Source organism: Gracilinanus agilis, chromosome X (assembly GCF_016433145.1).
Source record: "Gracilinanus agilis isolate LMUSP501 chromosome X, AgileGrace, whole genome shotgun sequence".
NCBI classification, from domain to species: domain Eukaryota; kingdom Metazoa; phylum Chordata; class Mammalia; order Didelphimorphia; family Didelphidae; genus Gracilinanus; species Gracilinanus agilis.
The window spans coordinates 35,262,892-35,366,871 of NC_058136.1; the positions used below are offsets into that span (position 1 = coordinate 35,262,892).

The following is a 103,980-nucleotide window of genomic DNA, read 5'->3' on the forward strand; positions in this document are numbered from 1 at the left end:
GCTAGGTAGCACAGTGGGTAGAGTGCCAGGCTTGCAGTTGGGAGGACCCAAGTTGTAGTAGGAGGCCCATTTCACAGATGACAGACAGAGAGATAAATATGAGAGCCTGCATTCTTTAAAAAACAAAGGTTGTGGCTTGTTCACACAGCTAGGGGTGGAATTTGAACCCAGGTCTTCCAGATTCCAAGTCCAGCAGCCAAACCTTGTTACTATTAGAAAGAAATGCTCTCCTTGTTTGATGAACTCCCCAGGGATTTATGGTGGAGAACTGCGAAGTTACTCCTAAAAACCCATTTTTCATCACCTCACGTGGAGGCTAAAGTGTCATAACAAACAGGCTTCCATACTTGGACGCTCCAGGTCACCCACCTGCCTTTCTGAGGTACAGATTCCCAGGCAGCCGGTCTACCCATGAAGCCTCCAGAAGGGTCCTTCCAGTGAGATGGAGACGTTCTGGAGCACAGTGGCAGCCCAGGACAGCCAGGCCCTCCGAGGAAGCCTCCAGAGGGGTCCCAGGATGGTGAACGAGGTTTCAAGGTGGCACCTGTCTGTCCAGCCTTTTCTTACTTCTCACTCTTCCTCCCTAAAACAAATGAGAGAGGAAGTGACGTTTGGAGGATGCTGCCACTCATCCCTTTGCCCCCCACCAGAGGGGCCTTCTCAGAGAAGTATCTGCTTCAACAATCCTTTTTTTCTCTTTTTCCCTTTTCTTCTGTAACAGGATACAAGTATGAAGGAGTGAAATTTGAGAAGGGAAATTGTGGGGTCAGCATAATGAGAAGTGGTGAGTGTGTCTGTGGGTCAGCTTTCCCCTCCCCCTGTGCCCCCTTCCCCTCTCTACCTCCCCCCCTTCCCCTCACCCCAGGGCTCCTGTTTGCCTGCCCTAATTGTGGCCTACCTGAGCTCTAGCTTCTTCCCCTCCGCTGCCTGCCCTAGCTCTCCTCCTCTCCTGGTGCCTCTGCAGTCCTGGCCGGCATGTTGCCGAGCTTGGCTAATTTTAGAGGCAGTCTCTTCCCTAGGGGCCTGTCTGCATGCGCAAGGTTGCCTTAAAAGAGGAGCAAGGGAGGATGGGAGGATCCTGGGGTGGGGATGGGGGTGGCGGACTGTGATGGCATGGAGACAGCGATGGAGGGAGATGATGCAGCCTACAGAACTCAGTACCACACTGGAGAAAATGGGGCTCCTTTGTTTGATGGTAGGGAACAATCCCACCCAGGCAAGGGCTGGACCGGATGGCTTCAACACTGAAACGGCTCCATGCCCATGTAGGCAAAAGCACTTTCTTGGCCATAACCATATTTTCCCCTTGCTGGGCTTGTCAATATTGTGTTTATATCTGCAAATAAGTGCTCCCTCCCTAGGACCAGCCTTTGGTCATGCTGCCCAGTGAAGTCCTGTGCCTGTCATTAGTCCACAGAATCGTGATCATGAGCCCCCTCCCCCCCCCCCCAACAGTGGTAGAACTTCTTGCAGCAGGCCCCAGGGAAGGGAGAGAGCTGAGAGTTGCTGGAGTTTTGTACTTTCCCCAAGGAGGGGCTAGAGGACACCGAGTGGTGCTGAAATCGCACTAGGCTCAGATGAGATCACAGACAAAGCGTTTTTATCATCGTGTTGCTGTCATCGTCGTCATTGTCGTCGTCGTCCACCTCCAGTTCCTGGGCCTCCAGTGTGGTGAGGGCTCTGCTGCCCGAGCCTCCTACTGCCCTCCTGCCGGGTTCAAGCCAGGTTTCTAGAGTGATACAGGGTGTGCTTACAAATGTTCAACAACTGTGCAAGCAGAGGCCCCGTTTGTAGTGATTGCAGATTTCTGAGGTGTCAGTGCTCACCCTGAAAGTTTACCAAGCAGACCTCACCTAGGTTCTAAGGAGCTGCCTCCTAGATAAACTGTAGCCTTGGGAACTAAAGGGGCCGTTTATGTATTGACTAGTCTCTGCACAATCTTGTGGCGGCCCCTTTTGGGTTGGTGAAGCCGTGAGAGGTAGGCTTGTCAGGCATTATTCATTCAACAAGCGTTCTATGGCTGTCATGAAGAGCCTTGTCCCAGGCAGGGAATAGGTTTCAGTAGGTGAGCAGTCTTCGGGTTGTTTCATGCCTCTCTGATTTGTGATTACAGCCTTTTCCCTTAAAAAGATTCGAATTCCAAAATGACATCTGACTCCCAGGCCGAGGTGATGGTTGTTGGTGGGAACCGATTTTCTCTTCCCACTCCCACTGCACACCCCGCCCCCCGAGCCCCCCAGCCCTAACGCCAAAACGCCCAGCCAAACAGCCAGATGCTTCTTATTCACTGTGTGCTGGAAAATCCTCTTCGGCACTAAATTAATTCATTGCTGCATCGAGTGACAGTCTTTATGACATTGTGTTCGAAGAGCCAATCATCTTTGGTCTCTAATGCCCGCTCCCTTCCCAGGAATCTTTCATTCTTAACCTTAATGAAAAGGACACTGTCACATAGATGGAGTGCCAGGTTTTGGTGATTTAAGCATCTTATTTAAAATAATGGGAAGAAAAAATTGTTAGCAGTATCACAAAAGATCACGAGCCAGCAGAAGGCAGCCCAGAAGCACAGTGGCACTAGACACGAGAACTAAGAAATCAGTCCTAAAACCTCACGACCCCCCCCCGCCCCCCGTGAGGACCAGGGTTATTGCCTTCATCTTAGAGCTGCAGCAACTGAGGCATCACGAGCTAAGTGTCCCGGCCACAATTCCACAGCCAAGGCGTCAGAGCTGAGAAGTGAACTGGACTCAGGCTCTTTGGACCCCAAGGCCTCGCTTCTTTCTTTTTCTTTACAAACACTTTCTTTTCTAGCAGGCTACAACACAGCTAGCTTCAATAGGCTGTACCTGTAGCCAAAGGGTTCCAAGAACGTATCTTTGCTCTTCTCTTTCCCCAGACAGCCTGACCTGTGGCTTTCCTGATGCCACGATACTGATCTTAACTTATTGGAGCTGGACCGGGCATGGGACAAGCTCCTGCTTTGGGAAACACACCGAGAGACTCTTCAGACAATGGCAGAGGAGGCATTGCCATCTTCTGCATGCCAAACGATAGCCTAGGGTGGCCCCTTATCCGCCTCATCTTGTTTTTTCCCATCTCTGCCCCTAGGGGAGGCCATGGAGCAGGGTTTGCGGGACTGCTGCCGCTCCATCCGAATTGGAAAGATTCTGATCCAGAGTGATGAAGAGACCCAGAGGGCCAAAGTCTATTATGCCAAGTTCCCTCCGGACATCTACCGGAGGAAGGTTTTACTGATGTATCCGATTCTAAGTGAGTGCTTGCTCATTGTGCTCTGGAACCTTTGGTGAGGGAGGGCTAATTTTGGTACCTGACTCCGGGCCAAGTGCCCCGCCCGGGCAAACACAGTTCTAGCACCTGCTATTCTCATGAGGCTTCTGGGCAATTCACATGGGAACTGATCGATAGCAGAACACGCAGTAGTCAAACTTCATTAGCTCTAAAAGGATTTTTTGTTTTTAAATGGCCACATAAGGCAAGGGATACGATGAGGCAAAGCATAAGGAATGCAGAGTATGGCAGTGGGTCTGTTCTCCAGGCCAGCTAGGGTGGCTGGGGTTTCTCTCAGACGTTTCTCCTCGTTGGTCATCTCTGAGATCCCTCCCTGGTTTTTCTGGTCTCTGCACTGATTCTGGGGCTCACGTCGCTCTCAACATGGGCTAGTGGGCTTCTGAAGAATGACTTAGGCTGTGAGATTCGGAAGTCATACAGTGAGTTGCTAAAGAACAGGGTCCTTCCAGTGGAGTTTCGCCTACGGCCCACATCAGAGAGCTGAAGAGGCCCCTCTCCTTAGGAGTTATTAGGTGCCCGTGAACCGATTCTAATAGCCCTGGGTTTCATTTGATTCCAGGCACTGGAAATACTGTCATCGAGGCTATAAAAGTCCTTGTAGAACATGGAGTTCAACCCAGTGTCATCATCGTCCTCAGTCTCTTTTCTACTCCTCATGGTAAGTCCTGACTCGGGTAACATGGCTGAGACTCCCGATGAGGTACAGAAGGGGGAAATGGACAAATGGAAAGCCCTGGCTTTATTTGCTTCCTTGATATGTCTGTCCCCAGTGAGTATCTAGCTATAAGATAGATATAAGATGGCCACCAGAGGAAATAGCACTTCGAAATGCAGAGCCAGATTCTTCTAGGGCAACCTGTGATTCAGCTGGGTATTGTGGGAAGGACTCTGGACTTGTAGCCAGAAGTCCAAGAGTTTCCATCTTGGCCCTGCTACTTGGAAGCCTCTCTAAGGGCCCACTGGTGAGCACCCTGCTTTCTCGTACCTGTCTCTGGGGACTGAGAGAAAAACTCTATGCAGACGGCTCTCACACCAGGACATCTGTGCTTCTGTTAGCGTGGCCATCACCTTTGTTGCCCCTTGGCCTCTGTGGGTGTCCTTTAGGAGGCTCCAAGCAAAAGAACTGCACCAGTCTTGGACGAGCCCAGAGATTAACCCCCGGCCATGCACCTAGGCTGCTAATCCATTGTCGGGCCAGACCTGGAAGCCTCTCTAGCTTGGGAGGAGCTGCCAGAACTTGCCTACGCTTGTTCTCTGCTATCCCACTACTCCACCTTCCCCTTCAAACGAACCAACTCACCCCGTCTTGGTATAATACTGGTTTTCCTTTTTCCTCCTTCCTTTTCTCCAGGTGCCACATCAATCATCCGCGAGTTCCCAGAAATCACAATTTTAACCACAGAGGTCCATCCTGTTGCACCAACGCATTTCGGACAGAAGTATTTTGGAACAGATTAAGTTTGAGGAAAACTGGGTTTCCCTTGACTATATCAAAAGAGTGTATTGAGTTTCCTCTTTTGTCCTGTTTTCAGTTGGGAAATGGGAAGTGATGGGGCTGTTTAAATGAATTTCTTTTTCTGGTCCAAACAGAATATATTGGCAGGCTTCATTTCATTTGGTTATTTTTTGACTGTTGGAACCAAGTGCAATAATGAGGCACACTCGGCTCTTAGAATTGATGGGAACTTTAATAATGTGCTTATGCAAATTATTGGATTCTTCAATGAATTAATTTATTCTCTAGTTTCTGAACTGCCCTGCTCTGAGGTTTCTTGTAGTTACAAATAAAACCAAAAAGAGTCCGTTCTCTAAGGCCCGCTGGGAAGTGCATTGTGTTCTGTTTGCTTTCAGAGAGAGAGAGAGAGAGAGAGAGAGAGAGAGAGAGAGAGAGAGAGAGAGAGAGGGGAGTCCGAGTCTGCTAGTCTATAGTCTACTTTCCACCATCCTCTACTTTCTCCACTTTCCTAGTTTTGGCCTTTTCTGGTAACTCATAAATAAAACTGAATGCCTCTTGAATTTCTCATTTTCTTTCCCATCCTGCTCGGCTGGCAGATTCAAGATGTCAGCCCCAGAATGTGTGTTTGACTTTTCAGCTGGCCCATTATTTTCTTTGTGGCTTACTTCCCAAACAATACATGGAAGGAAAAGGGGGCCATTTTGGCAACTGGACTGTAGCAGTGACCCCCACTGACCACGCCAGGGAAGTCAGAATGGCAACACAGGAGGGCTAAGTACAGTTAAATACCAGCAATCCGGAGAAAAGAAATGATGGTTGGGTGTGAGAGGGGCGGGATAGGAGCTGGGGCGGTCAGAATGGTTTCTCGTTTGGTCTTCTGGCCAATAAGTAAATTAAAATGATGTGATTTCATATTGATGGTTTTTAGTGGAAGACTATGATTTGGAAAAGTCATTTGGCAAGTTTTATCAATTGTAGATGTGCCCAAATGGGACAAAAGAAGGTCATGCTTTGTATAATCCTGATAATTTGAGGGTGTTGCTATTTTGCCTTCCAAAATGGGGAGGAATCATTTTTGAAACAAAAGCTTCTTGGTCAACAGCTTTTAAAAACCTGTACCCAATTTTACACCAATATTGAAAGACCAATTCTAACAGTGGTGGTTGGCTGGTTGCTTGCCTCATTAAGGATTTGTGGGAACACAGGCTGAGGTGAGACCTGCTGCTTTTCTGAAGTGGAAGACTTAATCTCAAACAGAACTGAGCTGCCGAGAGAAACGTCAGCAATGGCTGACTGGGAGGGAGGAACTGATGGGCAGAGTAGAAGCAGAGAGGGGCTTTGGAGCTGGCCAGACCAGACAAGACCGGGAGGGAGTGCTGCTCATCTTCTGGTTTGTCACTTTTACTTTCAAGGTGGCCCAGAGAGGGAAAGGAGCTTGCTCACAGTCACTTTGCTAGAAAGCAGCCAGAGCTAGCCTCTATTTGAACCCAGGTCCTTTTAGCTCTAAACTCTCCCTGGGCCATACTTAGCAGAAAGGTAGCTGTACCGTGACAATGATATGGAGTGTCTCTGATGGCAGAGCCTACTCTGCAGTTTTTCTGTGGCCAGGCTGCCTTTCATGGTCCTAGGAAGGCAGAAGGGAGGTGGGGCAAGAAGCCAGCATCTGGAGTTGGAAGACCTGGTGCAAAGCCCTGCTTTCCTACATTGTATTATCTGTTCATCTTTGTGTGTCTTCAGTTCGCACATCCACAAAATGGGGCTACCACTTGTTCATGCTGCACAGGGAGTACCTTGGGCAGCGATAAGGATATGTCTGAGTACTAGATTTACATCAGTTAGTAGAACTGTCGCTTCTTCCTGTCAGATAGGGACTTTAACCCATTCAGGACCTCGGTTTATTCCGGCCTTCCATAAGTCATTATGCTGTTTCAGGGAAGATGGGAACCACCAGAGTTAAATAGCAAGCAAGGCCAGTGCTGCTCGACTTTGGCTTAGTTCTTCTTGTTGGACCTTTGTTGTATTGGGAAAAAGTGAATGCCCAGAGTGTCAGCTTTCTCTCTATTTGAATAGAACACGTATAGGAAAGTGTGTTTCAAGTAAATGACGACCTCCCGTTTGGGGATGAGATGCGCCCCCCCTTCCTCTCTGACCCTAATTAGGCCTCTGTATCCACAGTGCAGTGGTCGCCAAACTTTTTTGATCATCCATACCTGTCAGTAAAAGATGTTTGAGCATCCACCCCCATATGTGGATATTTACTCATTTATAAATTATATGTCTGTGCTACTGTGCTAGTAATTATGAACATTGTACATCGGACACAGAAAGCAGCAATTTAAAAAGGATGAGATAAAGATGAAGTGATATTTGAAAATCTCTGTGAATGGTGCAGAAAACCTTTTTTCCTCACTAAAAAAATTAATGATGATCTTTCCCGTGAGAGGGGTGGGATTGAATGGGCTTCATTATTTTGGACAGTCTTGGCTTATTACTGCGACACAGGGATTCGAAGGTCTGGCCCTAAGTCCACTTTATTTCAGGAGTTGATTTGAGTGGCTGATGTAGCTGATAAAGCTAACGCATAGGCCCCATCAGAAGAAGTGCATCATGGACCCGGCTTACTAAATTATGATTTTTCAGTTCCATCTACCAATTATGCAAATGTTTCTCCCAAAGCTCAGCTAGAACATTTTTATCTTTCCTGATATTAATCAATGATAAACTAATTGAAGGGGGTTGTAGTTTTGTATTTCTGATTATATGTCTTACTTACATAATAACTTAATTTAGAAATACTTAGTACTAATAAGAAATGGGTTCAAAACTCATTGAAATTCTTCATTTGGAAGGTTTTTATACAGTTGAGAGTGTTTCAAGTGTGCAGATGAGTTTTTCTAGGCGACACATTTCCATTGTCTTCTTCAATCCAGAAAAGAGAGAGAAAGTAACCAAAAATAGGAGGTGATCAACAACAGAATATTAGAGAGGTCAGGAAAGATGAAGAGTAAAAAGAGGCCACCATTGGATTTAGAACCATCGATGACAACAGTTGCAGTTGAGTGAGGAGTTGAGGATTAGGAGGTATTGGGATCCTGGGAGACTGGGATGATGGTGGTCTCGGAACAAGAGAGAGCCAAGAGGAGTGGGTCTGGGGAGAATGATCACGTAACAAGATTTATGGTGCAAACTGGAACCTATCCAAGGCCTTCAGGGGGAGGGCTGTGGATGTTACTTACATCATCTGCAGCTTGCCTCCTAGGGTACCTGCAGTAGCTATGAGGTGAGACCTGGAAGCTAAGGGATGTGTGCGTGGGGAGGAGCAGGGAATGGAGGAGGCTTGTGCTATGATCGATTAAGGAGCAGGTATGGTTGCGTTGCAGACAAACCAGTTGTTATTGGGAGAGGGGGACTGGGCCATGTTACCAGTTGGAGTCTGCTGCCCTAATTCCCCGGCACACAGTAGGCACTTAATGTCCGAACTAAACTGAAGCTCGGCTTTCCAGACCGGTTTCCTCCTGTGAAATGAGGCAGTGGGACTTAGATGGTCTCCATGGTTCCTTCTGTGACTGGAGTTATCTCCGCTTGGTAATCCCATGGAAGGCCTAAGGGAAGCAGTGGGTCCTCCGTTCCCCCTCCACCCTTACTGCTTTACTAGAGCAGTCGAGCATCTCTCTTTTTTTTTCACCAAATGACACTATCTGGAGAACTCTTCTGGCTTGTGAGAATTGGTCAGGTTTGCATAATCCTGGCAGAGGAAGAGGGACCTGGGTCTCATTCTGGCCGCTGGGACCCTCTGCCCGGGCAACTCTGGGCAAGCCCTTGAATCAATCCGCTTGGTTCAAGGGCTTGCCCAAAGTCCTTTGGCCATCCCAGGGCCATCGAGTCCACCCCGGCTACGCGGCCCCTGAGGTCCCTTCTAGCTTGCCATCCGTGACCCTCCAAGCTCAAAAAAACTTTAAGGCAACTTAGTCAAAACCAGCTTATTTTTAATGCAGTGAACTGCCCAAGAGTGTATAAACTCTGTACATTTCCTATGGAGGAAAGAAACCGAAACACAATAGAAAATGACACTGAAATATTGTACGTACAGTACTGAACCTCATGAACTTATTAATGATACTGTTGAAACCGTATGCACGTAGCATCCAATAACCAATCAATGGTGAGGGCTTGACGATAAAACAGTGAACAGAATGCTTTATGCAGAGAAATTTTCACAAGAATCCATTTTTTTGATATTTAAAAACCAGTGTCAACATCACTAAAAATATCACTAACATGAACTAAATACTCCAACAGCTGTCCTCTTGGCTGTTTTCCCTTCAGGAGAAGCATTCGGTCCCCCAGTTCTGAAGATTGTGGGGTACCTGCGGAGTGCACGACACTCAGAATTCCACTTGTCCTCAGTGGTGTCCACGCCGATACTTGGCCAAAGGGGAACCAAGACGTTCTGAAAATAGTAACTTCGCTAACATGCCTTGGAAACTCCGAGCACAGGTCTGATGTACACAGGTGTGGATAAGCATTTGATCGGATGATGCCGGGACACAGTGAAGACAAATTTAAGAGAGGTATTGCCCTCCTCCTTTCTCTTCAGCTTTTGCCATGCTGCCACTGACTACAGGGATGGCATAGCTGATGGCAGTGATTATTAGTAACATGGAAAGTTTAGTATAGTGAGAGCCATGTTAGCAGGCACCGGAAGGAATTCCCAGGATCCTGCTTCGGTCTAGCTAATGGGAATGCAGCGGTATCGGCTGCAGAGAGGAGGCACCACAGTGCACGGAGCGCTGGATCTGGGGACGGGAAGACCTGAGTTCACACGTAGACCCGGATGGTTACAAGCTGTGTGATCTGGGCAACTTGCCCTCTGCCTGCCTCAGTTTCCTCATCTGTAACATGGGGGATAATAATAGCACCTACCTCTCCCAGGGTTATCGTGAGGATCAGATGAGATAATATTTGTAAAGCTTTCTGCAAATCTTCAAGCGTTATTACCTCGGCGGTGCTATAGCTAGCTATTAGCCTCTCTTGAGAGCCCTCGAAAAATGCAAGGTCCAATTATTTTAGTGAAAGTTAATTTCCCCACAATACTTGAGGCAGGTAAAAAGTAGAAAGTTTCGAGAGTCCATGAGTAAGGACGGTACTTGGAAGAAGTGGGTTGATTAGCAATGGCACACACTCTAGGTGATTCTCCTTTGAAAATCACCAGGCCCGGAAGCAGAGATGTGAAGTCACCTCTCTGGGCCACTTAGCTAACAGGACAATCCTAGAGGCTGATTGGATCTGCACAGGGTTTGCTGGGTTTTTTATTTTCATTAAAACTTCAATGTCTATAGCTTGAGAGCACCGTGGGAGGAAAGTTTGGAGTTTAGGGGAAATCACGAGCTAATGGGTTAAATGGGAGTTTGAGCCTCCAGCTCTCCTTAATGACCCTTGGTTCTTTAATCCATTCCCAGCCTGCCCCCTCCAGAGAGTGCCTTCGTTTTTGACCAATGCACCGATATCTCTCAATTGCCATTATTTCCAACAGCTTTTGCTGTTCTTGGGCAAATCCTTAGATTGTTCTTGACTTTCATTCCAATTCTCATTTGCCACAGTGGGACTTCTTTTAGACTTTGCCAAAAATTTCTGCAGCTGCGTGTGAGTTTATGCCAATGGACCAAATTGGTTAAGTTGTTAAAGTTTCTTGAGGGCTAAATGACCTCCCCCCCTCCTCTGCGGCAAATCCATGTTCTGAAAAAATGGCTTGTTTAAGGCCTTCAGATCCCTCAGGGCTGCCTGCTCGCGGAGGACAGACAGGACATCCCTTCCTTCGCGAGTCCAGGAGAACACTGATCACTCTTTCTTATTGGCACCAAAGGGTAAAATTGCATTGGAAACCTGGCACTTGGCAAATCGCTAAATGCTCGCTGAATTGGGAGGGCAGGGAACCAATCCACGCAGATCTTTAAGAATCATGTTGGTGTTTATAAGATGGAAGCACAGGACCACAGAATGTTTTCTCACCCACTCGGGTGCAGAGGGAGAGGGGCTGGGCCTGGGATTGCACTCAGATAAGGAAGCTCTCCCTACAATGCAAGCCAGCTCCTTTTCTGCCACCTGCGGGGAACTGAGTCCAAGTGTCACCCAGTTGGGACAGGTTAAGGGTCTGGGATTTGAACCCAGGCTTTGTGGGCAACTAGATGTGGCTGCCTCTCTGACCGTCACTTGTGTGGGCCTGCAGATCCCGAATGCCCAAGGGCATATACCCAATAATTCTCTGGCCAGATGGGTAGAAATAAACAATGCTCACTTTAACCTTCCTGGCCTAGACTGCTCGAGATGAGGGCCCAAATGGAAACCAATTCTAAGCTTTGCTCATCCTGAAAGTGGGAAGAGAAACTAGTAGGACTTCCTGGTTTTAGAGGCGGGTACGCAGACTCACCAGTTTTTAAATGATGGTGGACAATAATAATACTCAATAACTGGCATTTCTGTGGTGTTTTAAGGTTTGCAAAACAATGCACAGATGGCCGTTTGCTTCTCACAACCACCTCTTCAGGTAGACGCTCTTACTAGCCTTCTTTTACAGATGAGTCGACTGAGGCTGATTTTCAAACTCACGTCCTCCTGACCTCTAAGTCCACCATTCTATCCACTGTGCCACCTCGCAGCCTATGTCCTCTTTCTGAGACTCAGTAAAACAAGATGGTTGGTCTTGGTCACCCTGGAAGTCCTTTCTAGCTCTGCATACAGACTGGGATTCTATCAGTGGAATCAGAGACTGCATGAACCCCAAACTGTATTGTGTTTCATCTAATGGGATGTGTGGGAACCACCAGAAGGTGGGCTGAATCTTTTTAATGAGACCCTATATTGTACCAGTTCTAAGATATGACCACTCCATGCATACACTTATGATCGGTTAACTTGGGAAAGTACAGCTCGCCAGCCTTTTATAATCGACCCCCCCCCATAGCAAGAGTCAGAGCCCCACGGACAGTCACGTTGGCACAGACAAAACCAAGACACTGGGGGACGGGAGTGTCAGTAGCAAATTGGCAACCTGACCTTAATTGCTGAGTGAATGGTGACTTGGTTTTCTTGCTCAGAGGGCAGTTCTCTCTGGTCCATTGAACACATTACAGAGAAGAAGCAGGAGCCTCCTGCTCTGGCCCCAGGGCCTCTGAGCTTGCTTAACCAGCAGGAGGTTGGTGAGAGGGGTCACTTTCGGAAGGTATTTGAACCTTACCATCGCTTCCAGCCCCCGGGTGCTACAGAAAGCAGCTAGGGCCATTTCTGGGCCGTGCCCTTCATCATCTCTTTTTAATGGCCGCGAGGATGGTCCCATGACTCAGAGGAGGTGCTTTTTGGCCACTCCCTGTAGAGCACACTGTCCTGGAAGCAGCCTCTCTGGGAAGGGACCAGTTATTGGCTGTGTGCTTTTGGGAAGTGCCCCTTCCTTGGGATGTCACATGCATATGTATGCGAAAGGCTATCACTCAGCTCTGTCCATTTTGGCTGTGTTGAAAGCAATGCAAATGGACGGCACCTTGAAAGTCAACTGGGACATAGTGGAAAGAGCCCTGGATTTGGGGGCGGAAGACCTAGGCTCAAATCTTAGCGCTGCCACTTCCTGGCTCAAAGACACCCGGCACGTCCCATCTCACATGCTCTGGGCCTCTTTCCTCATTTGTTAATGGATGTGATTGGGCCGAATGATCTCTATTAACTCAAAACAATACATTCTCTTTCCCACTAAATCTATGGAGTTAGTGAATTTCCAAAAAAAAAAAAACCCCCCCAAAAAAACAAGCAGTCTCATGGAGGATTGCAGTCATCTTGTTTGGGATACTCTGGCAGGCAGAGGATGAATGACCAAAAGACACCGATGTGGCGCCACCTGAGATCCCGAAAGTGACCTCTGAGCTCATCTAGCCCAACTTCATTTGACAAATGAGGGAAGCCACATTCCTCATCTGGCCCCTAAGCCGGGGAATGGCAGAGCTGAGCCATGGGCCAAGGGCCTTGGATTCCAAAGCCTCTGACGCTTCCCACTTTTAGCTGCCCTCAGAAGTCGGGGTTCAGGAATGCACAGGAGGAGGGGGGTGACTGTCACCAGCAGAGAATGCTGGGGGCCCTTCTGTTGAAAGAAGACATGGAATCCCTTACACGTCTGTTCCCACAATGCTCCTGTATGAGCTGGTCTTGTCTAAATGGCCAACTTCTAACTTCTGTGATTCTTCATTTCCTTAGCTAAAAAATAGAGAAAGCCATCCCTGTCTTGTTACCCATCATTAAGGGCTTATGGGTTCACAGGATATTTAGTCATACTGGGGTGGTCCGACTTCTCATTCTAGCCCTGTATTGGACTGACTGAGGTGAGGACAGAAGATAGGACTAGCACCTTGCAGCCTTAGGCTAGGTTTCACGGATGGGAAAGAGGAGGGCTATGGGGAGCACCAAGTGGCATGAAGTCCATAAGAAAGACAGGCTTGTTCCAGGGGGGTTGGACTAGGCCAAGGTGAGGGTTTTCACCTTCGTTGGGACAATCTGGTGAAGCCTATGGAGAAGCCCTTCTCTAATCATCATCTCAGATGCCTAAAACCAAATCTGTACAATTACAAAGGAAACCGATTGGACTCGAAATGCAGTTATCAAAATATTAAAAAAAGAAACCAAGTTCCTGGACCCCAGGTGGAGAACTACTCTAGCTCTAAACTAAAGTCTGTGCAGTTTAGGGTTCTAAGCAAACATACTATCTTTTTCTCAGCAGGGCCCCTGGCTAAGCCAAGGCTATGACCACGTTGGATGTCAATGGAACCAAGGTGCCAAGAAGAAAACTCTGGCATATTTGGCCTCTCAGAGCCACCCTCCCACCCCACCCCGGAAAGGTCTGTAAGCGGCCGACTGTGCTGTTGCTCTCCTAGGATTCCTTGGCACTATTTTTGTGACTTGACTTCTGGGAGGGGATATTAATTATATGCCAGGCTTGGGAGACATTTTCGACTTGGGATAATAGATGTTTTATCAGACCCACTGGCAGAAAAGGCAGGATAGCACAGTGGAGAGGGTGCTGGGATTTGCAGTCAGAAGAGCTGGGTTCAAATCCCGGCTCCGCTGTCTCCCTGCATGACCTGCTCACACTTGGCCTTTGTTTCCAGGCCTTTAAGATGAGGGAGGTTGGATGAGTGGATCTTCACCTACCTCCTCTCCTGTGCTTCCAGACTGTAGGAGAGGGAAGGGGAGAATCTGCCCAGGTAAGACGGAGCAGACTTTTGTCTCCATTCCTGGAGGGTGTGAGTACACAGCCTTCTAGGCTGTCATTTGGCTTCAGGCTTTCAGAAGGACCAAGAATCTCACTTCTGACAGGAGTCAGGTAGAACCATTGCCATAACTGTTCACCTTAGCCAGAGGCTTCTAGGGAAAGAAGGCTTGTCTAAAACCAATGGGGCTACTACCCAGGGCCTCAGTTTCCCTAGAGTCTGGCCCAACGGCTGGAAGCTCTGACGAAGGCCCAGCTCCAGGAGCTCCATCCCACAGCCACACGTGCCTTGAGGGCTGAGCTGGAAGGCCTTGGCCTTCTCTTTGCCCACCTCTCAGCAGATGTTCTGAGGAATCAGGACAGGATAAACAGCATTAGAGGCCACACACTGCACCAAGGACTGGGGAGAGGCTCGTCAGAAGGAAAGGAGGAAATGGATGGAAACTCTCGAGCCATCCTAATGGCCACGCTCCCAGTGAAGCTCTGAAAAGGTCAAAGGAAGGACTGGCCTGTTACCGTTCAGTCTGTCAATGTTTATGCTAACCCCCGGTGAGTAAACACAAGTCTTTATGTGGTGGGAGTCCTCGGAAACTTGGTCCTCAGGAAAAGAGAGGGATTAAGATGAAAAAATGACCTTCGAAGCCCGTGGCCCACAGTTCAGACCAATCATTTCTCAATCTTCCTAAAACTAGTTTGTGAAGTCTTATGTGTGTGTGTGTGTGTGTGTGTGTGTGTGTGTATGCACGCACACGTGTGTGTTGGGGTGAAGTGTATTGGAGAGGGAGCATTGAGAATCTGACTCCTGTGGTGCTGAGTCTGATCTGAGTTCATCTGTTAGCTCCTGTAGCCACAGAATATAGTGCAGAGAACACTAGACTGGCAGGTAGGTCCTGGGCTCAAATCCTACTTCTACTTTTCCTGGCCATGTGACTTTGGGAGGCAAATCTGTTCTCTTTCCAGGGCCTTGGTTTCCTCTGCTATGATGGGAGGTGTGTGTATGTGTGTGTGTGTGTGTGTGTGTGTACAAGATAATGCCTTTGTAGCTGGGACATATTGTTAGCCTATCTCGGGCCTGTGGTGGGACAGGGCTGGAAAATCCCCTGCTGCGCAGCTGTGGCTCTGCAAGAGGGATGCCTCATTGGGAGGAAGGACGTGAGCTGAGCTTGGGCTTGTGGGCCAGACTCAGACTGAGGCCCTGGGGCTGAGGAGGGAAGAGGGGTGGGAGCAGCTTCCCATAGTGCTTCTGTTCCCTGGGCCTTTTCAGCTTCCGGAGACCTCTCAGAAATGGGAGGGTCCTGCTCTGAGGGTTGTAGTCAATTTGGGGAATGAACAGGAAGCTTAGGTCTAGCCAGAAGCTCCAGGCAATGCTTCAGCCTTGGTTCTTAATCTTGGTTCTTCCTGTGATCAGCCATTCACCTGAATGCCAGTTTCTGTACACAGCCTACACCCATCCATGTACTTTTGCATATGTAGAAACGCACACACGCACACACACACACACATATACACACGCGCACGCACGCACACAGAGGCACATGCAGCCCACATATTCGGAATGCCCCTCACACACCACGATGCAGGGTCAGTGGGGGCTCTGAGGAGGAAGTCATCTGCAGCCCAGTGGGCATGCCGGAGCAAATGGAAAGAAGCCCAGTGGTGCATCAAGGCCCTCACTGATGGGGGGCAGGGAAGTGGGAATAACGGAGAACGAGGCAAGGGCGGATTGGCCTGGATCGGTAGCCATTAACCTGCCTAGTAGAGTCACTCCATGAGCGAAGGACTTGGAGAGCCTTGAAAGATCAGCACATCAGGTACGGGGTGGGCTAGTTCCGGATCATGAGGGTCTCAATCCAATCATACTCCACCGTGGTGTCTTCTTTTGAACACTAGGCATCTCCAGACCTTGAACTTGGCCAGCCTCAGAGAAAGGAGAGGTGATGGGGGCCTGTGAACAGAAACAAAACATGCTACACTAAGCAGGGCAGCAGCAAACATAGGCTGAATGAGTAAGTGAATATTCTGACGAGCCTCAACCTCCTGATCTTTAAATGGGCTTGTGAGGAAAGTGATTTGTAAATAGAGGGCCTTACCAGATGGGATACTCAGTGTTTGAAAACCCCCTCTGGCTCTGGCATCCCCCATTCGAAGGTCCCTCCTACCTCTGACAGGCCATGGTGGAAGAGCCCTCCAAGATTTGTGATATTCTCTGGGCTAAGGCGCCTCTTAGTTCTGACAGTCTGTATGGAAGATCCCTACTTAGCTCCGCTTTTCTTCTATCCTCTCCTGGCTCCTGTATTCTCTGGCACTGTTGTCGTTCAGTTGCACCCAACTTTTTGGACCAATTGCCATTTCTTTCTCCAGCTCGTTTCACAAAAGAGGAATTGAGGCAAACAGAATTAAGTGACCCGTCCAGGGTCACACAGCTAGTAAGTGTCTTGATTTGTACTTAGGTCCTCCTGACTCCACATCTGGTACTCTATTCACTGAGCCACCTTGCTGCCTCATTCTCTGGTAAAGGGCACCCATAAAACCTACACTGAGCCTTCTAGCTGTGATATTTTACATTACGTGGCTTCTACTAGATCCAATTCTGCCTCTTCTGAAGTCCCTCTGAGAGCCGACATTGCACTTACTAAGGTATTAGCCAGGTCTGCCATACTCTGTTCTAAGGTTGTTCCCAGTTTTAACCTTCACTGTTCTCTCTCCCCCCTCCCCATTTCTGATATTCCCTCTTCTAAGGTTCCTCCTACGCATAACATGCTTTGTTCTAAGGTTGCTATCAGCTCTGACAGTCCAAGTTCCAAGGTGCCTCCCAGGTCTAACTTTCTCTCCACTGGGTCTCTTCAAGCTCTGACCATTTCTTATACTAAAGTTCTAAGACTTGGCACTAAGGTTCTAGGGTTCATCTCAAGTCTTCCCTTCTTTGTTCTAAGGTCCCTCTTAGCTCTTCTAAGGTTCATCCCTACACCAACAGAGTCATCACTCAGCCTCTACATTCATTGTTTTAAGATCCCTTCCAGCTCTGACAATCCATGTTCTAAAGCCTCTCTTGATTGCAATGTTTTCTGTTTTGAGGTTCCACTCATTATTTTGGCGATCCATGTTTCAAGGTCCCTCCCAGCTGTGATATTTTCCGCTCTAAGGTCCCTCCCAGCTCTGACATTCTCCGATCCAAGTTCCCCCCCCGCCCCGGCTCTGATTTTCTCTTTCTTCCTACATTATCTGTTATAGGAACATCTACCCTGATATCCTCCATTCAAAATTTCCATCCAGCTCTAACCATTTCTGATCTCAGGTCCATCTTTGCTCTGATTTTCTCTTTCTTAAGGCCCAGCCCAGCTCCAACATTCTCTGTTCTAAAGTCACTTATAGACATGACATTCTCTGATCCAAGGTTCCTTCAAGCTCTGACATTCCCTGTTCTAAGCTTTCATTTTCTCTAAGGTTCCACTCAGCTTTGATGTGCTTTTTTTGGTAGCCTCCTTTCCAGCTCTTAAAAGTCCATGGCCAGTGGTCCTTTCTAGTTCTCCCACAGCTCTGCCACTGCGTTCTAAGGTCCCTCCAAACTCTGCCATTCTTCTAAAGTGTGTGACATTTTCTGTTCTGAGGTCTCACTGAAGTGTGGCAGTACATGTATTAAGTAAGATCCCTCCCCAGATGTGACATTCTATGTTCTAAGACCTCTTCCAACTTCGATATATTTGGTACTAAGGTTCTTTCAAGGTCTGTTATTCCTTGGTCTACATTCCCTTCAAGATGGGATATTCTTTGTTCTCAAGTGCCTCTCAGTCCTGCTAGTCCATGTTCTAAGGTTCCCTTCTCAAGATGTGACATTATCTGTTCTGAGATCCCTTCCATGTCTCCCATCCTCTGATCTAAGGTTCCTTTAAACTCTGACATTCCCTGTTCTAAGGTCTCCTCTGATGTTTTTTTTTTAATTTTTTAAACCCTTGTACTTCAGTGTATTGTCTCATAGGTGGAAGAGTGGTAAGTGTGGGCAACGGGGGTCAAGTGACTTGCCCAGGGTCACACAGCTGGGAAGTGGCTGAGGCTGGGTTTGAACCTAGGACCTCCCGTCTCTAGGCCTGACTCTCTCTCCACTGAGCTACCCAGCTGCCCCCTCTGATGTTGTTTTTATAGAACACTAAGCTATGACAGTACATGTCCTAAAGTTCCTCTCAGAGATGATGCTCTCTATTTTAAATTCCTTCCTGCTTCTGATTTTCTCTTTTCTAGAGCTGATCTGAGCTTCAACATTCCTTCTTATTAGGCAGCCTGGCCTGGACGTTGCCTGTTCTAAGGCTCCTCTCAGCTCTGATAAGCCCTCTCTTAGGGTTCATCCTACCTTGACTGTCTCCATTTCAAAGTGTCCCCCAGTTCGGACATTCTCTGTAGTAAGATCCCCTCAAGCTCAGACCAATTCAAGGGTCCCCCCTGGATGTGAAATTCTCTGACCTAAGCTTACTCTTAGTTCTAAGAGTCCATATTCTAAAGTTTCTGTTCAAAGAGCCCTCCCAGGCCTCATTCCTTTTCTATAGTCCCTCTCATCTCTGCCAGTCCGTTCTTGAATGTTTTTCTAGCTCTGCCATTCTCTGTTCTACTGCGGCCCTCCGAACACTACCCTTTCCCCTTATGAGGCCATTTCCAGCTCTTTGGTCCCTTCTTGTAAGGGCCTTCTCAGTTATGACAATCTAAGGTTCCTTACCCCTCTCCAGCTTAGCAGCGCCTGGCACATAGGAGGTATTTAATAAAATCCTTGTTGACTAACCGGGACATTCTGGTTCAAAGTCCCACTGAACTCTAAGAGATCCTTTTCCAAGGCTTTCCCAGATGGGATGTTCTCCAAGGTCTCTCCAAGATAGGGCGTCTCCTGAACTGAGGCCAATTTAAGTAACTGACTTTCCCTTTTTTAAGGGTCAACCTACCTCTGAGTTCCCTTGACGAAGGCCTCTTCTAGCTTAGACTTTCTCATTTCTTTTTTTTAAACCCTTAACTTCTGTGTATTGGCTCCTAGGTGGAAGAGTGGTAAGGCTGGGCAATGGGGGTCAAGTGACCTGCCCAGGGTCACACAGCTGGGAAGTGGCTGAGGCCAGATTTGAACCTAGGACCTCCCGTCTCTGGGCCTGACTCTCAATCCACTGAGCTACCCGGCTGCCCCCTAGACTTTCTCATTTCTAAGGCTTATCCCTGTTCTGACATTTTCTGTTCTAAGCCCCACCACCCATTACAATATTCTTTGTCCAAACGTACCTTCCAGCTTTGACATTCTCTGTTCGAGTTCCTCTCAGCATTAACTGTCTCCATTCTAAGGCCCTCTTAGCTGTGACCACCCTTTCAAAATTCTTCCCGGTAATAACATTCTCTGGTCTAAGGTCCTTTCTAGCTTTGACTTTCTCTTTTATAAGTTCCTTCCTGGCTCTGGCATACACTGTTCCAAGGTTCCTCCAAAGAGGTGACACTTTCTTGTTCTAGGCACCCTCCTTTCCCCTTTCTTTCAACCCCAGCTCTGACATTCTCTTTTTAAGTTCCTTCTCCCATAGGTTATTCTTCTTGAAAGCCCCTTTTAGTTCTCAAATTCTTTGTTCTAAGCTCCTCACCTTTGGCAGTCTCTGTTCTAAGATTCTTCCTGCCATCAACTTTCTCATTTTTAAGGTCTGTTTCTGTTCCCACCATATTCTCTGCTATAAGGCGACCCTGGGCACACTGTTCTTGTTCCTGAGGTTCCCCCTATCTCTGAACTTTTTCTTTTCTAAGCTCTGTTATTCTCTAAGGTACCTCAGCCCTAACATTGCCTGTTCTAAGGTTCTTTTTAACTCTGACATTCTGTCTTCTCAGGTCCTTCCTAGTTCTGGCATTCTCTGTTCTAAGCTCCCTCCCAGTGTTGAGAGTCCATATTCTAAGGTCCCACTGACGTATAACCATATGTGTTTTAAGGTCCTTTTTATTTTTATTTTCATCATTTATTTATTTTTAAGCCCTCACCTTCTGTCTTGGAGTCAATACTGTGTATTGGCTCCAAGGCAGAAGAGTGGTAAGGGTGGGCAATGGGGGTCAAGTGACTTGCCCAGGGTCACCCAGCTGGGAAGTGGCTGAGGCCGGGTTTGAACCTAGGACCTCCCGTCTCTAGGCCTGACTCTCAATCCATTGAGCCACCCAGCTGTCCCCTTACGGTCCTTTTTAGCTATGACATTCTCTGTTTTAAGTCCCTTCCAGCTTTGACATATTCTGCATTAAGGTTGTCTTTGAGAAATTTTATTCCCTGTTCTGTATCTCCTCTAGGATGTCACATTCTCCATTCTAAATTCCTTCTTGGCTTTTCTGGCCCACGTCCTAAGGTTCTCTCCCTAAGACATGGCATTCTCTCTTCTAAGGTCCCAAGTGGCTTTGGCTTTCTCTGTACTAAGCTCTGCCATTTCTTGTTGAAGGCCTCTCCTATCTCTGACAGTTTATTTTCTAAGGTGTCCCTTCATTCTGAATTTCTGTCTTCTAAGGGCTCTCCTTATTTGAACATTCTCTGTTCTAAGGGGCCCTTTTGGCCCCGGTGTTTTCTGTTCTAAGGTCCCTTCTAGCTTTCACATTTTCTGATCTCAGTTTTCTCTTAACTATGCCAATCTCTGCTCTTACATCCTCCCCAGATGGAATTTTATTTTTTATGTTCTAAGGTCTTTGCTAGATGTTCACATTCTTTGTTCTGAGGCCTCTTTCAGCTCTGACATCCTCTATCTTAAAGCCCTTCTCAGCTCTGGTGGCCGATGAGTGAGGTTCCTTCCAGCTGTGACAATTTCTCTCCTAAGATCCCTCTCACTTTTGACATTCCAAACTCTAGAGGGTCTACTAAATCTAACGTTCCCTGTTCTAAAGTCCCTCCAGCTCTGACATCCCATATTCTTCATCCTAAGGCCCCTCCTAGGTCCGAAATTCTACGTTTCTCCTAGTTCTGATATTTGCTCTTAGTTCTAAGGCCTCTCTCAGCTCTATGGTTCTTCTTAGCTGTGACAGTCTTCCTGGAAGAACCATTCTTTGTTCTAAGGTCCTTCCTGGAATGAACACTTTCTGTTCTAAAAAGAACTATTCCAGTCCTGACATTCTCTGGACTAAGGCCCCTTCCAGCCCTGAAATGTTGTTCTAAGTGCCTTCTTTCATCCTTGACATTCCCTGTTCTAATGTCCCTTCCAGCTCCGACACCGACTCGTCTAATACCCCTCTTGGCCCCAAGATTTGCTCTTTTAAAGTGCTTCCCAGATATGACAGTCTCTGCGACAAGGTTCCCCTAAGACGTGAATTCTGTTCCAAGTTCCCCCTTTGAGGTGACCTTTTGTGTTCTCAGGTCCCTCCCTATTCTGACATTCTGTGTTCTCAGCTCCCTTCTGGCTTTGTTGTTCTCTGTTCTCAGTCCCTTCCAGCTCCAACATTTGTCAGAAAGCTGCTCCTTGGAGCTCCCTGGCAGCCCCGTTACTAGAGTGCCATCTCTCCCTGCTGGATTACCCAAGGATGACTTCTTTGGGAGTGCCGTGAGAACACAGCTGTTTACTTCTTCACTAGGAAAAGACTTTCCAGTGAGGCTCCCACGAATGGCGTGGCGTGGTTTGCCATGAGTTAACCCATTAGCTGGGTTTTCTCAGGGGGACTAGGGAGGGAGGGTGTCCTTTGCCGGTGAGTGGGTGGGCGTACAGTATTCACTGACATCACGGAGCCAGGAGCCAACAGCCTCTATTTAACCTTGGTCTTTTTGAGCAGAGGCCCTTGCTGTCCTAGGACATGGCTTGCAATAGACAGTGGGAAAAGCAAAGTCTTAAGCTACATTCCAAAGTCCATCTGGTCCTGGCCTGTCATATATCAGAGGTGGGAACTGAGGCCTGAGAAGGGAAAGGAAGAAATGGCATTTGAACTCAGGGCCTCTGGCTCCCAAGGCAGTACTTTTCCCCACATCTTGCTGCCTCTCTTATTGGGGAGCTGCCATTTCTTCATTCTCATAGTCTTTCAGTTGAGGGGGCTGGTAAGAGCGGACTCCCCCTAAGGCTGCCTCCCTCATTGGGATTAAGGCCATGAATACAGCTCCAACACCTGCCAGCTGTGTGACAGTTCGGCCAGTTACCTTTCTAAAGTCTCAATTTCCCCACCTGCAAAATGGGCACGATGACAGTACTGATAAAACACAAAGAACTGCAGAACAGTGAGTTATTTTTATGAGCCCTGCTGGGTTGCCTTTTGACCAAAGGCCGATTTTGATGATCCAGCGTTGCTATGGGATTCACCGCTTCTCCCTTTTAAGCCCTGGGGATTGAGTCAAGGTGAGGCGCGTGGTATGACTGGAGGGGCTGTGGGCATCCTTTGAAGCATTCCGTTCAGGGAAGTGACTTATGAGATGATTATGCAAATGACACTAGAGAAATGACTGGAATCCCAGGTTCACTCCTCCTCTTCCCCAGTACTGACCTAGTGGACAGAGCAGGGGACAGGAAAGTGCTAGGTCTCCATTTCAATGGTAAGCGATGAGGAGCTTTCCGGAAAATCTAAAATGTGGAAAAAGGAAACAGGTGAGATGCACAGGCCATGGAGAGGGCTGGTCCAGGAGGCCACGCTGTTCGCTGTTTGAATGAGATGGTTATGAAAGGAAGGAACAAATCACATGCAGATGGAATTGCTCAGGGGGGTGAGGTGGCCAGGGCTCTCCTTTCGGGGGGATGGTGTGTGAGGCTAGCTCCTTTCTCTAGAGCGTGGGCCCGGCTCTCCTCCTGGATACAACAAGAGCACCCAGACAGCAGGGTTCATGGTGCAGTGCCTGGCACGTAGCGGGCACTTCTTCCCTTCCTATCCATTGTGAACTCCTTAAGGGCAGAGACTGTCTTTTGTCTTAGCACCATGCCCGGCACAGGACCGAGGTTTACTGAATGCCTGATGACCATACAGAGTGACCATGCAAGCCTGGCTTTCCTCTCAGAGTGGCCCTGTGAGTCTAGTTCTCCCCCTCCGGGTATGGCATTCCCTGTTGAGAGGATGGGGGGAACTTCTGGTTGGGGTTCGGGACCGAAGCTGTCTCTGAGACGACCTGGTCAGCTGAGACTCTGGAGAGGATACAAGAAACCTACTTAGTGAACCCTTTTGTTTTTTCACTTTTTCCCTGTCCAAAGGACAAACCAGGCTGCAGCAGGATGGCCCTGCGAACGCCCTGTTGTCAGGTGGCTTGTGGGGAGAGGCAGGCGTCCTCTGTATGTACAGGGCTTTCTTCCCCCATAGAAGCACTCAAGGCTGCCTTGGGCCAGATGCACTGTGGGTGGGGTGGGGGGAGGAGGTACGTGGATTCACCTGCAGCTTACCCAGTGCAGGTCTGAGACCAAAGGCCTGAGGGTGGCCTTTCCCAGCCTGAGATCAGCAGTGGGAAAAGGCCATTGTGGAAGCAGGCCTGCCTGTTCATCAGGGGCATGGGAGGAAGCCCAGTGATCACCCCTCTTTATATTCCCTCTTGCCCCAGCCGGCTCACCCCCATGCCTCCCTCCCCCCCCCCCCCCATATTCCCGTAGACACCCACTGACGATTGATCAGAGGCCACAGTGCGATTTAGGGAAACAGGAAGGCAACATAACCCAAAAGCATTGCCCATTCTCGGTTCATTTCTCTTCCCTCGTCCCACCCTGGGAGGCAGCAGGTTTAAGAGTCCTTTCCATAGGGCCTGGGTGGCCATAGGCAAGGCAGGGACAGAAAGGCTCCCAGACTCATTCTCCACCAGAATCTCTCCCCACGTGGGCCTGTGGACTTGCCAATTGAACACCCATTGGCCTTAGGGGATTGGAGGATCAAAAACTGAGAGCTCAGAGGAAAAGATGGGGGCCTGGAGAAGGGGCCCATGGTCAGTCAGGGGAGGACAGCAGTGCCCAGGTTCTAGATCAAGCAGGGTGATGCCTGGCTCCTGAGTTCTCATTCCAGTTGTGACTTTGAGCAAGTCACCTAGTTACATTGGGCCTTAGTTTCTTCTTCCATAAACATGCAGGAGGCTTGCCTAGATGACCTCTGAATTGCTTCCTTGGGGATTTAAAGTCTCCCCATCTCTTTTGTGGTACTGACCTGGATAGCTTGAGGAATGAACCCTTTTGGGACTGCCCTTCTGAGCCCATTTCTAAAGGCTGGCCGAGCTCAGCGGGGCCTTACGTGGCAGAGGCAGGTTCTCCCAGGCCACGGTCTGATTTACTGCCATTATCTGATCTTTTCTACCTGCTCCTGGCGGCTCTTCGGCATCAGGCGCCATGTCATGTCGCTAATGGGATTTATCTGGAGCCTGGCAACTGAGAAAATATCTGGCCCTTATTATTCTCTGCGTGACACAGTCACGGCATTCAGTTATTACAGCACTTTAGGCATTAGTGCATTTCTGCAGTGGAATGAGGCAACTGCAGCTTAGGAAGCTCAAGCTTCATCATCGAGGGTATATATGCTTTGATTTCTCTCTCCTGATGCTTGGTGGGGCAGCAGATTATACACTAAATGGGGATGCTTAGCTTTGAGACAGTTTCTAAAAGTTCGTGCCTAGCATGGGGTTGCCTCCTGACGTTCCTGATGCTCCCGAGTTGGGAGCTGAAAGGGACCTTCGAGTTTATCTAGCACAAACATTTTATAGAGGAGAAAACTGAGGGGACAGAGGAAATTTCCTGTCCAAATAAGAGCAACGGAAAAGGGCCATTCCTGGCCAGAGATGTGCTAGAAGGGGAAGCAAGCGTTGTCTAAGAAAAGGGCCTTGAGATCCTCGGAGGTGAAGGCTAGAGAGGCTTGGGATGACCGACTTGGACAGACTAGTAAGCCCTAATGTTGCCAGCCTAGGTGGCAGAATTTCCTGGGGCTCAGGCTATTATAGGAGTCTCACTTAGAGCCCAGGCTTTCCTGAGTGGGTCAGTATTTGGTCACTACTAAAAGATAGCTTTGCAGAGCAGAAAGAACATGGGATTTGGGGTCACAGGCTCTAGGGTCAATTCCAGACTCTGCCATTTACTAGATGTGTGACCTTGGGCCAGTCCCTGTCTTCCTTAGGGACTCAGTTTTCTTCTCTGTAAGCCATATGATTTCTCAGGCTCTCTCTACCTCTAGATTCTGGCTTCTGGTCCCAGGGACAGCTTATCCCAGGGGCCTAAGAGGAAAGCAGCTACATTTTCCCTGCTGTCAAATGATGTGAGGGTCATGATGCTAAATTCATCCATGTGTTCAAAGAATTTCAGGAAAGAGAAAAAGAAGCTCAAATGGAGATCTCTTGGGTTTTTTGGCTATTAAAAGAGGCAGAGTGTGAGTACTGACACTCTCTCTGTCTCTCCCTCTACCTGTCCCAGACTACATTTCTTCCAGGGGAGAAATCTAACAGAAAGAGACAGAAATGCAATCCTAAAGAATTATGGCAGACCTGAAACAGGGCTATGCTGTCTGTCGTGGCTAGGTCAGGATCAGGCAGCCGTGATGTTGCTACGGCCCTTACCAGGTGTTTGGGACAATAGAGTGTCATTCTTATTTCTTATTTACATATACACTCAAAGACCTCTAGAGACTGGGATGCCCACCAAGAACTGGCTGTGTCCCCTGGAGAGAATCAATCACTTCCCTTCTCATTCCCTTATCTGCAAAACGTGTAATGCACTAGAAGACCCCTAAGGTTCCTCTGGATCTGAAATTTGCATTCCAAAGTCCCTCTAGGAGTCCCATTCTCTGGTCTACTTTCTAAGGTCAAGATCCCATTTCTGTGGTGCTTTTGGGTCTACCATTCTGGCAACTCATCCTCTGTCTCCTGTGAGGTCTTCTGGCATCTCTGACCTTCTCTTTCATTCCCTCATCGACTTCCCTGCTTTTACCTACTGCAACACAGTCACTGTCTCCAGTCCAGGCCTGACTTGCCGCTTTCTGTAGAGTTCTTTATTTCTAACTACTATGGACATGGACAACATAGACATGCCACCACCCCCTCAGATGCCACCCACATTCACGACTGAATTCACTGTTTTCTCTCCAGCTTCTCCCTGTCTAATGGTTCTTTCCCTGTTGCCTCGAAAAATGTCTATGCCTCCCCCATCCTTCAATAGGTGTCTCTGCTTGGCATCTTTATCTTCTCTCTTCTCACTCCTTAACCCTTGGCAATTTGGCCTCTGTCCTCATCAGTCAACTCAAATGCCTTTCTCCAAAGTTATGGTCTTGAGTTCAAATCCTGCCCCAAATACACACATTAGGTGTGTGACTTTGGGCAAGTCATTTACTGTCTCTCAGCTTCAGTTTCCTCGTGGATAAAATGGAGATAATGATAGCCTCTACCTCATAGAGTTGTTGTGAAGAGTAAGTGAAAAAACCTTAAAGTGCTTTTTGAATGCTAGCTATTATTATTATTAGGATGACATAGGAAATAGAAAGAACTGACCTCGAAGTGAGGAAGACCTGGGTTCAGGTCCCATCTCTGACACATACTGGCTGAATGACCCTGGGTAAGTCACTTAACCTCTTAGTGCTTAAGCAATTCTTTAAGACTATAAGTTATAGAGAAGGTACAAGACACTCATGCCCCTCTGGGACAGCTTGACTCCTTGGCAAGTTTTTTCCTGTCATTGAGATTCAAATGGTCTCTTTGCAATGTCCAGCCATTCACTGCCACTGCTTCTGCTCTCTGGGGACACGCAGCCAAACCAAATCCATTCTCCACAAGATGGCCTTTCAAATACTTGAAGACAGTTCTCATGGCTCCCCTGAGGCTTCTCCAGCTTAAATAGCCTCAGTTTCTTCAGCTCATCCTCATTTGACCCAGAATGCAGCCTTTTACCATTCTGACTGTTCTTCTCTGAACACTCTCTAGTTTATCAATGGCCTTCTGAACCTGTGGGACCCAATACCCCAAGACCTCTAACCAGAGCAGATCCAGATGGATTAGCTTCCTTCTTTTGGGAAGCTCCACCCTTCAATTCAGCCCCAAGATACATTAGCTGCCTTTTTTGTAAACACCTACCTACTGTCTTAGAATCGATACCACTAAGTATTGGTTCCAAGGCTGAAGAGCAGTAAGGCGTAGGCATTTGGGGTTAAGTGACTTGCTCAGGGAGCTAGGAAGTGTCTGAGGCCCCATTTGAACCCAGGACTTCCCGTCTCCAGGCCTGGCTCTCAATCCACAGAGCCACCCAGCTGCCCCACATTATAGCTTCTTTTGATTGCCATGGCACTGTGTGGTGATGACTCTTATTGAGCTTGCAGCCTGTTAAAAGCCCTAGCTCATTTTCACACAAACTGTTGTCTAGCCGTGACTATCTATCCTATATTTGTGATTTTGAGTTTTTGAACCCCAGTGTAAGAATTTACATTTTGCTCCGTTGAATTCTGCCTAATCGGATTTGGACCGAGGCTCTAGCCTGCCAAGATTTTTCTGGATGCTGACTCTGTCATCCAGCGTGTGAGCTATCTCTCCCTATTTTGTGTCATCTGCAAATTGAATGAGTGACCCATAGGTCTATGGCTTTATCCAAATCACTGGTAACTGGTAAACAGCACAGAGCCAAGCAGAGATCCTAGTGGAGGCCTCTAATCCCTTATGACTATGGAGTCTGGCCGTTCGATTCCTTCTGAGGCCTTCTGCCTAAATTCCTGCCTAGTCCCCATCTCACCATCTTTTCTGTGAGAACGGTATGAAATACTTGATCAAACGCTTCACTGAAATCTGGGTAAACTCTATCTAGCATTTATTATCTCCAGCATTCGTCTATAACCCTGTCAGAAAGGGAAATCAGCCCATTCTAGCATGACCTATTCTTGATTAAGCCACTTGGGCTCTTTAGAATCATCTCTTCCCTTTCTAGATGTTCAGTAATCATCTCATTAATGAAAAACCATCGAATTTTCCCAGGAAACAAGGTCAAGCTCATTAGCCTACAGTTTGAAGCCTCCGTTCTCTCGCTCGCTCCTTTTTCAAAATTGGGACATTTTCCTTCCTCAGGCCTAGGATACTTCTCTTGTTTTCCGTGACCTTTCAAATATCGCTGACAATGGTTTAGCAACCATTGGGTAATAGAGCTAGACCGTACAGATCACTGAGTCTAAGCCCTTCGTTTCACATACAAGGAGACTGAGGCCTGGAGAAGTTAGGTGGCTTCTTTGAGGTCCTACAAGCCACAGCATTTGAAACTGAGTTTTGGACTCCAAATGCAGCTCTCTTTCTGTGAAGGAACTGAGCTGCCATTTAGGGAGCAGACGCCAGGATTCCTTCTGCCTAACAAGGGTAATTGCAAAATGGGAGAGTAGCATTATCTAGACTGATGGAGCAAGAAGGAAGAGAGTGAGAGGGATTTGGCTGCTGAACCACAGAGGGCAATGCCATTGGGTTTACACTGGCCACTAGAGGGCAATGTCTCGTAAGTTTCACAGCCAGCTTTTTCGAGTGTCGCCATATTGCTGTCATTCTTCCAGCTTCTGCCCCTTCCAAGTCAGAAGGAGACTTTCCATCTCTTTCTCTCTGAGCTCCAGAAGAAGCGAGAGCCCACAAGCTGGGATCATCTCTTTTGGACTGAATTTTAGCAGGGGCATTTCTTTTAGTGCTGGGAGACAGAGAATCTGATTTGAAGAGCAAAACAAGCTCCACCGCCTTGCGTTCTCAAAAGAGAAAAGACCCATTTCCTCACCATTTCCTACCCCCGGTCCAGACTCTGAAAAGTAGAGCAAAGTCAGAGGCCTTGAAAGCCCCAGAGTCGTTCTCTGTTTCCATAACCTCTCCTCCATATAGGATGTGGACGTTTTCCCAAGCAGGTTATTTCAGTATGAAAACCGATAGAGAGTAATCGGGTCTTCCCACTGTTATGCATGAGAAGCAAGATTTTAAGATCTGGGGCAAGAAAGAGGGAAATCATAGAATCTTAAGAGCGAAAAGGGCCCTGAGAGTTTAGTTTACCTGGGCCAACCCCTAGGCTCATGCAGGAATCCCCCTTACAGGGGGTCAGCTCCCTTTGCTTGATTTCTTTTTTTTTTTAACCCTTACCTTCCGTCTTGGAGTCAATACTGTGTATTGGTTCTAAAGCAGAAGAGTGGTAAAGGCTAGACAACGGGGGTCAAGTGACTTGCCCAGGGTCACACAGCTAGGAAATGTCTGAGGTCAGATTTGAACCTAGGACCTCCCGACTCTAGGCCTGGCTCTTAATCCCCTGAGCTACCCAGCTGCCCTCCCTTTGCTTGAAAGTAAAACCATGAGAGCAACTGAGACCGTGTCTGGTAAGCTCTACTTGTTAGGCAGCTTTTCTTCAGGCTAAGTCTTTTTTTCCATCTCTGAATCAATACTGTGTACTGGTGCCAAGGCAGAAGAGCAGAAAGGACTAGGCAGTGTGGGGTAAATTACTTGCCCAGGGTCACATAGCTAGGAAATGACTGAGACTGCCATTTCTTGTTCCTAGTTCTGTTCTTTGAGGCTAATGAAATCTGACATTTAAACAGCATGTCAAGATTTCTTATTTCAGAGGCCACCTTCCAAGGGAAGCCTTCCTTGGTCCTTCTATATCAAATGCTCTTGTACTAACTTCTCTGTTTACATGCACTAGAATACCGGCTTACCTGATAGACCCTTTTGTGAGGAACTTTTTCATCTTTATCTTTGTTTCTGATGTTGTGGATTGAGTGCTGGCCTTGGAAGCCTGGGAGACCTAGGCCCAAGCCCTGCCTCTAGGCATGCTGGATGGGTCACCCTGGGCAAGCCTAGGGACAGGGCTTCTAAGAAGCCCTTTCTGGAGTCAAAGACTGCTTTGGTCACCTGCTCAAGTCTACGGACTGCTTCTCAGAATGATGTTTGAAAATAATTCAAGGAAATTCTAAATTTCAGTTAGAAGTTAGTAAAAATAAAATTGCAATCTTTTCCTATCTAAGTACATGGATTTCTTGAACTCCATGCACAGATAGATGGCCCCGGGGGATAGGGGTGGGGTCCATGGATCACAGGTTAAGAACTAGAAGTTGTAGAGAAGATGCTGATCTGCATTGGTAAAGGGAGTTTCCTTACCTGGGAAAGTTCCCTCTTGAGAACAGAATCACAGGTCAGGTACCACCCCTGTGTCCAGGGCCTAGTGTAATGCTAGAGGCACTTTGATACATGTTCACGAATTAACGGGATTAATTCTTTCAGCTCTCTAACTTGTTCTAGTCTCAGGCCATTGGTCAGGCTTTCTAACCTAAACTATCACTGCTTCCTTCAACTAGAGCCTCTCACGGCAGGCGGCGATGCATGCTATCTACACTGGGACAGAGTGGTGATGGACCCAGCCTGCAGAATGACAGGGGGCTTTTGGGAATACAGCCAATGTGGGAATTCGTTTTCTTGACTAGCAGTATCTCTTACAAGGGTTTGGCCTTTCCCCTTTTTTAGCGGAGGTCATGGGAGGGAGAAAAAAATCAACTTTTGATAAGAGCAAAAAAAATTAATATGAAGAGTTCCTCTCAAGGAGACAGCAGCCAACTCCCCCGGGCCAGGAATTCTCACCTGCCTGGATGAGGGGCTGTTTTTAGAATTTATTTTAAAAGACTGCAAGCCACCTTCAAGAAATCTTCCGCAGTTCTGAGAACATCTCAAACAAAGGTGCGATAGATGGTTCTGGGGTGAAAGAAGCAATTTAGGGTAGGACCCCCAGGTTTGTATCCTCTTGCCCTTTGGGCTGGCCTCATGGGGCTTTGCCTAAGAAAAGGATTTTCTCTTCCAATAAGATTCGAAGGTTTCCTGTGACCTGAAGGTGATTGCCTGGAAAATTACCTAGAGGGACTTGGAAAGCACAAAGCCCTTCATTTGAAGGCCTCTCAGCTTGGCGGCAGAGCACTTGCCTGCCAGGTGCCCCTCTGAGGTGGCAGTTCTCCCTATTCTCAGAAAGGCCCATGAATCGGAAGACCTCAAGGAAGACCAGGAGAGTATTTCTGTAAAAGATTATGCAAACACAGCTTTCATCTCTCCTTATCTCTTCTCAAAAACTTCACTAGCCCCTCAGTTGCTTTGAATAGAAAGCATTTAGTCGGATAAGCCAGCATTCTAGTGCATGTCCTGGTGAGCATAAAAATGCTTTTTGGCTGAACAATTCAACATTTTGGTTCGCCATTGAAAGGCCCTTCCAATCTGAGGCCAATTTAACTCTTCAACCTTCTTTCTCACTGCCCCCTAGTGCAAATCTGGGCAGCCAGGCCAGTCTTCTCACTGTTGCCCACATCTGCCTTGTGTGTTCCTATCCTGGGGGTCTGACTAATGCAATCCTTGCCTCTCAGAATAATAGTGCCTCCTTTTGGCCAATCTGAATCCTGTCCACCTTTGAAGGCCCGCTTCCTCTGGGAAGCTTCCCTGATGACTCCAGACCAACCTCTATTAAAAAAATATTTTTAAACCCTCACCTTTTGTCTTAGAATCAATACTGTGTATCAGTTCCAAGGTAGCAGAATGGTAAGGGCTAGGCAATGGGGGTGAAGTGACTTGCCCAGGGTCACCCAGCTAGGAAGTGTCTGAGGCAACATTTGAATTCAGGACCTCTGCTCTCTAGGCCTGGCTCTCAATCCACTGAGCTACCTAGCTGCCCCCATAGCCCAACCTCTATTGACCTCTCTCTCTTCTGAATGCCTACAGCACTGATTGTGCTTAACCTTGAAATGGGATCCCTATCTAGAGTCCCTCGGTGATTTAATTAGTGCCAACAAATTCGACTTTCATCTCTATACAGATGACTCCCAAATCGACATATCTAGCCCTCATCTCCAACCGCCTGCTAGACATCTCTGCTTGGATGGCCAGAAACATCATTATATACGAAACAAAAGTCATTACTTCCCTCCTCCAGCCACCTTTCCTGCTAACTTCCCCTTTTCTGTCGAGGGCACCACCATTCTTCCAGGCACCCAAGTTTGTGACCTGGGGGCCATCTTCAGTTTTTCACTTAGACTCATCCCTGTAGCCATTAAGTTACCAAATCTTGTTGAATCCATCTCCTGAGCATCTCTCTAATCTATTTCTCTTTCTACTCATGAGACAACTTACCATCTTTTGCCTGGACTGTTGCCTATTTAAATTGGTTTTTCTTCATCCACTCTTACTTTTCTCTAATTTCTCCTCCACTGAACTGCCAAGGAGATAATCCTAAAGCACAGATCTGATCAGGACACTCCTTTGGTCAAGGAACTTCAGTGGCTCCCCATCACTTATGATGATTTCATCACTAGATGAAATACAAACTCTTCTATTGGGCATTTAAAGACTTTTACAATCTGGCTCTCGCTTGCCTTTTCAGGCTGCCTGCACATCATTTCTCCTTTATGCACATTATCTTCCAGCCAAACTGACCTCGTTGATGTTCTCCAACCTTGGAATTCTATCTCCCACCTCCATGCCTTTGCACAGGCCGTACCTCTTGCATAAAATGCTCTCCCTCCTTAACTCTATCTCTTGGAACCCCTAGCTCCCTTCAAAGCTCAGCTCTAGCACCTACATCTTCCTTCCAGAAACTCTTTCTGATTCACTTAGTTGTCACAGTCCGCCACTCTGAAATCATTCTGTATTGATTCTTTATATCCTAAATCATGAGGTATTCCCTTCTTATACATTCTATATATTAGTAAGCTCCTTGAGGTCAGGGATGGTCACTTTTGTACTTGTCGACACTCTTCTTGACCAATGCAGATCATCTCCTTCTCTGCAACTTAAGAGCTGCCCAAAGCCCCAAGAGGTTAAACCAAAAAGCCAAGATATGTCAGAGATGGGCCTTGAATGCAAGGCTTCCTCATTTTGAGGCCACTAGCCCTTTGGTCATTCTGCCCTAGGTTGTTTTGTTTGGGCCAGAGTGCCCAGAATAGTTCATTTGTAAGCCATGCAACTTGGTTGTTCATTTCTCCTGGCATGGAACCCTCATCCTTTCCATCTCTAGCACTGGCAGATACACTTAAGGGTTCTGGGGCTTACCCAATCCAGCTTCTCAATTCAAGGGGAAGGGAGAGGGTGAAGAATCACAGAAAGATAAGAGGGAAACGACGTGCTCCAATTCCCACAGGTAGAATGTGGATGGGCCGAGATTCCAACCCAAGGCTTCTGCCTTCCAATCCAGTGCTCTTCTCACCAACCTGCACTGTCCTTCAGGATGATACATCCAGGAGCCCTAACCAGAGGATAGAATCCTCTGAGCCTTGGCAGTAGAGAATTGAGATCTAGAGCTGCGATGGGCCTTCAAGACTGTCTAGTCCATTTTAGAGATGAACAACTGGGGCCCCGGGAAGGTGGAGGGACTTGCTCAAAGTGACACATGTAGGATGGGGCAGAAGTAGCATTTGAATTCAAGCCTTCTGACTCCAAATCTTTCATTCTTTCCACTGTCCCACAGTCTCTCCTCATATCCTTACTATGAGAAAGCTCTGTTGGCAATCACAGGCTTGGAGAAGTTGAGCTACAAGGGCTAATCTTTCATTTTACAGATGAAGAAACTGAGGCCGAAAGTTTTGATTTGAATTTACAGAGATTTCACTAGATGAGAAAAAGAATTCCTCCTGAAGCATTCTACAAATTTCCCCAAGCAAATGAAAGGCCATCTTTCTGTCTCCCCAGCTGGGGCCAGCGGAAGGAAGCTCATTTATTTTTCTATCATGATCCTTTAATGTCTTCCTTGTTCTGCTCATCAGAGTTGGTGAACTGAGGTCAGACCAGGAGCCTAGGATGCTGAAAGCTGATCACGTTCATGGGCACTGACTTTGCATGCTTGTCTGTACTGTATAACAAGGTCTGGACACTATCTTGTTAGAGTGAAGTCACGTGTAATGAGGGACTTAATAGCCCTTGGGCTTGCTCAAGAAGTGATCGGGGAATCTTTGTTTGGGATGATGTACAGCAGAGTGGCTTTTCTCGCACATCCTCTTATCTAGTAACAGCTGATTTCCATATTCTATTATATCCTGTTATGTAGAGATGATGTTTTATTGTCATATGTCTTGTTGGGTAGATGTACCCTATGTTCTATTATGTTCATATATATATCTCCAATTATCCAGCACTAGAAAAGCCCACAGCTTCATGCATGAGTCTCTCTGGCTGCTTAGATCACAAGGGGAAAGGAGGCCATGGCGAAGAAGCGGAAAGGGCGCTGGCTTCCTGCCTCTGATGTCGATTCGCTCTGTGACCTTGGGTAAGTCCCTTCATGTTCCTGGGCCTTGGTTTCCTCCTCTAAGAAGGAGTGGGACAAGATGGCCCCTGAGGGACCTTCTAGCCCTGGATCTCTGAGCTTATGACTTGGGAGTTTACACCTGCTTAATGGCCTTGGCAGGGAAGAGGCTTACCACAGTGATTCCAGAGGCTCCTGGCAGATCGGCCAACCACTGATTGGTGCACCAAGAGAATGGGAGCAGCTGGTGCTGCCTTAGCAGCACCGGGAGATTGAGTGAGTCGTCTCATTCCAACCTTGGGCCCTGAAGGCCCAGAATCTACCCTATCAGGTGGGATGAGATTGCTGGATGTCCTAGAGGCAGGCATCCTAGGGCCCGGGGTTAGTTACCTGGTTCATGGGATCCGGGCATTTGCATATCCTCTCTTTAATATCTCCATTAAAGAATTCAGTGCTTGCAGTGAGTGTGCTGAATAGTTCCTTTCCCCAAACCTTGAAAGAACTTCAGGACCTGGAATGAAATTTTGATTCTCTTCCTCATTCTCATTACAGTCCCAAACCGAGGAACTCTTGCTGGACTGGTAGATCAGCCTGTAACTCCAAAATGGACAGATGTGTGGTGAAGACACATGCAAGAAGTAGACCAGAAGAGATCAAGGATGATGGTCACGTAACGGGAACAAGAGGCCACAGGTGGGCGGCCTGAGCCGGGGATTGATAGCTAGGAGATATGCAAAGACTCAGGGGAAGGGGAGAGAGGAAATGAGACATAGGGGATTGAATGCTGGACTTGCAGTCAGAAAGACTTGAATTCAAATACTACTTCTAACACTTTCAAGCCGTTTGACCCCGGGCAAGTTAAGCTTCCTGAATCTCAGGCAATTCCTTAAGATCACATGTTTGAGATGTACAGCAATTGGCATTGGGGGAGGAAGGGTTCTCACTGAAACACGGCCAGGAACTTTGTGGTGTAGATGAATGGGCAAGGCTTGTCCCAGACCAAGAAGGCCCATGATGAGAAGAACTGTGATATGCAGTGGCAGGGAGAGTGCCCATGAGATGACAGCTTCACTGAAGCATGCTTTACTAGGAAATCCTTCTTACGGGTCCCACTGGATCACAGCCATATGGTTAAGCCTAGCCGATGCTCATCTTCCATTTGCTGCTGGCTAAACAAAGGCAATACTGAATTGAATCTCCGTTGGGCCTTTCCAGTGTTGATGAACTTGAATTTGGGAATTTTTCCTGAAAAGTCTAATGGGGTCGGAGAGAGAGGAGGAAGATATTTTGAATATTTGATTGCCGTGAGCCCGTGTTTGGTACTGGGTCACTAAAGCAGTGCTTCGCTTCCTATGCGTGTTAGAATAATTCTTCAACAGGATCACAGTTAAGGTCACAGGTTTACTGCTGGAATCAATCACTTGGAAAGCATTTCTAGAGCACATACTATAAACCAGGCACCACTCTCCATTTTACAGATGTGGAGATAGGCCCAGGGAGGCCAAAGGCCATACAAGTTGTGTGAAATATCATCAGGATCTGAACCCAGGTCTTTGTACTCCACTCTGTTGCCTATCAGTATGATGTGGCTTAACACAAGTAGTTTTGCAGGAGCCACAAGCAGAGGAGATGGAATCCTTCCTCTTAGTAAATACTATTTGTTATTTTTCAGAAAGACCCTTCTATTCCTACGCTTTCTAGTGTTTTCAACAGGAATAGGAATTGTATTTTGTCAAAGGCCTTTTCAGCATCTATTCTTGGACAGTTATAGAGAAAGATCTCAACCTGAAATGGGCCTTCAAGGCCATCTAGTCCAAACTGCTTGCCCCGTCTTCTTTTAATGAATGAACAAACTGGGGCCCAGAGAGACTTGGTGACTTTTGTTCAAAGTGGCACAGGTATGTAGAGACAGAGAACTCAGGTTTCCCAACTCTCCCCACTGATTTCTTGGTGGGTATAGAGATCAACTGGGGCACAGATGCTTTGCCATGTTGGAAGTGGGATTTGAACCCATGTCTTTCTGACTCCAAGTCCAGCACTCAATCCCCTGTGTCTAGGGAAAGCCAGACCAAAGACTTGAAGACTTTTGGAACAGTGATGGGAAAGGTGCTTAGGCAATGATCAGATCTCGGGTCAACAAGTTCACCTTAGGCTTCTTTTTGAGAGGAGCAGCTATTTCCCCAACCTGAATCTTACAAGCCGCTTGAAATGATTTCATCGAGTCAGTGGGCAAAGATTAGAAAGGAAGACCTCTAATGCCCAGTGGAATGTAGAAAACATGATTATTGAGCTCCGCAGAGAGGCTAGGCCTGGAGATGTAGATTTAGACATCGTCCGTGCGAGCAGATGAGTCACCGGAGGAATGAGTATAGAAAGAGATGGGAGCTGAGGGCAGTCTTGGGAAATGCTGACACTTGGGAGGAGGAAGGAACAAAAGAAGAACTGTGGGAGAGTGTAGCAATCAAAGAAGCTAGCATGAGGAAAGAGTAGCACAAGGTGGAGCAGGGTAATGTTGAATGCTGCCAAGAGGTCAAGAGGATGAAGCTTGAGAAAAAGCCACTGGATCTGCTGATGTGGAGGTCACTGAAGAGTGGGGAGAGGCGGTGAGTCTGGACTACTTTTCCAAAAAGTCTAGCAAGTAAAGGCAGGTGAGAGATGGGCCAGAAGCTCACAGGGTTATAGGCTTTGGGGGAGGTTTTAAGAATAGGGGGAAGTGTTACTGAGTCCATCCTAGAGCTGCCTAGAACCTTCTCTACAGAATTCTCACCGAGTGGTTAGCCAGCCTTCTCCTGAAGATCTCAAAGGGAGGCCACTACCTCCAGAGACAGTCCATTCCACTTATTAGGAATTGTTCTACCTCTTTGTACCTTCCACCCAGTCTCCCAGCTTCAGCCCTCTGGGTACAGGTTGGATTTACTGCCCTAATTTCCCTTTCAACACTCTGGGAAAGACAGCTCACCAGTGCATTAAGCTTTGCTCATTAATGGTCCTGATTGATCCGAACTGAATTCATCAAGGCTGGTGAAGACCTCCCAAACTGCTGCCTCCTGGGGCCCCTTGCTGCTATGCTGACTGTGAATGGTAGACTAACCTGTACGTGTAGAGTCTCCTTTGCTGGACAGATGAGCTCCTTTATGGACAGAAGCTTGGCAAACTGAATGCTACCAGACCAGCTGTGGCCACAGACAGGCCAAAGGGGCAGGTCAGGGCTCTGCTCCAAGCAAATTCCCTTCTTCCTCACTTACCTCGACCATCTTCCTCGTTGTCCTCCCAGTGTTCTTCATTGGCCAGTAGTGGATTCTGGGACTCGTTCATGGACCTCATTGGGAAGGAGTGTCCATCACCTGGGCTGTGTGGGAGATGCAGAACATGAGCACCAGCAGATGACATGGGCCTCTTTCAAAGGAGGAACAGCTAACTTAGGAAAAGGTTGGAGAATCTCTAGGCCTATCAGATGGAATTGTGGTGGACCAGGAAGCATGTATTTGCAGTGTGGTTTTCCTGTTCAATGTCCCAGGGCCAGCTGAATCAATGTTGGTTATTCTGGACCAAAAGCTCTTTTTTGCTTAAGACAGCAACTAAATAACATTTATGACAATGCCCATTTATAGCCCATTGCCTTTACTGCTTTGATTCTGAATTCTTGAGACAGGCCAATAGGCAGAGACAGCAGCTTGGTTGTGTGGCATCTCCCATGCTCTAGCTGGCTCATGGGCCATTTGTAATTCATTGCTGGTCTCTATGCCTTTGTACTCAGAGCTTCCAGCGAAAGGAGGGCTTCCTACCCAGGGAGGCCCATTCCACTTTGGGACACCTCTGATTGCTAGGAAATCTGTCCTACTGATCTGAGCCAAAAGCTGCCTCTCCACAGCAACTTTCAGAGCTCCTAGTTCTGCTCTCTGGAGCCAAGCCAGACAAGACTGTCAGTGGACAGTTCAACATTCTTGTGTTTCAATCATTTTTTAGCCGTGTCTGACTTTTCATGACATCCTTTGGGGTTTTCTTGGTAGAGATACTGGAATTGTTTGTCATTTCCTTCTCCAGCTCATTTAGCAGATGAGGAAACTGAGGCAAACAAGGTTAAGTGATGTGCTCAGGGTCACATCTGAGGCCGGATTTGCATTCAAAGTTGAATTTTCCTGACTCCAGGCCCAGCACTATATCCACTGTGCCACCTAGCTGCCCTAACTCAATAATAATCCCAGGTATTTCTTGCTCTTCTACATGTGGCCTTGCCTGATTCCTCCAGGGGTTAACACTCTCTTCCTTTTGAAATTACTTTATGTTATTTTTAAATACATCATTCTGACGTATCTGTGTCCACAATGTGGTCCCCTCGTGGAATCTAAGCTCCTTGCAGGTAGGAATTGCTTTTAAACATTCACTTTAAAAAAAATCCAGATCCAAATTTTCTGCTTTCCTTCCTCGAGCCTCTCCTCATCCCTTCACGGATAGAAGGGGTGTTGTACTGCTTGCCATGAGAAGACATGTGATCCGATACTTATTATACATGTGACGCCATGCAAAACATAAAGGGTTTTTTTGTTTTCTCATTGTATTCCCCACACTTAGCACAGAGCTTGGCATGGAACAGGTGTAATATATGTATGTTGAATTGAACTGAATATGGCAGCCAAGAAAGCAAACATACTCTTAGACTGCATGAAGAACAATGTAGGGCCCAGGAGCAGGTTGATGCAGAACCCCAGGTGGAGCACCACATTTGAGAAAGGGCGGATGCTGGAGAATGTCTAGAGGAGGGCAATCAGGACAGTGAAGGACCTCGTGATCCCATCAAATGGGGATCAGTAGAGGGAAATGGGGATCTTTAATTTGGAAATGACAAGACTCGGGGGGTATGTGATGGCCATCTTCAAATATCTGAAGAACTATCATATGGAAAAGGGCCTCACATTGTTGAGCTGACCATTGGCAGCCTTGTCTGGCTCAGCTCCAAAGGGCAGAGCTAGGAGCTCTGGGAGAGCCGTAGAGAGGCAGCTTTTGGCTCAGAAGGCCAATTCCATAACAATCAAAGGTGTCCCAAAGTGGAATGGGCCTTCTTGGGTGGGAGGAGTGGGCCAAGGGAAGGAATCTTCCTTTCACTGGAAGTCTCTGAGCAAAGGCTGGATGAGCACATCGAAGAAACACTATGTAAGGGACTCTTCTTCAGGTAGAGGTTAGACTTGGTGACCTTGGAAGGCTTGTCCAATGCAGACATTTTCCTAATCTGCCTTCACTGAGCTTTGAAAGCCCCATGTTGGCTAGTTCTACCTCCTTGTCTTATAGCAGTGGTTCCCAAACTTTTCTGGCCTCCTGCCCCCTTTCCAGAAAAAATATTACTTCGCGCCCTGGAAATTATTATTTTTTTAGTTCTAATAGCAATTAATAGGAAAGATAAATGCACTTGTGGCCATCACCGCCCCCCTGGATCGCTGCAGCACCCACCAGAGGGTGGCGGCGCCCACTTTGGGAATCACTGTCTTATAGTGTGGCTGGGGATCTTATAGGGAAGTTGAAGACAAGCTATGATCCTGAGCTGGTGACCAGTAGTTTGATCTGTTTTCCCAGCAGGCATGACTCTGCTACTCTCCTTGGATTACTACTTCTGTCTGGAGAAGCCCAAACCGACCTCTGAACCCTCCTCTGCTCCTGCAGAAACAAGTAGAACATCTGAGGGCAGGAATCACGCCTGGGAGCCGAGTGCAATGTGATGGTGTCTCAAGGGCTGGAAATCTCTCTTGCTTGGCCTGTGATCACTTACCTGGACCCAATGGGGAGTAACCACAGCTTCTTGTTCTCACCAAACACTTGCTGGAAGTTTTTGATGAAGCCAAGGTTGAACCCATTTTTGTCCGGGCCATTCAGAAATACTGGAGCAGAGAAGGCCTCTAGAGTGAGTTAAGGGAGTAGGGGAACAAAGAGGAAGGAACAAAGGACCACGCGTTAGGGGATGCCCCCAGCCACTTGGAAAACCTATGATGTTACGGACCATGGGAATTCCACCGTCCTGATGAGCTCTCATAGTGCTGACCCAACATCCTTGATTACTCTGAGTCAGTGAAAGACTGTTGACCCCATATAAAATTAGACTGAAGCCGATTCTGGACATTGTCACTACGCCACAGCAGAAAATATGGGATAGTTTCGAGATAAGAGCAGGGCTTCAGGATCGGAGTGGGTTTAAGTCCTGATTTGGATATTTCTTAGCTGTGTGAGCAGCACAGACAAATCACTTCACTGATGTGATAGCCTCACTCTCCTTCTCGGTACCTGTCAGATAGGGCGATTGGGAGGAAAATGCTTGAGAAACAGGAGGAATTGTTATTATGAAAATCTCAGCAGGCCGCCAGGGCCCAACAGGCTTCTCCACGCCAGAAGCAAGGAGGGAAAAACACATTTCAGGCCATTTTCTCGTCATCCGACTGGCAACAGCCAAACAGTGCCTATCTTTAGAGCTGCTGCAGAATAATCACGTTTGAAAAAGTGGTAACGATGTAGATTTCATTTCTGAAAAAGCTGCAGGAAGGGATGATGTTTGGAACAAAGGCTGTCAGGCCTGGGAGGGACCAGGGAATACAAAATGTCACAAGTGGAAAGGACCTTAGAAAACCCAATGTCACACTTTGAAGGAGAGAGCACAGACTGTCTATCAAAGATGAGCAAAGTGAGAAGGGTCTATGGGATGTTCCAGCCAGAAAGGACTTAAGAGATCCTCTAATCCAATCCCTTAGTCTTACAGAGATGGAAACTGAGGCTCAGGCTGGAAAAGTGATTTGTCCAAGGTCAAAACTAGGATCTAAACTCAAATCCTCTGATTGCAAATCTTCTACCATTCCACCCTGATCCCTGGGCCATTTTTATATCCTTCGATACTGTTTTGTATTGCTAACTGTGTGAATATGTGTGTTGTCTCTCCAGGTGCCATAAAATTCTGATGAAGTGTTAGCTTATGCTCCTAGTACTGTGGGCTCAGAACCTCAAAGGGCGCTTTCTTTCTTCTTCTCGAATCATGTCTAAACAGCTCCAAATCCTCTTGGCTTTTTTTTTTGGCACCATCTTTCACGTCTGCCCCTCCCTTTTCCATTTACACCGCCAAAGGCCCAGGTTAGGTTCTCACCAACACAAGGCCTGGCTGGTTTCTGTCCTCCTTCCACCTGTCCTGCACTCATCCCCAGACTAAGCTTAGTAAAACCCAGCTTGGGATATGTCTGTTCCTCGCTCCATTTAAGTGCTCCCCAACTGCCTAAAGAATCAAGTCTAAACCCTTGCCATTCAGTTTCTTCTATAATCTAGCCCCCACCCTCCTTTATAAGCTCTCTCTCTAGTTGTCACTCAACTTCCCAAACCCTTGGTTCTAGACAAAAGGACTCGCTCACTGTCCTCCCCTCCCTCCCGACTCCCTTCGCCCTCTCTCAATTGTACTCCATGGGGCAAGATGCAGCTCCAGATAGGGCCCTTGTGGGACCCCCTCATCCTCATCTCTTCTGGAATCTTCACGTGGCAATGGCCCAGGGGCTACTTTGTTATGACATCACACGTCCCGAACCATTCAACTATTTTAGCTTTTTATGGATCACATTCTGCCTCTGCAACCTGACTGTAAACTGCCTGAGGGTGGGGCCAGATCTTGTACATTTTCCCATTTCCTCAGTGTCTCTAGCCTAGAAATTCTGCTAAAACATGTATTGCATTGCTTCTCTGATTCTTTCTTCCCCCCTCTTTGAAATGCTCATAATGGAGGCTCATTCTTCTATCAGGTCTTCTGCCTGGCTTCCTCTTGTGTCCCTTTCTTCCTCTGCCCACGGGGGGTGCATGCCCCAGTCAGTTGTAACTCTGATGGGAACTCACGGGTGCTGTTACCCTATATGAGCTATAAACAGCAACCTTTCAAGTCAGGGCCATTTGCAAGCAGGTTTTCATTCACTTAAAGCTGTCTTTAGTCTGGCTCAGCTGCAAAGCAGAATGATGAGACAGCAACTAACTGGCAACATCATCTCTGGTTCCCTGGAGAGCCCAGTGGGCTACTGGAATACTCTAATCTGAGTGGTGATGCCACTACTCTCCCTGACTGTCCAAGCTTACCCAAGGTCGTCTTGTTTCTGCTCAGAAGCCAGCAATGGTAGCCAAAGAGAATCATCAGGCTGACGAAAAACATGCAAGCCACAAAGAGGAGGAAGAGGACGTGGAACTTGGAGCGGGTATTGGGCAGGTCACCCTGGGAGCAAAACGCACAGGAAAAGAGAAAGAGATGAAACTGGCAAAACTCAGCCTCGGTCTTCCCTGGGACTTGTTCACACTGTTGCCCCTATGCCTGAAACCAGCATCCTCCCTCCGACCCCCTTCTGTCATCTCTGTTAATGTCCTTCCCCCTCCAAAGCCCACGGGAGATCACAGAATCACAGATGTGGAGCACTAGAAGGGACCTCCATGGCCATCGGGTTCAATTCAAACCCCACAGTAACTCCCACCATAAGAGACCTGACAAATGGTCAGCTGGCCTTTTCATGAAGGACTCTGAGGAGGGGGAAGCCATATCACTATTCAGCATGAATGGTTCAATGTCAGTTAGGAAGGAAGTCTCTCTCACTGACTCTCCAAAGCTTTCCCTAATATTCCCTCACCCCAGTCATTAATGATCCTTCTTTCCCCAAATCCTGAAGCATTTGGTTTCCATCTCTTATAAGCACTGCCTTCCATTCGGTAGCATGGTTACTTCTGTATGTTCTAGATAAGAAGTTCTCTCTCTTGGTGATCTCATCAGCTCAGCTCCCATGGGTTCAATGATCATCTCTATGCAGATGATTCCAGCCCTAACCTCTCTCCTGATCTCCAGCCCCACATACCTGACTGCCTGCTGGACAACTTCATTTAGTTGTCCCATAAGCATCCCAACTTCATGTGTCCCTTGAAATCCTCCAGACTTTCCTTTTCTATTGAGGGCGTTGCCATCCTTCTAATGACCAGATTCACAATGAAGGAGCCACCCTCACCTCTGCCCCCTTTCTGTCTCCTCTTTACTTTGGGGCCACCTTGCCTCAGCTGTCAAAGTTGATACTCCTAAAGAGTTTGGTATTGAGAGTCCTTCCTAATTTGCTTCTGAATGAGCTTTTTAAATCTTTTATCAGATTTTTCAATGAATAAAAATTCATTTTCTTTCCCTTCCACCTTGTCTCCATGGAGGAAAAAGGAAAACAAAACCCTTGCCACAAACATGCATAGTCAAGCAAAACAAATGTGAGATTTCGTGTTCTTCTTCTTTATGCGATCTATGCCCCCATTAAATTGGCCATCCATTCTGGGCCTTGGCTCTGCTAATATTCCTCCTTTTCCAGGAAGGCTGTCCCCCTTCACCTCTCTTGTGATGTCTATCTCTTTTTAGGGCTCGGCTCAAGGGCCACCTAAAGTCTTGCTGAGAAAGAGCCTCGCAAACAGTAGGCACTTAATAAGTGTCTACAGCACTGAATATGACTTCATAATTTACTCCTATGTATGAAAAATTGAGAAGACATCCCTTTTTTCTCCTTCAGTTTCAGGGTAAATGACCTCTCCAAAGGTTATGGGCAGAATTCAAGTTCTGCCAAATCCCACCCAGCTTAAAAGGCCTATGTGGCCAACATTTGAAGACAGGCCTAGCTAAGTTCAGAGAGGCTTCACCAGGTTGGCTGCAGGTGAGGAATCTTTCGGTCTGAAAGACTTGACAGATGCAAGAGGAGCAACGAGCCCTTGTGGAAGGTATGCGGGAGTGCCTGTTGGCAGAGAACTTCCTTTCTTCAAATGAAAGTGTTTCTTCAACTCGTTCTCTTTCTCTCAACACTATACCTGTCATCTATGTGACATTCCTACTCCTTATTTTTTCGACCTATACATGGTAAGGTGGGTCCTGGCTTCAGGTGGAGGTAGTATGGGCAATGAAGATACATTTTCCAGTTAAATAAAGGAATGTCTGTGGACCCTGGAAATTCCCTGAAACAAGGGGACCCATTCCATCCATCTCTGTTTCTTGAGGGCAGACTCTTCCTGAGTTCTTTAAACATGGATCTCCTTTTGGCCAACGCTGGTCTCTAAATTTTAATAAGTGGTGCAGAAATGGCTTCTAGTCTCATCTCTGCTATTGACCAGCTATGAGACCTTGGGCAATTCACTTCCTAGAAATGGGAAGAGCTGGCTTTGAATCTGGACACCAGGATGGCCTTGCTCACTGTGTGACCCTGGGAAAGTCATTTTCTTTTGAGCTTCAGCTTCCTCCTCTGATAAGAGATGGGACAGGACCAGACTTGAAGTCAGAGGGCCTAAATTCTGCCTCAAAAACTGTTACTTACTACCTGTGTGGCTTTGGACAAGTCAATCTACTCCTCTGGACCTCAGTTTCTTCTTCTATAAAATGAGGAGGTTGGCTGTGATGCCCTTTTAGATCCCTTTCAACTCTAAATGAATGACCTTTGACATGAATATGAAGATCTCTTCCAGCTTTAAGAATGGAACTGCCCTGTGCTCTATACTTATGAGAACACACAACGAACTCAGAATGTGTCTTCTCATCAGTGATGGTCTTCAATTGAAAAGCCACTATAGGTATCATCCTTTCGCTCTTTATAGCTAATGTGGAATGAGTTGGTGTATGAGGTAGCTGCCTTTGGACAGTACAAAGCCAGAAGTGGGTGGCTATAGCCTAATGGGAGCCGGGCTGTCTCCTGCTCTGTCCTCCAGTTAGACATCTGGCAGTCTTCCTCCAGTCCTACCTCAGAACAAGCGTGGCGGCAAAGCACTAAGGTACGCCAGGTGCACAATGAGAAGAACCAGAAGAATGCTTTTCACCCAAGGAGGGAGCCAGTAGCCAATGGCTGGTACTTATTTCTTTCCCCTCGGATGGGAACATGGTTTTGGAGAGCTGAACTCCTCCAGAAAGGCATTTAATGAGCAGGTGTGTGGTGGCCTGCCAAGAACACTGGGCCTAGAGTTGGGAAAACTTGGGTTCAAATTCCTGCTGGGCTATGTGACCTTGGGAAAGTCACCACTCCCTCTCTCAGAGGGGGTGCTGAATGAAGTCAATCTCTAATGTCTTTTATGAGGTCTAAGATTAGGGTGGAAAAGTACCTTGTGAGGCGAGATTAGCTAGAGCTCAGTATGTGAGCCTGCTTCCAGGTCAGGCTGGAAGGAGAAAGGAAGGCTTGTAGGAACTTCTAGCAGGCCAGCCAGGGTGCTGTTCTTTCTCTCCTGAGGAGCTGGGTAATGGTGAACCTTGGCCGTAGGACATCACACTTATTTGCAAGGTGTGTAAGGCCAGAGAATGACAGAGTCAGATCCTCTGAAAGCAAGAGGAAGACTAGGGTGTTTCTGTTGGATGATTACTGAACTCCCCTTGCTAGGTGCTCCTTGGATGGCCTGAAGTTAATATTCTTTTTGCACAGAACCTATGAAGTCAATGAAAGGTTCTTGGATCCTTACAGAAAGCAAAGATGAATTCCCCTTCTGGGTCCTGCCTCTAAAATGATCTAGTCATAAGATCAGACATTTGGAAGGGTCTATCGAGTCTAATTAACCTCTTCATTTTACATTTGATGCCTAGGGAGTTTAAGTGACATGCCCAGGGTCACACAGCTATGAAGTTTCTGAGGTGGATTTTGAACCCAGGACTGGCTGTTTGGTCATTGGACTATGCTGTCTTTATGTATTGTGTCTTCTGGTTTGGTGCATCACATCCACTTGGAGAAACTGCGGTGTCCTGTTTCTGGAGCATGTGTTTAGAGCTAGAAGAAACCACAGAGGTCATCTTGTTCAATCATCTAATTTTACAGATGAAGAACTAATGCCCAGAGAGGGCAAATGATTTGCCCAAGGTCACGCGGGCAGTACTATTCGCACCCAGGTTCTCTGACTTCCAAACCAGCACCGTTCACTGTGCCATGTTGAAGCTAGTGAAGAGAAATGGAGTCAGATTCTATTCTATATGGATGGTTCAAACAGAACTAGATTCTTGCAGCAGAGGGCTAGGCCTGGCCTTCTAGGAGGTCTGCCCTATCCTGGAAATGAGGAAACTTGAAACTTAAAGCAAGGTGATGGAGGCCTTCTGCTGAACCAAAGGGCAGAGGGAATGGAGGCTTGGAAAAACATCCCGAAGCTCAGGATGGCGGAGGGGACTGGAGACAAACCAGATTCTCTCCAGCTTTCATCACTAGGACTGGGTTCTTCAGCTGAAATTAGCCAGCTGGGAGCTACTCGGTTTTAGACTTCCAACGAAGAGGCCAGAGGGCCTGGATCTGGAATATTGCTCCTGCAGGCCAGAGCTCCTTTCCTAAGAGCTGTTCCAAATCCCATCACTCAAAGTGGGGGCCTCAGACGGCAGGTGAGAGACAATATTCGGCCACAACTTCAACTGGGTGAGGGAGCTCTGGAGGAAAGAAGGCTGGGCCTCCCATAGGATCTCTGCCATTCAGAGGACGAAGCCAGGTCTGGAGCAGACTGCAAAGGCTGGCTTTTTCCTTCCTGATCAGAGGAGGGAGCTTTTAGGCCACCCAGGGATTCTCTGAAGTTAGAGGCATGGTATGTGGCCTGAATGCCAAATGTGTAATAGAAGATGGAGCAGCAGATAGGGATTTCCGTTTTGGGGGAAAGGCCCAAAGGGAAGCTGGAGCCTCCCTGCTAAGATGCCCCAGCACAGAGGGACAGAAGTAGCGTACAGTTACCAGTGGGTTCCATGGTAAAACTTCCCTTCTGCTTATGTTCTTCATCAACCCCCAGAAGTCATAATTTCTCTACCTGCTACAGCAGCCCTGCAACTGGCTGGATTCTTGATCTGACTCAGGGGCTGAGGTTGGAGGTGTGACTTGGCAACGAGGCATCCAGAGGAGGGCATAGACCTGGTTCTTCCTACAATTTCCTAATTAAGAATTTAAATATTCTCAACAATGCAAAGCCCTGGCAGCACCTTTGTTCTCTGCACGAGTAGGACCCATATTTTGGTTCCAGGATCCATTGCCGTCACCCTTTCTAGAGGAGCTTTGGGCCTGAGATCCTTGTCACAAAATAAAGACTCTTGGTCCAGAAAAAGGAAAATCTCAAATAGTAGGGACTGGGCGCTCTGGCCACATCTCTGGGCTCTGCTACTAGGGGCTCCGCAGGGGCAGCCAACAGAGTAGGAGCTGATGATGCTGGATATAACTATCACAGGAGTCCAGAGGGAGGCATTTCTTTGGGGTCTCCAAATGGCGGAGAACCCAGCATTGGGTGGGCTCCACCAATCTGTCGTTAAGGCTTGGCTCAGCTATTTCTTGGCCTGTAGTGATTATGGATAAGGCAGGCCTCTCTCCAAGCCTTGATTTCCCTCTCTGTACAATGGGGATGAACAACAGATGTGGACTGCCTACCTCACAGGGGCATGGCAAGGAAAGTGCTTGGTAAACCCTAAAGCAGGATAAAATGTGAACCTGGAGAAACATGGGGATTGAAAGGTCTAGGGGTCAGCAAACTGAGGCCTATCAGGCCAAATCCTCTGCCTTTTTTTGGTATGGAACTTTATTTTAAAATGGAAAAACCATTTTTAGCTTGCTGGCCATGCTAAAACAAGAAGTGGGCTGAATCTGGCCGGCAGGGCGTAGCCTGCCAGCCCTTAATCTAGTCCAATGTTCTCATTTTACAAATGGGAAACTGAGGCCCAGATAGGGCAAGTGACTTGCCTAAGGTTGTGAAGGTAGAAAGTGGCAGAACTATTGCCTAGACCAGTGATAGGCAAACTACAGCTGGTGGGCCAGATGCGGCCCCCTGAAATGTTCTATCCAGCCTCATGACATTATTCCTAATCTGACAAATACAATGAGTAGGATACAGTACAATGAAACTTCGAAAGAGTTGCCTTAGAAACAGACTGACAGAGGAACATTTCCTTTCCTTTGGCCCCCTCTTTCAAAAGTCTGCCCATCACTGGCCTAGACTACTATTTCTCCAGTACTGTTACTGTTAATAACAAGAGCTTCTCATCAAATAATCATGTGAAGTAGGTAATATCCCTGTTTCACAGATGAGCATACTGAGGCTCAGGGCAGGAAAGTGAGATGACTCCTTGTTCATAGCTCTTGTCCCTACACCACATTGCCCTTCCTGTTATTATTCCATTACCATCAGGCCTGGTCACACAAGTAAAAGCTTAGGAAAGAAAGTGATGTAGACTTGATGAGTGCATTCTAATGCTATCAAGTGCTGGCCCATGCATCCTTCCACTGGATGTTGGCAGCATCATGGTGAATTATGGAAGCCCAGCAGGCCTCTCTCTATGGAGCGAGGAAGTGATGTCCTTAAGGCTAGGCACAAAGAGAGCAGCACTGCCAGAAGCAGCAAGATGGTGGGCCTCTTGGCCTCCCGCTCAGTTCTGGCACCCTCTCAACCATAGGTCCATCAGCTCTGGGGATTTCAGTGTGTGGTCATGCCAAACAAGAATGCCACAACTCTTGGGCAAAGAGGGAATGGGCCTGACATCCGCTAGCCAGCCCTTTCTATAGAAAACTTGACTGTAAAACTGAGTTCCATTTTTTTTTCATATTCCCTATTCTGTAACGGTAGGCCTTTCTTTTTAACCACTTCCCTTCCATCTTAGAATCAATACTGTGTATTGGCTCCAAGGCAGAAGAGTGGTAAGGGCTAGGCAATGGGGGTCAAGTGACTTGTCCAGGGTCAAACAGCTGGGAAGTGTCTGAGGCCAGACTAGAACACAGGTCCTTCCAATTCCCCACCCAGCTCTCTATCCACTGAACTATCTAGCTGCCCCAAGTCACTTCTTTTAACTTTCATTTAAAAATGTTTTGAGCTCCAAATTCTCTCTTCCTCCCACCCTTCTCCTAACCATTGAGAAGACAAGTAAGATGATAGCAACTAGATGTGTGGAAGTCATGCAAAACTTATTTCCATATTAGCCATGTTGCAAAAGAAAATTTCTAAAAAGCAAGAAACATAAAGAAAGTGAAAAGGTCTCTTTCAATCTGCCCTCAGAGTTCTTGTCAGTTCTCGCTCCGGAGGTGGGCAGCAGTTTTCCATCACGGATCCTTTGGAATTGTTTTGGACCGTCGTATTGCTGAGAACAGCCGAGCCCTTCACAGTCATTCACTGGATGCTACTGCTGTCATTGTATACACTGATCTCCCGGCTCTGTTCACTTCCCTTTGCCTCAGCTCATCTAAGCTGTGTCAGGTACCTCTTAGGGCTCTAGGCAGCTCTTTAAAGACTAGGCTGAGGAGAAGGTGACGGCCTACATTCCTCATCGGGGAGTTCTCTTTATCCCAGGTCCAGTTCCTATCCTTTATTTCTTGAAACTGAGCCTTTCTACAGAAATCCATTTCCCTTCGAAATAAAGTGTTAACTTTCTAAATGAGGTGGGTGTAAATAAACTTTGTAGGCAGCGATGGGTGTGTGAATGAGGGAAGAGACCCTTCAGGATTCTTACACTTACCACCCAATATTTGATGAAATACTGGAAGACAGTGGCGGCAATGTAGAGACAGTAGAGAACTGAGTAGGCCAAGAACTGAAGGAAGAATTTGTAGTTGGAAAATCCAATGCAGTTATTCACCCTAAAAAACACAAATGAATTTTGAATTGGAGCATGCTGAGAACATGTGGCTACAGAAACAGACTAAACAAGGGAAGCATGTCTCCCCCCGCTGCTTCATTATGGGACATGTGGGAGTCCTGCAGAGCTGGAAGGTCCTCTATAGAATTACCAGGAAAAAAAAACCAAGTTCAGGTTTCATACTCATTTCTGTCTCTATCTGCAGCCCCAGAAATTCATGCCCTGCCTACCAGCTCTGGGCTGGTTCCAGACACACCCAAGGAAATCTGGGGCTATGAATCCACTATGGCGGCCCAGGCAGCTGTGCAGAGCTTGGGGGTAGGGGCGGCCTTGTTCTAGCCCGTGGTGAGATAATCCAATTTGATTCCCCCCCCCCCCCACACACACACACTATGTCTGCCAAACCAGACTGAGAAGAGGGCATACGAAATGAACAATACTGGGCCAGAGGACTCCACCCTTTGGGGCGGTTAGAAACAGATTTGAAATGTGGAAGAGAATTGGACTCATGTTAACCATGTGGCCACTTGTTAAAGGCAGTGAACAGGAAGGAATCGATCTGCTCTGTAGGGCTTTAGGAATGCATGGGCAGAAGTACAATTATTTATTCTGGCTTTGAATTGGGCTGAGTCCCCAAAAGAACAAGTGAATACAGAGACAGAAGCAAACGAGCTAGAGAAGAATGGATAGAGAAGCAACTTGGATCCTTTAGAGGTAAGAAGGCAATAAAGAAGGCCGTACCAAGGACAGTGATGGTCCATCTTCAAGACACACCTACAAAAGAGACAAAATACAACAGGACAGAGTAAGAACATGCTAATTGGGAAAACATCAACTGTTATCATCATCATCTGTGGAGAACAGAATGAATGCTGGCCTTGGAGTCAAGAAGACCTTGGTTCAATTCTCAAACCTCTAACGCTTAATGACTGTGTGACAGAGGGAAAATCACGTCACCTCTCTGCCTCCGGCAACTCCTCAAGACTTTTCTGCTAAGTCATTGGCATAGCTATGCTGGTGGAAGGAGTTCCTAAAGAAGGAGCTTCCTGCACTGCCAAAATCAAGGCTTCCCAACATATTCACATACTATGAATATCATCGCCACAGAGGGGTGGATGATTCTGTATCCGTGCTTTGCTATGCTAGGGATCAATTTGGGTATGAGAGAGATGCCCGGGCATCCACCCTGCCCCACAGCTCCATTACTGACACACTGCTCACACTTCACCCCACAAACACCCCTCCCTGCAGCAAGTCTTTCACTCTTTCAAGGACGTGATTGATCATGTCATGGGATCAGACTGATGGCAAATAAATGGCCTTGAAACAGCCTTTTAAAGGCGTTCCAACAACAGAGTCAAGGCCTACGGTATCTTTCTTCCTTCTGTCTCATTCCACCTCTTGAACAGTCTGTCTTCTTGTTGATCCATCTTCTTCTCTATCATTCTCCTTGCTCCTGCTCCCATACTATTCATACCTATCCTTTCCAAGTAAATGGCACTGTCAAGCCTAGAATAACCCCAAAGGGGTTTCACAGTTGAAGGGAATATGGGCAGAGCAACTCATCCAGGGAAAACAATGGCTTGAATGGCCGTGCATCTGGAATTCTATTCCTTTCCTGCCCTCACTCCACCTTCTCTCCTCTCCTTCCACCCCATTGGGGCTCCATTCCTCTTTCCTGTCTTAACCTTTGTTATGCCATCGATCCCTTTGGCAGTCTGGGGGATCCTATGGCCCCCTTCTGAGAATCAGGTTTTTAAATGGATAAAATAAAAAACAACGATAAGGGATTACAATTATTTTGAAATATAATTACCAACATATAAAAAAATAAGCTTATAGCCCTCAAGTGTAAAGAACCTCTGGTGTAAAGCATCATCTTTATGAGGACATTTTTAGCTTGGACATCTTTGATTCAAGGGAGATGCCCTGGCATGGTCACATGTAAAGACCAGTCTTCTCGTTGCCTAGGCAACTAGCAGTGGGCAAGCTTAGCACTAGGGAAATATTCTTGTCACTCACATGGAACAGACAGAGCAGTGGTGGCAGCGATCAGGCTTGATCAGATGGCACCGGTCACAGAATCGTACAGCTAGAAGAAATATGAGGTGGTTAGCCAGGGTCAAGGCTCTCTTCTGGGCCCACACATCTTATTACCTTAGATAGATGATTGCGTTAAAAATGCTTCAGCCAAGTGTCACTCAGTTTGTTGCAAGGCAGCAAACCCAAAGCAGATCAGATGAGTATAAAGTGGTAAGAGAGAGAGAGAGAGAGAGAGAGAGAGAGTGTGTGTGTGTGTGTGTGTGTGTGTGAATGCATAGCACAGTTGCATGTGGAAAAGTCTATGAGGTTCCCTACCAGGTTAAGCTGTCCTCCAGATGGATAGGCACAAGACCAAGAACCAGAAATCCCTCTAGCTTAAAACAAACTGCTGCATCCTTTAACCCAAAGATTCTGTTGCTAGCCACGGACCATCAAGGAGGTCATTGGCAAAAAAAACAACAAAAAACAAAGGCTCCATATATACTAGAATATGCATACTATCATTCTTTGTGATAGCAAGGAATTGAACATGCCTATTGGCTGGGGAATGGTAAAACAAATTGTGGTGTGTGAACAATCCCTACAACAGAAATGACAGCATGTAAGGAATGAACAGAAGGAATCCCAAGAAGAATGTGAAGACTTATTTGACCTGATGCAAAGGGAGATAAGCAGACTCAGGAAAACGATACCCAACGATGATGACCTCAACAATGCAAATGGAAAGAATAAAAGCCACAAACCAATAGAGACAGAATGCTGCGAAATGATCAGGAATGAGCTTGGCTCCAATGATGAGGTCTGAGTCTGCCTGCTCTTTGGCAGGGGTGAGCATGGGGAGAGCAGGAGGAAGTGAGGTCCAAGTGGGGAACAATGCATAGAATGCTGGATTTTTCAATGTATTGATTGATTTTGCTGAAATGTTTTCTTTTTTAAAAAAATTCTGCTATACAGAATGGCTCTCTAGGAGGGGGATGGAAGGGATACAGGGAGAACTCTAGGTTAAAATCTAATTTAAAAAATCTCTGCTACCAATGGCTTTAACTAGGGCAATTTACTTCTTAATCTCCTTTTCCCCAATTTCTTCTTTATAAGAACAAGACTAATCATTGATCTCTGGGGCTCCTGGAGGATGAACTGTAGTTAGGTAAAGATCAGAAACTGTTCTGCAAAGAGCAATTGTTAAAGGGAAGCATGGCTCTTGTTATTGCATGTACTCAAGAGGAAGGGAACATGGCATAGAGCTAAGAAAATCGAGTTTGGGAGTTCACGGATCTACATTCAAATCCCAGACATGACGCATTCCATGGGTGACCTTGAGCAAGTCATGACCTCCTGGGCCCTCAGTTTCTCCTCTCTGTGAAATGAAGGGGTATGATTTTGAGCCCTGTGAGGCCTCTTCCTATCCTTGATCTGAGATCCTGTGATCTAGGGTCTTGAAAGTCAAGTCAGTGGGACACAAACTCTGCAAGAGCCTGCCAGGCTACAAAGGCCTAGCCTAGTGATGGTGTGGCCTCACTAAGCTCAAAGGAACCTTCACAACAAGCCTGGTCAGCTAGAAGGGAATCTTTGCCCCAAGCAACTCATGAAGTTTGCCTGTTAAAGACAGGAAGGACTATAATCTACTATGGCAGGAGAGGGCACCCATATGGATAAAATGAGGCATCTAGGAAGCACTGGAGCTACTGTATGCAGCACAAATGAGCTAGTCAAGAACCTAAGAGAGAAACGCACACGTTTCCATTGGCTCCTAAGTTGGGCTCAACACATGGCATGTTGATAGTTCAGTGAAGGCTTTGTTTTGTGGGCCTAGAGAATTTTTCCCCTGACTATCCAGAATAGGTAAAGTGGAACACGGTATTTGATACCATACCATGTGGCTATCATAAAAGTCAATGCAATATGTATCGAACAAGGCTCTGCTTCTCCTCCCCCACCCTCATCTGTACTGGCTATGTTGTTTCAGCATGGCACGGTATGCTGGCTTCCAGGATCTATGCTGAGGAGGACCCTGTTCCTGCTCCATCCCTCCAAGTGAGAATGACCTTGTTCTGTACTGACTACAGAGGGATCAGCTGGATATGGAAGGATGCCTCCATCTCAGCTTCCCAAAGTAAAACACTGCTTCTGGGGCAAATGGACAGATAAGGAGCAAACCGATGGAAAGGCTCCTTGGTGCTTGCTGGAGAGGCTGGGAAAAAGGGCCATGTGGCCTTCCAGTTTGGCCATAGAACCTTTTGGAAACCACTCTCATTTCAGCCTCCCTTTCACCCTCCCATGAGCCCACCTCCATTCCCAGTCCTTGTGTACACCGGCAACTTCTTGGCTATGTCAAGGAGCATTTGCTTCTGAACCTCAGGCCTTTCTTCATTTTCATACCGTTCCTTGTCTCCGTAGGACATGAAGAACTAGAAACAAAAGGAACACAAACACACATCCACTTGGTCTGAGGTACAAGAAGCTTTTGAAAATCACATCCATAAGCAAATACCAATTACCTACCCCAGTTTCAAATGTGACTTGAGAGCTTTTTTATGTGTGATAAACAAGGAAATGGTTTCTGACCAATTATCCTGATTGCAGGACAAATAACTGAGTCACTGATGGTTTTTAAAAATAGATAAATAATGGTGGCTCCAGGCTCATTCTACTGGTTAATATCTTGTAAGCTGTCTGAGGCTGAAGCATAAAATAAGAACTGGTCAGTATGAAAGGGAGGAACTGAAGACTCCAAATGCCATTTGCTAAGATAATTAAATGCTGGGATGTGTTGTTCAGAAAACTGTAAACACCTCGAGTTGGGCGAAAAACAGGAACAGGCAGCACTGGGCTTTTTTTTTGGCCTTTCACTCTTAAGCCTTTTTTTTAAATAAAGCTATTTGCTCAGCCAACCATTAGCCTGGAGAAATTGGGTTACAAAGTCTATCACTTCAATGCTGGCCAGCTGGCTATCATCCAGAATCCTACTGATGGCTACTGTGCTTGGCTAGTCAGTGGCGAGGACGTCTCCTGGGGGATGCTTGGAAAACTCTTCGTGAGGCTGGAGGAGGACTCCTTTGCATGCTCTAATTTATTGCAGCCTTATAAGAAGTTAGCTCTTCTCAACACTTTAGTGACCCCAGATTTCTGGTTTAGAGTTTGATATTGTATGTTCCCAGTCTCACCCCAAAGTTCATGAGAAATATGTGATGGTAAGCGGTTACTAAATTCTGCTACTCGAGGGGGATGACATCCTTGAAGAGTAGGAAAATCTTTCTTTGCCACCGGGATGCTTCTGTCTAAAAGGGATGCCATCAAGAAATATAAACTCCCTTTTGGGTTTCCAGTTCTTCCAGCCATTAAAAATGTGGTTAGAATTTTAAAAGTTCAACCCTAAGAGCTGAGTACACAATGACAGGATGAGAGATATACTGAGGCACCAACTCAAGTAAGAAAGATCTGGGGGTCTTAATGTTGAATGAGCTCAGTATTAGTCAGAGATATCTATCAGCTGCTCATCCAAGGATCTAGCTTAATCTGAACTGCTTAATAAAGAAGCGCACTATCTAGAACCTGGGAAAAGAGGCCTGCTGTACTCTGCTCTGGGCAAGCTGCTTCTGAAATATCGGATTCCATTTTGAGCAGCATATTTTATGAAAGCCATTAGCAAACTGGGCCCAGGTCAGAGGAGGGTGAATTGGATGATGATGGGAACTGAAATCAGGCCACAGAAAGACTGACCGTAGGACCTGGGAATGCTTAGCCTAGATTAGAGAAGACTTAAGAGGCCCGTGATGGCCGTACTCAAATATTTGATGGAGGATCACATGGAGGAAGAATTAAGACTGGTTTAGTTAAGTCCCAAAGACAGGACTAGCTACAATAGGGGAAGAGAGGCAAATCTTGGCTATGCATGAGAAAAAAACCTTCCTAATAATCAGAGCTGCCCAAAAGCAGAAATATGGTGTTCTGGGAGGTGCTGAGACATCTATCTCTCAAAGTATGAGAAAAGAAAAGAGCCCTGTGTATGTATCGAGAACCATATCTACTTCTTATTACAAAGCAACTCCAGAGTAGTGAAAAATACTATAAATAAGATAGAAAAAGCTGGCTGCCCAAGCTGGCTTACTCTGTGGTCCTGGAGGAATGAAGGATATGAATGGAAGAGTGTCAAAGATCTTGCTTGCTCTTGGTAAAGAAATATAAGCCAAGGCACGAGAAGTCACGATATTTATTTTGAATTGCCTTCTTGTAAGGTTATATCAGAGGAGTAGGCTATTCCCAACTCTGCCCAGTACGAGAATCCTGCAGGTGATATGCAGCTTTGGTGCCCTTGAAGACCAAGATGGATTTTGCTTGTCTGGAGGAATGCTGAGAACTTTCATGGGCATTTGGAAACATCAGGTAGGTTCCTCTTAGACTATGAAAACTGTTTAGTTCAGTCCTTGTTCCTCATTTTACAAAAGAGGAAACTGAGGCCTGGGAGGAAGGGGAAGGAGAAGGGACTTCTCCAAGGTTACAAAGTGATGGAGTGAAAACCAGGCCAACAGACAGGAAGGAAACCAAAATGAGGGAGAAGGCCTAGCATTTCTGGAGGTCAGTCCAAAACTGGGTGCTGTACAGTGAATCAGTCAATTAATTTGGGGGCCAAACACTCGGGATGAGGCTGAACCATATTTTGGTATAGGAGGAATGAAAGATTCAACTGTTGTTAAACAGTCCCTGGAGATAGTCCTGTTTATATCCTGTCCTAGGCTGCTCTGGAGGCACTGACCCCAAGTCCAGAGATATAGCATGGCCTAACTTGGAGAAGTTGGCCACTGATCAAGACAGTTCTAGAGAGAGAGAGAGAGAGAGAGAGAGAGAGAGAGAGAGAGAGAGAGAGAGAGAGAGAGAATGTGTGTGTAGCCAGTGGCACTCTAGTACTCTTTCCCTGCTGCATTTGCCATTCCCCTCGGGCTTCTCTGGATATCTCTAGTTAGCTGCATGACCTGTTCTTGAACATATCAAATAAAAGGGCCTAGGATTTCTAGCTCTGACTGGCTTGTGCAGTCCCTGCAATCGCAGTCTCGACATTCCCCTTCTACTCACCTTCTGGTGTGGCTGATGTGGGAGAGTGAAGATAGATTTCCAGTAGGTCCAGATGAAGAACGCAAAAAGGGCATGGTACACTGTGAGGTAGATGACTGAAACAAGAAACACATCAATGCCCACTCTCTGGGCGTCTGGTTCTCATGGTTCCAAAAGGAATTATGTTTAATCTCAAGCTTTCTTTACTTTTTACTTTGCTTTTAAAAAACAGGCCCTTCCAGTTCCAGGTCCACTGGCCATCTACACCCCCTCTTCCTGGGTGGTTTCTCTGTTGTGGGATTCTACTCTATTCATAATAGAATTCACATGATTTAGGGCTGGAAGGGGCTCTGAGCATCATCAGTTCCACTCCCCTCATTCTTGAAGTAAAAGAGAAACAACTGGCCCAAAGTCAAGTTCCTGATCCGAGACAGACACCCTTCCAGCCCCAGGTGCAATGCCAGTGCCTGGACAGTTCCTTTGCAAGGTCCTCACTCTCCTCTGGATACAAATTATATCACCCTATTTGAGATCACAGGTTCCTTGGAAGCAGGGTCTGTGGAACACATTTCTGGGCATGCCCAGTGGTGAGCCTCGGGCCTTACTGCATACAGCAAGTGCTTAATAAATGTTTGTTGAACTGAATTTGTCTAGACTGAGCAGAAGCACAAGAAGTCAACAACAAAGCCAACATTTGAAGTTGGGGGTTTCCTGGTCATGCTCTGTGGGGGGCACCAAGTGGTAAGGTGGCTGCCTGGAGGGTTACCGCCCCTCCAGCAGCACACTGCTTGCCCCATGCTCCTTCCTGGCTATGGCCATTAAGCAGCTAGTGGTTCCCTGAGGTTTATCTGCTCTTCTTCCAGACCCTTTTGCTGCTGCATGGTTAATTCTTTGGCACCTTCAAGGGCCTTGAACACGGCAGGGGTCATGGAGACTTTCTTTTTTTAAGTGAGACACTCTGGTGAGGCCTCAGCTAACTGGAGAACTCAGATAGCTCATGAATGACAGTTCTGGTGCTGCCACTACTCACAGACGTCAAGAGAAAATGGGCCAGCATCCCCTTTGAGCAGGCGGACCCAACAGAGCCTTTTGCTCCCCTGCTGCCATGGGGCATTAGAGGATTGCCACATGAAAGCCAGAGACAGCTCTTCTGAGTACTGCTTTTTTCTAAGCAGGGGGAACGGGCAGGTGGCAGTTCCTACTTAGGAAACTTGACCAAGGGCACCCCCAACCCCTCATCTGAATTTTGTTACTGAGGTGCCCCCCCCACATGCCAAGGTGGTGTGAGTAAGAGCTTGAGGATCACTCCTGAATGAAAGACTTCTTCCCAAGCATCTTGGTCCTGACAATTCCAGGGACTTGTTCTTAAAAGACAGCCTTGGGGGACGTGAGATGGAAATGGGTGTCAGTGAGGTCCAGGGTCTACGCCTTGCTAGGACAGTGGCCACGAAGAACCAACAGGTCCTTACCAGGCTACACTAAAGAGGGGAAAAGTAGCCAGTAATGTGGCTGCACTCAAGATGGCTCAGTTCAGTTTGAGTTCCCATTCAAAGGTTGTTATTGTAGAAATTCTATTACAAGTCTCTTCGCTTTTAAAGCTATTGCTGGAAACTGTGTTTAGTTGGGGAAAAAAATAGCCTACTATTTTCTGTAGCATCTTTTATATAAATCGATGCTTAAAAGCATTGGAAGGGGGGTGGGAGGGTAAACATGCTTTGTAACCACCCATTCCCATCTGAAGAGGCGGAGCAGCTGCAGATTCAGTAAATGGGAGAAAAACTCTAAGTACATTTAGCCCACAAACTTTTCAGCATATGATGGTCCCCACGTTGGCTCATCCATTGCAAAATGGATAATTTCTGAGCCCCGCAAGCATTACTTACTCAAGGCAACATGGTGACTTCCTCTTTTGTGAAGACCTACTTGACCTCCTCTTTAGAGAAGTATACTTTCTACTTCCCTAAAGAACTGGTTTTTCTCTCCTGCTTTCCTTAACTGGCTGCCTCCTGAAAGGATAACAGAGGCCGCCTCATGCTAAAAGGTGGCTCCCTCTGGGTAATATCCTTCACAAAATTGGAGTTGCCATCCTAGGTCAACCCTATGAGTCATACACCTTGAGGGGTGCTAGTGTTAGGGGCCTCCTTTGAAAACCCGGTTATTTCTTCAGCGTGCATATACGTTCCGCAGGCCTGCCGCTCACTGTGTGATGAAATGACTTAGCCCTTTATCCTCAACTTTTCCCATTCAAGCAAGTTTTTTTTTAAATTTTTTTAATTTTTTAAACCCTTAACTTCTGAGTATTGGCTCCTGCGTGGAAGAGTGGTAAGGGTGGGCAATGGGGGTCAAGTGACTTGCCCAGGGTCACACAGCTGGGAAGTGTCTGAGGCCGGATTTGAACCCAGGACCTCCCGTCTCTAGGCCTGGCTCTCAATCCACTGAGCTCCCCAGCTGCCCCCCATTCAAGCAAGTTTTGAGCAGTGGCTTCCTAGTTCTCGCAAAATGGGTTTGGTCAGCAAGTTGAGCTATTCTGTTCTACTGAGAAATTTATAGTCTTTAAGTAAGTTCTTGTTCTCGCTCTAGCCGAGTCCCATGGTCTTCCTCTCTCCTTCCTCAAATTCTTAATCAGGGAGGACAAAATCACTAGATCTTCCAAAATTCTTAGCTAGGAGCAGCTAGGTGGTGCTACAGTGGTTAGAGTGCTGGGCCTTGAACCAGGAAGTTCAAATGTGGCCTCAGATATTTCCCTGGCAAGTCACTTCACCTCTGCTTCAGTTTCCTCATCTGAAAAATGGGGATAATAATAGCACCTGCCTTTCAGGGTTGCTGTTGTGAGGATAAAATGAGATAATAATTATAAAGCACTTAGCACAGTATGTGGCACATGGGAAGCACTATATAAATGTTTGCCGTTATTTTATTTTAATTCTTAAAACCCTTACACCTGTCTTAAAATCAATACGAAGTATCGGTCCCAAGGCAGAACAATGGTAAGGGATAGGCAATTAGTTATATGCCTTGCCCATCTGAGGTCACATTTGAACCCAGGACCTCTCATCTCTACTCTGGCTCTCTATCCAATGAGCCACCTAGCTGCCTCAGTGTTACAATTATTCCAGGAGGCAAAATCCAAGAAAGGAATAGCATGAAACCTAGGACCTTAGATTTCTGGATACAGATGCATAAAATCTGAGAACAAGCCAGGTAAACAAGAGATCCAAAGGGGAGAAAGAATGGAGAAGAACATTTGAATGGAGATCCATGGATGCAGAAGACTACTATAGGCAACCAGGGCAAAGGAAGGAATAGATGATGAATATGAGAAATAGGTAAATAAACCTAGCACAAGGTAGCTAAGAATAGCGATGGAGGACTTTAGTTATCTCGACACTGGCTGGGTCCCTCTCTGCCAAAATCTGGTCGGCTAATAATTTCTTGACTCTTTTTAAAGATAATTCCGTCTCTCAAAAACCTAGCAAAACAACAAAAAGAAAACCTACACTAGATCAGATTCTCACCAACAAGCAAGAGCTAGGTTATTCTTATTCAGTCCTTCTGACCGTGTCTGACTCTTCATGACCCCATTTGGAGTTTTCTTGGCAGAGACAATGGGATAGTTTGTCAGTTCCATCTCGGGCTCATTTTACAGATAAGGAAACCGAGGCAAACAGGGTGAAGTGACTTGAGTAGGATAAGAGCTACTAAGTGTCTGAGGCCAGATTTGAAATGAGGTCTTCCTGGCTCTAGATCCAGTGATCTATTCTAGTTGACTGCCAAGTGCTAGTTACTGGGGGAAAGTGAGCACTTCATCTTAGAATCTGTGATAGGGAAGAGGAGGAATTTCAGGAAACTCTGCTGTATCTTCTAGATTTCAGTAGAGTATATTCCAAAGAGTTCACAGGAAAAAAAAAAGGTGTGAATTAAAATTCAATAGAGGAAGTTAGCCAATGCCCTCCACTAGAGAACTTTTGAGTTTATTCATTTGACTAGTTCCAAATCCACCTAATTGTAAGAATATCTAGTCCACATGTCTCCATAATTTCCACAAGACTATTTAAGATAGTGTCTAATGTTTTTCTGAAGTCCAAGTAAATTCTATCCATTGTACAATATTTCCCTTTTGTGCCAACTGTTAAAAAGGGAAATTAAATTAGTTTGACATGATCTATCCTTGATGAAACTAGATCAGAACCTTGGGATCACCACTTCCTTTTTCACTAACCACCTCTTTCGTATCACATTCCAGAATCTTGCCAGTGAAGATCCCTGGCTTTGCAGGCAGCTTGCAAATTAAATTCTCTTCTCTTGCGAACACTCTGATAGTTGCTCTTAACCAATCCCAAAGTAGCTCTCTCATTCTCCAAGATCCTTTCCCGGTCACAGAGTGGCTCAGCTAGTCCACAGGACAGTTTAGTATCTGAGAATGTAGTTTGTGTGGGGTTAGGGTTGGATGGGTGACTTAGACCAGTGATTCTCAAAGTGGGCGCTATCGCCCCCTGGCGGGTGCTGCAGTGATCCAGAGAAGCGGTGATGGCTACACTTTTTTTGTATTATATTCTATTTTGAGTTCAATAAATAGTTTCATAATTTCCAGGGGGTGCTAAGTAATATTTTTTCTGGAAAGGGGGCGGTAGGCCAAAAAAGTTTGGGAACCACTGACTTAGACTCATCAAGGGCAGCCAGTTGATCTTTTACTATCTCCAATAAATAACATTTTCTTTGGCAGAGAAAACAAAAGCAAAATAAGGCCTAAGTAGTTCTGACTTTCCTCATGCACCCGCATCTTTGCAAGTTCTTAGACAACTCTCTTTTTAAAAACGGTTTCTCTTTGGGTCTTCCAAAATTTCATTCTTGAGAGCCATCCCATCCTTCATGGGCTAATTTCCCTTAAAGAATTTTAATCCATGAGAGTCCATCTATCTATCCCTTTTTTGAACCCTTTGTAAATATGTTCTACTGAATTCTAGGGTGTTTGGCAGATAATTCTCAGCTTTCCTTTCCTTCTGTGACACAAATTCTAAGATGGAGTCTCACTTCTCTACAGTGTTCCCATCATTTTCACCCCAGTCATGCATTCTTCCTTTTTGGTGAGAATCAGATCCAGAATGGAATTTTTCTTTATTAGTTCTATTTTTCAAAAGGTTCAACTACCAAGGCATAAAATTATTAGCTGCTTCGCTTTTGGTAAAGGTAGAGAGCGTCAACAGATGCTTGGGGAAACTGAGTCTTCCATAACTACAATATCTTGCCTTCACAAATTACTTCTCTATTGACTCTTTCTGTCAGAATGGCCAACAGCAGCGGTATCAAACACGTGAACCCCAACACGGCCAGGGATATGTTTAACAAAATAAAAATACAATACTACACAGATAATGTGAATTTATGATTTTTGAAGGCAATATGTGGGCAGGGATCTGTTTCTATTGGCGTTTGACGCCAATGGTCTATAGTACACTCTAAGGCCACTATGGTAGAAGAATAATTCTTTCTGTCATTGTGTTTGCTTCCATATTTCTCTCGTATGCTTCTTGGGATTTTTCACAATTATATCTTCTTAAAATCTAGTGCTACTCTGACCCCCATCCCTTTTACTGATTGTTTCTTTTTAACCATTTTTAACATCTGAAGTTACACTGATGCCTTGTGTCCTTACTTTGCATTCATTTGTCAATAGCCCTTCCCTTCTCCCAAGACTTTCCTCGCAACAAGGACTAGAACCAACCAACTAGAACTTATGGAGTCTCACAGGTTATATATATATAACGCTCCACACCCTTGGTCTCCCATTTCTTCACAGAAAAGGAATGGGTATGTTTCCTACATCTTTTCTAAATCCTGTTGTTTTCTTAAAGCTGCCCTTTCAAAGGCATATGCCATACGTGGGTCCCACCCTGTGCCATCTTGAGTCCCAGTGACATCATTGAGGTCCGGTTTGCCTTCTTGCTTTAAGCTCTTGTTTATGTTGCTTCTTTGGGTATTTTTTCGATTTGTCTACACTGGCTCTTTTTTGGTATTAAATCTCCTATCTGCTTCTGGGTATTTCAACTGCTGTCCTTCTTCTTCCATAGTAGTGATTCTCTACGGCCTTTGGCTTGGTGGATACTGAACAGAAGTAACTGCTATTTGTCCACCAGAGTTCTAGCTAGGCCCACACGAGATGCTCATGGAGGCCTTTTTGAGGGAAAACACCACCCAGGGGAATGAACAGTATAAAGGGGAAGAACTGGGCTTTATTCCTATTTTGTTCATATCTCTGTGACCTTTAAAAAGTTAATTAACCTGTCTGTGCTTCAGGTTCCTAATCTTTAAACAGGAGCCAGGAATTTGTTTGATTTCCCCCTCTGTCCTCTTCCTTGGAGCCAAGCTTCTTGGTAATAAGGAGACCCAGGAGGTTGCTCGGTGCCATTACTCAGGCCTCTCCCATCCTTGTGGAGACAAAGGAATGGAGAGGTGATTGCTTTGGTCCTGGAACCCCAGGGGTATGTTTGCTTCTCCTCACCGTCACTCTCTATCTCACCAACTCTAAGTGAACAGAAGGCTCTTCATTGGTTTAGGACATCCTGTTCTTAGACCTTCTCTTAGACACTCTGGCAGGTACATGATGAGGGCCATGCTGAGATAATGCGTTGTCCTCATCGTGGTGGGAGAGCAGTCACAATAATAACAGCTGACATTTACATAAAGCTCACTTAGAAAGTACTTCAATGAGTCATATATCATTTGTTCTCCATTGTCAAAGGATCACAGAGATAAAGCTGGAAAGAACATCCGAGGCTTCCTCTGATCCAACCACCTCATTTTACAGAGGAGGAAACTATGGCCACCCAGAAAGGTTAAGCCAAGGCCAAATAAGCAGTAAGCATCAGAGGAGGGTCCTCCGACTCCAGAGCCGCTGTTCTTTCCATGGTGAAGTAGGCAGCACAGATATTGCTATGCTTCTCATATGAGGAAGCTGAGACTCGGGGTTAAGTGACTTGTCCAGAGTCATATAGTAATAAGTGGCTGACTTGGAACTGAAACCTGGGTCTTTGGTTTTGAATTCTAATATGTTTTCTTCTATGCCACAGCTGCTTCCCCCAGTTTCCATTTCTCTAACATGTCAAGGTTTCCAAAGAGCTTTCTCCACAGCAACCCTGCCTGGGAGATAGTGCTGGCCTTCTTATGCCTATTTTACAAATGAAGAAACTAAGGTTCACAGCCTTGAAATGAGGTGTTCATTCATACAATGGGGACCGGCCCTCCCTTTTGCACCTTGGAGCAGCTATCTTCTAGGCTCTAGATGCCCCTCTTCCTTACTAGTCCCAGGACTACTTGGACCACTGTTGCCTCCACCCCTAATCCTTGAACTTCCAGAGACATGTGTTTGAAGGGTGCATAGGCACAGGGGTCCTAGTCTGAAAACAGAGGGAAGGGAGACATGGTGTGACATGGTAGGCCTGCTATGGAACTTCTGCAGGGCCCGTAATTGGTATTCTGCCTCCTGACTGAATCCCTCCCTATGGTACAAAGTGAGGTTTTCGATGTGGGGCATTCTGATCTTAGTTTAAGTCTCTACTAAAAGCTAGTGAATTCAGAGCCTAGGGGGCTGGCTTCATTGCCCAGTGTACTGGGCTGTGGGTCAGAGGAACCAGGTTTGAATTCTGGACCCTGTTAGGGCCACAGAGATGCCCTCTTTGGGTCTCGGTTGGACATACTGATAAAATGGGGCTGTTCCTGTGCAACAGCCAACTCACAGGGAGTGGAGTCAAGAGAATATTGGAAATTAGGGTAGAGAAATGCTTCACGCTTCTTAGAAGAAAGGCATTAGAGGTGACATTCTGCTTGTTAGAGGTAACAAGTATTAACATAGCACTCGAGATGGGAAACGAACAGACAAAATAATGAATGCCTTTTGCAGGCTGCATGATGTCTGTGACTTTCTGGAGCTTTGGGGATTGAGGGAAAGGTTAGATGCTTTGAGACCTTTTGCTTCCTTCCCCGTGAAAGTCACGTGTTTTCTTTGCCTGTAGTAATGAGCAAGGTTCCCACTGGCAATAACACACATGCAAAATTTGTATTCTGAGAAAGGAAAGGAGTTTTCTGATTTAGACAGTTGGTCAGGACTCTCATGATGCTACAGTAGAAAAACCCTAGAGATTTGAAGTCGGAACGCCTGGGGCTGGATCCCAGCACTACCAGTGGATGACTTTGGCCAGGTCACTTAACCTCTCTGGGCCTGTTTCTTTATTTGTAAATTTTAAAAGTTTGGTTTAGACGGGACGATCTCTCTACAGTTCCTTTGACCTCAACAAGTCATCGAGCCCACTGTTCTGTCTCTAGAGAAGATCTGTGCCTAAATGCCCCTAACAGAAAGATGTTTAAGGTGTTTTTGTGAGGAAATGTGCAGCCTCCCTTAGTTAACTGTTCTGCTATCACGAATCCTTTGTGTTGGAGAAACAGTGCAGAGGAATGGAAAGAAGGCTGGGTTGGGAGTCAGAGAATTTGGGCTTGAACCTCAGCTCTACTGCTTACTGCCTTCAGTTACCTAGGCCAAGTGACTTGTGTTGTGTAGGTCTTAGTTCTCTGCTTTATATAATGAGGGGGTTAGACAGGGTGAGCTCTAGGACCTTCCTAGCTCTAAGTCCTATACTCAATCTTATGTCTGATCGATAGCCCTCCTACTGCCATCTGAAAATCATTTCAGTTTAGGAAATTTCCTCTTTGAGAATTCTAGCCTTCGCAAAAGCAGGGGGTATTAGTTGGCATCCAGGGCCTGAGAAGTAAGGAGCTACTGGGAGAAAAAGCAACGGAAGGAGTCCCAGGGGCAGCACCATCTAGCAGGGAGCTGGCCAGAGGGAAAGAAGCTGAGAGGCAGGGGTTCTCTGGAAGGCTCTATGCTTCTAGGTGGGCCCATCACTACACAGTGATGGCTAGGCCGGATTCATTCAGGAGCTAATGCTGGCTCCTGGGGCCCAGAAGAAAAGAGCCTTCCTAATTATTATCAGGGTTCTTGTTGCTAATGAAAGGCCATAGTTCAACAATGTATGATTATGGAGAACTTTGCCTACATTATTTTCATCTCATCCTACCCCAAGCTTGTGAAATAATAATAATCACAATCAACAACTTCTGTTTGTACAGAGCTGTTGGGTTTAGAGTGCTTTACGCATATACTCTCCTTGGAGTAAGGGAGGACAAATGTTACTACAGATGAACAAACTGAGTTTTGACTTGTTCAGCTAGTAAGTGGCAGAGCTGAGATATGGACATCTGCCTCTAATGTCAGTATTCATTCTTCTATACCACCAGCTCCAGGTCTCAGATTAGGAAGTCCAAGTAATAACACACATGATTCTCCCTGGAGTTTTAAAGCAAGGCTGGGAAGGAATCCTGGGTATGATAGGTATATTTATCCTTATTATACAGAAGAGGAAACTTGAAGGCAGAAGTTAAGTGATTTGCCCAGGGACACACAGTGAGTGAGTATTAGAATCAGGATCTGAACTGAATCCCAAAACCATTACTTACATCGCTATACCATTGGTTACTCTCTGGATTTCAGTTTCTGTATATGGAAAATGAGGGAACTAGAAGTAGATGACCTCTAACATTGATTTGAAGAAACCCTTTTCCTGTTATAGTTGGAGAGAGGCTAGAGAGAAAGGGCGGGGAAACCTTCTCTCTTGATGGAAATGTGATAAGCTTTATCTGGCAAGGAGGATGAAGAGAATTATTTTGAAGATATTTTATTTGTTTTTCTGAATGAACCGAGTGGTGCGAGATTGTGCCCTTAGAAGTGAAGAGACATCATTGGCCATTACACTGAGGGTTCATGATGACTCTGACTATAATTGTTCTCACAGCTAAAATATTGACCATCATTATCTATGTTTTTGTTTTATTAACAGTTTCATTGTTTCTATAGTATAGGTTCAGTAGCTTTAATATTTATCCAATCCTAGCAGATTAAGGGATTTAATATAGAGTTGAATAACTAGATTTCTCTAGTTTATTAAGTAAATAATATTCTATGAACTAGTGGGGGCTCTGAGCTTCGTTGGTTAATTGAAGAGATGTTGAAATTCTATTTCAGTAATTAATGAGGAAATATACAAAGCTGCTCCTTGATCACCCTGGAGCTCAGAATGATAAAATTAAACATGGGAATGAGTCAAGTTCGCAGGGTCAGAGGTATGATTTCATGGAAAATGCCTGACATGGACTGGATCCTGACCCTAATTTTGGCGATCTGCAAGAGCAAAAACCCTGAAGCCTTGATTTAGATAATGACTTGTTCTAAGACAACAGGCAAGTCACTTTAGCTCTCTCTGATTCACTAAACTGTAAAATGGGAGTAGTCAAAGGCTGGGGTGTTGATTTACCCAGAAGAAGTGATTTATGACAAGGGTGTTATGCAGATTAATGATTGACTAGAAAGTGATTCTCAAACACAGGTGACTACATAAAGGCATATGGCTTAGTAGGAAAATAGCGTGAGGATCTCTAAGCCATGTTTTTAGAAATGGAAAGCTCTGATGTTATCATCAGAGGGATGACAGTATTTTCATCCCGCCTGACAGTCATGCTGAGGGAGAGGAAGGGAAATGGTCTGGCAATTCAGAACAAGCAGCCTCCCGTGAGGAGGCACTTAGAGTACGGGTTATGGGGGTGGAGGGGGGAGAGAGAGAGAGAGTGTGTGTGTGTGCACACGCTGGTTAGGACAGCACTGGTGGCCAGAGGGAAAGATGAGATGCTGCCTTATCAAGTGGACATCCTGGTGCTGCCCTCCAGTTGAGGTGCTGGCAGCTGTCTACAGGGTGCAAAGGGGGTTGCTTCGTGACCTTTAGAATGACAACCTCCGCCTTTGAAAATGTTGTTTTTTTCCTCAGGCAGGGTCCTTGACACTAATAATCTCCAACTTCTCCTAGCTACTCAAGTATAGGATGATTATTTAAAGGATGATTAATAGGCAATTTGTTCTCACATGGGAAGAGATAGCACATATGGTCTGACCAAAGCAGGTTATATAATCTTCTTACCTTTTTCTACAGTGTTGGCCACAGTCACTGTGAAAAGAAAGAGGAAAAAAAAATTAGTGTTATTAAAGAAACTCTTATCCAAATGCCCATGTCAGTAGTCTACTCTTTAAGGGAGAACCAGGAAATCTGCCAGCCTGCTTGGATGAGACAAGGAAAGAAGTGTCCACCCATAGTCTTCTTCTCATCTCATGACTGAGAATCCTCATTCATTCATTCATTCATTCATTCATTCATTCATTCATTCATTCATTCAACCAACTAACCAAACCTGGCATTCTATGTTCCAACCAGGCAAAAATCATGAATTGAAAGAAGGCACTGACATCTGTCTTTCAAGGATCTGTGATTTCCCTGGCGTGGGAACACCTTCTATTGATGGACGTCAAAGTGAGGCCTGGGGGCCCCAAGCAACACTCTGGAATTGAGTATGGTGAAACAGATTAAAATACAATTGCAAGATATAGATCAAAATAAATAAAAACACAGTAGAACATAGATAATGTTATTATGTGGTTTTCTAAGTCAATATGCAATGAGCAGGGATTCTTATATAGTGGCTCCATTTCTATTTGAGTCTGACACCACTGCCTTAGTGAATTGGTTCCTAAGATGCTATGGGAAAAACTCATCCCCTGGGGGCCGAGTCACTAGTGCTGAGTCTCTGCCAACTAAGCTGGGCTAGACCTATGATAATAGATCCTGTCTGTCACTGGGCCTCTGGCCTAGAAGCCTTCTGGGCTCGGCTACACCTGCCAGAGCTCGGGTCCTACTCAGATAGAAGCGGAGAACCCAGGGCTGCCTCAAGGCACCAGGGGAGGACTTCCATGATGGTACCAGGCAAATCCACATGTTCTTATTCACACACTTAAATGATTCCCTGTTGGGTTCCTTTAAATAGCGAGCGATCTGGCTCCCTGGTATACTTGAAGACTGAATCAATTTATAGAACAACTTTTCAGGAATCGCTCTCTTACATCATGTACAGCACACCTGTTTTTGTTCATCACCATCTCAGTGCTCTGGTGCCCTGGGTAGAGACCTGGTCTTGGAGTTAGGAAAACCGAGGTTCAAGTCCCACCCCTGACACACGCTCTTAGTGCTCCAGGCAACTCACATCAGCCCACAGACTCAGAAATTTGGAGCCAAGGGATCCCAGGTGCATTCATTTTAAAAAGGAGGAAACTGAGGCCCAGGGAGGCAATTGGTCAAGAGTGGGACATCCTCTAAAGCTTCAAGTTACAGAGGAACCACTGACGGTATGGAAGAGGAACTTTCTACCCCTAGATGTTGGGATAAAAAACTGGACTAAATGGAAAGAAGTAAGGAGGCCTGGTTCCTGACTGTGACTTGGTAAATCAGAGAGTATTTTTTCCCTAAACAATGGCCAACATGTACCCATAACAGTGATAAACTTCAACCAGGAAAAGAGACAGTATTCTTGGGCTTTCTCCTTAAGCAATGTCTCTGGCTTCTCCCACCCCTCATGTCCAGGTCTTCTGAAATAGCTCCATTAAAACTTGCCAAGGAACCAACCAATCCCCACGGCTAGCCCTGGTAATGCCTGGCTTGGCAAGACTTGGTTAAAATTGTCCTGCCTGCCTCTGCCCTATTGCACTTCCTGCTCTTACCCGAATACGATTACAGTTGGCTTTCCCAGTGGGACGCAGTGAGCTTTCCAGATAATGTTCTCTCTTTTTCAGAGACACCTGCCTAAAGATTGACACCAGCTGCTTGATTTTGCTTCTCCCCAGTTAGAGAGCTCTGGGTCTGGCTGCTTGAAAGAAGACCGTTCAATAATTTGACAGTAAAGAAGGGAGAGGAAGCAAGAAGCTTGGATGGGCCAGCCTGGGGCTACACCCATTTGCCCTGGTGACTGGCATTTGTTTTGTTTGTTCCTAAGGGGAAAGGGGTCCCTTCAAAGTCCTACAGAGATTGGGACCTTTTCTGAAGGAGAATTGATGACATTAGTGTGAGGGATTGGTCAAGGGGGGTTCACTGATCAATTTGATGAGCTAAGAGGGAGGTGAGCCTCTGCTTGGGCCTTTTGATTGCATTTTCCTAGAAGGATATTAACCCAGTAGGTGGCTCCTCATGGAGGATGGTTCTCAGTGATTAGAGATGAACTGGCTGGCTCAGACTACTATGAGATGGACCACTGTGAGAGCGGCCGCCCTCCCTTGCTGCCCTATAAAAGGAAGTTTTCAGTTGCAGATTTGGGCTTTTTTTCTTTCTCTGAGTATGATAGACCACAGCCTGGCAAAACAAAAATGGGCCTAGGTCCCGGAATCAGGAAGAGGATCTCCATGTAACACCTTTCTCTCACTCAGAAGTCATTAACTGCATCTGAGCAGAGGCACGTGGGAACTGCGTATGCTTTTGCTCATGTGACCCAAAAGGAGAGTTCTTGGATCTCATGGGCCTAATATTGAGAGTTATTTGGACGGTGCAGGCCTCTCTAAGAGTCCCAAGCATGGTACACCTCTAGGGCAGGGCTACTCTAAACCAGTGATTCCCAAAGTGGGCACCACTGCCCCTGGTGGGTGCTGCAGCGATCCAGGAGGGTGGTGATGGCCACAGGTGCATTTATCTTTCCTATTAATTGCTATTAAAATTTAAAAAAATAATTTCCAGGGGACGCTAAGTGATATTTTTTCTGGAAAGTGGGCGGTAGGCCAAAAAAGTTTGGGAATCCCTGCTCTAAACCACAGGGTGGTGTTACAAAGCCAGGGGACTACAGAACTTGGAAGAAGGCGAACCTTTCTATAGAGAGAGGAGAACTGTATTGGTTGTTTAGGGGCTACTAAGTTCATTATGTTGTCTTTTCAGTTTCTATGGGTTAGAATAAAGGCTGTCTGGTACCTGAAGTATGTACTATTATTTTATATATACACATATATAATATATGACACACCTATATACATGATATATATGTCATATATCTCATATATGCAGTAAATGCCTACTTTCTATCTTAGAAAGACAGATGAGAAAGGGCTAGGCAAATGGGGTTAAGTGGCCCAGCTAGAACGTGTCTGAGGCCACATTTGAATCCAAGTCCTCGCACCTCCAAGCCTGGCACTCTATCCACTAAGCTACCTAGCTGCTCCATACGTATTATTATATTCAGCACTTGTACAAAGCCACATTATGATATTTTTCAGAAGCAACTCTGGGTGGTGGCAATGTGAGCTAAAAAGATGGTCGTTTGGGAGGGGGGTGAGGTAGGAAGGGAAGCCTTCAAGATTGGCCTCAGTCTATGGAAGCCCAGAGCTTGGAGTGTATCTTCTTCCGCCCAGTGTCACAACTTTATCTCCTAATAAGCAAGCACTCATTTCTCTCTTGCATTTTTCTTTTTAATTATAGGTGTTCTGGCTATAGAACACCTTGCCTGTTTGTCAAAGCCCTACTGGGGAGGAAAGGGACAATGTGGTACTTGGAACATGCTAGGATGAACCTGAAGCAGCAACGCTGCCTTGCAAAATGTCTCTAAGGAAAAAAAGATGCCATTTCCAAAAGGTTGCAGAATTCCACTTGCTTTTTCTGCTTTCCTTCTCCTTTTTTACTAATGCCTTTTACCGAGCAGGACGGAGGTGAAAAAATATAACACGTGCGTTCCCGTTGCTTTTAAAAATGAAAAAAGTTACAAGATTCATCCTCAACTTTCACAAAATGGATCCTTTCTCACTAGTCTCTCAGCTAAGTACACACTTAAGTCATTCTGTAGGTAACCCTCCAAGCATGATGACAGTCTGCTAGGGTGAGTTCTATAATTACCCAGCCTCTCTGGTCCTTCAAGTTTCAGCAGCCCTTCTAGTGATTTAGGCAATTGGAGATACTATCCAAGTCCTTTGCACTCTCTTCTCTTCTACTATCTATTTGCAGATTCTTTGGAGAAAATGATCTAGAAGAATAGGTGTCTGTCAATTAAGACTTTTCATGAAAGAAAACCGGTATTAAAACCCAAACATCACCTAGTGATGCCACCCCCCCACCCCCCCCCCCCCCCCAAATGGGTGTTTCTGTCCCAGATGAGCAGGAAAAGATTCAAGAGGGTTCACAGAAAGCAGAGGGGGAGATTTTGGCTCAATAAAAGGAAAACCTCCCTAACAATCAGAGCTCTCTAAAAGCAGAATAGGGCAGCCTTGGAAGGTATTAAATCTCCTATCACCAGATATCCTCAAGTGTAAGCTGGATGACCACTCAGAGAAGGGATTCTCACGCAGCTATGGACTGGGCTTCCGAGTTCTCTTCCAACTATTCTGGAGGTATAGGGATGGTAGACTGCTTGAAGTTGGATAAGGATGACCACTAATCCTCAGAATAGTCAAAGGTATCAGAAGAAAAAGGGGCAGCAAGGAAAATCAAAAGACTCTGGGGATGAGAAATGGGAGAGCAATAAAACCAGGAAGCCAGAGATTCCACTATGCGGCTGATAGCCTAAAGGTCCTCCAGTCTACTCTAACATGGGTTTTGAAAATGTGAATTTGCTCTATTGAGATTGATGTGTTAGGGAACAATAGGAGTCTAATGAGAATTCTGGGCTCGCTAATGCGCTAGAACAGAAAACTGCATCACTTTATAATCACTCACAAGCTGCAGCCCTTCTGACACCCACTCCTACAAGCAAACTTCAGGTCTTTTTCAAGGTAAAGAGCCATATTTATTGTCTATATATCTGCTGGTGCAGTAGGCAGAGGAGGGCTGGTCCACACCCACACACTCCAATACAGTTCCTTCAGCTATGGCTGTGGTTCCAGGATCTATCTCCTTCCCACCCCAGCTGCACCCACTGAGTCTACCTTCTTGCCTGTAGCCATCAGCTTTGCCAGCCCAGGACTGTGTTACCATTTTAACCTCAATTCTGAGGTTCCTATTGTTTTTAAAATGTCACAGCTGAAGTTTTTGAGTATTGTGCCCCTTATTCCATTTTCCCCCTAAGCGGTGAACTTTGGGGGAAATGCATATTTGCATTATACCAAAACTGACTGCATATGTACAAAAATCTTTATAGCAGCTCTTTTTGTAGTGGTAAAGAAATGAAAACTATGGGGGTCCCCATCAACTGGAGAAGAGCTAAACAAATTATGCTGTATAAATGTAATGTAATACTATTGTTTGATAAGCAAAAAAGAGATGGTTTTAGAGAAATCTAGGAAGATTTACATGAACTGATGATGAATGAAGTGAGCAGAACCAGGAGAGGAATTTAAATTCTAACATCATACTATAACAACAATTTTGAAAGACTTAAGAACTCTAAACAACATAATGGTCAACTAGGATTCCAAAGAACAGATGCTAAAGAATGCTACCCAATGTCTGAGAGAGAAGTGACGGCCACATATGCACAATGAGAAATGTGCTTTCCTACACAAACAATATGGGAATTTGTTTTGTTTGATTCTGCCTGCTTACTACAAGGGTTTTGTTTTTCTTTTTTCCCAAGAGGTGTGTGTGTGTGTGTGTGTGTGTGTGTGTGTGTGTGTGAAATGGAAGGAGAAAAATACATGCATGATAACTGAGAAAAATAAAATGTAATAAAAATAAAACAAAGGAGCCAGAGGAAGTAGATCACTCGCTTACATTTCAGAGCTTCCTCTTAACTTTCTTACTTTCTGTGAGTGAGGTTGGTGCTTTTATAATAGGCTTGAGGCAATTCAATTTTCTTATTACAAAAAATAACTGATTTTAAGTTATGGGTCATAGTGTGTCATACTGGAAAGATCACTAGGCCTGGAATCAAAAGACTTCGGTTCAGTTCCAACTCTGGTACTTCCTGGCTGTCTGATCATGGGAAAGTCTCAACCTCTGAGCCTCAGTTATCTGATCTGAAAAGCGGGAACAGTTACACTTACACTAGGTATCACACAATGTTATTGTGAGAGACATTTTTCAATCCTTAAAGGACTCTACCCATACAATAAATAATAATGATGACTGTGATGATGTACAAATGGATATCCTTACCCCTCCTCCTTCCCCTGGACTATCCCTTAAGCTTTATTGGCTTAGGGGAAGGAAAAAGAAGCCGAATTCTGAGCAAAGCAGTCAAGCATCCTCCCTTACTACCTCTAGGTTGGGAGAGGCTCCCGACTGAGGCATACAGAAGTTCACCACCTGGCCTGGAAGTAGCTCCCAAACCTGTTTTGCATACAGTACAGGCAATGATTCACACTCACAAGTTCTACAGCTGCAGAAACTTGTTTCTTAGAAAATCTTCTCGGGTTCTCAGCTCCAAAGATGCTTTCCATTTTTCCTGACTAACCCACATAATCAGTGCCCTTTCTCATCAAATAATTCTGGGCTCTGAGTAGGATTACACCCAGCTCCTTTATTCCTTCCTTTCAATACAGACACCATTGCTCTCCGCCCTCCTCCAAGAGCCAAAAATAGTTATTCCTGTGCCCAACAAGATCCCGTTAATTCTCTGCAATCACGGCCCACATTCCGACAGCGCTTTCAGGTTTATGAAACGCTTTGGTATTACAAAATACTGCCACCTCAATTTTACAGAGAAGGAAACTAAGGTCCAAAATGGAGCTGTGAACTTGCTCATAGTTCTGCAACAAGGACAAGCCCACAGGGCAGCTGGGTGGCTCAGTGGATTGAGAGTCAGGCCTAGAGATGGGAGAATCTGGGTTCAAATCTGGCCTCAGATACTTCCTAGCTGAGTGACCCTGGGTAAGTCACTTGACCCCCATTGCCTAGCCCTTACCACTCTTCTGCCTTGGAACCAATACACAGTATTGATCCTAAGGCAGAAGGTGAGGGTTGAAAAAAAGAAAAAAAGGACAAGTCCATTGGGGTCTGAAGTCAATTCACATAATTCCAAGTCCGGGACCCTGAATACCTTGCAGGAAGCAGATGAATCCAGGCAGAGGTAGAAACAGTGCTCACTAGCTCACTCCTGCTTTCTACTTGGCAACTTGTTATTAGGAAGACCGTATCAGATCCTACCCTTGGAGAGTAGAGGGGGCTCTCTTACCTTATGCCTTTCTAACAAGATCAATCACGGACATGCTTATTTTAGGCTGTTTTACAACAAACTGGTGGTCTGTACAGAAAAATCCCAAATAAAAAATCCTTTTCATGGTGCATACTGCAACATGAGGCAAAGTGTAACATATTTCATCATAGAGGAGTGGACAAAAAATGGTATGGGGGGCTGGGACATCAGGATTCTAGTCACAGCTCTGCCTGTCTCTGGGCCTCCATTTTCTCCTCTGTCAAATGAAGGGGTTGGACTAGATTGTCAGTAAGATCTCTTCGAGATTTAAAATGTAGCAGCTCTTGATGAGCTGAAAGTCACCAAGTCCAAAGAAAGCCTATCTCAGGAGACTGGTAGGATTGGTGGATGTTATTATTGATGCTGACAGAAGTCAGTCATCTTTGAAAGATCATACAGAGTGCAGCTAGTCAGCTCAGGGGATTGAGAGCTAGGCCTAGAGGTGGGAGGTCCTGGGTTCAAATCTGATCCCAGACACTTCCTAGCTGGGTGACCCTGGGCAAGTCATTTGACCCCCATTGCCTACCCTTACCGCTCTTCTGCTTTAGAACCGATACACAGTATTGATTCTAAGGCAGAAGGGAAGTGTTTTTTTAAAAAGAAAAGAAAAGAAAGATTATGGAAAGGGGATAGTGAAGTAAATAAGAATGTTAGGCCTGGAGTCAGGAGGACCTGGGTTCAAATATGATTTTAGAATTTTTTTAAAACCCTTACCTTTTTGTCTTAGTATTAATTCTAAGACAGAAAAGCAGCAAAGACTAGGAAATCAGGGTTGAGTGACTTGCCCAGGGTCACATAGCTAAGAAGTATCTGAGGCCATATTTGACCAGGTCCTTCCTACTCCTATCCCAGCACTCTACCTACTGAACCACCTAGCTGCCCCTTTCTGTTTTAGAATTGATATTAAGACAGAAGGTAAGGGCTTGTTTTAAAAAGAAAAAGATCATGGAGAGGTATACTATGCCTGTAAGAGGAGGGTAAATGACCTGATTTTCAAAAAGGGAAAAAGAGAAGTCTACCAAATTGTAGGCTAGTGAGTTTGACTTTGATTTTTAGTTATTAAAGGGGTGGTAGTGATTGTTGTTATTCAGTATTTTTGGCCATAGCTTACTCTTTGAGAGTGGATACTGGAGAAGTTTGCCATTTCCTTCTGAACTTATTTTACACATGAGGAAACTGAGGCAAATGGGGGGAAATGACTTGTCCAGGATCTTGCAGCTGGTAAGTGTCTGAGGCAAGCTTTAAACTCGGGAAGAAGAGGAGTCTTCCTAACTCCAAGTCTGGAACTTAATCCACTTCAACACCTACCTGCCCCACATCTGAAAAAGGAAGAGATGACCACCAAGAACCATTATGGCATCATTGAGAACAAGTCATGCCAGACTAACCTCATTTCCTTTTCTGCACAATAATTAGAATGTTAAATCGGAGGAGTCCTCTGGATATCGATTGCCAAGATTACTTTCAGATTTACTTTAATAGATTACTTTAGCAAAACATTATCAAAATGTCTTGTGCTGTCCTTGTGGATAAGATGGAGACATGTAAGCTAGATGAAATTATAGGAAGATGGATTTAGAATTGGTTGAGTGGCTGGACCCAAATGGTTTGATTTCAGTTTAGAAAGAAGTCTCTAGGGGAGTTCACCAGGGATCTGTGCTTGTGCTCTGTGCTATCTAACCTTTTAATCAATGACTTGGATAATGGGCATAGATGACAGGATTATCAAATTTACAGATATCACATAGCTGGGAGGGGGAAATAGCAGAATCATGAATGATAGTCTATCTTAAAGTATCTTGGCAGGCTAGAACATTGTGCTGAGTCTAATAAGGCAAAATTTAATAGGAATAAAGGCTAATTCCAACATTTGAGTTAAAAAAATCAACTTCACAAGACAAAATGGAGGAAGCCAGGCTAGCTGGCAGTTCCTCTTAGGGATCTGGGAATTTTAATAGATTTTGAGATCAACACGAATCTACAGGATGATATGGGACTGAAAAAAGTGAATATGATCTTGGGCTACGGAATGAAGAATGAAAGAAAGAAATTATCAAGTGTTTACTATGTGCAAAGCACTCCTAAGCACAGTGGAAATAACTAAAAAATCAATCAGTGTCTGCTTTCCAGGAGTTCCCACTCTAAGAGAAGTATAATGTCTAGGGCTGAGGAAATGATGGGCCCACTGGCCTGTGCTCTGAATTGCCCAGCTATGGAGCACTAGGCTCACTTTAGGGGTCTGTATTTCATGAAGGTCATGGGGAAGCTGGAGAATATTTGTGGCAGGGTGATCATGATGCTGAAAGAGCTCAAGTTTCTATCCTATAAGTATCATGTGAAGGAAGTGAGTCTATGTTGTCAGGAGAAGTGATGCCTCGAGGGGGGCATGCCAGCTGTCTGCTGTCATGTGCAAGAAAGATTTGATTTGTTCTCTTTGGCTTCAGAGGGAAGAACTTGAAGCAATGGAGTGAAAATTACCAAAAAAATCCAAATCAACAAAAAAGCAAATTTAGGTTGATATAAGGGGGAAATAGGAATGATTTGAAATATCCAAAAGTAGAATGGAGTGCCGGGTAGGGGGAGGCAGTAGGTTTCCCTTCCTTTGAGGTCTTTAAGCAAAGGCATCTGATCACTTGTTGTATTTGTTTTTAAAAGATCACACATGCTTTGGACTAAATGGTCTCTGAGATCTCTTCCAATTCTGAGGTTCTGTGATTCCAGCTTGGTTTTAAAAGGGGGGACGGGAAGCTTTCTTTGCAATGTCCACTCAAATCACAGGAACAAAAAACTCTAAAAGATCTTACATAACTACCTTAGTGTGTTAATAGTCATTAGGCAGAATGTCGACAGTATAATAGCAGTCCAGATTTCTGGACTCTTAATTTTTTCATTCAAAGGCAGAAACGGTAAAGTCTGAATATAAAAATCTCTCCAGTTATTGCATAGCCTTGATTAAACCCTCAATTTCAGCAATGAGATGGAAACCAAACTTATTTTATGCCTGACAAAGGCAATTGATTGGATTGATTTCTTGAAGAGCTCTTTTTGCATTTTCCATAATGTTTCTAAAAAGGAGCTTAGTCCCTTACACCAATCAAATCTGCAAAGATGGTGGGAGATGGAAATAATCACGTTAGAGGGGCTGGTAAAAGAAAGGCACACTAATGCACTATGGGTACGAGCTGTGAACTGCTTCGATGATTCTGGAAAACAACCTGAAAATTCACAAGAAAAGCCACAAAACTGTTCTTGCCCTTTGATACCATGATTCTGCTATTAGGTTTATTACCCCATTGAAATCAGTGATAGAAAGGAAGGTCCCATGCATATACCAAAATATTAATAGCAACACTATTTGTAGTAGCAAGAGGCTGGAAACAAATCATGTGCCCAATGATTGGAGAATGGGTGAACAAATTACAGTACATAAATGAATGAAAAGCACGAAGCATTCATTTATTAAATGCTTTCTATGTGCCAATAGATATAAATATAATTGAATATTATTGTGCTATAAGGAGTAGTAAATACGAAGAGTTCCACAGCGACATGGGAAGACCTGTGTGAATCAATGCAGGATAAAGAACAAAACCAAGAGAATAATATATACATTTACAATAATGGAAACCAGATGTGTCAAACACATAGCCCAGGCAAGTCCATTGTACAATCAGAACTGGTTTAAAATATAACTGGGAACTATTTGACCAAATGTTTAACATAATAGAACATATATAATGTCACTCTATGGTTTTCTAAGTCAATATGTGGCTGCAGGGATCCTTGCCTGTGGTTTAGCTATGACATGCATGGCAGAAGGCCTGCACTGGATTTCTAGGTAGACATGTAAGCTAGTAAGGCCCCTGTTTCTATATTGAATATGGCCAACACCGAAATCAATAAAGACAATAGAATTCAGGGTAAATTTATATACTGGCCAGTGCTGGTCCCTTGACAAGTGGACTTAAAACATTCTCTTGACTTCCTGTTTCTATACAGTAAACCATAAAAGAGGAAGGTGAAATTGGATGTTATTTACTTCTACTGTGTTAGCTGATCTTGTTTACCCTTTTGGGGTAGAGGGTGTTTATTGGGAAGTGACTGATTCACTAGAATAAAGTGCATAATATAATATATACATAGATATGTTTGTATGTGCACACACACACACACACACACACACACACACACAGAGTGAGGGAAATTGTTTTCCTGCTAAAAAGGCTTGAACCACTCACTAAGGAAAGAACCAGAAAGAAGGCTTCTTTCTGGCTCCTTTTCTTTCCCAAATTGTGTATAGGCTACCAGTGTATGGGGAAACTGGGGGTGTTTATATACATTCCCAAATCTTGGGCATAAAGAAGGACCTCAAGCATAACTGATGGCTCGAGGGGAGCTTGGTGTCAGGAGTCACACTGAGACCTTCATAAGAGGGGATAGGAGGCACAGTCGTGCCCTTGGATGGGGACTGGAATAAGAACATGGTGGGATCCCAGTGTAAGAGGATAATAGGATCTTGGCTTTAGGGCAGGAAGGGCCCCGAGAGATCATCTGCTACACCTCCTCATTTTAGTGAAGAACCCGAGGCCCAGGGAGGCTAAGCCGTTTTATTTGCCCAAGGTCATACAGGTAGGAAGTGGCACAGCTGGGATGTAATCCCAGATCCGACTCCAACCCCAGCGCTCTCTCTGGATGCAGGGAATGCGGCGGAACCTCGGTGTGCGGGGCACGGTGGGGGCACCGGGGAAGCAGGAAGGCAAGGCTCGGGGCAGGAGTAGAAGGGGGAAAAGAGACTTGGGGTAGGGGGGCGGGAAGCGGGGCAGACGCCCAGTTCAGGACTGGGGAAGGGGCAGAAGCTTCGGGCAAGAAGCAAGAGGCGGGGCCCTCAAGGGGGCTCCACATACGAGAGGGGGGGCGGGGGGGGGCGGGGAAGCACCCCCGCCCACTCCCACTTACCCACGCACAGCTCGAAGACATAGGCGTAGTAGGACCAAAGCACAACGAGCACGATGACGAGCACGGGCACCCAAGCCAGCATGCGGCGGCAGCACCGCAGCCCCCCGGACAGAGCCATCTTCCAGCTCCGTCTCATCCTCTGCTCGGAGCTCGGCCCAGCAGGCCTGGTAGCTGTAGTGCGGAGCGGGCTAGGAAGACTGTGGGGAGGAAGAGCAGGAGCGCTCGTGCGACGCTCTACTGCAAAGCCTGGCGGCGCTCCCCTGGCGCCACAGCGCCACCGTGCGGCCACTGCTTCGCATAGCTGGGTGAATCACTCTCACACACACACACACACACACACTCCCACGCACACCCCGGGATCCTAGAATGCCAAAGGCTGAAAAGGCCCTTCGAGATCGGCTAGTCCAGCCCTCCTATTTTCCAGGGCCAAAAGGAGGCCCGGAGCGGATAGGCTGCTAAACGTCACCGATTTCCAGCCAGAAGGAGCTTTAGAGGTTATATAAGTTCAACCCTTACATTTTATGGATGGGGAAACTGAGGCCTGGGGAGAAGTAACATAAGATAATAATAGAATGCCATGACATGTGCATACATCCATGTAGGCTCCAACCCAGAGTAAGCTGTTTGAGGACAGGGACTATTTGCATTTTGGTGATTTCAAGCAGTCCCCAAGCATTTAATACTGCTTACTATGTGCCAGAAATTTAGTTTGAAAATGAGGGCCCTTTTAATACTTTTTATACACTATCATCACATCTTAGAGCTGAGAAAACTCAGCACAGAATTGGAACTCAGATCTTTCTGCCTGTAAGACCTGCGTGACCTCCACTGTAGCAGCTGCCTCTCAAAGGCATAGAGCATACATTGGAAGCTGGAAGGGACCTCAGAAGCTGACGTCCCCATTGTACAAATGGGGAAACTGAGGCCACACAGGTAAGTGATCTGCCCAAGGCTGCACAAGTAAGTGAGCCGCAGGTGGGAGGCTCCTGCAGTCTAAACTCCTTAGATAGGCTGTCAGCCCCAGAGAGCAGCTAAAAAACACCAGCATTTTACAGAGGAAGAAAACAGAGAAGAACTAGTTGGCCAAGGACAGGCCTAGAATAGTACCAGGTCTGGAAATCAGGCCTAGCCACAATGTCCAATGCGGCAGAGAATGCACTAGCAGCTGAGCATTTGGAGGTGGATTCCAGGCCCCGGTTTTCCCAGACTAGGTTCCTCCTGGCCTGGGCTGCAGCTTTGGCACCATTATGAAATGTATGCAAGTACTATTAATGAGGAGGTAAAGATTTCTGGGAAAGACACTTGATCAACAATAACCTGGGCTCAGAGTTGGATCAAAGGAAGCAGATTGGCTGGATTGCCTCTGGGACTTCGCATAAAGCTTTTTATGATTCTAAAATGTGCCCTGTTTTGTTTTGCTTTTTAAAAGATCTATCTGGGGGCAGCTGGGTGGCTCAGTGGATTGAGAGCCAGGCCTGGAGATGGGAGGTCCTGGGTTCAAATGTGGCCTCAGACACTTCCCAGCTGTGTGATCCTGGGCAAGTCACTTGACCCCATTGCCTAGCCATTACCACTCTTCTGCCTTAGAACCAATTGGCAGTATTGATTCTAAGACAGAAGGTGAGGATTTAAAAAATAAAAGATCTATCTTTTCTTTTTTTAAGCCCTTAGTTTCTGTCATAGAAACAACTCTAAAATAAAAGGAGTTAAGTGACTTGCCCAAGGTCACACAACTAAGATGTATCTGAGGCCATGTTTGACCCCAGAACCTCCCAACTCTAGGCCCAGAGCTCTATCCACTGATCCGCCTAGCTACCACTGGTGCACAGTAAGGGTTTCATAAATGTTTGTTGATTCCAGTACAGAAACAGAGTCTCACATGCAGTAGATACCGTTACAGGGTTCACCGATGTATACAAACTGATTTCATTTGCTGTCGAGGGGCCGAGCTCCCCGATCGCTACCTCCCACCTGGAGGCTCCATATTGGCTCTGATCTTGAGACATGTGGCAGCATGTATGACAATCCTAGTCACCCAGCCATGGCCAGAACTTTACAGGCAGCCTCTGGATGGTCCTGGAAGGTCAGGCTTGGTGGGGCTTCATACTGAGGGAGACGGAGGGAGCTGGAGCCCCTGAAAGACACATTACAGCCACCCTTGCATGGGATTTCTATGGGTGAGTGGGCAGATAAACACAGGGATTGCAAGAAAGCAAGAAAAGAAGCATTATTTAAGCACTCCTGATGGGCAAAGAGAGAGACAGTCCTCTCAAGGAGCCTCCATTCGAATAGCTTAAGACTAGAGAGATCAAAAGGGGAAAGGGAGCAGGAAGAAGGTCCTCAGAGGCAGGGCAAAAGGCTTCCCAGGGCCAGGTCTGGGAGGAAGTCGAAAGCAGGGCTGCCTGGGTTGTTACACAAAATGGAGGCTCCAAGGGGAAATCGCCAGTGGGAGAAGGGAGGCATGTGAAGGCACATGACAAGGGGAGCAGCTGACAGGAGCAATAGGGCCTCAGGAGAGAAGGCACAGGTTTGAAGTCCAAAAAGTTAGGGCCAGGGCCATTTGGGAGAATTCCTTGATGGATTTATTAGTCAAGTTAAGAGGTTTCTGTTTGTGTGTTTCTCTGGGCCATGTCTAACCAGACTGCCCACATCAGTGAGACAGCAGATTCACGGAAAATAATGTGTGTCAATTGCCCCATTTCACAGATGAGTAAACTGAGGTTCTGAGTGGGGTAACTCTTGAGTTCAGAGAAGGAAGAGGATGGAGGGTGCACACTTGAATTGGGTGAAGAGATGGAAAAGAACCTTGAGGACCCCAGGAAAGAGATAGAACTGGCTGGATATGGGAATATATGTTTGCCTGGCCCTTACTGCTCTTCTGCCTTAGAACCAACCCACAGTATTGATTCTAAGACGGAAGGTAAAGGTTTAAAAAAACAAAGAAATAAATAATAAATAAAAGATCTATTTTTTCTTTTTTTTTAAGCCCTTAATTTCTGTCTTAGAAACAACTCTAAAGTAAAAAGTGACTTGCCCAAGGTCAAGAGATAAAGTTACATCTTTCCGGTCAACTAGGATTACAAACTCAGTGTCGGCCTTGAGATATTCAATCTATTGCCAGATCTTGGGTTTCTCCTTCCCCGACATCTCCGGCAACTGCCCCCTTCTCCACTCTCTGCCACCACACTAGCTCTGGCCCTTGTCACCTCTTACCTGGACTAGTGCTATAGCTCCTTACCTAGCTTTTCTGCCTCAAGCCTCTTCCTACTCCAGTCCAGCCTCTAAAGAGCTGCTAAAAATTTCCTAAAGTCTAGCTCTGGCCATGCCACTCCTCTTGTCAATAAGCTTCAGTGGCTCCCTATTACTTTTAAGATTAAATATAAATTCATCTGATCAGAATGTAAAACTCTTCATAACCTTTTCCTTGTTCCTACCCATTACTCCCTTCCACATACTCTGTGGTCCAACCAACTATGCTCCATCTCTCATATCAGCACAGGATGGGCTCCATGCCTGGAACCCAGTCCCTCCTTGTCTCTACCTCTCAGAATCCCTGTTGGGTTTTTTTCCCAACTCAGTCTCTGCACAAACCCTTTCCTGATCATTCCCTCCCTCTAAATACTACCTTATTGTGATTTTACACATAGTCTGTATTCCATACAAGATAAGATGGTACCTTTGACTATATCATATAGTATGATACAAGTATAACATAGTAGCACCTCCAGGCCTGCTTCCATATCTCCCATTAGAGGGCCAGGACTCCAGAGAGTGTTTAGCTACTTCTTCCTTCAGTGTTCTAGGCCGAGGGGGTGTGGTTTCTAGTATTATTGCTCAGAAGACCCCATTTGGTATGCTCCACCCAATCTAGATTAGCTTTTACAAAAGGGCGTTTGGCGGTGTGTTCGAATCAGAACCATTTGGTATAAAGTAGGGGGCTGGCAAACTATGGCCCATAAAACCACTCTTAGCTTGCATGTTATATAAAAACGGTTGATGGGCATGGATTTTCTTGATGTGAACCTGGAACCTGATCTGGTTCGGATATTTATTCTAGATTCATCGTCTTAAGTGCCATTTCTAGGCTATGTTTATCCTTCATCTCGAAGAAGACCAATGACATCAACACAGTGGTGTCTTGACTCACGAGGGAACTGGATTTAAGTGAGGTAGAGTTGCACAAAGTCTTCGGCCTCGTTCTCTCTATCAGAGTCACTGGAGTCCAGTGGCAAGACAAAAGTCAAGAGGACTGGCTGTGGGCAGCTGGGTGGCTCAGTGGATTGAGAGCCAGGCCTAGAGACAGGAGGTCCTGGGTTCAAATCTGGCCTCAGACACTTCCTAGCTGTGTGACCCTGGACAAGTCACTTAACCCCCATTGCCTAGCCCTTAGTGCTCTTCCACCTTGTTGATACCAAGACGGAATGTAAGGGCTTAAAAAAAAAGAATATTCTTGGAATGATAAAACTCAGTGAGGTCTTGATTCCAAGCTTTCTGTAGACTCTTTTGCCAGCCTCCATAGTGATTCCATCTCTCTGACTGGCAAGAAGATCCCGAGTTTTCAGGTCACGGTGGCTTCTGAGATTTTTTAGTTTCTTTGTTATGGCAACTGCTTGACATGAGTGAAATTCTTGCAGAAAATGGTGACAATCAAGTTCATTTTTCTTTGCCTGTTTCAATTTTCCATTTTCAGGCATCACCATGATTCTGAATGTCATGCTGAAGCTGTTACATTTGTTTTTAGTTTCTTCTTGTCTTCTTTTTCTTCTTACTCTTCTAATCTGATGTTGATTCTGGCCTTTTCTCTACCCAGTTAATGGACTTATTGCACACAGACTGTTCTAATATACTTCCCAAATCAATAACTAATTTCATGTCTGTTAAAATGAAGTCAATTTAACTTTTAAAAAATTAATTATTTCTTGGGGGCATCTGGGTAGCTCAGTGGATGGAGAGTCAGGCCTACAGAGATGGGAAGTCCTGGGTTCAAATCTGGCCTAAGACACTTCCCAGCTGTGTGACCCTGGGCAAGTCACTTGACCCCTATTGCCTAGCCCTTACCACTCTTCTGCCTTGGAGCCAATACATAGTATTGACTCTAAGACAGAAGGTGAGGGTTTAAAAAAATTAATTATTTCTTAATGGCCAGGAAATGACTTATGATTGATTCATCATCAGTAATGAATCAGTTGTCTGCATAAAGTTAGAGCAGGGATGAATGAATGCAAATGAAAGCAAAACTAGAATTTTATGCTGAGCAAGTAAAAACTCCAACTTGAACTATTCAAACAAGTTATAGATGTCAAAATATGGGAAATGGGTGGAGGAAAGGACACTGACACACCAGTCATAACAATTGTTTTGCTTTTGCTTTTTCCTGTCCAAAATCGTATACCATTTTTTTGTGCCTTGCGTCCATCACCTCTCTGGCAGGTGATTCATCAATGCTTCATCAATAGGTCCTCATGGAGATAACACAGGTCATTGTTAAGATCAGAGTTCTTAAGTCTCTCAAAGTTATTTTTCTTTAAAAAATGTCTTTGTGTAAAGTATTCTTCTGATTCTGCTCATTTCGCTCAGTGTCAATTCATATTACTCAGTTTTCCCTGAAATTGTTTCTTTCATCATTTCTTATGGCACAATAAATATATATAATACAATTTGCTAAGCTGTTTCCCAATTATCTGAGGCAATCTAAAGCACTCCCTTAGAGTCTAGGATTTTTTAATTCCTTTTCCTTTTCTTTTTTTTAATCCCCTGATCAGAATCAGGAAGGTAATTTTGCTTGTGATTATTACCTCCCTTGTATTATTCTCCCTCTTAACCTCACTATCCCTATTTGTTCCCCAGTTGAATTTGATGTATTTCTACATGAAACTGTATGTGGGAGTATGTTCAACTCTCCTTTGTCCATTTCAGATAAGAGTGAAGTTTATCTGACACCCTCTCCCTTCATATTTGTATACTCTTCTCATGCTCCCCAATTATAAGAAACAGTAAGTTCTACCCCTTTCTTCCTCCTTTCTATGAGTGTCTTCCTCCTTTTACTTCTCTTTCCCCTCCTTGAACTGTCAGAATAGACCTAATCCACCCTCAGAACCTGTTTTTAACTCCTTTAATAACACCCTTTGAAGATGTTAAAGTTCTTAGGGGACCCTTGTTTCTTCCTCTCCTATAAGAATGTTAGCACTAGTGCTCACTTTGGCAGCACACATACTAAAACTGGAAGGATCCAGAGAAGGTTAGCATGGCCCCTGCACAAGGATGACACTCAAATTCGTGAAGTGTTCCAATTTTTTAAAAAGGGAAAGGATCTGTTTGTACAAAAATATGTACAGCTGTGCTTTTTGTGGTGGCAAAAAATTGGAAAATAAGGGGATGTCCCTCAACTGGGAAATGGCCGAACAAATTGTGGTATATGATGGTGATGGAATACTATTATGCTATAAGGAAGTGGTGAATTGCTTGATTTCTATAAGAACTGGAAGGACCTCCACAAACTGATGCAGAGGGAAATGAGCAGAACCAGAAGAACATTATACACAGCAAATGAAACATTGTGGAACAATCAAATGTAATAGTCTTTGCTACTAATAGCAATGCAATGATCCAGGACAATTCTGAGGAACTTATAAGAAAGAACGCTATCCACATCTAGAGAAAGAACTGTGGGAGTGGAAAGGTAGAAGAAAAACATATGATTTATCATTTGTTTATATGGGTATATGATTTGGGGTTTTGGCTTTAAAAGATTATTCTATTATAAAAAATGAATAATAGGGAAATAGGTTTTGAGTGATAATACATGTATAACCCAATGGAACTACTTGTCAGCTCTGGGAGGGGGAGGAAAGAGGGGAGGAAGAGAACACGAATCATGTAACCATGGAAAAATATTAAAAAAAATTATATTAAAAGAATGTTAGCACTTTATTATCACACAGCTCCTTTCAATTGCTCAAATAGATTTACCTACTCATGTGTTTATATTTCAAAATTCCTATGCAACTCTGGTCTTTTTGCCAGTTCTTAAAACTCATCTATTCCATTAAAGATCATTTTTACTTCTTTAAGATTTTTCTCAGCTCTGCAGGATAAGTTTTTCTTGTTTGTGATTTTACATCTCTTGCTTTTTAGAATATCATGTTTGGAAATCTCCTCTTGTTCATTATAGAAGCTGCTAGGTCTTATGTGATCTTCAGTGTAGTTGCTTGGTACTTGAACTGTTTCTTTCTGGATGCTTAAAGTATTTTTTCTTTAAAGTGGAAACTTGGGTTTTGGCTATGACATGAAATCTTTTCCTTTTAGTACTTCTTTCTGGAAATGATCAGTGGATTTTCTCTATCTTCACTTTGCTTCTTGGTTCCAATAGATCTGGACAGTTTTCACTTATGATTTTTTGAAATATAATGTCAAGGCTTTATTCTTTTAAAAAATCATTTATTTCTTTTAAATATTGATTTTTAAATGTTTTGAGTTATAAATCCTCTCACCTCACTCCCAACCCTCCTCCACCCAATGAAAAAGTAAGCAATGTGATATCAATTATACATGTGAAATCATGTAAATTTGCCATGTTGTAAAAAAATAGCAAAAAAAATTAAAAAGTGAAAAAAGTATGTTTCAATCAGCACTAAGACTCCATTAGTTTTCTCTTTGGAGGTAGATCAGGCTCTATTTTTAAAGAAGGGAGTCCACTAAGGGGCAGCTGGGTGGCTCAGTGGATTGAGAGCCAGGCCTAGAGAAAGAAGCTCCTAGGTTCAAATCTGGCCTCAGACGCTTCCTAGCTGGGTGACCCTAGGCAAGTCACTTCACCCCATTGCCTAGCCCTTACTGCTCTTCTGCCTTAGAACTTATGCACGGTATTGATTCTAAGGCAGAAGGTAAGGGTTTTTTAAAAAAAAGAAGGGAGTATACTGATTTTTAGATTATCCCTTCTTGGCTTGTTTTTTGGGTTAGTTTTTTAAATAAGGCCTTTATTAAAGAGACTTATAAAATTTTTTTAGCATTATGACTACTGTGTAGTACTTACTCTTCATTCTATCCCCCCTTTTATCTTTTTCTCTTTCCTTTGATTCTGTCTATCCACAAAAGTGTTTAGCTTCTGACTACCACATCACCCAATTTGCTCTTTTCTATTAGTCCTTCACTTCTCTTATTCCCTTTCCCTCTTACTTCCCTATAGGGTAAGATAGATTTCTATACCCAAATGATTGTGTATATTCTTCCCTCTTTGAAAAAATTCCAATGAGAGTAAGGTTCAAGTACTCCTCTCCCCATCTCCCCATCTTCCCCTCCATTGTAAAAGTTCTTTCATGCATCTTTTCTGTGAGATAATCTATCCCATCCTATTTCACCTTCCCCCTTCTCCCAATGCATTTCTCTTTCTCACCCCTTAATTTTATTTCTTATATCATCTTATCATATTCAACTCAGACCTTTCCCTTCTATGTATATTCCTTTTAATAGCCCTAATAATGATAAAGTTCTTAGGCATTATAAAAATCATCTCCTCATCTAGGGATTTTTAATCTTAATGAATTTTTTAAAATTTCTCTGTCCTGTATACCATTTTATGCTTCTCTTGAGTCTTATATTTGAAAGTCAACTTTTCCATTCAGCTTTGGTCTTTTTATCAGGAATGTGTGAAAGTTCCCTATTTTACTGAATGCCCATTTCCCCCCTGAAGGATTATGTTCAGTTTTGCTGGGTAGATGATTCTTGGATAAAGTCCTACCTCCTTTGCCCTCTAGATTATCATATTCCAGCCCTTCTGATCCTATAATGTAAAAGCTGATAATTCTTGTGTTGTCCTGTGTCTCCATAATATTTGAATTGTTTCTTTTTGACTGCTTACAACGTTTTCTCCTTGAACTGGGAGTTCTGAAATTTGGCTATAACATTTCTGGGTGTTCTCCTATTGGGATCTCTTTCAGGAGGTGATTGGCAGATTCTTTCAATTTCTATTTTACACTCACGTCCTTAAATATTAGGGCAGTTTTCTTGATAATTTCTTTAAAGATTATGTCTAAGCTCTTTTTTTATTATGGATTTTGGATAGCCCAATAATTAGGTTATCTCTCCGAGATCTATTTTCCTGGTCAGTGGTTTTTCCAATGAGGTATTTGACATTTTCTTCTATTTTTTCCATTCTTTTGACTTTGTTTGATTGTTTCTTGATGATTCAAAAAATCATTAGCTTCCACTTGCCCAATTCTAATTTTCAAAGCATTATTTTCTTGAGTGAGCTTCTGTACTTCCTTTTGCATTTGGTCAATTCTACTTTTTAAGTTCTATTCCTCAGTGAATTTTTGTACCTCTTTTTCCATATGGCCAACTTTGTCTTTTAAGAAATTCTTTTCTGTGGATTTTTGTGCCTCTTTTACCAATTGGCCCATTTTGTTTTTTAAGACATTATTTTCTTCAGCATTTTTTGTGTTTCCTTTTACCAAAACTGACAACTATTTTCCCATGATTTTCCTGTATCATTTTCATTTCTTTTCCTAATTTTTCTTTTAATCCTCTTATTTGATTTTTAAAATCTTTTTTGAGGTCTTCCATTAATTCTTTCTTTAAAAAATAAACCCTTACCTTCTGACTTGGAACCAATACTAAGTATTGAATCCATGATAGAAGAAGTAGGGGTTAGGCCAGTGATGGGCAAACTGCGGCCCTCAGGCTAGATGTGGCCTCCTGAAATGTTCTATCTAGCCACACAACATTATTCCTAATCTGACAAATACAGTGAGTAGGATACAATACAATGAAACTTTGAAAGAGTTGCCTTAGAAACAGACTGACAGATGAGCATTTCCTTTCCTTTCGCCCCCTCTTTAAAAAATTTGCCATCACTGGGCTAAGCAACTGGAGTTCAGTAATTTGCCAAGGATCATACAGATAGGAAGTATCTGAGGTCATGTTTTATCCCAGGACCTCTTGTCTCCAGGCCTGGTTCTCTAATCACTGAGCCACCTAACTGCCCTTCCTCCATTAATTCTTTTTGGGCTTGGGAACTGATTCATATACTTCTTGGAGGCTTTGGGTATGGCAGTACTGATGTTGTTTTCTTCTGAAAGAAAGGTTTTGGTCTTCCCTGTCATCAAAATAATTTTCTAAGTTGAGTTTCTTTTTTGTTTACTCATTTTCCAGCCTTTTTCATCTTGTTTTTTTTTAAACTTAAAAAACTATTAATGTTGACCTCTCTTCCTGTGGTGTAGGGGATACTGTCTTAAGGTTGTTTGTGTAATTGCTTTCAGGGCTAGCTCTGGAGATCTATAAGTTTTCAGTTCTTCAAATTTAGTATAATTTGAGGAAAGATGTATTTAATACTCTCCAGGCCTGTGATCTGGTCTTTGAGTAACTACAAGCACTCATTTCCACTCTGGAACTAGGACCAAGGTCCTCTGCTTCCCTTTGACCACAAGGGCTATTGCTCCTCCTTGCTCTGTGATGGTGCCTCAGGCCTGCGACTTGGATCTGCATATGGGCAATGCAACAGCCTTGCACCCAGAGCCAGCAAAGAGTCCATCATAATCTCTTTCTGACCAGTTGTCTGGCCATCTGTGGTTGAGAGCTCTGGAAGCTGCTACTGTTGCTGCTGATTCAGTCACCTTCAAGGCCTGCTTAGTCTTGCCTTAGTGCATTGGTTTCACTCCCCTCCCACAATGATGGGATAAACCTTCCATTCCATCCTTTTGTGGGTTCTGCTGCTCCAGAATTTGTTTTGAGGTATTATATCAAAGTTGTTTGGAGGGTAATTTGGTAGAGATCAGGTAGGTCAATGTACCTTCTCTGCCATCTTGGCTCTGTCTCAGGTCAGTTGTTTTTTTTTAAACCCTTACCTTCCATCTTAGAATCAATACTGGGTATTGGTTCTAAGGCAGCAGAGTGGTAAGGGCTAGGCCCAGGACTTCCCATCTCCAGGCCCGACTCTCAATCCACAGAGCCACCCAGCTGCCCTCTCAGTTGTTTTTTATATCAGATATCTTTTATTTTCTTCTATCTTTCCAAACTTCTATTTCCAATGTTCTATTATTTCTTGCCCTTCATGGAGTTATTGATTTCTGATTGATTTTTTCAGCTTTCAGGGTGCTCATTTCTTGGATAAGGTTTACCACTTTCTTATTTAAGTTATTTATTCTCCTTCTAGTTCTTTCTTTCAGAGCTTTTCTTTCTTTTTAAAAAAATATTTTGTTTTATTTCTTCTAGGCATTCATGTTGTCCTTGGGGAAAATTCATTTTTTTCCTTTGAGCTTCTGCTTACAGTTATAGAGTTATTCATTCTTTCTTTTTGGAACCTCTATAGCTATAATAATTTTTTAAAAATTGGTGGTGTTTTTTTTGGTAATCATCTCTCCAGCTTTATTTCCTGAATTGGAGTTTTGTGCTTGGGCCAGACTCTGCCCTTTGCTGAACTTCTGAGTAGGGTTTTTTCAGTTTGGTTTCTGTGCTGACCTCAACCTTCATAGTTAGTTCCACGGAACCATAGGAACACAATGGCAACATACTTTTCACACAAATAAAGTCAGACCTATACAATTGGAAAAATGTCAATTAGAGGGCAGCTGGGTAGCTCAGTGGATTGAGAGCCAGGCCTGGAGATGGGAGGTCGTAGGTTCAAATCTAGCCTCAGACACTTCCCAGCTGTGTGACCCTGGGCAAGTCACTTGATCCCCATTGCCTAGCCCTTACCACTCTTCTGCCTTGGAACCAATACACAGTACTGACTCCAAGACGGAAGGTGAGGGTTAAGGGAAAAAAAAGAAATATGTCAATTACTCATAGGTAGGAAAAGCCAATATGATAACAATGACAATTCTACCAAATTAATTTGCTTATTCAGTGCCATACCAATCAGACTATCAAAAAATTATTTTATAGAGCTAGAAAAAATAATGACAAGATTCATCTGGTCAAGAAATTAATGAAAAACATGTGAAGGAAGATGGCCTAGCATTATCAGATCTCAAGCAATATTATAAAGCAGTAATCATCAAAACAATATGGTCCTGGCTAAGAAGCAGAGTGGTGAATTGGTGGAACAGATTCAGTACACAATACACTATGGTAAATGACCATAATCATCCAGTGTTTAATAAACATAAAGATCCAAGCTTTTGGGAAAAAAATTCACTATCTGACAAAAATTTCTCAGAAAACTGGAAAGCAGTATAGCAAAAGCTAGGTACAGACCAATAGCTCATACTGTAGACCAAGATAAAGATAAAATGAGTACATGATTTAGACATAAGGGTAATAGCATAAGCAAATTGGGAGAAATGGGAATAGTTTACCTGTCATCTTTACATCAGACAAGAGATAAAGAGCAGTATCAGTTATAAAATGGATAATTTTAATGATTAAAATGAAAATTTTTAATTTTAATAATTATATTAAATTAAAAAGGTTTTGCACAAATAAAACCAATACAACCAAGATTAGAAGGAAAGCAGAAAGCTAGAGAAAAAAATTTATAGCAATCTCTGATAAAGGCATCATGTCTCAAACATATAGATAACTGAGATAAATTTATAAGAGTACAAGTCATTCCACAAGTGGTAAATGGTCAAAGGATATGAACAGGTAGATTTCAGAAGAAGAAACCAAAGTTTTTTATAGTCATATGACAAAATGAACTAAATCACTATTGATCAGAGAAATGCAAATTAAAACATCTCTGGGGTATCATCTCACACTTATCAGACTGGCTTGTATGACAAAAAAGGAAAGTGATCAATATTGGAGGGGATGTAAGAGAATTGGGAGATTAATGCACTGTTGGTGGAGTTATGAACTGATCCAAATGTTCTGGAAAGTAATTTGGAACTCACACAAAGGGCTATAAAATTTTGCATAGATAGCCTCTGGTCCAGGAATACCCCTACTAGGTCTATATCCTACAGAGATTTAAAAAAGAGAAAAGGACTTATTTGTAGAAAAATATTTTTAGCAGCTCTTCTTGTGGTGGCAAAGAATTGGAAACTGAAGGGATGTCCATCAATTGGGGAATGACTGAACAATTTGTAGTATATGATTTTAACAGAATATTCTTGTGCTATTATTAGAAATGATGAGCAGGATAATTTCAGAAAAACCTGGAAAGACATAAACTGATACAAAGTGAAGTGAACAGAACCACTGTAAACAGTAATAACAATAATGTACACTGATCAACTGTGAATGACTTAGCTCTTCTCAGCAATACAATGACTTAAGACAGTTATGGAGGATTTATGATGAAAAATCCTATCTACCTTCACACAAAGAACTGATGGAGTTTGAATGCAGATCAAAGCATACTATTTTCACTTTATTTTCTTTGTGTATGTGTGTGTGTTTTATGAATCTTCCTCCACAAGATGACCAATGTGTAAATATATTTTGCATGATCACACAAGTAAAACCTAAATCAAATCGCTTACTGTCTTGCTTAAGAAGAGAGAAAGGAGGGGGAAGACAGAAAATTTGGAACTTGAAATTTTAGAAAATGAATGATAAAATTTGTTTTTACATATAATTAGGAAAAAAGAAAATATATTTTAAAAAAGAATGCTGGATCTTCAAGGGTCTCTTTAACATTAAAATATTGGGACTCTCAAAACTCCTGGGCTTCTATTGTCCTAGTCTGAATGCTACAGCATTGTAGTCATTCTTTGGGGCTTCAAGAGTCTCTGCCCTGAGGTTTTTTTTACCATCCTTAGGCTTTCATGGGAGAGTCTTCCACTCTTGTTGTCTTTAGACCCAGGCCTTGAAGGCTATAAGTATACCTAGCCCATCTCTGGTTGTGTTGCAAGACTACTCAATACTGGCACTGGCTTTGCTGGTGGCCCTCTTGCTGTTCTACACACATGGCATTCCATCTCCATCCTATATTCCTAGAATGCCTTCCCTCCTCATCCTCACCTCTCAGAATTCCTAGTTTTCTTTAAAGCTCAGCTTGAGTACCACTTTCGGCATAAGGCCTTTCTTGAACCTCTGAAAATTATCTTTTCTGGTTTTTGTATATATGTGGTAAATATTTATGTAATTGAGGGGGTGGCACTTAGGAGTAGGCATAGTGTTCAATCTTCCATGTGGAAGAGGCTGGGGAACTTGCTTCTGGAAGGGCATAATGATATGCTGCTGTTCCCTGATGGATTTGAGGTATGTGCAGACATTGTGTAACTGGTTCTGGACTACTGCTCATGTGATAAAGACAGGATCAGTTTGTTGATTGGATGCATAGTTAAAACTCCAGTGCATCCAGAAGGCACTAGTCAGCCAGGGTGAATCTTTTAACTGGATCTTTCCAGAATGGCTACCAGTGCTGAAGGGGGACAATTTACTTTATGACTCTGGGTAGAGAAGAGCCCTTGGGCCCTCTCTTAACCAGAGGAGGCATAAAGACAGGAATACATGGCTCTACTGGCCACTGCTTCTGTTTCTGTTACATTTATTCTTTCTTGATTTTAGGTGGAGACTAGAGATGGCTATAAGCCTGTAAGTTCCAAAAGGTTAGGCGAGTGAGCCACCAAGAAGTCTGGAAGCAGAGTTCGTGATGCCTTTTATGGCCAGTAATGAAGCCCTGTGGAATGACCTGATGAGCCTTGCCCAGTGATAGTTGAAAGGAATGGTTCTGTGGCAATGGCTATGCAGCATTTGGAAATGAATCTGGTGGGGCAAATGCTATATAGAAGCATGTTAAGTTTCAGCTCACTCTCTGTAGGGACTCGGGTTATATGGGGAGAGTGTGTTTATACTTCTGTTATGGTTATATCTTCAAAGTAAATAGTCTTTTGTAAAAGATAATTGATGTTAACTGGTTAAATGGAACTGAGGAAATGTGCTTCAATGGAGACTCAAGCTGAAAGCATTAGAAAAAAGTTCTCCAAGGGAGAAAATTGTACATAGTAATAGCAATATCATACCATGATCAACTGTGAATGACTTAGCTCTTCTCAGAAATACAATGATCCAAGACAATTCTGAAGGGCTTATGATGAATGATGAAAAATGCTATCTCTCTCTACAGAAAGAACTGACAGAGCCTGAATGCAAAACAAAGCATTTAAATATTTTTTATTTTTTTATTTAAAAAATCTGCGTTTTCTTTCATAACATGACAAATATGAATTGTTTTGCATGACTGCATATATATAACCTATATCAAATTTCTGGCCTTCTCAAGGAGGGATGAGGGGAGGAAGGAAGGGAGAGAATTTTTGAACTTGAAATTAAGAAAAATTAATTTAAAAATGTTGCATGTAATTGGGAAAAAATAAAATATAAAAAAGAAGAAAGTACCTCTGGAACACTGAGGGGAAAATGTAGTCAGGCTTGTTCTAGGAGAGTGAGTCCAGAGCTTTGCTATACTTGTATAATACAATGCCAACCTTAAAAATTTAAATTGGGCAAACAGAAGCTAATAACTTCATGAGACATGAAGAAACAATAAGACAAAATCAAAACAATGAATAAATAGAAGAAAGCATGAAATATCTTATTGAAAAAACAACTGACATGGAAAATAAATCCAGAAGAGACAATTTAAGGATTTTTTGACTACCTGAAAGCCATGATAAAAAAAGGCTAGACATCATATTACTAGAAATTATCAAAGAAAACTGCCCTGATATTCTTTAATAAGAGGGTAAAAAAGAAACAGAAAGAGTTCACTGATTACTTCCTAGAATATATTTGCAAATGACAACTTCTAGAAATATTATAGCCAAATTCAAGAGCTCTCAGGCCAAAGAGAAAATACTGTAACAAGCATCCAGATAGAAACAATTCAAATATCATGGAGCCACAGTGAGGCTTACACAGAACTTAGCAGTTTCCACATTAAAGAATAAAAAGACTTGGAAAATAATATTCTGGAAGGCAAAGGAACTAGGTTTAAAACCCAGAATCATCAGCAAAGCTGAATATATTCTTTCAGGGGGAAAATGGTCGTTTAATAAAACAGAAGATTTCTAATCATTTTTGATGGAAAAATTAGACCTAGACAGAAAATATGATGTTCAAATATAAGACTCAAGAGAAGCATAAAAAAGTAAATAAGAAACAAAATTTAGGGTATTCAATAAGGTCAAACTTTATATTTCTACATGGAAACATGATATTTGTAACTCTTAAAATTTTATCAGTATTGGAGCAGTTCAAAAGAGTATACATAGTCAGAAGGTGTGGGAGAAAACTGATTAGGATGACATGATATGAAAAAAAAATCAAAGGAGGATTGCGCTGAGAAAAAAGGAAGGGAGAGGTAGAACAAGGTAAATTATCTCACCTAAAGAGGCATGAGTAAACTATTACAGGAGAGGAGGATGAGGGTGGTGATGGACAATGCTTAAACCTTACTCACATTGGAATTGGTTAAGAGAGGGAATAACAACCAGATTCATTTTGATATAGAACCCTATCTTACCCTATAAAGAAGTATGTGAGGAAAAAGATGAGAAGGGATAATAGAAGAGGAGGGAAGTGGGGAGTAGTGATTAAAAACAAAACATTTGTGAGAAAGGAGAGAGTGAAAGGAGAAAGAGCAAGATCAGAAGGGGAAAATAAGATGGAAAGGAACATGCAGTTAGTAATCATAACTAAAAATGTGAATGAGAAGAACTGAACCATAAAACAGATGGGTATAGTAGAGTGGATTAAAAACCAGAATCCTATGATATGTTGTTTACAAGAAACACATTTGAAGCAGGGAGACACAAACAGAGTAAAGGTAAGGGGCTAGAGTAGAATTTATCATGCTTCAGCTGAAGTAAAAAAAAAGGGGGGAGGGGTAGAAATCATGATCTCAGGGAAAGCCAAAGCAAAAATAGATCAAATTAAAAGAGATAAGGAAGGAAATTACATCTTGATAAAAGATACTATAGACCAGTGGTTCCCAAACTTTTTTGGCCTACCGCCCCCTTTCCAGAAAAAATATTACTTAGTGCCCCCTGGAAATTATGAAACTATTTATTGAACTTAGAATAGAATATAATACAAAAAAAGTGTGTCCATCACTGCTCCCCTGGATCGCTGCAGCACCCACCAGGGGGCGGTGGTGCCCACTTTGGGAATCACTGCTATAGACAATGAAGTAATATCGATCTTAAACATATGTGCACCAAATAGTATAGCCTCCAAGTTTTTAAAGGAGAAATTAAATGAGCTTCAGGAGGAAATAGACAGTAAAACTATTCTAGTGGGGGACCTCAACTTCCCCCCTCTCAGATCTGGATAAATCAAACCAAAAAAATAAATAAGAAAGAAGTGAAGGAAGTGAATGTAATTTTAGAAAAGTAAGCTTTAATAGCTCTTTGGAGAAAATTGAATGAGAATAGAAAGTAAGATATTTCTTTTCAGCAATATCTGGCACTTACACAAAAACTGACCATGTATTAGGGCATAAAAACTTCACAATCACATTCAGAACAGCAGAAATAATAAATGCATCCTTTTCAGATCACAATGAAATAAAATTTATAATCAGTAAGGGTCTACAGAAAAGACAAAATTAATTGGAAACAAAGTAATCTAATTCTAAAAAAGGGGTGAGTCAAAGAACAAATTATAAAAACCACCAGTAATTTGATTAAAGAGAATGACAATGAGGAGACAAAATATAAAAATTTATGAGATATAGCCAAAACAGTACTTAGAAGAAAAATTACTCTAAATATTTACATCAGTAAAATAGAGAAAAAGAAGATCAGTGAATTGGGTTGTAATTAAACTAGAAAAAGAGCAAATTTAAAAACCCCAATTAAAGATTAAATTGAAATCCTAAAAAGCAAAGGAGAAATGAACAAAATTGAAAGTAAGAGAACCATCAAACTAATAAATAAGACTAGGAGTTGGTTTTATGGGGAAAAAACAAATACAACAGATAAGCATGGGTTAAATTGATTTTAAAAAGGAAAGAAGAAAATCAAATTACCAATATCAAAAATGAAAAGGATGAATTTACTTCCAATGAAAGGGAAATCAAAGCAATCATCAGGAGCTTTTTTGCCCAATTATATGCCAATAAACCTGACAATCTAAGTGAAAAGGAAGAATATTTACAAAAACATAAATTACTCAGAGTAACAAAAGAGGAAATTGAATACTTTAAAAATCCCATCTCAGAAAAAGAAATTGAACAAGCTATCAAATGAAATATGATGAATTTCTATGAAATTCCCTATGAAAATATCTGTAGGGCCAGATGGATTCACAAGTGAATTCTATCAAACATTTAAAGAACAATTAATCCCAATACTATATAAACTATTTGGGAAAATAGGCAAAGAAGGATCCTATGAAATTCTTTTTATGACACAAATATGGTGCTGATACCTAAGCCAGGAAGAGCAAAAACAGAAAATTATAGGCCAATTTCATTAATGAATATAGATGCAAAAAATTTAAATAAAAAATGAGACTACAGCAATATAGCACAAGGATCATTCACTATGATTAGATGGGATTTATAGCAGGAATGCATGATTGGCTTAATATTAGGAAAACTATTAGTGTAATTGACCATATTAATAACTAAACTAACAGAAATCATGTGATTATCTCAATAGATGCAGAAAAAACCTTCGATAAAATACAATACCCATTCCTATTAAAAACACTAGAAAGGGGGCAGCTGGGTAGCTCAGTGGAGTGAGAGTCAGGCCTAGAGACAGGAGGTCCTAGGTTCAAACCGGGCCTCAGCCACTTCCCAGCTGTGTGACCCTGGGCAAGTCACTTGACCCCCATTGCCCACCCTTACCAATCTTCCACCTATGAGACAATACACCGAAGTACAAGGGTTTAAAAAAAAAAAAACAAAAACAAAACAAAAACACTAGAAAGTATAGGAATAAATGGGCCAGTTCTTAAAATGATAAGTAGTATCTATCTAAAACCATAAGCAAGGATCATCTGCAATGGGGATAAGTTAGAAGCCTTCCCAGTAAAATCAGAGATGAAGCAAGGATGCCCATTGTCACCACTATTATTAAATATTATACTAGAAATTCTGGTTTTAGCTATAAGAGAAGGAAAAGAAGTTACAAGAGTTAAAGTAGGCAGTGAGGAAACTTGAGAAAACAAGGAAACTCCTTGCAGATGATATGATGATATACTTAGAGAATCCTAGAGAATCAATGAAAAAACTAGTTGAAATAATTAATAACTTTGGCAAAGTTGCAGAATACAAAATAAACCCAAATAAATCATCAGCATTTCTATATATTTCCAACAAAGTCCAGGAGCAAAAGATAGAAAGAAATTCCATTTGAAATAACTGTAAGACAATGTAAAATATCTGAGAATATTCCTGCCAAGACAAACATAGGAATTATAGGAGGGCAGCTGGGTGGCTCAGTGGATTGAGAGCCAGGCCTAGAGACTGGAGGTCCTAGGTTCAAGTCCGGCCTCGGACACTTCCAGCTGTGTGACCTTGGGCAAGTCACTTGACCCCTATCGCCCACCCTTACCACTCCTGGGCTAAGGACAGTCCCTAGCCCGGATGAAAAAGGAGGAGGGTTGGGCGTGGGGCTAGCAACCCCACCCTGTAAAAACTACATCTGCTAAAGAAACTGCAACCTAAAGTAGGGGCAGCTGGGCTAGCTCAGTGGATTGAGAGCCAGGCCCTAGAGACGAAAAGGTCCTAGGTTCAAATCTGGGCTCAGACACTTCCCAGCTGGGTGACCCTGAGCGACCCATTGCCTACTGGTTGTGGCCCTATGCTCCTAGAATGGAGTCCCAGGATAAAAAGAAAATTACAAAACATTTTTCACTCAAAGTAAGATCTAAAGAATTGGAAATATATTAGTTGCTCATGGACAGGCTGAGCTAATATAATAAAAATGACAATTCTATCCAAATTAATTTACTTATTCAGTGCCATACCAATCAAACTATCAAAAATTATTTTATGGAATTAGAAAAAAATAACAAAATTCAACCAGAAGAACAAAAGGTCAAGAATATCAGGAGAATTAATGAACAAAATGAGAAAGTAGCCTAGCAGTTTCAGATCTCAAACTGTACTATAAAGTAGTAATCATCATGGTAATGACTAAGAAATAGATTGACTAATCAACGGAATAGATTAGATACACAATATATAGGAGGAAGTGACCTTAGCAATCTAGTATTTGATAAATCCAAAGACCCCAGCCTTTGAGATAAGAACTCACTGACAAAAACTGCTGGGAAAAGTGGGAAACATTATGGCAGAAACTAGGTAAAGACCAATATCTCACACCTGATAGCAAGGTAAGGTCCAAATAGGTATATGATTTAGACATAAAGGATGATACCATAAGTAAATTCTGGGAACATAGAATAGTTTACCTGGCAGATCTATGGAGAAGAGGAGAATTTATGACCAAATAAGAGATAGAGAGAATTACAAGATGTAAAAGGAACAATTTTGATTATATTAAATTTAAAAGGTTTTGTACAAACAAAACCAATGTAACCGAGATTAGAAGAGAAACAACAAACTGGGGTGGGGATTATAGTAAATATCTCTGATGAAGGTCTAATTTCTCAAATTTTTGGATAATGAAGTCAAATTTATAAGTGTACAACTTATTCCCCAATTAACACATCATCAGAGGATACGAACAAGCAGTTTTCAGACGAAGAAATCAAAGCTATGATTCATATGAAAAATGTTCTAAATCGCTCTTGAATAGAGAAATGCAAATTAAAATAACTCTGAGGTACCATCTCACATATATTAGATTGGCCAGTATGACAATAAAGGAAAGTAATAAATATTGGAGATGTGGTCAAGTAGGGACACCAATGCATTGCTGGTAGAGTTGTGATCTGATCTAACCATTCTGAAGAACAATTTGGAACTATGCCCAAAGGGCTATAAAACTGTGCATACTCTTTGATCCTATCCCAAAAAGATAGTAAAAAAGGAGAGAGGACCTATTTGTACACAAATATTTACAGCAGCTCTTTTTGTAGTAGCAAAGCATTGGAAATTGAGGGGATATGATGGGGTATGGCTAAGCAAATTGTGGTGTATGACGGTGATGGAATACTATTGTACTCTAAGGAATGATGAACAGGATGATTTCAGAAAGAATTGGAAAAACACACATGAATTGATGCCGAGTGAAATAAAGAGAATCAGAAAAGCATTGTACATAGTGACAGCAATATCATACAATGATCAACTCTGAAAGTCTTAGCTACTCTCAGCAATACAATGGGCCAGGACAATTCTGAAGGATTTAGGACAAAGGATGCAATCCACTGCCAGAGAAAGATGTTGGAGTTAGAATGCAGATTAAAGCATATTATTTTTCACATTTGTTTGTTTATGTTTTTATTTTGGGGTTTTGGTTCTATATGAGTATTTATTTACAATAATGACTAATATGGAAGTATGTTTTGCATGATAATACATGTATAACCCAGATCAATTTACTTAACATCTCTGGGAGGTGGGAGAGAGGGAGACAATTTGGATCTTATAAGTTCAAAAATGTATGTGGAAAATTTTTATTATGTGTAATTTTAATTTAATTACAATTAAATAATATTCAAATAAAAATAAAATATCTTTAAAAAATAACTTCCATTGTAATGGGGCTGAACTGATTGTTGTTTTGTGGTTTCCCATGTATGACAGGATTAGTATCAACCAGGGCTTCTATTTGGGGGATTTGATTAATCTAGGGGGTGAAGGTTCAAGCCACAATGGCCTTTACTGACACAGTTTCCTGGTGGCCTCTGGCTTTACTGATGACCCAAAGGGAAAAATAGGCCCATCCACATGGAGTTGGGGCCCTTAAAACTTAGTGGATGTCCCACAGCCCCTCAAGTCTCCACTCCCTGCTCTTATGACCAGATGGACTTACATAAGTGTTAAGTGTTAAAATTAATTGTTTAGGTAAATATATGAAAATTATAAATCTTGTATTTACAAAAAAGGTGGAAAGAGTGAAAGCAGAGGAATATAAAAGGGTAGAGAAGACATTAACCTACCTAACTAAATATTGTTCCAGTGCATGGCTCAGCCAGGACTTGTTAAACCTTCAACTGGAATTAAACTCTCTCCAGAAGACAGGAAGGGAAAGCCAGCTATCCAGTCATCCAAGTTCCCTCCAAAAGGCAGGTCAAGACAATGACTTGAGCTCAAGGTGACTCTTGAGGCTGATTTTCTTCTTTGAGTCAATCTTCTTCTTGAAGTTGACTTCCTTCTTGGAGTCAACTCTCTTCTTGGAGTCCCCCTCCCCAGCTTCAGAAATTCAGGGCCTTTTATAGTGGCTTCTTGTCTCCTGCTCTCTTCACAGGGGTCAATCACAGCTTCCAAATAGTCTAGCACTGCCCAGGGGACAGTGTTTGTGGGAACCAGTTTGCACCTTCTGGAGTACTCATTGAAAGGGTTCAGAGTTTCTGAGGATGTGAAATCTTAAAATAATTCACAAGTTTCTGACTGTTTTAGTTAGAAAAAAAGGAGGTCTCCAAGTATCTTGCTGGTTTCCCACCTAGCACTAAGTAGGGTGTGAATTCACTAAGTGGTTTGCAGTGTTCCTCCACCTAGTTCAAGCTTGTACTCAAGTTAGTGTTAACCAAAGTGTTAGCTCCAACTAGGCAAAGAGAATAAAGGATTCCTTTTCACAAGTGTGAACTCAAAGAGAACCAAGAATTCCCTTTTTCATAAGGAAGGGAAGAAGATTGTGTCTACCCAAGCTAAGTACTATAGTATCCTTGTTTGAGAAGTAAACCTCTTTTTTGTCATCTTTGGAATGACTTATGGGTATCTCATTTAATTCTAATATGGTACCTAAATTATGAGGAGATTGCACTGAGTCAGGTCTGTCCATGGTACCATGTTCAAAGAATTTATCTTCAAGTATTTGATCTACTGGTGAAAATCTAGGCTAAGTCCTTGAAAAGCAGATTCTGGCTGCTACCAGAACTGTAAGTGAAGCCTATACAACAAGATGGAACCTGGCAAATGCAACATAACAAATAAGGGGTAAAAAGGATCACAGATTATAAAACGGACAAGTTTAATCACATAAACTAAAAAGGTTTTGCACAAATCCAATACATTTATGATTAGAAGGAAAATAGTTAAGTGGTAAAAATCCTTGCAGCAAGTTTCTCTGATAATATACATAAGGAATGGATTAAAATTCATAGGAGTAAGAGCCATTCCCCACTTGACAAATGGTCCAAGGATATGAACAGGCAATTTTCAAGGAAAGAGACTCTAGCTATTTTTAGCCAAGTGAAAAAATGCTCCAAATCACTAATAATATGAGTAATACAAAATTAAACCAACTCTGAGGGTCCACCTCTCACCCATCAGATTGGCAGAGCTGTCAAAAAGAAAAAAAGAAAAATGTTGGAGTGGCTGAGGGAAAACAGACACACTGAGACGATGATGAGAATTGAAGTCATCTTGGAAAGCAATTTGCAGTTATGTCCAGAAAGTTACTAAGTTGTAACTTTTGACCTAAAGCTATCATTAGTAGACTGATGGCCCAAAGAGCAAAGAAAGAAGCAAAGGTCTCATATGTATGAAAATAATTATGGCCATTCTTTTTATGGCAGCAAATAACTGAAAACTAGAGGGTTATCCATCTACTGGGAAATGGCTGTATATGTTACAGTATTTGAATGTAAATTACTATTACTGTTCCATAAGAAATTAAGAGTTTCAGAGAGCTAGGAAGCTCTCTCACTTGCATAAGTTGATGCAAAGTGAGCAGAACCAGGAGAACAATTAATACCATACCATCAATATTGTAAAAATGAACAATAATAAAAGACTTAAGAACTCTAATCAAAATAGCAGCAGGTAGGTGGCACAATGGATAGAGTGCTGAGTCTGAAATCAGGAAGACCTGAGTTCAAATATGATCTCAATATTTCCTAGCTGTGGGGCCTTGGGTGAGTCACTTAACCTCTGTTTGTTTAAGTTTCCTCATCTATAAAATGGGGATAATATTAACACCGTCTTCCCAGGTTCTTATGAGGATCAAAGGAAATGTTTTTAAAAGCACTTAGCACAGTGCTATTATTATTATTATCAATGTTTATTATCAGTGATTCTATAGGACTAATGAAAAAGAATACTGTTCATCTCATGTTAAAGAGGTTAAAGACTAATATTCAGAATAAGAAATGTGTTTTTGGATATTCAAAATGAGAATTTGTTTTGCTAGACTACACTTATGTGATTCCTTCCTTTCTTCCTTCCTTCCTTCCTTCCTTCCTTCCTTCCTTCCTTCCTTCCTTCCTTCCTTCCTTTCTTTCTTCC

The 103,980-nt window shown here is 44.2% G+C and overlaps 2 protein-coding genes and 1 non-coding gene across 4 annotated transcripts in view; 2 read left to right on the forward strand and 1 right to left on the reverse strand.

The window, feature by feature from the left end:
- Positions 1-5,165, forward strand: part of UPRT (uracil phosphoribosyltransferase homolog) — a 68,325-nt gene extending 63,160 nt beyond the window's left edge. Inside the window, 4 exon segments of the mRNA XM_044682799.1 lie at positions 665-784; positions 3,109-3,270; positions 3,869-3,967; positions 4,661-5,165. Of these exon segments, the coding sequence (XP_044538734.1) occupies positions 665-784; positions 3,109-3,270; positions 3,869-3,967; positions 4,661-4,767 (488 nt within the window). The 3' untranslated portion in view covers positions 4,768-5,165.
- A 10,464-nt stretch (positions 5,166-15,629) lies between these two features.
- On the reverse strand, positions 15,630-79,866 carry ZDHHC15 (zinc finger DHHC-type palmitoyltransferase 15). Of its 2 annotated transcripts, XM_044682612.1 has the most exons (12): positions 79,731-79,866; positions 67,769-67,795; positions 56,772-56,866; positions 53,989-54,109; positions 51,681-51,750; positions 50,400-50,432; positions 49,539-49,659; positions 42,185-42,317; positions 39,864-39,990; positions 37,348-37,451; positions 22,449-22,525; positions 15,630-15,957 (listed from the first exon to the last, which is right to left on the reverse strand). In XM_044682612.1, exons 1-11 carry the CDS (start codon positions 79,864-79,866, stop codon positions 22,479-22,481), a joined length of 1,014 nt encoding a protein of 337 aa, XP_044538547.1. In that variant the 3' UTR covers positions 15,630-15,957; positions 22,449-22,478. The 2 variants fall into 2 exon arrangements, with proteins under 2 accessions (XP_044538547.1, XP_044538546.1); XM_044682611.1 differs by lacking the exons at positions 15,630-15,957; positions 22,449-22,525 and adding an exon at positions 34,498-34,613.
- Positions 79,867-85,919: 6,053 nt separating this feature from the next.
- On the forward strand, positions 85,920-86,026 carry LOC123253875. Its single transcript, XR_006506626.1, has one exon. It is a non-coding gene; the product is annotated as a U6 spliceosomal RNA (small nuclear RNA).
- Positions 86,027-103,980: the final 17,954 nt, after the last annotated feature.

Bases quoted from the DNA above. Each gene is read 5' to 3' on its own strand.
- ZDHHC15 (XM_044682611.1), bottom strand. From the start codon at position 79,866: ATGAGACGGAGCTGGAAGATGGCTCTGTCCGGGGGGCTGCGGTGCTGC. The intron at 54,110-56,771 runs GTGAGTAGAAGG...TTTTGTTTCTAG, and splicing joins CACATCAGCCACACCAGAAG to TTCTTCATGTCCTACGGAGA. The intron at 42,318-49,538 runs GTAAGTGTAAGA...TTTTGCTCCCAG, and splicing joins ATTTCATCAAATATTGGGTG to GGTGACCTGCCCAATACCCG.